The following is a 144,179-nucleotide window of genomic DNA, read 5'->3' as shown; positions in this document are numbered from 1 at the left end:
AGAGTAATAAGCTGGTATATCCTTAACATCTAACTTGATGGACTGAATGTCGGTATTATTATTAATTCGAATCATCGCAGCCAGAGTAGCCAATGCGTCAACAATTAAATTCTCTTCTCAAGGTAAGTGATTAAACTAGATATCTTCAAATTATTTTACCAACTCTAGAATATACTTATGATACGGAATGAGTTTTGAATCTCTCGTTTCCCATTCTCTTTTCAACTGATATATAACTAGAGTCGAGTCTCCAAACACTTTTAGTACCTTCACTCTTCTATCTATAGTAGCTTGCAAGCCCATGGCACATGCCTCATATTCAACGATGTTATTTGTGTAATTAAAATTTAACCTCACTGTTACAGGACAGTACCGTTCTTCTGAAAAAATCAGAATCACCCCAATTCCATACCCCAAGGCATTAACAGCTCCATCAAAGTATATTTTCCAACATTTTTTCACATGCTCCCTTTTTTTCAATTGAAAAATAGTCATTAAGTCTTCATCAGGGAATTCCAGCTTCATCGGCTTATACTCTTCAATAGCATGATCTGCAAGAAATTCTGTTATAGCGCCCTTTTTTATTACTTTTTGGCTCACATATATAATATCATATTCTGAGAGCATTACTTGCCATCTAGCAATTCTTTCAGACAAAGAAGGCTTCTCGAAGATATACTTAATGAGATCCAGTTTCGCTATGAGCCATGTAGTGTGATAGAGCATATACTGTCTGAATCTTTTGGCAGTCCACGTTAATGCACAACATATTTTCTTCAATGAAGAATACTTAGATTTATATTTCGTAAACTTTTTACTCAGATAGTAAATAACTCTCTCCTTTCGGCTAGCCTCATCTTACTGCCCCAGCACACATCCCATTGAATTTTCACATACGGTTAAGTATAAGATTAAAGGTTTTCTTGGAACAGGTGACACCAATACTGGAGGGTTCGATAAATATTGCTTAATTTTATCAAACGCCTCTTGACATTCTTCATTCCATTTTCCAAGATTATCTTTACGGAGAAGCTTAAACATGGGATCACATTTATAAGTAAGCTGAGAGATGAACCGAGAAATGTAATTCAATCTCTTCAGAAAACCTCAAACTTCTTTTAGTGTGCTGAGAGGTGACAAATTCTGGATGGCCCGTATCTTATCGAGATCGACTTCAATTCCTCTTTCACTAACCACAAAGCCTAGCAATTTTCCTGACTTTACCCCAAAGGTGCACTTGGCTGGGTTTAATTTGAGCTGAAATTTTCTTAATCTTTCAAATAATTTTCTGAGGCTAGTAACATGATCTTCATCCTCACAAGACTTTGCAATCATATCGTCTACATACACCTCAATCTCTTTGTGCATCATGTCATGGAAAAGTGTTACCATGGCCCTTTGATATGTTGCCCCAGCATTCTTTAACCCAAAAAGCATAAATTTATAACAGAAGGTTCTCCACATGGTCATAAAAGTAGTCTTTTCCATATCCTCTACAGCCATTTTTATCTGATTATACCTCGAGAAACCATCCATAAAGGAGAAAATCGAATGCTTAGCCGTGTTATCTACCAGTGTGTCGATATGAGGTAAAGGAAAGTTATCATTTGGGCTAGCCTTATTCAAGTCTCGATAGTCTACACACATTCATACTTTTTCATCTTTCTTAAAAACTGGGACTATATTGGCTACCCATTCTGGATACTTAGCCACTTGTAAAAAACTTACATCAAATTGTTTCTTCACCTCTTCTTTAATCTTTAACAGCATTTCGGGCTTCATCCGTCTCAATTTCTGTTAAACTGGCTTACATTCTGGCTTTAGGGGTAATCTATGCTCCACTATCTCTATGCTTAGCCCTAGTATATCCTAGTAAGACCAAGTAAATATATCTACAAATTCTTGAAGTAGGTCTACCAATCGTTGCCTATTTCTTGATGAAAGTGAAGTACCCATTCTGACCTCTTTCTTATTCTCTTCATTTCCCAGATTCACTAAGTCCACTACCTCCTGATGAGGCTCAATTGGCTTATTTTCTTGTTCAATCATCCTCATTAGGTCTGGAAGCATAACATATTCTTCAAAATTCTCTTCATTGTCAAGTTCATCAGTGTTAATTAAATTCTCAAAGCTAACCTCTTGATTGTTATCATGATTATCCTCATGTTCATTTAAAGACCTGAAATTGAATGAAATGGGATATGTTGACAAGATGTGCTTGGAGAGAAAAAAATATGAAGACACAAAAAAAAATGAATGAAATTGCATACTTCCTAATTTTTATTAAAAATAATAAATGATGAATGGCCCCGAACAAAAAAGATCACCCCAATGCCTTGGGCAATAGCTATTGGGATGTTACAATTACATTGCATCTAAATTAAAAGTCAAAGGCATCTCGATGGCACTCTAATTATTGAGCTCAAAATCTGGTAGACAAAGGTGAACCCACTCCTCTTGATTAAGCCCCACCTCATCTTCAACAGCATTAATGGCTAACTGGGTAAAAATTTCTTCAATATTTTTTCTTGTATCTGGGTACATGAATCCTTCAGGTCTGAAGGTTTCATACAAGTGTGGGATAAACATCAGTCTTGTCATCTTTCTTGATGGCTTTCTTTTGACTTACCACTCTGCCATCTCATAGCCTAGGCCTACTCTGTCATTGTTGTCTATTATTGTTGGAGGTTCTTTAATTCCCTGTAAGTTTTTACCTAGCCCAAGTCTTGGATACCAACATTTGTTGATGACTTGGCTCACCACTCTCTTTGAAAAAGGCTGATTTTGAAATCCTTCGCCTACAGAATTGACCAATTCAAAAGATCGATAAGAGCATTCCAATGCTTTCTCGGTAGCCTCTACATATGGAGTGTTCAATGGTTGGGTCACCAGCATATCTTTCTCCCTAACTACCACTACCAATTGACCTTCTACATTGAACTTGATCTTTTGGTGCAAAGTAGAAGGCACGGCTCCTGCCATATGAATCCATGGTCTTCCTAATAGACAACTGTAGGATGGAGAGATATCTATCACTTGAAATTTTATATTAAAGGTGCATGGCCCAATTTGTAAAGGCATTTCAATATCTCTCAAGACTTTTTTTTTGGTCTCATCAAAGGTTCTCACAATCATCTGATTGTCCCTCATATGAGAATAATCAATGGGTAGCCTTGCCAAAGTTGACATAGGCATGACGTTGATAGCAAAGCCATTATTGATAAGGACTTTGGCTATAATATGGCTCTTGCATTTGACTGTGATATGCAGAGCTTTGGTATTTCTTTTTTCTTCTAAAAGAATCTCATCATCGCTGAATGAAATGTGATTTAGCATGACTAGGTTTCCAGTTAGGTGGTTCACATATTTAACAGATACGTTATGTGTCACGTATGCCTGATTCAACACTTTCAGCAGAACGTTTCGGTGTGGCTCTGAGTTCAGCAGTAATGATAATAATGAGATTCGAGCTGGCATTTTATTCAACTGTTCCATAACAGAATACTCACTATGTTTTACCAGCTTCAAAAATTCACAAACCTCTCTTTCTGATACTGGCTTCGACTGATCTTTTTCAGGTTCTATCTCAGGATTATTTCATCTTTTTTTTTCTTTAGCCTTCTTTCTTCTAGCTTTCTCTAACATTTTTGGAGTGTAACATCTCCCACTTCGAGTAATGCCTCATACACCAGTAATATTGGAAGCATCGACTTTGGAGACCTCTTCTTTTTATCCCTGAATTACAGTATCACAGCCATATCTCCAGGGTACAGTTTTATCATCTTGTATGAAAAAAAAGTCAGGACTTTAAAAGTTATCGACCTGGGGAGGAGTTTGTCTATGACTGACTTTGGTTTGTTCCCACACTGAATTGTCACTGATTTTGGAAACAACTTTACAAGCCTATCAGTTATGTGCACCTCAACATTCTTTAAGTCTTCTTTTTCTTCATAAATCTCCATCTGATGTGAATCCAAGAGTTTTTGCACCTTCTGGTGAAACTGCTCACAAGTCTCAATGGAATGGCCCATTGCCCCATTATGATACTTACAACTAGTACCAGCTATATATACTCCATGATAGCTGTGTGGACTTACCAGTCGTATCATGTCTACTTTTCGTAAAACATCGAACAGTTGGCTGAGAGGTGTCTTAATATTTGCCACTTTTTTCTTCATATGACGCTCATGTTCTTCACCTATAGCATTCACATTATGATCCGGTAAAAGATTACCACTAACATTCGGAGTAGTCATCCCTCTAGTATCAAAGCAAATCATCCTATCCTTGATCAACCGTTGCACTTTGTGTTTCAGAGTAGTGTAATTTTTGGTAGAATGACCAGCAATCTCATAATGGTAATCACAGTGGATGGTAGGATTATACCACTTAGGGTAAGGTGGCTTGAGGGGTTTTAATTTACTTGGAGCAATGAAATGACTGTTGTAGAGCTCCTTATATAATTCCGTATAAGTCATTGAAATTGGGTCAAAAACGGGTTTCTCACGAGTGGTTCGTTGCTCCCGCGAGCCACCAATGGGGTTAGTTGGGCGATTTTAGGGTCTTGAGGTAGGTTGACTGTTAGGACTATACATGGTATTTTGGGGTTTATGAGGGGCTTGATATGTTTGGGGGTATGATGGTTGTGTAAATGGTTGGTATGGGTGAAAGGAAGTGTTATTTACAGTGAGGTGATATGACAGATATTCTGGTGGTGGGTAAGATGAATAACCTCTAAGTGGCTGTCTATCAAAGCTCACAGCCTGAGCTTCAGTTTTTTTTTCTTCGGGACTCTTTTGTTAGATGCTTCATTTCCTTCTAACTTGTCATTCTTGATGGCACTCTCAATGATTTCTCCCGAGATTACCATATCAGTAAAATTTTTTATTGCATTTCCTATCATCTTTTCATAATATGGAGGTTTTAAAGTGCTAACAAACAGCACTGTAGTTTTTCTCTCAGTCAAAGGAGGTTGTACCTGAGAAGTAACATCTCTCCACCTCTGGGCATACTCTTTAAAAAACTCATTTGCTTTTTTCTCCAGATTTTGTAAAAACAAATGATCAGGGGCCAAATCGATGATATGTCAATATTGACTGATAAAGTCATGTGCCATATCGCTCCAAGAACGAATGTGAGTCTTGTCCAACTGAACATACCATCTGGCCGCAGAGCCAGTAAGACTATCCTGAAAAATATGCATCAATAGTTTTTCATCATGCGCATGAGCTATCATCTTCCTACAATACATGGTGATGTGGGTTTTGGGGCACTTTGTACCATTATATTTTTCAAATTTTGGTGCTTTGAACTTATGGGGGATAACCACATCAGGAACTAAGCAGAGCCCAGCAGCATCAACTGACCCATAAAAGCTAAATCCTTCCACAGCCCTTAGCCTTTGCTCTAGCATGCTAATTTTGGAACTTTCTTGAACTTCTACTCTCATTTTTTCCTTCTTCTTCTCTTTTAAATCATCTAGATTAAGAATTGGTTCTGCTGTCTTTTCAGTGAAAACAGAATTTATATAGCTATTATACTGCTCTGGGTTGAAAGCTAATGGCATTCCAAGATATGTTGGATATGCGAAGTGTTGTGGCGGGACATCTTGGGCAGACTGGGCCTGAGGTGGGCCAAAACTTGGAGGGTACAAAGGGTCAGCCACTTCTTGTAATGGGGGAACTTGCTGGCTTGTATTTTTTGTAACTCATTTTCCTTTATTCATATTATTAAGAGCCTCCAGAATCTTGCTTAGCTCACTTTCAATCTTCTCTTGTGCTTTTTCTATCTTTTTAAATCTATGAGAATTTTCTTCCTTCATTTACCTTGCTCTAGATCTTGTGTTGTATCGATGGTCAGGATTTTCACTAGATGGAGCTATCTTGGGACCTTGAGTACCATATCTCAAAATTAGTAAATTTGCATGATCATCACATAGTTACTTTGTTAAGTGTAATGAATGAGAATGCAATGAATGAAAAATGCATGTATACAAAGAACATTTGTCTTAAAACGGTATTCAACTAAAAAATTTCATTTATTCCAAAAAAACTTTGATCTACATTGAGTTTATCATCCTAGAATTATAACCATAAAATTATTTGATCTGTTCATACTGGGCCTTGGCTTTTTCTATGAAGTTCAAGAGACGTTGTCCATGTTCTCCTACTAGGGCCACCACTTGTCTTAATGCCTTTGCCTCTTCCACCATCTCTCTTGCCTTACATACCCCTTTATGGATTTGAGTTGTTAAGTGCTCAATGTATTTTTGTCTTCCTAAATTCTCTCTTTTACCACACCAGACTTGGTATGATAACTCTCTATGTTCTCTAACCAATGCAACAATGTGGTCTCCTTGTTCATCCAACTTTTGACTTAGCCTGCTCAAATAACTATTTAGCATGTTAATTTTTGCCTGTGCTTCAGCACTTTCTTCTTCCAACTCGGTATACTCTTGTTTCAATCTTATATTTTCTTCAGTCAGCTCGACAATGGTTATCTCTTTGGCCCTTTCTCTCACACATAGCCTCTTATGCTCCTAGTGTAACTTTGCTAGATCTTCAGTAGCTGTATCTCGTTTTCTAGCAATCTTGTGAACTTTAACTTCATAACTTTTGGCTCTGCCTTTCCACTGGGCTTTTTCTTCTTGAAGTTCCTGAATCTCTTTCTTTAACTTGATTTTTTCAAACTCAAATTCTTTTATTGCCAGCTCTAACTCTGATGGTGTCTCTTTAAGTTTTTCTTCTATTGGTGGTTGAGAGATTTCATAAGTGAATACCATTTCTTGTCTTCTCTTTGTTCTCCAAACCAAGTAACCTAGGGTGACTTTTTCAGTGAATGGTCCATGACTCACTCTTTGGGGATTTTTCCATGCTTTGATCATCTCATTCATCCTCTGAAATGCTTTAGGTTCACTGTAAGAGAAATCTAACCGATGAAGCCCATAAGTCATAGGAATGAACTGTTCTCCCCCCAATTACCTTCTCACTAGGAGTGGTGCATAATTCGTCACTCCCCATAAACCCAGAAGCGGAACCACTGTACTATCCCCACATTGGTATAACATAGGCTCACGATTCATCCATGGGACCAACCATCTCACCCTGGCACTTTTTAATTTTTGTAAGAAAGTTATCCATTCTTGTTTAGACTTTCGCTTTGACCACCCACTTTCGTAGAATTCCTTGATTGGAAAACGATTACGGATGTAAAGCTTCGAGAAAGTCCATTTCCTTGTTCAAAATGACTTTTCATCCATAAGTACAATAACTGTATGCATCCTATAAAGTGCCCTCCATTCCGATGATAATAACTCAAAGATCTGATAGTCTCTGCTAATATCACCATTGAAGGATTACAGCCATTGATCACACTTTCGAAAAAATCAACCACCGCTATCTCAATATGTCCCAAAACCTTTGGAAAGATTACCAGTTCGTATATAGCCAAGGCAAATATGTCTAACCCCCGTTTTTCATTGGCATGTTGTATCAGAAACTTATGAAAGAACTTTCAAGGTAGGCAAACCTGTTCCTATTTTTTCTTTGTATGAGAATCCATAACTTTCTTGTCTATCCCTATGAGTTAAGCTAGACTTTTACGAAATCTTGACTTATATTTTTTGACATATATCTTGTCAGGAGTCTTGAGATGCAAACCTACCAAGATCGAATATTCTTCGATGGTGGGAGTCATATCAGCTTCATTAAAGATGAAACACTTGTATGCAAGATCCCAGAATTGTGTTACAGCTCTGATTAGTTGATCATCAACAGCCACTACTAGAAGGTGTGCTATATGCCCATGTTTCTGACAAAACTGCTCTTGTCTTGACGGACTCATCTTCTTTCAGATATCAACCAAATCTTCTAGATTGTTCTATTTGAGGAGGATAGATGTTTCTTGAGACAGAGTAGAATCATACCCAATTGGCAAGCAATCTTTCATCTTTAGTTGAGTCTTTTTTGACTGGACCCTCACTTCATTGGGTGTCCCACAGGGTGCTAATACTGATGAAGAACAAATTAAGCGTTCATTGGCGTCCATGAAAAAAAAATTTGTTGAAGACCGTTTTTTAAGCAAATGTTCTTTATGTAACTTTATGATATGCGTATGAACCAATGCAAAAGAAATAAGAAAAAGGTTAGTATACCCAGAAAAAGAACAAATAACTAAGTAAATTTAAACATCACACAAAGTAAAAGGGATAAATCATATGCTTTTGGTCAATTCTAAAAGGGAAGAGTGATGGCTCTATCTATAGATTAGGCACTCTTAAGGTTCACTATATGCGGTTTTAGGGTCAAAGTCTAAAGGTCCTCAAATTGTTCCTTACATCCTTGTCCATCACAGACTAGTAAGGCACCCTAATCCTCACCCATTACAGGCTACAAGCGAAAAAGGTTCAATTTGAGTGAGAGTATTTCGCTAGCCACTGCGGAGGCATTAGACCTCACGAAAGCAATAGGTACTTTACTCTCTCCTAGAGGGACGGAGCTCGGGTATAGAGCTCATGTTATGCACATGCACATGAATGACATAATTAATAAAGTAAATAAACATGAATGAATAATAATACATATATACAAAAGAGTTCAATTTTATTAGGCTTTTGGATAACACAAATTATTTGCTGGCCTGACTCTCAAAATCCCCAACAGAGTCGCCAAGCTGTCATAACATCTAGATCCAGGGATCTATCGCTAGACATTGACTTTTAGGAGTCACCACCAATCTTTTTTTATCTAAGTGCGATTGGCCACCTAAAGAATCTGTCCTTTGAGGGAATACCTAAGTTTAAGGGTCCCTAAAAGAATAGGTTCAGGTCTTTTAACCAGAACATGGTTCGAGAGTTCGATTACGTGTGAGGAAGGTTATAGCACCCTCACAACATCCATTAAAAGATGGTACCAACTTAAATTTGTGTTATCCAATAAGCCTTAAAATTTTACCGAGTAATTAATTATTAGAAATTATTCTCAATTGACTCTAATACTTTTAGCAAAAAAATGAAAAAATTTCCTCACCTCAAGAGTATGCAAGAAAAACTACTGTTTCACTTGCAGAGGCTCCGTCGTCAGATTATTTAAAAAAAAATCAAAATCAAAATCAAAATCAAAAAGAAGGAAAAGATGATTGTTCTTGTGCAGAAAAAATTGATACTTTCAACTTTTCCCTAAAAATTGATTTTTTTTTAAATTTATTTTTTTAAGGAAAATTGATACTTTCAACTTTTCCTCAAAAAAAGCCTTTTTTTGAAATTTTATTTTTAAGAAAAATTGATACTTTCAACTTTTCCTTAAAAATATTTTTGGAAACTTTGATTTTCAAGGAAAATTGATACTTTCAACTTTTCCTCAAAAAAACCTTTTTTTTTGAAATTTTATTTTTAAGGAAAATTGATACTTTCAACTTTTCCCCAAAAATATATTTTTTTATTTTTATTTAAAGAAAATTGAATAATAAAACAAAATAAAAATGAAAATAAAAAAATAAAATAAAGAAAAGTAAAACAAAAATAAAAATAAAATAAAGATAAAAAAATATTAACTAAACCTAATCTAATAAATAAATAAATAAAACAAATAATAAATAAAATAAAATAAAAACCTGGAGCAGCTTGATATACGGCTCGGCTCGACTCGGCTCAAGGAAGAGAAAACGGCTCGAAAAAGTGGCTTGAAAACCCAGCTCGGCTCGGCTATCAGTTCGGAGGGGGATACACGCGCGGGTCAGGACGCGGGTCGATGCTCGGGTCGGGTCGGATCTCGATAAAATGCGCGGATCATCTGGGTCACTTAAGGCCAAAACGACGTCATTTTGGAATGGTATATAAGGCTCTTCCCTTTGTTTTTCGGTAGAACGCTCCTCTCCTCTCTCTCTTTTCTTCCTTTTTCTTTCGCTTCTCTCTAAAAAGCTGAAGAAATCCGGTTGAAGATTCACCAGATTCTGGGATTTTTCATCGAAATTTGGGTTTTTCGTCGGAAGTTCACCGAAAGTTCGTCGGAAGTTCACCGGTTTCTGGGATTTTTCATCGAAAACTGGGCAGCTCGTCGAAAACTTCAAGGTTGGCCAGAATTTTCGTCGAAAAATATAACTTTCATCAGAAAATTCAACCGAAATCTGAAATTTTCTAGAAATTCCCAGAAAAAAAAATGCCAAAAATCTTTTAAAAAATTCTGCTAATTCTCAGAACCCTTCTAAACATTTTCTTAGCTTTCTATACGCTCATTTTCTCCCAAATCAGTAGCTTTGCTCACTGTTTTTTCTGTGTTGCTTCTGTTCCAGAGGATCCTTTTTATAGGAATTGATCAGGAGTTCCTGATCAATCCCAATTCCTCTTTGGACGGGGATTCAATCTTTGAATCTAATCTGAACTCTTCTGATTAAATTCCCATTCACAGTAGGATTCCTCAACCTTTAATCACAGCCACAAAAAAGAAAAAAAATAATAATCAGATAAACGAAAAAAAATAAAAAAAAATTAACAGATAATTAAAAATAAAATAAGATAAATCCAAAAAATATTACAAGATAAAAAAAATAATAAATAAATAAATTATAATATAATAATAAATATATAACTATATAAATAAAATACATATAAATATTAACAAAAAATAAATAAATAAATAAATATATATATACATATATTAATACATAATAATAATAAATAAATAATAAAATACATAAAATACACAAGAAAAAAAATAAAAATAAAAATAATACAAAATAAAAATCGAATTGGGCTTACCCATTTCGGCCAGGCCTAATTGATCCGGACCTGGATCAAATTGGGTGTCTACAATGTTTATCTCATATAATCAATTTTATTATCAGCAATTATGAAAAAAAAAAATACATACCTCTAATGAATATCTTTATGAAAATTAATATTTTGATCCACGAAAATATTAATCCTTTGACTTATAGATCTTCCTCTAATATTAGTCTCTAAATCATGTTAATTTCTTTTCCTTGTATCTTCCTCATGTAAAATATAAATTTATCATAAATGCCCTTAAATTATTAAAAAAATAAATAAGAGAAGAGAAATAATAGAAAAAAATTTTGATTTGAGGCGTGAAGAACACATTCTTAAACGCATTAATGCCTTTATAATATAACAAAACCTAAAAACTCTCCAAACAGAAGTAATAAAAATGATTATAATAAAAGATTTATTTATAATAAATAAATATATATAAACTTCAATCAGATGATTATAACTTTCTGTATAATCATGATCTTTATAAATAATAATATATTTATATTCAAATAATTATGACTATTTGTCATATGATAATTATTTTTATTCAAACATAATTATTTAAAATATAAATAAAATTAAATACAAAAATTAATTTTATTTATCAATAATTAAATATTTCTATCTAATGTAAGAAGCATCACATTCTAAATTACCAATAAAAATTGCAATATGTTGACATTTTAAAATATATATAATTAATAAATTAATATAATAAATAATGAGTCATGAGAAAATATTTTAATTTTATTTGTGAAATTTAAAACTTTCACCACTAACATATAAAATAATTATCTTATATATATTTCTTCTTTCTGATTTTTGATTTGAAAGAGATAAGAACAAGAATCTTTGCCTCAATCATGGCAGTGTGCAACATGAAGGGATTCACATGGGAGGATGTAAGCCTTGTGCCAATGGTCAGATATAGAGCCAAAATTTGGACAAATAATGATTTTCTTGAACCCCCAAAGTCTTAGCAAAAAGGAGATTGCCTTTGGCCGAAATTAGATTCCCATTTTTGTACAAAATCTACATGAAAAGCAATAATGTTCTTTCTCCTTGGGCCATACAAAAATCTGATTTTCTTAGCTGGAGAGAACCCTTACCTTGAATTATTCTAATTGCTATCAAAAATTATGTGAACATCAAACAAAAAAAAAAATCAAATCTCTTCTTAATTATTACTGAAATTTTATAATACTAACAATTATTCGTAAACAAGAAATATAAAAATTAATTTAAAATTCTAAATAAACCATGTGGTGGGGTTTAATTGTACTTTGATCCTTTAAATCTCAAAAAATTTGTCAAGCTATTTTTCCCATGATTTTTCTTACAATATCTTCATCGCAGTAGAGTTTAATATTAAATTCGGGATGAATTATTCCTTTATGTGTAGGATACTAGAATATAATGAACCATGAACAAAGAAATAAATTAAAACATATTCTTGAACAATGGCCTAATAATTTTCTTTGAGATTATACTTTGAAAATTGTTCTAGAGGAACAGTAATAATCCTATACATTTCGCTGGCTGCCTGCTGTGAATGACCATGAATATAGATCAAGATTTGGAAGTATCATCAAAAAATAATATTGGTATTTCGTACACAAAAATATCTTTATAAACTTAAGAAAATAAAAATATATATGTAGAAAGTAGAGGTATTCATGAGACTGAATCAGGTCAAATTTAAGCTAAATTCATATTTGATATTAATAGTTTATATGTTTGTTAAGTTCTCGTCAACTCTAAATTTTGGATCTCAAAATTTTTTCAAACTCAGTTTAAATTAAAAAAAAAATAATCTCAAATCCATCCATTAAATTTAATTTATATAATAATTTTTTTAAAAAAATGTGATTAAATTAAGTTTAATGAGATTATATTCAATTCACTTATATATAAAAATTAACAATAAAAATTATATACATAAATTAAAAATAAAAAATATATAAAAATAAAAACTAAATTTAATAAAATATATAATTTTTATTTTATATTTTTATATACATGTGAATTAATTTATATATAATTCACATATATATAAAAATAAAAAATTTATATATATTGAATTCGAACTAGGTCGAGTTGAATTTTAATTTTAATTATTTTATTCAATGCTCAGTTTAAAATTTAAATAGATTTAAAAATTGTGTCTAAACTCATTCAACGGGTTTTAATTTTTTGTCCAAATCCTCTCAAAACTTGAATGGACATTTAAATTTGAACAGATAATCCGACTCTTAAACAAGTCTAATAAAAAATTTGAATAATTGAGTATTTAGCTTATTATAAATGCAAATATCTTTACGCTCAAAGCGTCGGATTATCACTCAAACATTGTTTGTTCAATAAAAATGTATATACTTAAGACCGATGTTAGGAGTATACCTTTATAATCACATAAATAGGAAATTAATCCCAAATAAAATTTATGATATTCTTGATTGTATTATAAAAAGTTTTTTTAAAAAAATTTAACCAGTCTTCAGTCAAAAAGTTGAGTTTGAATTGAATATCTTTTCTTCCTAACATTTAGCCAGCTAGGAGTGATCAAAGGATTCAATCAAGAACATCTTTGTGTTTTTTTCTTCTTGTTTTATATAATCAAACATTTTGTTATGATTACAATAGTCCATATTTATTCCAATAATCTCACACTGTTGTTTTCGTCACCTAACAATATATGTGGACAGAAATATACTAAGAATTTATTATTATTAGTGTTGTTTTAATTATATTTTTATAAAAAAAAAATGCAATTTGAATAAAGAAAGAAATTATAAGTGCTGTGATTTGAATCACAAAAAAAGATTTAAATAAAGTTATTTAGGTGAAATTTGTAAAATTCCCTACTTAAAATAATTAAACAAGAACTAAAATAAAAAATTAAAACGATAAATTAAAAAAGACCTATTACATAATTAAGTATGTAAATTTTGAAAAAAATTATATATATTTTTAGATAAATATTGTTAGTAAAAATATTGATAAAATTTTTATCATTAAAAAGTATTGATTAAATTTGAATTATAAATAATATTTTTAATATTTTTATATATATTATTGATCTTCACATTGAACTCTATCAATCTATAAATTTTAATTTTTTATTAAAGTTTTTATTAAATTATTTTTAAGAAAAAACTTCACCAATTTTACTTAATGAATTTCACATAAGTTTTATCTTGAACTCCAAACTTTTTAATATTACATTTTAAAAATAATTACGTGAATCAATTAAATTAAATCTGAATCCATTATTATTGTTGATATTATTGTTTCTTTGCAAATAATGATAGGCCAACAGAAAAAGAGGATGAGAAGTGATGGAGTGGCTAACTTCCCTTTGCCCAATAAACCATTTTGAGAATGGAATGGTTATTATGTTTTATACATATATAATTGATGAAGAAACAAACAAAATATAAGAAGTTGCATGGAAACTGTGTTGCTTAAACTTTTATGTGAACAAGATCGTATCCACTTCCACTCCTATCTCAATGTCTCTTTCTTCACCCTCCTCATTGCCTCTCTTACTTTCATTTTTTTTTCTTTCCTTTTTCCCAAAGTACCCCTTCCATGTAAATCATTTCAATTTTTTGTTTGTTTTCTCTACAAACTTTCCCTTCTTTGATGAATTATTGTTTTTCAAGATTTTTTTTGGATAGGTTATGATTTATTAAGTAAGTTGTGCAATTGGAGATCATAATACTATATCATCTTATATTTCCGACATTATCATTTCAAAATTGGAAATTCAAAAATTTCAAATTACAACATCTAATGAAATTTGTAAGTATTTGTTTTTATTATATATTAAAATTTATATTTATATTTACAAAACCTTTCAAATTAAATACGGATAATATTTTATATATTAAAAATGGATTTTTAAAAATCAAACCCAACAATATTGTGTATGTTGGCCGTGAAATACATTTAATGATCATCTAAGATTTGAGAGGGAAAGACCAAAGAGCAAGGAAACTAGCCAAGGTATCAGAATATTATTTTTTTTTTCAATTTCCAAGAGAAAACAATTAATCATTATTTTCATTAAATTTTGAAAGCTATAGGTAACGTTATGAGGACAACAATCTTGGTGGGGCAAATGATTAGAAAACATTTTCTAGTTTCTGAATTCTGATCCTACCAATTATGGCCTGTCTTGAAATTCGAGAGCAATGATTGACAATATGAAGACAATAAATATTGGTTAAAAATAGATAATTTTTTACTGTATGCATTTTTTTATAAAAATATCACAATGTAGAAATAAAAAAATAAATTATGGATATTAAAATTAAAATTTTATAATTATTAAATGTCACTTTTTAAAAAATAACTGAATGAAATAATAAAATAAAGTTTGGAGTATATCTTCTTTTTCTTTTTACTAAATTTTTTTAATTTCTTTTGGTTGTCTTAAAATTGTGGGTTATTTTTTGTTATTTTTAATGCATGGTGCCTTTACTTTGGTAAGAAATCTTACTTTAAATGTTATAATACACCAAAGGAAACATGGGTGAAAAAAATGAAGGGAGTATTTCCTTGTCTGGATTTTATGTTGTGGACATTGCAAATAATTGAGAAATTTTCTAGACCATTGTTTGATTGAAAGCATTCTTATCAAGTTAGAACAAATAAGAAGAGAAAATTTTATATCACGAAAGAGACAGAAATTGAAGCACAATAATTTCCTAAATTCAATTTTGCATAAAACATTCATCTTTTCCTTGAGATATTTTTTAAATTCATTTTTATTAATCAAAAGGATAAACACACATCAAAAGTGAGATTCATATAATAAAATATATAATAAAAATTTCCAAATTTATCAAATAAAAAGATAATTAAATCGACGTTTGTCCTATTTAATTCATACAATCACTTTTAAAAAGTGAAATCAAGTAAGTTTGTAATTTAAATATCAATATTTGTAATTTCTTTCTCTATCATTGCATTACAATATTTTTTATAAAAAAAATCCTGAATTTTTAAACAATTTATATCTTTAAATTAAGCTTTTTTTTAATATATATATATATATATATATAAAGATGATCTGCAAATGTCTAGCATAATGGAATCACATTTTTTTAAAAGGGGTCCTTTTTTCTTTTTTGCCAATGTCTAATTTGTGCCCCTTTGTTGTACTTGAATTTACCTAAGAAATTTTGCAAGATTGAAAATGGAATATATTATTTATATAAAAACAAAAATATATACACGCAAAAACTAAGTTCTCAATATTCACTTTACACTTTCACTTCTTTATTTCAATTTCTTTTTGTTTTTACTTTGGGAGTTGCACTCTCTTGTCTTCTTGAGCTTTTCCATGCCCTCGTGTGAATGGGTTTAGCAAAATGCCTCCAAAAAGTTGCTAAAAGAATTTAGACAAAATTAAGAAGCTACACATGATAGTGCTCATATATGTACCAACAATCTATAGCATATTATGTGTGTAAAATGTTTTCGAAACATTCTTTATTGGGAAGAATTTTAGATTGTACTTAAGGTTGTTTAGAAGCATAGACAAAAGATTCTCACAACACTAAGCAGAGGTGTTTATGAGTCAAATTAAGTCCAATCAATTTTTTAAAGGCTTGGCATAGCTTATCTGGTAAGGGGCTCGAAATTTTTTTAAAAAGGATATTAAAACGTTAATTTATATTTGATGTACTGTCAGTATATATATTTTATATATTATTAATACATAAATTTTATATATTATCAATTAACAGGATGATGTTATCTTATTAATGAAATAAATAAAATGATGTTATCTCATTAATGAGTTAATTTTTTAAAAAATATTTATTTTTGTATATTTATTTCAAATGTTGATATTTATTTTTTAATGAGATAATATAATCTAATTTACTGACAGAATATAAAATATATACATTGACAATATATTAAATATAAACTCTTAAAATATTAAATTTTTAATTTTTAAAAAAACATGCCAAATTAAAATTAGATTAAAAATATTTTATATTAATAATTTAATATTTGAAAATTTTTTGTTCAAAATCAAGTCTAAACCAAACCAACCATGAATCGAATGAATAATCTGACAATTGGATAAATCTAATGCTAAAGTGTCATTTTAACATTGAATCTTGTTTGCTTCAGAGCTCAATTGTATGATGACATTTTTTATTATGTGATCATATTTCTTATATACCTAAAAAAATAGTGTAAAACTCAAACTCAAAACTAAGAAAAAAATTATGTAGTTTTGAGTTTGAATTTCACACTATCGTTTTGAGTTTTACAGAAAAGATTTTCATATGTAAAAGTGTATACTGAAACAAAGAAGTAAAAGTATAAGTGTAAACCCATCTTTGCCAAAGCATGAACAGATGCTCATGGAAAAGAATTCATTTACACATTGTGATAAGTGACACCTAGGCATTTGATGATGGCAGATCTTTCTTTTTTTTTGTTTTTTTACAGAATCTCAGCAAAAATAAATAAATAAAAAGTTTGACAAGACAGGAGTGCCTCCATCTGCTTTGCTAGCTGTTCTCAGACCTTCAAGCTGTTTAAACTTTACTCTTTTTGGAAATTATTGACAAAGCAAAAACCTAATTAATCATTTGAAGCACATTCCTTTGATTAAATCTCCAAATACCAAACTATTTAAATGAAATGCCTTTCATGGTTTTTTATAATATGATTAGAGAAATTTTAAGCTTTGTTTAAATTTAATTTTTCAAATGATATTAAAAATTTAATTTTATATACCGATTTAATATATTTAAAATTTTATTTTTATAATATTTTATAATAATGAACTCTGATTGACAAAAAACCTTCTTTTTTTTCTGATTGACAAAAAAACTTCTTTTTTTACAAACCAAACTAATTATATGTGAGAAATTATTTCATATTCCATTATATATATTAAGAAAAATCAACTTATATCATTGTAAAATTTTTTAGTTTTATATTTTTAATAATTAATTTTAATAAATTTAAGAAATGAGATTAAATTTTTTGGATTTATTTTTCTCATTTTTTAAATTTATTAAAATTAATTATTAAAAATATATAAAAAAAATAAAAAAATTTATGTAACTTGATTCCTCCCATATATATATATATTAATGGATATATGTTATATCCATCTAATAATTTTTAATAAGAAAAAAATTGTACTTGTAAGATGCAGATATTAGCAAATTTTTTATAAGAAAAAAAATCTTAAGACAAAGAAAATTAAAGACAAAATGCATCATATGTCAAGGGCATTAAAGTACATTCAGAAATTTGTCCGTACATATATTACTGTCTTTCCAATTATCATGTCATTTCTGGGACATGTTTCACTCTATGCCTCTTAACAATTTCCTGCTTATATTCTCTCCCTCAAATATCAATCTCTCAATAAATCAAAAAAAAAAAAAAAAAACTCTTTCTTTCATATTTCAATGGCAAGTGAACATGAATTTTCACTTTCACGTGCAACACACATGCAATATTTTACAGATGATGATGATGAAGAAGAAGAAGAAGAAGAAGGAGAAGATGAATTACTGGAAGATGAAGTTGATGAAGAAGAGAGTTCAGGTGATAGAAGAAGCTTGTATTTCATGTGCGGCGGTTCTCGTCGGAAAAGTTGGTCGTTGGGGCAAGTTTTTGACCCAAGAGCCAAATGGGTTCAAGAATGGAATAGGGTTTTCCTCCTTGTGTGTGCCACAGGCCTTTTTGTTGACCCATTATTCTTCTACGCTCTCTCTATAAGTGACACTTGTATGTGCCTCTTCGTCGACGGGTGGCTCGCCATCACAGTGACGGTGCTCCGGTGCATGACCGACGCCCTGCATGTTTGGAACATGTGGCTGCAACTGGAGATGGCCAAGAAATCATCGTACCAACGCAATGACCACGGTGGTGAAGACCAAGGCGAAGGTGAAGCTGGAGGAGCTAGGCCCCGTGGAGCCATTGCTCGCCGCGTGGCCTTTAAGTACTTGAAAGCCAAGAAGGGATTCCTCTTTGATGTCCTAGTAATCCTACCCCTACCCCAGGTAAATTAATTATTTTTATTAATATAAATCAATCCAATCATTTTCCCATTATTATTATAATTATATTCAAAAAATATATTAACCAAAATATAATGGTATTAAATAATGTTAATTGTGCAAGAAACGCAGATATAACAATTTATGGATTCATATTATATCTGTGGCATATTAAAAATGTATAAAATATAAAAATTATTATATTATAATTTATGTTAATATATCAAATATAAAATAATAAAATATATATTATTTTTATTAAAATTTTAAATTATATTATTTTAAATTTTTATTATTTTAATATCATATCATTATATTATATTTAAAATTATTAATTTTAATTAGTTGTAATTTTAAAAATAATAAATACTATATTAATTATCAGTTATTATTTCATTAATTAATGTGAGAGAGTGGTTAAGATTTTATATGGTTCTTCATTGGAGGTTTATTTTATTTATTTATTTTTGTTAACTAGTGTTAGATGAGGTGACAAGTGCATGCCTTTAATAATTTTTTTGCATGCAAAAGAATACCCCTTGGGCACTGTAACAAACATGTGATGCAACTATGTCGTTTTTCCATTTTTAAGAAAGGATAAAATAGGAAGAATAAAAGGTTCAAAAGATTTTATCTTCTTTCATTGTTATAATTTGTTATTTTTTTATGTTTAAATCATAATTTATTGGCCATGCATTTAAAAGTGGTTTGTTGACTAAGATGTGGCTTTAGGGGTTCATTCAATTATTTCTCTCTTTTATTAGAAATGCAAGGGATTTTCTTAAAGAGAAATTTTTAGATTTTAAATACAAAATTAGTAAATTAACAGAGTATAATAAAAAAATAATAAAACATAAAACATGTGACAGCTTTTTATTCGAATGAAATTAAAAAAAAAATTCATTGTTTGTTTATAAAACAAACTTTTTTTTAAATTTATTAATTCGATCGAAAACAAACACTAATTATTAGAATTTATGCTCATAAAAAATATTTATAATACTAATTACTAGAGGTAAGTTTTCTTTTTTCCTTTTTTTTTTTTAATTTTACCCATGCTTTCTTTACTTTTTTTCCAAAAAAAAAATTAGAATAATTGAACATCTTCCTTTACAAAATCTGAAAAAAATTAGGGAAGATTAATTGTTTTGTAAAAATACATTCAAGCAAAAAATAATAAGATACCATTCCTTTTTTTTTTTTTTTGTTTCTTTGGATACATATTATTAACAAATTTTTATGTATAAAAGGCGAGATAATAATCATTAAACCCTTGAATGTTGAGTTTCCCTATTATATTTATTTTTAATTTAATTTAGAAATAAAAAATTTCAAAATAAAAAATTTCTCAATATTTGAATTTAAAACTTTTCGTCTAAATATCATGTTACACAATTGTTTAGACTTTTTTTTTTCATTATTATTATCATTATTTTTTGTTTTATTATATATTTTTATATTACATCATTATTTTATTTTGTATCACTTCTTTTTCAATCTTTCGGGAAATTTTCAAGAAGAAGAATAGTTTGTCTCCCAAAGTGATAACAGCTACTATTTTCATAATTCAAGTGGAAGTGCTCTCGTGCTTCATGCACGGTTACCAACTGGTTAGAAATAATACTTTAATAAAAACAAAAAAAAAAACTATTTATATATTAATATCTTTACTTCAAAACTTGAACCAAAAGGATGACATCAATCAATTATTCTTTTTCTCTTGGATAAATTAAAAATGAGTTCAACTGTCCTTTGTTTTCAAATACTAGGATATTAAAAAAATAACAAAAAATTGTTTTTAATTTGACTCATATTCCATTGTTTCTTAGTAAATTAAGGTTTTCTCTTAATTTATTTCACTAAAAGGAGGATTTTTACATATACATGATAATTTGTATATTTATATCATATAAAATATTAAAATTTATATATTAGTATCATATTTTATATGAAAATTATATAACATAATTGGTATCAATATAAAAATATAAAATAAAATTTTTTTATTTTATTAAATTTATATATAATTATTATTATAATTTTAAACCGTATCACATTTATATCTTATTTACATATCATATTACTATATCATTTTTTATATTGTTAGATCCACTTTTATAGTATAGGAAGGTACATATTATGGCTGGATCATAATTTTATTAAAAGAGAATTTTTATTTTTAAAAATCTACAATGTATTACTTTTAAAATATATATAATTTTCCTTTGTTTAATTAAATGGTGTCCTTAGCTTTATATCATTAAAATTTACTATAAATTAATGCTAAAAATGACTTTCGATTTAGACAAAATCTGGTCCATTAGTAATTAAAGAGGAATGACAAAAAGAATAAAATGATTGTTTCAATATCGAATTCTCTCAAAAGTTTTGACTAGCAGTGCGTTACTGATAAAGGGATCCAGATCTCATATTTTTCCCTTTCTCACAGCCTCTATTTTCACTCTCACTAGTCCTTTTTAAAAAAATTCCCAATTGCTTTTTCTAAACCCACTTTTGATTTTAAGAGACATTTCAATACTAATTTTGATTATTAAAATCTATGTTACATGCATTTAGGATATCAGATACGGATACATAATATTTTTATAATATGCATATTGAAAACATTTAAAATTTGTCGAACACAAATATCTTAAATTAAAATATAATAAAGGTTAGGATTTGATTTTTCATCGCTTATCATTTTTGTTCTTAATCTTTTTTAAGTCATGATTTTTTTTTATAAAAAAAGTGTAAATAGACAAAAATTGGTTATTAAATCAAATAAATCTATTTAAGGGTCGAATTACTCGTTCTAATCCAACAGCTCATTTACGTTTTGAAAGAGATTGGATAAAAAATTAAAACTCATCTAATGGGTTTTGACACAATTTTTGGGCCAATTTAAATTTTAGGTTGAAACTTAAACAAAAATTTTAAAATGTTAGCTTGACTTGACCTTGTTTAGTATGAATTCACAATATATAGATATTATTTATTTATATATATATATGTGAATTATATAAAAAATTAAAAATAAAAATTATATATATTTTGTTAAATTTAAATTTAAATTTAAAATTTTAAATATATGTGAATTAAATATAATCTTATTAAACTTAATTTAATCATACTTTTTTAATTTTTTATTATATAAATTAAGTTTAATAGGTAGGTTTGAAATTTATTTTTTTTAATTGAGATCGGGTTTGGAAAATTTTAAATTTTTGAAACTTGGCCCAAATTTGACCAGACCTGACTGATGAACACTTCTAAAATCAAAATACATTTTAAATTATATGATATGATTGTATCAAATTCTCATGGTTAACATGAATTTGAAATGTAATGTAGATTGTATTATGGGTGGCAATTCCATCTCTGTTGGAAAAGGGATCGATAACCATAGCAATGACAGTGTTCTTGATTATCTTCCTCTTTCAATACCTTCCGAAGATCTACCACTCGGTTTGCCTCCTACGCTGTATGCAAAACCTTTCCGGTTACATCTTTGGAACCGTTTGGTGGGGGATTGCTCTCAATATGATTGCTTATTTTGTTGCTTCACATGTAAGTTAATTTAATTACCTTTATTTTCAATTTAATGCCAAGTTTCAATTCTTTTAATAGTAATCTCACTTTCTTTTTAAAGTCATGATCCTTTTTACGTTTTGTTTCTTTGTCGTTAGTAACAAAAAGTTTATAAAAAGAAAAAAACAACAATTTTTGAAATGATTTGTGAAAAGAACATCCTTATACTTTTTAGATAAAAAGTGTGAGAGTATTCAATTTTTATGATAAAGTTAAAGTTTGAAGTTTGAACAATTGTTGGTTGATATAAAGTCTTTTAAGTAATTAAAGATTTGTCAATAATTTCATGTGATTTATTGATAAAATATTAAATTTTTTATTTTACGGATCAGATTTTAATAATCTCTAAGTGTCAAAAAATAAAAGATAAAAAAGTAGACACAAAAGGGAATTAAAAAATGTTTCCCAAAGGCGAAAAGTGCTACATGACATTGAGTTTTTAATCCACCATAGTCCTATTTATTAATTCATGATTCATGTTCGCGGTAAAAGGTACAGTATAAATTCAAGTAGTTGTCCTTTTGTGAAATTATTTTTTAATTAGAATACTTTTGGGAATTAATGCCAAAGCAATTTATAATAGCAAAAACATGTACCTTAAACTAAGACTAGCTAGCAACTTGATGAAAGAAAATTTTTTTCTAATTTTGCTTCATGAATTCAGTCCAATATTGTTCAATTTTTTTTCACATTTTTATTGTTATTGATTTTTTTTGTTTTTAATTTCCCTCTATCTCAACCCGATAATCGGTGCATCAAAGGCTGCGGGGGCATGCTGGTACTTGCTAGGGATCCAGAGGACAGCAAAGTGCCTAAAAGAGCAATGCAGAGGAGTAGAGGGTTGTGACCTGAGACTATTGGCTTGCAAAGACCCAATTTACTATGGAACAAGTAGTATGGTCAGGGATAGAGCAAGGGTGGCTTGGCCAGAAAACAAGCAAGCAAGAAGCACATGCATTGATAGTCCTGATAACTATGATTATGGAGCTTATAAATGGACTGTTCAGCTTGTAACAAATGATAGTCGCCTTGAAAAGATACTTTTTCCTATCTTTTGGGGCCTCATGACTCTCAGGTTCAGTGTCTCATCTCTTCAGGCTTGTTTTGGATACGTAATGAAAGCCCTTCCATCGCGTCAGGATCCAGTCATAAAACGTAATTTCTGACAATGAGAGGGCTCCCACCACGTATCGAAATCAAGCAACAGCATAAGTTACTTCGAATTTTCATTTCAGAACCTTACTTTTCTCTTATATTAATTACCAATTTTTTTGTGTTAATTATCAGCACTTTTGGGAACTTGGAAAGCACAACAGAATGGCTAGAAGTTGTTTTCAACATCATTGTTCTTACCAGTGGACTTCTTCTGGTCACAATGTTAATTGGAAACATCAAGGTAAATACACAAGCAATTATTATTTTCCTCGATCTTATTTCACTTTGTAGTTGCATTCGATGAACTTCGGATGCAGACAGGAAAACTTATTAAATCTTTGTAGTCGAAAAATTGAAGAACTTTAAAGAGAAAATGTTACTGGAGATGACAGTGAAGTTGAAGTAGATGTAACACTAAGGCCTTGAGAAACTGTTGGTTTTGACCAAAGCATAAATGATACAACCAAAGGTTTCCAAGGTTAGGTGGAACCTATCAAGGATTCCATGTGTCCCTATGATATTGAATAAATCATTGATAATTTCATGTTCAGACATGCATAGGACAATTTTGTTTACATCAAAAACAAGACAGTTTCTGTCAGTAACCCACACCAATTCTATAGCTAGCTTTTCACTTTTTTTTAGTATAATAAATAAAAGGAAAAAGAAATTAGAAAGATTGTTTTAACATATGAGCTTGTTTGTTTGTTTTGGATGGCTTGTCTGTGCAGGTGTTTTTGCATGCAACTACGTCAAAGAAACAAGCAATGCAGCTGAAGATGAGGAATATAGAGTGGTGGATGAGGAAGAGGCGCCTGCCTTCAGGGTTCCGGCAGAGGGTTCGGAACTACGAGCGACAACGGTGGGCGGCAATGCGCGGCGTCGATGAATGTGAGATGATCAGGAACCTCCCTGAGGGGCTTAGGAGAGATATCAAGTACCATCTTTGCCTGGATTTAGTTAGACAGGTAACACACTAATCATAGATGATCATATAAAAAAAATTTACTAATACAATACAGGTTCAAAAAATTCCATCTTTGATGGGCCAAGAAGGAATCAGATTTTGGGTGAAGATTATCCCTTTTAACTGACAGAAAGGTACATGACAATAGTTGAATCATGAACAAAATAGTATGACGATTTATGCATCTTTTTCAGAGGCAGGACCCCATCTATCACAGTAATCTTTTTTTCTTTTTTCTTTTTTTCATACAAATTAAAGCTTTGTTTTTACATTATTTTTCTTATCATCCTTTATTCCTTCATTTTTTCAGCTCCAAATTCTAAGCATCATCCAGCCTAACTTGTTTTAGAGCTACTCTTTGTAACATTGAAACAACTCTCTTTTAATTCATAAGAGAGTTGGGAATTTTGATTTTAAAAGTTTGAAATACTTAAATATTATTTAGACAGATTCTTATGTATCTTAGATATTCTAATTATGTGAAAACTCATACTCAATTTACGAGATATTTATGAGATATTATTTATTTTAATCCGAAATCTTACGATTTTATCTCACAAAAGATATCTTATAAATATGAGTTTAAATATTTATTTATATATTATAACAGATTTTTAAAATATCTTGATGTAGGATTAAAATGTCACAATATATTTATGAACTTTGTCTACAAAAATTGGCTTATGATAATTTTAAGTTTGTTCCAGGTACCATTATTCCAACACATGGATGATTTGGTCCTAGAGAATATATGTGATCGTGTTAAGTCTCTAATTTTCACCAAAGGAGAAACTGTAAGTACCAAATTTTAATCTTTTTGACTTGAGAATTGGAATATTCACACAAATTCAAGAAAAAACGATCCTTGAAATAAATGAGGAATTTAGCATCAGTAAGACATTAATTATTAGGCTCCTTAGATTTGAAGTGAGTGTCGGATCTGGGTTTATATTCCACTTAGGTAGCGTTATGTTCATTTTTTAAAATTTTTTTCATATATTTGACAGGTCGAACTTTCGTATCCATGTCCGTCAATATGCATCAGACATGGAAAGTAGCAGTAACATATATACTAATTATGTCATTCATGCAGGATTAATTTTGAACAAGAAAAATTGTTCTTACTCATTGGTATTAATGTAGATAACCAGAGAAGGTGACCCGGTACAAAGAATGCTTTTTGTAGTAAGGGGACATCTTCAAAGTAGCCAAGTTCTCCGAGATGGTGTGAAAAGTTGCTGCATGTTAGGCCCTGGAAATTTCAGCGGTGATGAGCTCTTGTCATGGTGTCTTCGAAGACCATTTATCGAAAGGCTCCCACCATCATCTTCAACACTTGTAACTCTTGAAACTACTGAGGCATTTGGCCTGGAAGCTGAAGATGTCAAATATGTTACACAACATTTTAGGTACACGTTTGTCAATGAAAGAGTGAAGAGGAGTGCCAGGTATTATTCTCCCGGGTGGAGGACTTGGGCAGCTGTGGCAATTCAGTTGGCCTGGAGGAGATATAGGCACCGGTTAACGCTTACTTCGCTGTCGTTTATTAGGCCTCGGAGGCCACTGTCCAGGAGTAATTCATTGGGGGAGGACAGGCTGAGGCTTTATACAGCTATGTTGACTTCACCAAAGCCAAATCAAAATGATTTTGAATTTTGAGAAGGTGAAAAATGCTTATGAAATGTAGAATTTACTTGGTGAAAGTGCGGCTGTAGACTCTGAAGGTCCAGTATGTTCGGGTATTTTAGAATAGCGCATGTTCTTATACCATTTCTAACGACCTGATTCAGTATGAGAGTATTGTTTGTTTTGACTCTGCCTCCGGTTTTGTTTTAAAAAATGCTGAATCTACAACTATATCAATAATATTTTCAACCTTTAAATTCGAGTCTTAGTTTAATTGGTTTATGTAACCTTTCAATAGGTTTGAAGTTCAAATCTTAAAATCATTAATCTCTTCAATAAAACTATGATCTCCTTTGTTAAAAAAAAAAAAATCAATCTTTCATGTGAAATTGGAGGCCTTAAAATAGCTTCCATTGTTTTAAAATGAGCTTATTTTTGTTGCAATGGTGTGACCATATGAAAAAGAGCAATAGTCTATAGCAATCCTTAGCAATGAACATAGCCAAAAGACTGAGAGAGGTATATACTGAAAAGAACATAATGGGATTTTGATCTCTAAGACAGCTCACTTTCAAATTCATTTAGATATGAATGTATGTTTTCTTCTATAACAAGTGGTTTTTTCCATCCATTACTAGCACTAAGGGCCCAGTTCCAAAACTGAATAGTGATCCTTCTCTTTCCCTGGCACCTGCAAATCTAAATTTTAGTAGAAAGACTAGGTTAAATTTTCTAATCCTGCAGCTATGCCACTTGCATTTTTTAAAACTTGAACATTCTTCTTGTTTTAATGCCTACTATCCTGATATGTTTCAAGGAAAAAGCACATTCAACAACAAAATTGAAAAAAAAATCCCGATCTCTTATTGCAGCAATCAATTCACCTGGCTGACACTGCCAGGGTTGCTTCACTGACCACATTTTTTTTTTCAAAGAAAGTTACTACCAGGCATTTACTTCAGGGAATGATGAAATAGAGTCTATGGTTTGTAAATTTTTGACCTGGACACATTCTTATCCACATTTAAACACTGCTTTTTGTTTATTGGATAAACGGATATGATTCATTGCTGGAAAACCAAAATTTTCTTCATCTCCAAGGGAAAAAAATAAATTCTGATGCACAATCCTATGCCATTAAAGGCAATGAGATAAAAAATAGAGAATAAAATGGAAAAAAACATACATTGCTGAAGCTGAAATTTTTCCTTCTTTGCTTCTTTTCTTTAATTTTAATGATAATATTTCTGGACTACACTTCAAAAGTTGGTACAAGAAGTAAAGAAATGTAAGTAAATGCTATGCTTTCACTGTCTTTAAAGCAGGAAACTTGTGTGCTTCAGCTTCTAGAACAGCAGAACCCCTGAAAAGCAAAATTGCAAGGCTGCCAATGCAAAAATAAATGAAGCAGCCAGTGTACTGTGTCACAAATGAACCAAAATCAGTTAATACAATGCATTGCCACCCAGGTCCATATGTTCTGTCAAATTCCTGCATCAAATACAAAGCCTTCATGAACAAGCCATGACAAAAGATTGTGAACTACATCAGATGGAATGGAATTGGTTCAGTCTGCAATGAATTACCAGTCATTCTTGCTCAAAATTGTACAATTTCCATAAACTTTGAAATCATGTCTAATTGTTATTTTACCTTCTTTATGAATCGTGCTATCCCAGTAGCCTCCGTGACATCGAAGAAATCAAGGGCTTTTGCAGCTAGATCAAGAGCATCCTGCTGCATGGTTTGAAGCATATCAGTCTCTCCAATGACTGCCTTGCCTTCCAGCATGGCTAATGTGAAAGAGAAGTTCACAAATTTTCTTCTAAAGACACAGTTTAAGCTGATACGGTGAAGCAAAATGAGCCTATTTAAACTGAGTTGTGGATTAACAACAAGTGGTGGTGGATTTTCAGTTTCGAATAAAAGGGCTAGTGCCGATGGGTCAACCACGTAAAAGGATTCTATGCTTGTGGTCACCAACAGATTCTGTGGAATTATGCTGGAGAGCCATTTAATATTTTGCAGAACCTAGTGGACTCTTTTGATTGAATAATTCTTGTAGCTTGCAACTACCATGGAGAACAGCACATGGAATTCAAGGGAAAGGGAGGCTTGATTGAGGCTATTCATGAGCAAAATTAATCATAGTCCTATTTATAGAATACACTCGGATTTCTCCTTGTGGCTAACCCGTAGGATTCAGCCATGAGTGAGGCAGCCAGATATGATATTCATAGTCTTATTTGTCAAGTTCGTAAAATGATGCATTATTTTCATTATTACATATTCATATTTTAATTTCAAAAAACTTGATATTTAATAAAATATAAACTCTAATATGAATAATTTGATTATGATCATAAATTCATTTTCACTTGTGTTCGGTATGATTATAAATAACTTGGTCCAACTTTTCATTTTCTTTGAAATCTTTATTTAATACATATTTTATAGGTACAATATGAAACTCTGACTTTAAAATTTATAAAAAATTTTTAAAAAAATTAGACGAATTCTTATCCAATATTGATTTTGAGCCCAAGTAACATAAATTTTAACTATAAATAAATAATGTATACTATAGATTTCATGACACAATGTTTATTAAAAAAAAAAAAACCCAAAGATGGTAATTCACTCTTTTTATTCGAGTGGGTTTCAGATATGCACCTTTGCATATCAATAGATAAGATGAGCAACTGCTGCACCTTGCAACTGTTCTAAAAGGCTGGGCCAAATTGATTCATTGGCTGCTTCAAATTTTTAGTTTTGCCAAAGCTTAACCATAAAAAGCCCATTATGTGAGTAAGGTGACTTGACAGGAATGGCAGCTAGATTTAGTAATTTAAACATAGTAGGAAAATAATTAAAAAAATTAAAAAATCATATCATTTAAAATTTTAATAAAATTGTATGAGTTTAATGAAAATAAAAATATAATTTATATTTAATATATTAACACAAATTATAATATAATAATTTTTTATATTCTATATATATTAAATATAAAATATATAAATACAAATATATAAATTATTAAGTCAATAGCAAGCTACTAAAATCCCGAGCCTGTTGATTAGAAGTCCTCTTTTATTCTTTGTGTAAGTATCACGATCGAGACTTAAGTTTCGAATTCGTGCGACTCCGGGACCCAGACATTCATTCTTTCGGTATCCTAGATCAGTCTTCCTGTCACGGTTCACACCCTTGTGAGATATTGTCCGCTTTAGCTCCCCTGTCTCACGGTTTTGTCCTACAAAAAGCGCCTCACAAGGCGGAGGTGGTGTGAACCCTTTTATACTCCAGTGACCCTCCTATTATGTTCAATGTGAGATTCAGGACTTTTCCTCAGGTTCTTGACATTCTCCCGCACCCAACCTCATGACACCCTCGTCACGGTGGCTGGCCACCCTGCCTGCCTCCTTTGAGGTGCTTGGCGTGGATCGAACGGTTTAAGGCTGGCTCTGATATCACTTGTCACGGGTCGAGACTTAAGCTCCGAACCCGCACGGCTCTGGGACCCTGACATTCACCCTTCCGGTGTCTCAAATCAGCCTAACTACCACGGTTCACACCTTTGTGAGCTATTGTCCACTCTGACCTCTGACCTCACGGTTTTATCCTACAAAAAGTGCTTCACAAGACGGAAATGATGTGAACCTTTTTATACTCTAATAACCTTTTTATTATGTTCGATGTGAGATTCAAGATTTTTCCTTCGGTCCATGACATAAGTACCTACCATTATACAACAGCTGTTGTGTTAGAACGGTAGAATCAAACACAATGACAGGAAACTCAACCTAAAAGTTAAGGCTTTTGCACTGTCTCCCACCAAAAATGTGTTATAAGGTTGTTCTCCTGAAAATGTTTTCCTCATTTCTTTTTGGTTAAGATTCCTTGTCAACCACTCTCTCTAAGGCCAAAAATGTGCTGTTAGAGCCCTGTTGGTGGTGTTACTCAATCCCCCACTGACATCCAACTAAACCCTGACAGAAGACAACGTGTCACCGACACATTCGTGTCGGTAACGCAACGGTGTCCGATAAGATTCCTCCACCTGTCTTCACCGACGTAAGAGAAAAAAAAAACATCAAAAATAGGAAACAATATTAAGAAAAGTATTAAATTATTCAAAACCCTCCAATCCTTCTTTAGCATCTTCCTCACCACATTTCCCTCCCTACCACTCTTTCAAGTTACCGTAATAAAAACAGATTTGTTCCCCACAGAACTTTTCTTTCATTTCTGTTTATTTACTAAATATTACTGTAACATTCATCTATCACATATGTACAAATATATACACATTCTGATCGATCTCTCTCCCTTCCTGTGAGCTGATAGACCACCATTAGGCCACCCCTGAGGGCTGAGAGAGAGACGATCACCAGGTTAACATGGCGCGTCGTCTCTTCGCCTGTTGTGGCCGGGGTTCATCTTCATCAAGAAATGAAGTTCATGCAAGTGGAAAAACCAATGGAACAGTAGAAGCATCAGCATCATCAGTTGAAGGGCCAATCCTGGTGGAGTTGTTTTCTTCACAGGGATGTTTCACATCACCGGCGGCTGAGCTGCTGTTGTCCAGGCTAGGGAGAGGGGACTTTCAGCTCGATGCACCGGTGATTGTGTTGGCTTATCATGTTGATTACTGGGATTACATGGGGTGGAAAGACCCTTATGGCTCAAGCCAATGGACTGTGAGACAAAAGGCTTATGTAGAGGCCTTGAAGCTTGACACTATTTTTACACCACAGGTTGTGGTTCAAGGCAGGGCTCAGTGTGTGGCTAATGATGAAGATGCTTTGCTATCCACCATTGCTAGTGCCCCCAGGTTCCCTCCTCCAACATTCCAGGTTTGTATTAGTTTGTACTTTTTATCTTGTCTTTGTCTTCATCTTCCTTTGTATGGAGAATTGTATTATTATTCTATGCTTTTATTGATAAATTTCAGATCTAGCTCTTTGCTACAATCTGTGAAGTTTTTGCTAATTCTGGTCTGGAGATCCCAGAAAGTAATTGTGGAAAGAAATTAAGAAATGTAGAATTTTAGGAAATGGGTAATCTATTCAACGAAACAATTAACTCATGGACTTGAATCTTGAAACTTTGGTAAGAAACCAAGAAACCAAAGAGTAAAACTATTTGGTTTAGTCTTTTGGGTTACAACTCGAGAACCTCAGCCTTGGAGCGGACTCCACTATCATTGAACTAACAATTCATTGGTAACCATTCATCTTCTTTGCTGAGTGCATAAATCACCTTCAAGATATGGCAATTGTGGTAGAAGATTTCCATTTTCCTTCTGCCAATGTTGTTGAAGTGCAAGATCAAGGCAGCTATTAGTCAAAAACCATAGGTCTAACCTAACATAAATTCACATGTAATGAATTCACCAACTCTTTCTTTTCTTAGAGTGAGCAAAAATGCTAGTCAGGAAAGTGATAATCGTGCAAATTTTGTCTGAACAGGCAAATTTCCAAAGGCCTACATCAGAGTCCTTGCAAGTGACCCTAACTGGAGCTTTGAGGTCCAAGGTAGACAACAATGGTGTCGATGTTATGGTGGCGTTATATGAGAACGGATTGGTGAATGACTGCCCTACAGGAGAGAACAAAGACAAAGTCCTATCCAATGATTTTGTGGTCAGGAAGCTTGAAAAGCTCTGCACTGTCAAAGACATATCTGCCAAGAAGACAGTCTCAGGAACTGTTACTTTCACTCTATGGGATAGTTTCAACAGCAACAAATGTGCTGTTGCCGTCTTTGTTCAAAACTCCTCCCACCAAATTTTCGGTTCACAGAACTTTCAACTGCCAGATGATATATGAAAATGTTGAATCAATGAAGTATAGTGTTCTGGCTACAATTTTTAGGCAATTATGTACAGTATGTGTTCTGCTTAGGTATTGATTTCTTTTCTTTTTGTTTTCCTTTGTTATTTCCAGGATTTTTGTTTTAGGATATGGAGAGACATTTTCATTCTTTATATGATTTTCTTATATCCTTTGCCAATACTTGATCCTTTTATAATTTACCTATGTTCACTGTCATAAATGAACTAGTGAAGGCTGGAGCAATGATTTGCAATCTATAATTCGCCAGAAAATATTTCACTGGATTGAACTTGTTGAGTCCATACTTTCCATATTCACAGGATTAAATTAATTGAACCTGAGGTTTAACTCGGTTCAACAGTCACACTAAAGAAGTGGTATCAGAACGTCCGGGTTCAAATTCCAGCATTTACAACCCCTTCTCCTGTCTCCACGCTTTGTGCGGCTGATATCCAGCTCTGATGAACTTCTTTAATCCATAAAATATACCTGAAATGTGGTTCACTTGTTTCATAGAGGAGCCAATTGCTGCCAACTTTGACTCGAGAGGAGATGGTTCAGATTCAATCTTATGATCTTTGAGTATAATTGCAGCTCCCATTATAACAATAATACATTACTAGAAAGGTGCCGGCGCATTACCATGAGTAAATTTGATAATTTGTATATTTATGTAGTGTAAAGTACTATAAATTAATGTATTTTATTTTATTTTATATAAAAATTATGTATCATAATTTATATAAACATAAAAAATATGAAATATATTTTTTGGTTTATGTTAAATCCTTATATATTTTTTGCAAAAATGTTAATGTGCCACTTTTATATTTTTTTTGTATTATTTTCGTATTGTGTTTAGAATTGTTTGATCTAGCCATAAGTCAAAAAATTTTTTTATTTTGCCATATATATTCATTGCATTTTTATGAAAATTTTATCAAATTAAAAAGAGATAAAAGGAAAGAAAAAACAAGTTTTCATGAAATGTAGATAAATTAACCCTTTTTTCTCATAAAACTAATCTAAAAAATAAACATAAAAAAAGGAAAAAAAAGTGAGAAAATGTCAAAATGGTGAAAAAAATAAAAAATGAATAAAAAAAAGTTAATGGAAGGTGCTACATTTATATCTCATATTGAGATTAAAATAAAATTTTTTTAAATTAAGTAAAAAAATACTTTATTAATATAATACTTATATACGTCTAAAACTAAATATATTTTTAAAAATTTAGCTCCATAAAGAAAAAAGTGTAAAAAATGTAAAAATAAAATATAAAAAAGTCAAAAAAATAGGAAAATTAAAAAAAAAAGTAAAAAAAGATTTGATATGTGGCAAATTAAAGGGGCCCAAAAATTTAAAATATTAAAAAATATTTATTAAATATAAAAAAGACATAACTAAAAAAAAAAAAAAAGGCCTTCGCATTGATATGTTTAAAGGTAAATTTGTAACATTTATACACAGGATACCTCCTTTATAGCTATCATTTCAGACTTCAAAGAATAGAATCAGAAGGAAACTCTGAGTAGAATTAAAACATTGTGTTTAGCCAAGCATGACTTTGCGGTTAATAATCAATTGGATGATTTGTGTATTCATGTTATATAAAATATTAAAATTTATATATTTATATTATATTTTATGTAAAAATTATATTTCATAATTCATATCAAAAATATAAAATGTATTTTTATGATTTTATTGAATCCATATATAATTATTATTAAAATTTTAAATCGTATCATTTTTATAATTTTTATTTGTATTATTTTATATTATATTATTTTATCATATTTTAAATTATTAAATCTAAATAAGATTGTAAGTTGACATATAAAATATATAAAAACCATTGTAAAAGAATAAGCAACTCTTTCGTTGGGAAAGAAAGGCTATTAGTGTTTGGATATAACTTTTCCATCAAGATAACATTTTCAAAATTAAATCTAAAATTTAATTCAATTAATATTTAATAAATTTAATTTTAAATTTTAATATTTATAACTTTTTTTATCTTATGAACTCCTTTAAAAAAAAAAAAAAAACCTTCAAAATTTACTTCAATACGTCCAATGAGATGAATTTCCTAGGGGTAAGAGGTCTATATTCCCCTGGACATTTGGATAAGTACCTATCAATCACCAATAACTCTATAATTCAAATAGTTATTTTTATGTGTAATCGATTAAGTTTAAATTGATAAAATATTAATTTTAAATTTAAATTTAATTTTAAATTTTAAATTTTAAATTTAGTTCAAATTCAATCGAATTTTATATTTTTAACTTGACCTCGATCGATATAAAAATCAAACTATTCGAGTTTACTCGATTAAATTCGATTAACATATAAAAATAAATTTAATTCTCATATTTAATAAAAATTTAATTATTTATATTTAAGTTTAAATACAAACTCGATTTTAAAATATTTTATTAATTAAAATATTAAAATATATTAAAATATAAATATTCAATTAAATTTATGAGTTACTCGAATCAAATATTAAAAATATTTAAATTTAATTTAATTGATAAATTAAATTATTTAAATTTAAACTCAATTCAATAATAATTAAATCCAATTCAAATTTTATTTAAATTAAATTTAAATAATTTATAAATATTAATATATCATTCACAACTTCAAATATTTCCCACGAACAATAGTTTTTTTTATAGAGGTAAAACCGCAATGATTAACACAGTTAACCAAAATCTTATCATGATATTTTGCACACTTCTTTTCATTGCAATCTTAGTCACGAGACAATATCTTCTATTTTTTAATTCTTACTTTACTTTTAACCTAAACGTATCTACTTAATTTATTTAATAATAAATTTATAATTTTTAAGAATTACATCTCATATCATATTATTTAAATTAATATTTAATCAAGAAATCAAATGCGTTTAATTAAATTTTTTTAAAAAATAAAATATTGAGTGCATCAAACCGAAAATGACACCTTTAAAAATATCTTTCCAAATTGAATTAAATCAATACAAAATTTGAAACAACTTTAAAAATATAAAAATATATTAAAAAATTCCAAACTTTGTTAGGTAATCAATCTTAAGGAAGAAATTTTTTTTTCAAATTTTAGAGATTAGAGGTAGAGATTAATATTTAATTTGTAAAATATTATTTATTTTGATTAAAAAATTTTATAACTTTATCTCATAAAAAATATTTCATAAATTTTAAATTTTAAATTTTATTTATATATTATAATATATTCTTAAAATATGTCTAGGATTAAAATGGTTTTACCTTGACGATGACATCATTAATCCATTTTACCTTCAAACTGACGTCAACAAGGCTACTTGAGTAAGGAATTGTAGCGATGAAGTGAACATGGATCAGAACAACAACCTTGTTTTTGTCTCTTTTTCGAGCTTTTACTTTAGCAGTGTTCCAGAAACATGTCCCTATGATTAACTCCCTTTGGAATTAATCATTATTTACTATTGCCCAAATCTTGCATAGAATATTTACCTTAGAGGCATCCAATATGAGTTTCTTCACCAAACGGATAAGACTTAACCATGGTTCATTTAATAAAATAAGATTGTCAAACTTTCAACAATTTGGGTTTTAGATTATGTAAGAAATTGTAAATCGTTTTTAAACCCTTTTTTTTTTTAATTTTATTTGGATTTAATCTTTTTTGGATGATTTTAAAGATGTAATTTTCATCATCATGATGCTTTTAAGATTTTTATTTTTTTTACTTTAAAATCTTAAGTAAATAAATTATTTAAACTTTAAGTTAAAATAAAAAATATCGTATCTAATAAATTAAAATTAAATGATAAAAAAATTATGCATTTAAAATAATTTTAATAAATAATTATTGATTGAATTTCAATTTAAAATTTTTACATCGAAAAAAATAATTTTTACCAATCAAACTAACCATTTATTAGTAATGCTTTCAATATTTTAATTTTGAAAAACTTTATGCAAAAATCAAACCCTAAATTTTATAAACTTCTACATGTATTGTACAATAGTAACTCTTTTGATATTAGAGTATGACAGGTTTTGGATTGAAACATTCATAAAATTGTTCTTTATGTTTTCATAACTTTTGAGGGAATGAAAGTTTATTCTTTTCAATTAAGTAAAAGAAAGTTAATAATAGCCCAAATAATTTCAATTGATCTCTAATTATTGAAATAAAAAGCAAAATAAACCTTAATCATTGAAACCAACAAACCACATAATTATTGACAATCATACCATACCATCATTTTTATCTTTTCACTTTGAAATTCCAACCATTTAACAGGTCTCATTTAAAATTTTCTTAATCAATACTTAAGTTATGGGCTGTTACTAATTATTAATAAAGTCCAAATATTATGTTTAAAGACTCAAGAAGAATGTTAATGAATTTTTTTAATAGTTAATTAAATTTTTGGTACTTAGATTTTGAAAAAAAAAAAAATTGATATTTAAAGAAATAAAATTTTAATTTACACCTTAAACTTTTAAATAATACATCATTTTAGTCCAAATGTTAATACTGTTAATTTAACTTATTTACATAGTATTTAACTAGTATAATTTTGTTATATTATGTTATTTGTTAAATAAAAATGTTAAATATTTTGTAAAAATATCATGCTGATACCTTGTAACAAATAATAATTGATCAATCCCCTAAATAATTTTAAGATTCAGGTAAAAAAATATTTTCTAGATCCTTTTTATTAAAAAAAGTATTTATAGTATATATAGTTAATAAATAATTTGATAATATTTATCAAAACACTACATATATGTATATTGACATGATCAATGAGATTAAAATTTGAGTTAACAAGATACATAATTTGAAAGTTTAATATGCTAATTATACATTTTATGAAAATTCACGGTGTAAATTATATATTTTATTTCTTTAGGCACCAATTTGTACATTTTTTTCACAGTTAAGTACCAAAAGGGTAATTAACTCTTTTTGAAATAAAGAAAATTACAGCTTGAAGGTAAGAAAAGGGATTTCAAATACTGAAATTTGAACTCTTAAAGAGGAACTACAAGCAGGAATCATCATTGAAGTTCAAAAGTCAGCCAGGATTCTAAGAGAACGGGCTTGCCTGTTCCCGACAACCGGCAAAAGATAATAACATGAATGAGCAAGAGAGGAATTGCCTGATCATTACATGAGGCCGCCGGAAAATACTAGTGGTAACCATCGTCATAATGTCATACAAGTATTTAAGACAATTTCTCTTTTATGGTAAAGAACAGGTGATCATTAAAAAAAACCAGAATAAAATACATAAATCACTTGAAAACAGAGCAAAATTCATGCTTGTCCAAATACAGTCACAGGGAATGGTACAATCTTAGAGAACACAATGGATATAACTTTAATCAAATATTGCATCAGAAAAAAAAGGCAATATTGCATCAGAAAAACGAGGCTAAACACCTGTGACATATACAAGCAATCCGGCCTCGAAAAAGTTAACCAAATATGATAATGCATTGTGCCTTGCATTTAGTTTCATGAGAAAACAAAACCCTTTATCTACAAGTGGGATGGCTTTAGCACAAGAGTCAGGTACCTTGACATTGTCCTACAGGAACGGGGCTGTCAGTCATCCCTTCGCGTTCCCTCACTTACATAGGGGGTCAAAGGATGCATCCTTTTCCACCAAAGAAGACAAAATCACATACAGTCAAAGCAAACAAGACTTCATGTTGAATCTACCGCTTCAACTTGCTGACGTGCCAGGTATTTCTCCCTTCGCTCTTTCTGAAAGTAGACAGAAATTATCCAACGTAAGTATAATATGAGCGAAGAAATCGAAATATGATCACTATTGTGAGATGATATCAACAGTTGATTACCCATTCATCAATCACAAGACCTTCTCCAACAACCCTGGGACCCGTGTCTGGGGGAGGTTTCTTGCGTGCTTCGAAAGCAGCCTCAGCCTCAGCCAACTGACGTTTAAGTTTCTCCAATGCCTTAAGATACAAGAAGAATAGCATTATTAAGCATTCAAGAAGTAAACCAAAAGAGCTCTGTAGTGCAGAAAGCAAAACGCTACTAAAACAATTCACTTCTACTTACAGGGCTAGGCCGCTCCACATCTAGAAACACAACCCGCAAAATTCTTTCTACAGTCACTTGATCCCTTTGTTCATCAAACTGTACACAAGAAGGCATAATAAAAATTCTTGTGTTAGCACCAGCATCTTAAGTTTAGCAGGGAATAACACATAACCAACAAGCACATTAGGTATTAAATAAAAAGAAATATTGGGAAACTTTAAGTAGTCTGAGGAAAATCTTATGCTTTAAAGGATCTGTCGTACATGCCCACACCCGCTGGCCTGGCATCCTATCGATGATAGTGAAACATTGATTGCAGACAAAACCAGAAGAATTAAATTTGTTTAGCACTTCACATGAATGAACTCTATCCTATAACCACCTATTGAATTAAACACTACCAAAACCCACAGTATCCTATTGCAGTTTGTGAATAAATACATATCATGCAGGCCTTACAAAAAGAAGGTGTAACATGACTATGGCACTCATAATGAATGCGAACTCATTAAAGATGTGTTTCCTAACTACACTTCATCGCGCATGTTGGATCGTCACACAAAACTAGAGCAATTTTCCAAACAACTAAAAAGCCTTTAAACCAAATCCCACTTTAACCAACTTTGAACAACCAACTACAGTACCAACACAACAAGTACTTCCACTTCAAGATTTCAAATATGAGGAAAATTTCCGGTAGAATTCATTCATTCATGCTAACGAAATGCAAAGATGGATCTCCATTGTTCGAAAACAGCAAATATATAACAAGCCAGAACATTACTGACTTACAAGCTCAGGCAAGTAATCCACCCCATCTGTCACCTTCAAACTCATTATCTTAAATTTAACTTTACTCTTTAAATCCACCTGCACCTCATCATTCTCCGGACGCTCCACAAATTTAAACACTGTACACAACAAATCAAAACAAAAACATTACACAAACAAAATCATTGCAACAAAATATAACCAAATCATGGTGAAAGATTTTATTACCAGTCGCGATAATGCTTTCCCCTGGCGCCAAAATGCCACCAGGTGGACGCATAAAACAACTCTTGGGTGCAGTAGTTTGGAACTATAAATAATACACAAAAATCAATCAATCAATTAATTAAAGAAAGTAAAACAACTAGATAATTCAATAAAATTATCGAATATTATGCTATTTTAATTGTAAAAATTACTATTATATTCCAGAAAATAACTGTTATAACTGCCGCGAATATTAGTATTAATAATACACAAAAATCAATCAATTAATTAATTAAAGAAAGTAAAACAACGAGATAATTCAACAAAATTATCAATATTATGCTATTAAAATTGTAAAATTTAATATTATATTTTTAAAAATAACCGTTATAACTGTCGCGAATATTAGTATTAATAATAACAAAAATCAATCAATTAATTAATTAAAGACAGTAAGACAGCTAGATAATTCAATAAAATTATCAAATATTATGCTATTTTAATTATAAAAATTAATATTATATTTAAGAAAATAACCGTTATAACTGTCGCGAATATTAATATTAATTCATTGAAAAATCATAATTTCAAATGAAAAATGCGGAAATTACAGTAAATTTTGACGTAAGAAACCAGAGAAGTAAATAAAAAAATTAGTAATTTAATTTTACCTTGAAAGCTACGTGAGATTTACTAGTGTTCTTCAACCTGATCGCACTTCTCGTCTGAGTTCCAGGCTCATCTATAATTAAAAAAAAAGTGAAAAATTAAAAGATCATAGAAATTTAGCTTAAACAAAGCGACGAAGTGAACAGCTAAGCAAAGTGGGCTCCTACAAGGGAAGTAGAGGTTATTAGTAGGATCAAGGCGAAGCCGGCGGCGAGGAGGGAGAAGCGATCTGGCTATAAAAGAGACGGTTTTGAAGCGCTTGGCGGTAACCGTATCCGTATAGCGGTTGCCATTGTGGTTGAGGTTTTGAGTGGAAGAAGAAGAGGAAGAGTTGTTCGTCGTGGCGGAAGTTTGCCAAAAGTGAAAAAGGCTAAACACCTTCCTCTCGGAGCTCCGCTGTTGCCGGTCGAAGATCGCCATGCGTCGCCTTACAGTTAGGCCGTCGACTGTGGCAGTGAAGTAATCTATCTTTTGCCGTCGCCAAAAAAAAGGAAACAAAAAAAATCTCGAGGAATTAAATCTTTCGCCTTGGTTTTCCCATTTTATAAAAATATTTTTCTTTTTCTTTTTTCTTTTTTTTTTTTTTAAATTTTGGACATGCAAAATGGCTACATTCTCGTCGAACTTAAACACGAGTCGGATTTGAAATCTTTGTCTAAATTGTAATTAATTTCTATTTGGCATCCGTTGCTGACGTGACGGTAGCATTCATGCCATTCAGTTACAGTTTCGAAGATATTTTTATCTAAACTTGATATTGCATTTATTTTATTGTATTTATTTTTTGTTGAATATATATGAAATATAAAAATTTATGCAACAGTTTATGTTGATATATTAAATTTAAAATATAATTTTATAAAATATAAAAATTATTATGTTATCATTTACGTAAATATATTATATACAAAATATAATTTTTTTATTTGTATAAAATTTTAAATAATATTATTTTTATATTTTTTATTATTTTTATCATATTATCTTGTTATGCGTAAAATTATCGAGTTTTCTTTTGCCTCTAAGGTAAAAGCTTTCTAATTAGGAGCAATATTAAAGGTACTTTCGTCATATTATTATTATTATTATTTTTTTGAAGTTCATTAATTGGGATAAATAAATTTACGTAGTCGGTAAAATACAAATGGAAAAGAAGTGCATTTACAAATGTCGGGTATGTTTGTTGGAGGGTCAGATTGGGAGTTAGGAATTAATTAGGTGAATAAATTATTAAATGAATTTATTTCTTTTAATGTCAACATTTTAAAATTAAAAACTTAGCAAATAAATATAAAATAAGATATTAATAATCATGTTGGGTTTTCAAATTTTAAAGAAATAAACAACAAAAAACAAAAGAATATAGTATTGACTCTAATTAATGGATATTTATAGATATTGATTGATAAAAAATATTATTTAAGAAAAAAATTTTGCATTTAATGCACTACTTCATTAAATTTTAGAAAATACAATGTATTAATTAGATATTACCTTTCTTAAATATCATCATATATTTATGATCTTTTCATTCAATAAACAAATCTTGAAATAAAATTTATAATTATTTATTAAATTTAATAAATAAATATAACGAATAAAAGTTAAATTTATTCACGAACTATTTATCGAATATTCTTTAGGTGCAAACAAATCGAATATAAATAAATTTTATTATATTCATAATTTATTTATTTATTTTAACAATTTTTTAAACATTATTCATGACAAATATAATACTTAAATGGACCTTTCCTCTTATCTTTATATATTTTTTTAACTAAAACTTGTTTTATACTTGTTTACACAAAGTCAGTGAAACATGGAAAGTTTTTAATTTTTTTAGGGATTAGTTAATAAGCTGACTTTTTTGCTTTGAATTGAGTAATATATTTATAATTTATAGATGGGGTATCACATTTTAATAATCATGTAATTATAATTTTTTTATCTGATCTTGCTCATATATGTGATTAGGTATGTTTCATTTTGTGACATTTAAGGTTTTCATTTTTAAAAAGATTAAAAATAATTTTAATAATCAAATAATATCAAATAATTTTAATAATCAAATAACTTCAAGCTTCATTTTCATTATTATACTATTTCTCTTTTCAGACGCGGTATAATTTACTTTCTTTTTTCTTTCACTTTTAGTATTTGAGCATTGTCTTTTAGAATCCTATTTTGACTATTCATTACTTATTGACTTTAGCTTTTACTTCATTCGACTATTTTTTCGGCTTTTGTAATTTGTGATTTTCTTTTTGGTGAAATTTTTTTTTTCCAAAACCCACCTTATTTCACCTTATATCAACCTCAACTACAAATACTCTTGGGTACTGTCTACGTTAACAATAAAGTTTTAATAATCATAATTTTTGATAGCTGATAAATTACTTCATAATAAGGAGTTCTCGTTTTATGTAAGTATTGGTCTTGTTATTATCTTTTGTTTAAAACATAGTAAACTTAAGTATTGTACATGTTCGTTTTCATATTAATTATTTATATACATTTGGTCTGATAATATAGCATCTAATAAATGGATAAGAGTTGGATGCAAAAGTCAAGATTAAGTCAAAAGTACATAGATGGAGTGAAAAATTTTCTTAATTTTGCATTTGAGAATACATGTGAAGATAATATGAAAATATGCCAATGTGTGAAATGTGCTAATATCGAGTGGTAAATGCGTCAATTTGTTTATGAGCATTTAATTTGTATTGGATTTCTATCGGGATATGTTAATTGATATTTTCATGGAGAGTCTGTACCGTCAAGGTCTTCCACTATAGTTCCTTTAACATCAAAGGCTCTCCATCACCAACATAATCCTTTTATAGCAGATAACATTAAAGGTATGTTGCAAGATGCTTTTAACATTCATAACCAAAATTTTCATAATATTTCTCCCCAAAATGAAGGATTTAATCAAACCAATGTTGAAATGCATGAATTTGGTGAACCTGAGATAGGTGTACGTGACCAATAACCTAGAAGAAAAGCATTAAAGTTTTATAGGTTGCTTGAAGAGATGAATGAAGAACTTTTCGAGGGATCGAAGCATTCAAGGTTATCTTTTTGTGTTCGTCTTTTTCAATTGAAATGCTTATGTGGATGGACGGAAAACTCTCTGACTTTATTATTACAGTTTATGAAAGAAATATTTTTTTTACAAAAATCTCTGAATCTTGTAAGAAATCAAAAAAGATGATCAAGGATTTAGGTCTCGGATATAAGAAAATTCATTATTGTCCCAATAATTGCATGTTGTATTGAGGGGATGAAAAAAATCAAGAATCTTATCATTTGTATGGTATTTCTTGTTGGGTCGACAAAAACCTTGATGAAAGGTTGAATGATGATGATGATGAGGTATGTATCAAAAAGAATCTTGTTAAGGTTTTACGCTATTTTTCATTAATACCAAAACTTCAACGACTCTACATGTCTTCCAAAATTACATATTTAATGAGGTGGCATCATGAGAAATGGACGAATGATGGATCATTAAGGCATCCTGCAGATTCTTTGACATGAAAGTCATTTCATTCTAAGTTTCTAGACTTTGCATCTGATCATCAAAATGTTATGCTTGGACTGGCATCTAATGGATTTAACTCGTTCAAAATGATGAGTACTTCATATAGTACTTGGCCAGTTGTATTGATTCTTTACAATTTGCAACCATGGATTGCTATGAAGCAATAGTCATTTATATTGTTTATGATAATTCTCGGGAAAAAAGATCCGGGTAATGACAGAGACATTTACTTACAACCTTTTATTAAAAAGTTAAAGCAATTATGGGAAGAAGTTGAGACCCATGACGCATCAAAAGTAGAGAACTTCAATATGTGTGCTGCTTTATTATGGACTATCAACGATTTTTTAGCTTATGCAAATTTATCTGGTTATAGTACAAAAGGTCATTATGCTTGTCCATGTTATGCTGCACAAATATGTTCGACGTGGTTAGCAGAGAACTTCAATATGTATGCTGCTTTATTATGGACTATCAACGAATTTTTAGCTTATGCAAATTTATCTGGTTAGAGTACAAAAGGTCATTATGCTTGTCCATGTTATGCTGCACAACTATGTTCGACGTGGTTATGTAATGGTAGGAAGTTCTGTTATATAGGATGTCGTAACGTCTAGATCCGGGGATCTATCGCTAGACATTGACTTTTAGAGAGTCGCCACCAATCTTTTTTGTCTAGGTGCGATTGGCCACCTAAAGAATCTGTCCTTTCAGGGAACACCTAAGTTTAAGGGTCCCTAAAAGAATAGGTTCAAGTCTACTAACCAGAACAGGGTTCGGGAGTTCGGTTACGTGTGAAGAAGGTTATAGCACCCTCACAACACCCATCAAAAGATGGTACCAGCTTAAATTTGTGTTATCCAAAAGCCTTAAAATTTTACCAAGTAATTAATTATTGGAAATTATTCTCAATTGACTCTAATACTTTTAGCAGAAAATTGAGAAAATTTCCTCACCTCAAGAGTATGCAAGAAAAACTACTGTTTCACTTGCAGAGGCTCCGTCGTCGGATTATTTAGAGAAAAATCAAAATCAGAATAGAAGAAAAGAAGGATTTTTCTTATTCAGGGAAAATTGATACTTTCAACTTTTCCCCAAAAATCCTTTTTTGAAGTTTTATTTTTAAGGAAAATTGATACTTTCAACTTTTCCTCAAAAATATTTTTTTTGAAACTTTATTTTTAAGGAAAATTGATACTTTCAACTTTTCCTCAAAAATCTCTTTTTTTGAAATTTTATTTTTAAGGAAAATTGATACTTTCAACTTTTCCTCAAAAATCTCTTTTTTTTGAAATTTTATTTTTAAGAAAAATTGATACTTTCAACTTTTTCTCAAAAATCTTTTTTTTGAAATTTTATTTTTAAGGAAAATTGATACTTTCAACTTTTCCCTAAAAATATTTTTTTTTTGAAATTTTGATTTTTATTTAAAGAAAATAGAATAAATAAAGAAATAAATAAAAATAAAATATAAAGAAAGGTAAAACAAAAATAAAAATAAGATAAAGATAAAAAATATTAAATAAATCTAATCTAAAAAAAATAAATGGAATAATAAAACAAATAAACAAATAAATAAATAAAAAAATTCAAAAAAAAAAAAAAAACCTGGAGCGGCTCGGCTATCGGCGCGGCTCGGCTCGGCTCAAGGCAGGGAAACGGCTCGGGCGAGCGGCTTGGAAGCTCGACTCGGCTCGGCTCGGAGGGGTGGCACGCGCGGGTCAGAATCGGGTCGACGCTCGGTTCGGGTCGGGTTCGGCAAAACGCGCAGATCCTGTGGGTTACTTAAGGCCAAAACGACGTCATTTTGGGAGGGTATAAAAGGCACCTTCCTCTGTTTTTCGACAGAATACTCCTCCCATCTCTCTCTCTTCTTCCCTTTTTCTCTGCCTTCTCTCTAAAAGGTCGAAGAACACCGGTGGAATTTATGCCGGATTCTAGAAAAAATCGTCGGAATCTGGAAATTTCGTCGGAAAGTCACCGAAAGTTGGCCGGAAGATCACCGGTTTCTGGGATTCTTCACCGGAAACTGGGTTGGTCGCCGGAAACTTCAATGTTGGTCGGAATGTTAGCCGGAAAATTCAAACTTCGCCGGAATTTTCGTCGGAATCTGGAAATTTCCCAGAAATTTCCAAAAAAATTTTTCGGCAAAAATTTCTAAAAAATTATTTCTGATCCCTACAGCTATCCTAACACTTCTCAAACTTCTTTAGCCTTCGAAAACTCTTCTAAACACCTCTTTTCTCTCCAATTCAATAGCTTTGCTCACTGTTTTTCTGTGTGTTCTTCATCTGTTCCAAAGGGTCCCTTTTATAGGGATTGATCAGGAGTTCCTGATCAATCCCAATTCCTCCTTGGACGGGAATTCAATCTTTGAATCCAACTGGACTCTTCTGATTGAATTCCCATTCCCAGTGGGATTCTTCAACTTTAATCTCAGCCCTCCAAAAATCAAAATAAAAAAAAACTAGATAATTAGAAAAGATAAATAAAAAAATTATTATAGGATAAATAATAAAAAAAATAATATCAGATATATAATTAGATAAATAAAAATACAAAAATAAATAAAATAAAAGATAAAAAATAATAAAAATATATATATATTACTAATAATACATAAATAATAAAATACATAGGATATACATAAAATATAAAATAAAATAAAAATAAAAATAAAAATTGACAAAGATAAAATTGAACCTACCCATTTGGACCAAGCCCAATTGATCTGGGTCTGGACCAAATTGGGTGTCTACAGCTGCCCCTCTTTGCACATTTTCTGTGAAACAAAAATTGCGCAAAGACGTAGACACCCAATCAAGACTCAACTCAACATTGTCTTTCTTTTTTGTTTTTTGTGTTTTTTTGTGTTTTTTTTTGTTTTTTTGTTTTTTTTGTTTTTTTTCTTGTGTTGTTTTTTTTTTTCCAAAGCTCCTCTAAACAGAGGCTCAACGACTTTGAGAAACATAAATTGCTCCTCTAAACAGAGGTACCACGACTTTGAAAAGTAAATTACTCCTTTAAACAGAGGCACCACGACTTTTGGAAAGTAAATTGCTCCTCTAAACAGAGGCACCACGACTTTGGAAAGTAAATTGCTCCTCTAAACGAGGCACCACGACAAAGTAAATTGCTCCTCTAAACAGAGGCACCACGACTTTGAAAAGTAAATTGCTCCTCTAAACAGAGGCACCACGACTTTGGAAAAGTAAATTGCTCCTCTAAACAGAGGCAACGAACTTTGAAAAGTAAATTGCTCCTCTAAACAGAGGTACCACGACTTTGAAAAAGTAAATTGCTCCTCTAAACAGAGGCAACGAACTTGGAAAAGTAAATTGCTCCTCTAAACAGAGGTACCACGACTTTGGAAAGTAAATTGCTCCTCTAAATTGCTCCTCTAAACAGAGGCAACGAACTTTGAAAAGTAAATTGCTCCCCTAAACAGAGGTACCACAACTTTGAAAAAGTAAATTGCTCCTCTAAACAGAGGTACCACGACTTTGAAAAAGTAAATTACTCCTCTAAACAGAGGCAACGGAACTTTGAAAAGTAAATACTCCTAGACAATAATGTCCGAAGGAGTTGAAAGTTGTGTTTGGAGGAATTTCAGGAGATTATACCCAAATGTCTTATAAATCAACCCTGATACCAAAAGACATCCTATTTCAAGGATTAGAAACTTACCTGACAAGTTTCTTCTCAAACTTGCAAAGTCTTTTCATATTTGTCTTTTCCATGTGGGATGTTGGAACACCCCTGCTTCTTGAATTTGTACACTATACTTTCCTGAAAGTAGTGTATGCTATGCAAATGCATATGAATTTCAATGCATGCTATGCAAATGTTGGTCAATCAATTCCTGTTCAATGTATGGTACTCAAGTTTCTCAAGCTCTTTTCTTTCTTGGGTGTCAAGCCTTTTGATTCCTCAAGGATCCAATTGCACTGCTCTTCTAAGATCGAACCAGTGTAGCTCTCAATTGTCCTTTCCACTCACGTTCTTTCCTTGTTCATTTTCTCAATACTTTGGAATAAGCTTCATCAATCGATCATCCCTTGACCATCATTCAATGAATTTCTCAGCACTAGCAAATTTCAAAACAAATTTCATCCACCATCACTGGGTCCTTGTCTCAGCATCAACCATTTCAAAGCAGACTTTGTCTACTGATTGTCTTCATCATTCAATCATATCTTGCAAGTCATATCGATCAACTCATCACTTTTCAAGATTTGCCCCATCATCTCTTTTAGGTTTCTACCATTTCTTCATCATCTTAGATTTCTTTTCAAATGAATGTAAGATTCTTTTAAGCACATATTCATTCATTCATTATCATTTCAAATTTTGACAAATACAATGCAATCAAGCATTTTCTCAATTCATTCTAAGGGTGTAACAATAAGAGGACAGAAAGTGAATTATGGTAAAGATAATCAATGGAGATCTATTTTGGTAGAAAATAAATGGGAAAGGAAATAAATTGGATGTCATTGGGGTGAATGGTATGTCCAAATGATGAATATTCAGACAATTTTCAATATTAATCTAGGATTCTTTTTCAAAAACTCATTCCATTTACTGTTGAAGTCAACTTGAGCTTGACAAACTTTGCCCCAGTCTTTGAGGGTTCTTCAGATGTCTTTGATCTTTCATTCATGTGAGCCATTTGACCTAGATCTTTTTTTTTTGTACCAAAATCACCCTTTCAGGTTTTCAATTTGAATCTCTTTTTTTATTTTTTCATTTTCTCATTTTTCCCCTTTTTTTTTTTTTCTCTTCTCTCATTTTTCATCCATATCTTTCATGTAGCATGATTCCATTGCTTCATCATGAGCATGTCTTTGCTCAACCTATGATCATTCAAGTTGAGTATTCACATTTGATCCAAATGGACTTTTCATGGTTGTAATGTAGGCCAAGGTGAAGGGTCATAAAAAAAAAGGATATAATAGGCTCAAAACATGTATTAAAAAGGTTCAAAACCAAAGGATCATTTGATACAACTTGGCATTTTGCCCCCACATCGTTTCACTACTTTTTTTTTTCTCACACAAAGGATTCTCATTACTTTGCCCCAAGTCATGTGTGGCTTTTATTTTTCTTTTGCTTTTCTTTCTCTTTCCATTTTTGAGACCTTTTGTGGTGTTTTTTTTCTTTTTTTTTTTCAAAATTTACCCTCCAGTGTAGAGGGTGATCCTTGGTTGGGGTTCTTTCAAAAAAAAAAATGATAAGCTCAAAGGGGTAGCAATAAATGGTTTTTCAAATGGTAAAAAAAAAATGGCCATTTTTCATCTCAATTGTGAATACCTTTCTTGAACATCATCTATTGAACAAAGCTCATGAACTTGTATAAAAGATTGCACACCTTCAAGATATATCTCTTTCATCTCTGGTAATGGCTTACCCTCTTTATTTTCGCTCAAATCATCTCCTTTGTGAATGAGTTCTCAAAATTAAATTCTAGAATTATTGTTACCATTGTCTAAATATTCATCATTTGAAATTTGAAAATGGGAATGTAAAGTCATGAAAGGTAACAGGGCATGGAATAATGGTCGAGTGAAAGAGAAAATGTAATGAAATGCATTAACTTGCCCTTATTAAGATGATAACAAGTGAAATCATATTGCAGAAAAAATCTAACATTGTTTGAAAAGAAATCCCAAAATGACAGAAGAAACCTTCAACCAGCCTTATCTCCATTGACATCTTGCCCCTCAATTCATTGTGAATCTCCGGATCCTTTCTGTTCTTGACTTTCGTTCAGTACACTAACATTAGGTGCTGTTGCTTTTCCTTGATCAAAACTTACCATTCCATCATTGATTAACCGTTGCACCTTATACTTTAAAGTAGTGCAATTTTCAGTAGAATGGCCAGTAATTCCATAATGATAGTCACAACGGGCTGTAGGATCATACCACTTTGGATAGGGTGGTTTAAGTGGTTCCACATGGCTGGGGGCAATCAAGTGGCTATTATAAAGTTCTCGATATAACTCTGTATAAGTCATAGGGATTGGATCAAATACAGGTTTTTCTCGAGTAGTCCGTTGTTCTCGTGAGCCACTTGCTGGATGAGTAGGACGAATTTGGGTTCTTACAGGAGCTTGAATGTTAAGGCGATAAGTGGATGAATAAGATGGTTGTGGGGCTAGCTGGTAGGGGTAGGATGAGGTATTATTCACAGCAGGATAGTATGGAGAGTAACCTTGGGATGGATAGGGTTGATAACCCCCGAATTGTTGTCTATCAAAGCTCACAGCTTGAGCTTGAGCTTCTTTCTTTTCTGATGTCTTCTTGGTTTCTCCTCCTCTCAACTTGCCATCTTTTATGGCACTTTCAATAATTTCTCCAGAGATTACCATGTCAGCAAAATTCTTTGTTGCATTCCCTATCATCTTTTCATAATAGGGAGGCTTTAAAGTGCTAACAAACAGCACTGTGGTCTCTTTCTCTGTCAGTGGAGGTTGTACCTGTGAAGCTATATCCCTCCATCTCTGGGCGTATTCTTTAAAAGACTCATTTGACTTTTTCTCCAGATCTTACAAAGATAAACGATCAGGGGCCAAATCGATGATGTGTCGATATTGGCTGATGAAGTCATGAACCATATCACTCCAAGAGCGAATGTGGGTCCTATCCAACTGAACATACCACCTGGCAGCAGAACCAGTAAGACTATCCTGAAAGACATGCATCAAGAGTTTTTCATCATGGGCATGAGCTGCCATCTTCTTGCAATACATGGTGATGTGGGTTTTGGGGCACTTTGTACCATCATATTTTTCAAATTTTGGTACTTTAAACTTATGGGGGATAACCACATCAGGAACTAGGCAGAGCCCAGCAGCATCAACTGACCCATAACAGCTAAATCCTTCCACAGCCCTTAGCCTCTGCTCTAGCATGCTAATCTTGGAACTTTCCTCAGCCTCTACTCTCATCTTTTCCTTTTCCTTCTCTTTTAAATCATCTAGATCAGGAATTAGTTCTGTTATTTTTTCAGTGAAGACAGAATTTATATAGCTGTTATACTGCCCTGGGTTGAAAGCTGATGGCATTCCAGGATAGGCGAAATGTTATGGCGGGACCTCTTGGGCAGACTGGGCTTGAGGTGGGCCAAAACCTGAAGGGTACAATGGGTCAACCACTTCTTGCTGGCTTGTACTTCCTTCAACTCTTTTTCCTTTATTCATATTATTGAGAGCCTTCAGAATTTTGCTAAGTTCATTTTCAATCTTCTCCTGAGCTTTTTTTAGCTTTTTAAATCTATGAGAACTTTCCTCCTCCATTTGTCTTGCTCTGGATCTTGTATTGTATGGATGAGCAAGGTTTTCGCTAGATGGAGCTATCCTCGGACCTTGAGTACCATACTTATGATTAGAAATGTTATGCTGTACCATATGTATGATGCTTTGATACACAAATGAAATGTACATTTTTTGAATGAAATCTAGTATGAAATGAATGCAAATGATTGTGTTGAAACATGATCATGAAAAGAATACAGATGCATACAATCAGACAAACAACATAGTTAGTTCCGTGGATGAAACGTAAGTGATGTTGATGCATAATATTACATATGATAAAAATAATACACAAAGTTAAGCAATCAAAATGATTAGATAAACACCATTTTTTGTGTCCTAATTTCAGGGTATATCTATCATTGGGTAGAAAGGGCTCTATCTTAGGTGTAGGCACTCTTAAGGTTCACTACATACGGTTTTAAGGTCAGAGTCTAAAGGTCCTCAAATTGTTCCTTACATCTTTGTCCATCACAGACTAGTAAGGACCCTAATCCTCACCCATTACAGGCTACAAGCGGAAAAGGTTCAATTTGAGTGGGAGTATTTCGCTAGCCACTGCGGAGGTATTAGACCTCACGAAAGCAATAGGTACTTTACTCCCTCCTAGAGGGACGGAGCTCGGGTGTAGAGCTCATGTTATGCACATGCATATGAATGACATAATCAACAAAGTGAATAAACATGAATGAATAATAACACATATATACAAAAAGGGTTCAATTTTATTAGGCTTTTGGATAACACAAATTATTTGCTGGCCTGACTCTCAAAGTCCCCAGTGGAGTCGCCAAGCTGTCGTAACGTCTAGATCCGGGGATCTATCGCTAGACATTGACTTTTAGGGAGTCGCCACCAATCTTGTTTGTCTAGGTGCGATTGGCCACCTAAAGAATCTGTCCTTTCAGGGAACACCTAAGTTTAAGGGTCCCTAAAAGAATAGGTTCAAGTCTACTAACCAGAACAGGGTTCGGGAGTTCGGTTACGTGTGAAGAAGGTTATAGCACCCTCACAACGCCCATCAAAAGATGGTACCAACTTAAATTTGTGTTATCCAAAAGCCTTAAAATTTTACCAAGTAATTAATTATTGGAAATTATTCTCAATTGACTCTAATACTTTTAGCAGAAAATTGAGAAAATTTTCTCACCTCAAGAGTATGCAAGAAAAACTACTGTTTCACTTGCAGAGGCTCCGTCGTCGGATTATTTAGAGAAAAATCAAAATCAAAATCAGAATAGAAGAAAAGAAGGATTTTTCTTATTCAGGGAAAATTGATACTTTCAACTTTTCCCTAAAAATATTTTTTGGAATTTTAATTTCGAGGAAAATTGATACTTTCAACTTTTCCTCAAAATTTTATTTTTTTGAAAATTTATTAGGGAAAATTGATACTTTCAACTTTTTCCCAAAAATCCTTTTTTGAAGTTTTATTTTTAAGGAAAATTGATACTTTCAACTTTTCCTCAAAAATATTTTTTTTGAAACTTTATTTTTAAGGAAAATTGATACTTTCAACTTTTCCTCAAAAATCTCTTTTTTTTGAAATTTTATTTTTAAGAAAAATTGATACTTTCAACTTTTTCCCAAAAATCCTTTTTTTGAAATTTTATTTTTAAGGAAAATTGATACTTTCAACTTTTCCCTAAAAATATTTTTTTTTTGAAATTTTGATTTTTATTTAAAGAAAATAGAATAAATAAAGAAATAAATAAAAATAAAATATAAAGAAAGGTAAAACAAAAATAAAAATAAGATAAAGATAAAAAATATTAAATAAATCTAATCTAAAAATAAATAAATGGAATAATAAAACAAATAAACAAATAAAAAAATAAAAAAATTCAAAAAAAAAAAAAAACCTGGAGTAGCTCGGCTATCGGCGCGGCTCGGCTCGGCTCAAGGCAGGGAAACGGCTCGGGCGAGCGGCTTGGAAGCTCGGCTCGGCTCGGCTCGGAGGGGTGGCACGCGCGGGTCAGAATCGGGTCGACGCACGGTTCGGGTCGGGTTCGGCAAAACGCGCGGATCCTGTGGGTTACTTAAGGCCAAAACGACGTCGTTTTGGGAGGGTATAAAAGGCACCTTCCTCCGTTTTTCGACAGAATACTCCTCCCCTCTCTCTCTCTTCTTCCCTTTTTCTCTGCCTTCTCTCTAAAAGGCCGAAGAACACCGGTGGAATTTATGCTGGATTCTGGAAAAAACCGTCGGAATCTGGAAATTTCGCCGGAAGGTCGTCGGAAGTTGGCCGGAAGATCACCGGTTTCTGGGATCTTCACCGGAAACTGGGCTGGTCGCCGAAAACTTCAATGTTGGCCGGAATGTTCGCCGGAAAATTCAAACTTCGCCCGGAATTTTCGCCGGAATCTGGAAATTTCCCAGAAATTTCCAAAAAAATTTTTCGGCAAAAATTTCTAAAAAATTATTTCTGATCCCTACAGCTATCCTAACACTTCTCAAACTTCTTTAGCCTTCGAAAACTCTTCTAAACACCTCTTTTCTCTCCAATTCAATAGCTTTGCTCACTGTTTTTCTGTGTGTTCTTCATCTGTTCCAAAGGGTCCCTTTTATAGGGATTGATCAGGAGTTCCTGATCAATCCCAATTCCTCCTTGGACGGGAATTCAATCTTTGAATCCAACTGGACTCTTCTGATTGAATTCCCATTCCCAGTGGGATTCTTCAACTTCAATCTCAGCCCTCCAAAAATCAAAATAAAAAAAAAACTAGATAATTAGAAAAGATAAATAAAAAAATTATTATAGGATAAATAATAAAAAAAATAATATCAGATATATAATTAGATAAATAAAAATACAAAAATAAATAAAATAAAAGATAAAAAATAATAAAAAATATATATTACTAATAATACATAAATAATAAAATACATAGGATATACATAAAATATAAAATAAAATAAAAATAAAAATAAAAATTGACAAAGATAAAATTGAACCTACCCATTTGGACCAAGCCCAATTGATCTGGGCCTGGACCAAATTGGGTGTCTACATAGGACATCGTCAATGGTTAGATGGTAATCATTGATTTAGATTCTAAAAATATCTCTTTGATGAAACTGATAAGTTGAGGAAATCACCTTTACCCATTGTGGGTCTAATATCTTGTCAAAGTTAAAAGATATTAATTTCACATATGAAAAAATGACTCCATCAAGGAAAAAAATGAGAGATATCTTTGAAAGTGTCTGGCCTCGTATTACACAAGTTGGTGATAGTCATACAGAAGTTAGTGATCTTGATGTTCAAAGTGATGAAGAAGACGATGAAGTAGATGGCCTCAATGAGTATGAGTTATGGAAAAAAAGAAGTATATTTTTTGAGTTATCTTATTGAAAATATAATTTATTACGCCATAACCTTAATTTGATGTACATAGAGAAGAATGTTTGAGAAAATTTTATCGGGTAATTTTCAATGTGAATAGAAGATCCAATGATGACTTAAAGAGTCGGTTTGACCTAGTTGATATAGGGATTCTCCTAGACCTTCATCCAATGTTGCTTCTTAATGGCAAATATCGATTGCCTGCTGCTTGTTTTGAGATTTCTAAAGCTGAAAAAGATATGTTTTGTAAGGTTTTGAAAAATATCAAAGTTTTGGATGGCTATGCGTCAAATATATCAAGATGTATGAATATAAAAGAGCGAAAACTTTTTTCATTAAAGTCATATGATTATCATATTTTAATGCAAGACTTACTTCTAATTGCTTTACGTTCATCAATGCCAAAGCAAGTGACTTCTATGGTAACTGAATTAAGTAACATATTTAAATCTCTATGTTAGAAATGTATGAATGTGGAAGAGCTTGACAAAATTCAAGATAGAGCCGTGAATACTTTATGCCATTTAGAAGAGATCTTCCCTCCAAACTTTTTCACTATTATGATACATTTGGTTATCCACCTTCCATATAAAGCAAAAGTCGGTGGGTCAGTTTATTTTCAATAGATGTATCCTATTGAAAGGTGTTATTTGTTAATAGATTGATTACGTTTTTATTGATTATCAAGCCAATCTACTTAAAATAACATATGATTAATGTTTTATGCTATAGGTTTTTGGGGAGGTTAAAGTCTTATTGTCGCAACAAATGCTATCCAGAATGTTTTATTACTGAAAGATATTTAACAAAAAAGTGTATGGCATTTTGTTCTCGTTATTTGAAAGATGTTAAAATGAGATTTAATATACCTTTGAGAAATGTTAGTATGCAACATACAGACTCGGCCTTGGATTATCTTTTTCAAAGTTTTGGATAACCTATAGGCAAAGCTGAATTGGTGGAGTTAGATAATAAATCTTGGGCATAAAAACATCGATATGTTCTTTTTCATCATGACTCAACTGAATCGTTTCACAGGTAAGTTGTTTAGCAAAAAAATTATTCATTACATTAGGCATAATTTATTATGTTTTTTTAATTGTTAATACTTTATCATGATGTTTTATAGTGAGTATAGAAATTATTTGAGAGATCCTGCACATTATCGACGATCAAACTTTCGAGAGCTTGATAAGTTATTCGTTGAAAACTTTCATGAATGGTTAGGAACAATTGTAAGTAATGCCACACTTTTCATTATTTTTTATCTACATAGAATGCTTATGGTAAAAATAACAGTAATAACATATATATATTTATTTCACTTTTATAGGTTTGGAGTGGAAGGCTTGTTAATGAAGAGGTGAAATGTCTTTCACACGGTCTGAATCGGATTGTGAAATGATACAAAGGTTTCATCATCAATGGATTTAGATTTCACATAAAATCCCTTGAGAGATTTAGAAATACATAAAATTCAAGAGTTGTTGTGACTTCATCAACTACTAACTATACTAGTGCTAGGGACACAAACCCTTTAGAGGGAAATATTGACTATTACGGCATGATTAATGATATCATTGAGTTAGTTATTATGGCAAGTGAAAAGTTATCTTATTTCAGTGTGATTGGGCTGATGTGAAAAGTACGAAAGGTCTTAAGAAAGATCAGTACGGATTTACACTTATGAATTTTTCTCGATTAATTCACAATGGACAACAACTCATCGATGAACCTTATGTATTTTCATCTCAAGTCAAACAAGTATTTTACTATGAAGATCTTAAAGAATTTGGTTAGTTTGTTGTTCTTTGAAACACACCTAAAGACTTATTTGATATGGGGTTAGATACCAAAGATGATATTGAACATGAAACTGAATGTTATCCTTTTACTGAACAAAACTTGGATGAGAATATATCCAGTACCTATGCTCAGTGGGTTCACGAAGATGTTACTGAAGACATTTACGAACCATGATTTCGTGCATCTATAATTTGTAATTCGAGTGTTTAAGACATAATATAGTAAATAATAGTATGTAAATAATGTCACATTCGCTATTGTATAATTATTGTCTTCTAAATCATACATTATATTTTGATTTAATTAAATTAATATGTTCTTTATTTGATTTCTTAAATTGTCAATGTCTTTATATATCTTCTGAACTAATATTTTTTCTATATTCGCTTTTATGATGTAGGTAAGCTACAATGTGGAGAAGTAGGTTGAAAGAAAAATATATCAGAGATATTAGTTCAGAACCATCTGCGGCACCTATAGATATTGGCTATGGACTAAATCCTTTGGAGGTAAATGAACGTACTGTCAGATCTAACTCTATCACTTCTAACCCTTCAATTGATATTGGATCTGGTAATACGGGAGGTCTAGGTTTAGATAGTACCCCATCAATTGATTATGCTTTAAATTTGAATGTAGGTATGATATATCTAATTTTAGAATTCGACTATAATGATAAAAATATTACAATTTTACAAATATATTTTATATTTGTTGCAGTTGATAACAATGGTCAACGAAGGACCAGAGGTCGGACAACTTTGAATGAATTGTTTGCACTACCTTTTAATGAGCATATTGTAGTGTCTACAAACGCTGATAGGCAACCAATTGGTGAAGAGGCTCAACTATTGACTGGATTTCTAGGCATGCTAGCCCGTAATGGAATGAAATTGCCTATTCATTATGAAACATGGCATAATGTTTCAGAAGAAGTTAAGGCTGATACGTTAAATTTTATTGAGGTATTAGTATAATTAATTAGATATATTCAAATTTTTTATTTTACATTTTGTTTACTTATTCAAACTTTTTTTATTGTATTATTACAGTCAAGATTTGTACTTAAAATACCAACTTCATTTGTGCTTAAGTCATTGGAAAAGAAATGAAAAGATTATAAGCATAGTTTGAAAACTAAGTATTTCGATCGAAATACTACTATAAAGGCGATGATGCAAAATCTACCCCGTAATGTGCTTAGGTGGCAATGTGAACAACTGTTTAGATTTTAGTTCTAAAAAAAAAGAGAGGTATTAGTTTATAACTTTGTATAATAAAATGAAATGATGAAAGTGTTTGATGGTTTCAGTTGGTAATATTTGTATTTCTATCATATATGCAATTATTTTTTTATGATAGGAAAGAGAACAGATTGGGATTGGTAACAGAAAGCAACAAAAATATAGCCACACAAGTGGATCAAAAAATTTTGCAAGAAAACAAAAAGAAATCTTAAGTTTATGATAATTCACTTATTCCAATGAATGAACTTTTTCTTCCGTTAAAAGGTAAATATGCAAATTAACATTTGTTGTTCTATTTTAATAGATTTGATTGTTTCAATACATGATATTAAACTTATCGAAAGTTTTGATCTTAGTTATACAAATGATATATATGAAAAGTTACTGTTTACGTATATTTATGCCTTTAATATCTAGTTGTTGTTATTGTTGTATTTTAACAGTGTGAATAGCTTCAATACTTGATATTAAGCTTGTCCGATTGACTGAACTTGGTTTCTGTGGTTGAAATGGGAGAAAAAGTTGTTAGTTATGTTTGTTTGGAAATATTTTTGCATATAAAAGACAAATATACAAATAGATTTGGAATGCCTTTCAACATATTGAATGGTTTCAATCCTTCATATTAAACCGAAAGAAAATAATTGAATTTGATGTCCATGATCGATATATGTGAAAGCCCAAAATGCTTTTGTTCTTTGCGCATGTTTAAGACTATTGTGTTGTTACATGGCCAAAATATAAATAAATGAGATTAAAATTATTCAAAAATTTAATACTTGATTGCCAGGATTGATATGCATAAATAATTTATGGTTGATATGTATTCTATCAAATAACATATTTTTTATATAGGAGAATGAGATGGGCGGTACAATTGGACGTGTGAAATTTTTTTGTGTAACATACATAAAAAAGGCAGATCTTACATGAATATCAAAACACAATAAATTATGATAATTTGTATCATCTATTTTAACATAAAGTAAATATTTACTCTTTTTAACATATAATCAATTAATCATTAAACTTGATAGTTGTATATGACAAATTCATAAGAGAAAGCGAAAAAAAAATAGGTGTTGGGATTGAAGTAGCATCTGAAGGTTCTCTCAACATGCAAGAAATGAAAAATCGAATATTCATAGAAGTTGTTAGAAAAGAAATACATGGACGGGTCCGAGGCTTTGGATTGGGTCCAACACCATCTGCCTACTATGGACATAACTCTTCACAATTTACACTCTCAGCAAGTCAGTTTTCGCGAGACATTTCAATATTGAGTGGGGAGTTACAAACTATGTAACAACGTTTTTAGTAAATTAAAGCAGAAAGAGAATATAAGTGTGCCAAAATTAAAAAAGAACGTGCTAGAATGAACTAGAGAATGCAAAATTTCAGCAGTTGCATGATCGATTTGATCATTTTATGAATTTTGTGCAACAACAATTTTCAAAAAATGATCTTGGTGCTTCACCAATTCAAGTATTATATTTAGTAAATATTAAAATTTTTAAATAAAAAAAAGCATACAATAAAGTGTTAAAAATTACATGGTATTATTTAGTAGGTTCTTGAGCACGCTAGTGACCAAGGTGGAAAATTTTCTTCATCAATTGGCAGCCAACAAAATGTATGCAGTCATCAATTTCATACATTTTAATTTTTTATTTTGTTATGTATTAATTAGAAGTATATTCAAACTAAATAAAGTTAATATTAATTTTAGTTTTTGAATTTAAGCTATTTACTGAAAATACAATTTATTATAAGAAATTAAAAAAAATACATTTTTACATAATGACGGCATTTGTATTGGGCAATGTCGCTAAATGAATAATTTAATGGCATTTGTAGTATAAAACACCGCTATAAGTAGCGGCACGTTTTCCAACTAAGTCCGCTAGTTAGGTGGCATTTTTTTATAGAAACGCCACTAAAGCAACGACATTTTCTCATAACAATGCCACTGAATTAGCGGCACCTACAAGATACAAATGTCGCTAATATTGAGGCATTTTCAAATTCAAACGCCTCTAAAGTAACGGTATTTTCTGTTACAAACGTCATCAATGCAACGGCATTTTTCTCATAAAAATGCCATTGAATTAGCAATGACTAAAAGATACAAATGTCACTAATATTAAGCCATTTTCAGATTCAAACGCTTCTAAAGTAACGGCATCTCAAAGATATAAACGCCATTAATATTGAGGTATTTTTTTGAAAATGTCACTATTTATCACTACTCGTGTATAGGCGACACTCTATATGGTGTTTTCGCAAACGCCGCAAACCTTATAGTAACGTTAATAAACGTCGTTAAACAGTAAAAAAATTACCACTAAAAACCAAAACCCCTGTAGTGAAACCACCTTTAGGATCCCATTGTTTGGTTTGTACTGTTCTGTGGTTCTGTTTATGCTTTGTGTTAAGCTTGACACGGATATCAAGCTTTAACGGGAGGAGTTTGTGACATTCCAATCCTACATCGAGAGATTTTAAGGATCTATTATGATATATAAATAGAGGCTTAAACCTATACTTGTAAGATATTTTTTGTAGGATAAAATCATTAGACCTTTAGGTCAAAATAAATAATACCTCGCAGGTTAAGTGTGAGTCTCCACAAATGGTATCAGAATAATTATTAGTCGGACGAGAATTAAGTACTACACGGTGGGAGTCACTTCTAAAATTTTGTGGGGGCTAAGTGCTACATGGTGTGAGTCACCTTTAGAGTCCCAACGTCTAGTGTGATCTTGATTTTATGATTTTGTGTGTATAGTTTTGTGCTTCTATCTATACTTTGTGTTAGGCTTAACGAGGATGTCAAGTTTTAATGAGGGAGCTTATAATACCCCAATTTCACATTGGGATATTTGAGGATCTGCTATAATATATAAGTAAAGATTTAAACCCAAACTTGTGAGGTATCTTTTATGAGATAAAATCGTGAGACTTTCAAATTAAAATAAACAAAACTTAACAGGTTAGGTGTGGATCTTCACAAGTAGTATTCGAGTGATTACCAGTAGTACGAAAGCTAAGTGCTACACTGTGGGAGCCACTTGTAGAATTTCAAAGAAACTAAGTGCTACATGGTGATAACTACCTTTAGAATCCTAATGTCTAGTGTGATTCTGGTTTTGTCTGTGCTTTATGTTTGGTTTACCAGGGATGTCAAGTTTTAATAAGGGAAGTTTGTGACACTTCAATCTCGCATCGGGAGATTTTAAGGATCTGCTATAATAAATAAGTAGAGGTTTAAACCTAAACTTGTAAAGTGCTTTTTGTGAGACACAACCGTGAGACTTTTAGGTTCAAAGTGATAATACCTCACAAGTTGGGTTCGAGTTTTCACAAATGACATCAGAGTGGTTATTAGTAGGATATAAACTAAGTGTTACATGGTGAAAGCGACCTCTAGAATCTCAACGTCTGGTATATATGGTTTTGTGGTTCTATTTGTGTTTTGTGTTGGGCTTGAATGGGACATCAAGCTTTAATAGGACGTAAAACTTTAATGGGGAGAATTTATGACACTTTAATTTAACATCGAGAGTTTCTGAAGATTTGCTATGATTTATAAGTAGAGGTTTAAACCTATACTTATGAGATATCTTTTGTAGGATAAAACTGTAAGACATTTAAGTTAAAGTAAATAATACCTCATAGGTTGAGTGCGTGTCTCCACATATACAATTTATTGACTAAATCCTAATGAAATTTTGGAGAATTAGGGTTATTAAAAGTCAATCTTTTGTTTTGTTTCATCAAATACATACTTGGATTTGATTGAACAAACGATATTATTTATACGAATTAATCAAAATACATGAAATATATATATATCTATATCAAAAGTTTACATGTGAAATTTTTGTACCTTGTCCAACTAAAATTTATGAGATAAAATTAAAGTCAGTCTCTCATTATTCAAAGAAATGTATCAAAAATTAGATCAATTAATTCATACAATCACTTTAAAAAAATGATATTTAATAAGTTTGAAATTAAAATTTTAAAACTTGTAACTCATTTTTTTTATTTTTAAATTGTAACCTTTTACAAAAAAAAAATCCAAATCAAGTCAATTGACCAATTAATAAGTACTAACGGGTATTATTGATGAAATTTTTTTATGGAATTAGCATGGTTTTTTGTAATGAGCATATATATTTGAGCTTAGAAGGGATTTGAAATTTTAATGTAACAAATTAAAGGCTCTAAACTTTTCTCTTAAAGAGTGTTTGGTATGGGATGATTCGTTTAAAAATTACGATGATGTACACTCAATAATTACATCACCTTATTTGATAACAATTTATAAATCCTATATGAGAGTAATTCTAAATTACTAGGGTGATAAAATTACTATCTTGGGAGTGATTTGATTCTTAACTTACAGGATGGCAAAGTGTTATCACTATAGAAAAGTAATTTTCAATATTATTTTTTAATTAATTTATATTTATGAAAAATATAGTTAACATTATCCCAAAAAGTTAGCCACTACAAATTTTAAAAAATCGATTTTTTTAATTATTTATTTTAAAAAGGTTTAATGTTATAAATTTATATTGATTAGAAAAAAATAATGAATTTATTTAATAAATTTTTTAGAAATTATTTTTATCAAAATTGATTTATATTTTGTAATTTTTTATAAAATAACTTTTAATTATTTTATAAATATTTTACTTTTTTGTAAGATTATTTTGAATATTTTATACGATATACTATATGATTTTATTTTTTTCTTATAATGTTGAATATAGTGATTTAAAAACTTTACTGATTTATAATATTGCATTAAACATGGTAATCTAAGACTATTAGTGATCAAATTACTTTGGTGATAATTATCATGGTAATTAAATAATCACAATGATCTTAAAAGTAATACCTAACACTGCCTTAACTTTTTTTTATCCGTTGAAATTTTGAATCGAGAGCAACTGATCATTGATTTGTTTTTGACTTAGTGACATTTTGTTTTTTTGAAAACAATATGACACTATTGCTTATTCTATAATCAAATTCAATGATTTCCTCTTCTAATTTTTGTCCATTTCCAAATAGCATAAAAAGTACAAGACATAACCCCGTAAAACACTCAAAATTTGTAGGCCCATAATCTCTAAAAAAAAACATAATAAATTTTTTTTTCAAACAAACAAAAAGAAAATACCCTAAAAATTTTATCCCCATAATAACTGCCTGCACTGTTTTTTCCCCCATTTTTGGTTGGATTCAATAATTTAATATGGAAAGATGTCTTTTCCATGATTGTGATTTAAACGGGTGATTTGATTTTTTTTTTCTTTCTTTTTTCTAATAATTAGGATTAAGGGATTTATTTGTTTTATTTTATGAGAACTTTTTGAAATCCCTTCCACAAATTTTGAGGGTAATTTTGATTTGTTATTATTGTTCCATGTAACTTTATCCAGAATCCATGTATTTCATTTCAAATTTTATGCCAATCAAGGAAAGAAAAAAAAGAGTTTTCATTTTTTTTCATGGTTACTATTTTTCACCCTTTATTTTGTTATAAAAGAAATTAAAAAAATTAAGGAACAAAATGTGTACATGTTAAAAATTGAACCACAACTTTAATTTTTTTTATTTTTTGAATTATAATTTTGATTTCGAATTTAAAATCTTTAATTTTGAAATGATCTTCAATACTACTAATAGGGATGTCAATCTTATATAAATTGGATAAGAAATTTAATTTTTTATCTGAATAGAGATGAAAATAAACATTAAATTTTAAAAAAGAGATAAGTATGATTTTAAAAATTTTTTTTTACTAAATATAGATATAAAAATAGGTAATATAACATCCGTCTCGTATATATATGTGTACTTTATATATATTTATATATATTTAATAAATAAATTTTTATTCAATAATATAAATTTATATTTTAAATTAATTACAACCTATATTTCTATTTAAAAATATATATTTATAAAAAATTTACATAAATATACACGATAAAAATTAAAAATTAAAAAACTTATTTTTATTTTTATTTTTTTAAAAAAAGTATAAGTACAAAGTTATCTTGACCCATTAAATACCAGTGAAAATAATAAATAATGATAAATTAAAATATTCATCCCATATATAAATTCAACATAAATATAATATATACATAAAAATAAAAATAAAAATAAAAAATATCTTACCCATTCTATACCCTACCCATTACCATTACTAACTCTTTCAATCATACAGACTGTAGACCCAAAAGCAAAAATCAGAAACACTGTGCGTCAGCTTATGGGCTGCTTGCCCAGCCCAAACTTAATATTAAGATGGTTAACCCAACCAACCATCACAAGATAATCACAATAATTATATCTTAATTGCTTGCTTGTCTGAGATAGGCATTATTAGGGAATCTTATAGCAAATCCTAGTTTACAGCTTTGATTTCTCTATACAAAATTTCACCTGAATTGAAATTATTGGCACTTTCAATTCTGAGCCAAGTTTTTAATGAAATTTGGCATTATATTCACAAATAATGTAGGGGTTTTAGTTAAATTAGGACCCCAGCAGCTTAAATGCATAACTTTTCTTAGCGCTTCTTGTACGATAATTTCAAATATAATATATTGATATGATATAAAAATAATATAAAAAATATAAAAATAATAAAATTTAAAATTTTAATAAAAAATATATTTTATATAGATACAACGATAAATTTTTTTATTTTACACGTATTGAATACCAAATAAATATATATAAATAGATGAATTACCAAGTCTGCTGTTTCAATTGGTTCAACTTCTCATCACTCAATTTCTTTGACAAAGCATAAGAGGGGGTAGACAATTTTTTAGCCTGAGAATATTGTCTGATGTTAGCATTGGCATGCTGTTGAACTGATCTCAATGCACAATTCCACCTGCAAAGCCCTTGATCTTTCAATGCCTCCACCACTCCAATCCTTGTTGCCATCATCCAAGCTAATTTGCTGATTTGGCAATGAGATTTCCATAAATTTGTGTAAATTTCTTTCCAATTAGAAAATTTCCTGAAAAAAAATTGTTTCAACTATATTCTCTTGCCTGCAAAAATCAGATACAAGTCTATGAGAAAATAATTTTGAGCCTATCCATGAACATTTTCTTCTTCATTCTTTCATATATAAATCAAATGAAAATAAGAGCCAAAAACAAACCCAAAAACGTTAAGACTGAAAAGAACATGTTCACCATTCAAAACTATATTCAATTCAGGTTCATCTCCAGCCAAATCTTGAACCAACTACTGCTAGTAACAAATTCATAACAGAATTGGGGAGGGAAGAAAAATATTCTATTATCATAACATCAAAATCTAATAGTATTAGGACCCCAAACAGCTCAAATCCATGACTTTTCTCATTTTCTCTTCAGATTTCTTCATCAATTGATTTGAAACAGCGGCTGAAGTGGGAGAAAAAAATATTGGCCTGAGCAAATGATCTGATATTGTTCTTGGTATGTCGATGAAGTGACCTTATTGTGTAATTCCATCTGCATATTTCTTGGTCTTTAAGAGCCTCAACTGCACCTATTGTAGCTGCAACAATCAAGCCTTCCTTGTTGAATTTCTTGATTTGCAGCCTATGGTTGATATTATTGAGAGATTATGGAAGAATTTTTTTTCTCTCTCTTTTCTTTTTCGTTTGTGTTGGATTGTTGATTCTTGGAGAAATTAAACTGTTAGAATTTAAATTTTGATTATTAAAATTAACATTTTAATATTCTACCAGGCCGTAAGTCTGTAAACTAAGATTGAGGCTTAGTTTCAATCTCAGTGCAGTTTGCAAAATTAGAGACTGAAATTACAGAGCTTTTTTTTTTTTATTTATTGAAAAATTGCTATAAAATAATTAATAAAAACAAAAATAAGATAATTAATTAAAAATAAATAAATAATTAAAATACAGTTTTTATCACCACATAATTTAGATACTAGCAAACAAATGAAAAACTACAGGCAGTGTTAGCAACAGCTTGGAATTGGTAAAAAGTAGGAACCCCAGGCATTTTAAATACAAGAAAAAGTTTTCCAGCTGATTTTGATGGATTTGTCAATACCCTTGTTTGAAGAATATTCTTTCTATAGTAAGGAATATGTCAAAATGACACACCTAGAAATTTTACTTTAAACAAATTTGTTTTTAGCTCTAATATCAAAATTTTAATATAAAATTAATATAAAATGTAAAACATTAAAGTTTTTCAAAACTATGTCAAATAGAATTAGAAGTTTCACAACTCTAATTCTTATTTGTTCAAGTCTATGCTTCTAAATTGAATATTTTATTTTTAAGATTTAAATTTAATTTATAAGATTTAAATTTAATTTCTGTTATCACTAATCCTACTTGGTGGACAATTAAATCCAATGTAAATCATTGATAAGGCTTGCAATATGTCCTATATCTCCCATCACCTAAACTTAAAAAAAAAAAAAAAAAATACAGATCTTGAAATTTTAAATTCATTTCTCAATTAGTTAAAATTGATTTTATGTTGAATTTATTGTGTTGAAATTATCTACTCCATTGTCCTAACTACCTTCAAGAGCTATATAAATTCACATTTTAGAAACCATTAAGTTATTAACAATCATATAATTTTAATAAAATCAAGCTATATCTTCAAAAAAGGTAGAAAGCAGAGACATTGGAATTGAGTGTTGGAATGAGAGAGTTGCTCTCAATTTGTATATAAAAAATCCAACCAACGGATTAGAAAAGTCAGAAAAAAGAAAATGTTTTCAATCCAAATTTAGATTGAAAATTCCATGCGTGGAGCCCAATCTTTGAAACCAAATATGAAAACCACAAAAAAAAAAAAATATATATATATATATATATATATATATATATTCAAAAGGTTTCATTTACATCAATTCAGATGGTCTACTTTTTCTCTGCCAAAAAATTCTATGAATCATAAGATTAAAATCTAACAGAATTAGGACCCCAACAGTTCAAATCCATGACTTTCCTCATTTTCTCCTCGGCTTTCCTCCTCTTTTCCTCTCTCAACTTATTTGAAACAGCAGCTGAAAAAGAAGAAGGAGAAGAAATCATGTTGGCCTCAGTAAAAGATCTGACGTTGTTCATGGCATGTTGATGCAGTGATCTTATAGTATAATTCCATCTACATATTCCTTGGTCGCTCAATGCCTCCACTGCTCCAATTAATGTAGCTGCCACAATCCAGGCTTTCCCTGCTGCTCCACTCATTCTTGAAAAGGTTAAAGATGGAGATTTTCTTGAGATTTTTTGGTCAGTTTTGATTGAGTTGGGTGGAGAAATGAGATGTTGGGTTCTTTTATATAATGGGAAGTGGTCGAAAACTAGAGGCGGTTTGAGCAAAAAATTGGGAGACAAACCCATGGTTTTTGCAGACAAAACCAAGTGGTTTGGTTGGAATAGTTAGGTTTTTTTCGATGCTTTTGAGATTCACTGGTTGTGGAAATATAAACTAATGTCTTAAACATGTGACCAATAATCAAATAAATGAAATCAACTTTACTTTTAGATCAAACAAAGAAAAGTAGGGACCTTTGTTTTAGTTTATTGGATTTAATTTGCTAAGCAAATTATGCCATATTTGCCCTGCTTTTGTTTCCATTTAAAATGACCTATATATATGTATATTTGTTTAGGTTGGTCATGAAATTTAAGGATTACGCATAATTTTTTAAAAATAATTTTATTCGGGGAACATAATAGGGTATTTTTTATTTTTTTTGGATTTAATTTTCTAACGATGTGCACGTTAACTTATTTCATTTAAAACTTTTTTAAAAAATATTTTCCATAAACATTTAATCTCAATTTTATAAAAAAAAAAAAGAAATCTTTTTTTTTTTCTTTTTACAAATTGGATTAATTCTTTGTGGATAAAACAAAATATTTTTACCAAAGTTGAATCGATCAATTTAAAAGTATAATTTTGATTTAATCAACTCAAATTGTCTTACATTATCTATTCTTAGATTATTTTGTTATGAGCTTAAAAGAGCATTTGATTCGTGAAATTTTAAATTTTAAGAAAAAAAAGTAATCCTCAGAAAAGTGTAGATTCTTAAGAAGGGGTGATTCTTTTTATAATGGGAATGTTAAATTGCTATATTTGGTTCATAAAATCTCAAATTATGTAATAAAGGCCTTTTTTACTAATATCTTTCATTACATGTAAATAATATGTAACAAACATTCAACTATCAATTATGTTATTAAAATTAAACATGTAACAACCACTAAACAAAAAAAATAAAGAAGGTTTTTATTTTTATTATGTTAAAAATAAGGTGACATATTATAAAAATATATATAATAATAAAGTTTAAAGACGACTTTTTTTTATTATAAATGCATTTTTTGACAAATAAAAAAAATTCATTATCAACAACCATGGTGTTTTTGTTACATAAACATAGTGTTTGATAAAAAAACCAAGCACTACATTTTGGTTTATAAACAAGCACCTTGTTTTAGTACATAAGTGTAGTATTTGATAACAAACATGACATTTCTATTATAATAAATGCAGTATTTGATAAAGAATCAAGCACTATAGTTTGGTTTATAAACGCAATCTATGTATAAAGATGACGTTTCTATCATTAGAAACATAGTATTTGAGAAATCATAAAAGAAAATTGATTTAACAAGCATGATGTTTATCAAATGATAAACTCAATGTTTGATATTGTTTATAATTTTTTTCCCAAAATCATATTACAAGTCTCTCGACATCTCTCAATTTTCTTTATACCTTAAACCCTACATCGTTGAATCACAATCATTGTCGTTATGCTTGTAGTCATTGCTGTCACTATCGTTTCAGGTAATAAATCATTTTTCTCATTGTTCTTATTTTATGAAACAATTTAAATAATAAGGTATTCAAAAATTGTTCTTATACCTAAAGTCAATATCATCATCAGCATTAAATGATTTCACAGCATCAGTTACTATTTCAGCTATTGTTCCAATGGCTCTGTCTTTACTATAAATCTTAACAAAGTCATTAAAGTGAGAAAAATATTTGTTCTTTAATCGTATAGCATTGGTTGAGTCAACATAAAAGTTAAATTAAATAGATTTGAACATATATATAAAATATTTTGAAAAAAAAAATCAGCAATCAAAGTAACTTCTACATTCATATTAACTATTTACTCAAACCCACTGATGAAAAACATCATTGTCAGTAGTTACACATTGTCTATATCATTTCGGTCAAATCTACTTGCATGGGCTATCATATTACAGATCGTATGATACTATCTCTTCAATAATGTCACCCTTGACTCAATGGTGAGCTTGCTTTCAGTTGTGCTTAGGGAATTTTGGCCTCCAACATCTTTTTCAAAAGTCTTAGGTAACCAACCTAAATGTTCTATTGTCAGCTTTTCATCTAGGATCATCAACCAAAATAGTTGGCATTGGACAAGTATGGCATCTTTCACATTTATCCATGTGTGATTACCAATTAATGATGTTTGTTTTCTTCTTTTGAATGTACTTGTTATGTTGGTAACAGATAAAGACATTTTGATATCCTAATAATATAATTAGATATTGTGTAACAAATGCATATCACATCAAAAACAAATGAAAATAAAGCAATAATTATCAGAGAAGAAAATCAATAGACATGGTAACAAAATAAATATTGTTGTAAGCAATAGTTATCTACATTGTACACTCAACAAAAAAAAAAAAACAAATAGGAAAATAAATATAAAACAAATGTTGAAAATAAATAGTACATTCAACATATCGTGCACATAACAATATCAGCAATCAAATAGAAAAACGAACAAATTGTCTTTAACCTTTGGATTGTAATCAATTCATGAACATATTTTCTGCTAACTTTCTCTAACCTCAGTTCAAATATCACTTAGCTCAATGTGCCTAACAAAATCTTAATGACCATCTCTTTCTACTTGACTATTACTTATTTCAACAACATCACATCAATAAGATCAATTAGCATGGTAGACCTAATAAAATTATGGAGAAAAGCAGCAAACAGAAATTGTCCATCTAGCTTTCAATGTACTAAAACATCTCTCGATACAATTTTTTGCTTAAGAATGTTTTGTATTGAAGTATTTTTAGGGTGTCATAGATTGGTGTTTTAGCCTCTAATCATTCAAGAGGTATCTTTGATTTCTGTTAAGTGCCAAAAAAACTTTTTTCATTTGTGTATCTAGCATCACACAAATAATAAAAACTTAATCTAGTGTCGCAATATTAATAAACATTTAAAATGTGTTCCATGGCATAACCAAAACAAAAAAATTAAAGCTAATACCTTGTGGGATTCTTAAATCATTTCTACGTGTAATGGTATCTCTAAACACTTTATTTTCTGTTACAGAACCTTCTTATCCTAGTAGAAATGAATGAATTGCATATCTGGTATGCAATCACCAAGAGCATTAAAAATAATTTTAGTTTTCCTAGCTCTAATATCTAGACCTATTAACTGAGTTTATATTCACCTTTATGTATGTTTCATTTAAGGCTCCCAAACAACCCTAAACCTAACAACTCTTATTAATATATAATACAAAATTGAGATTTATTAATACTTATTCAAGCAAGCAATGATTAATGCATTACCTTAAATCATTTTTATCTATTATCTATTGAATTCTCTACTATTGATTTTTGGGTTTTTAAATAGGAAATGCAATTTCAAAACATAATTCAACGTAGCATGAAATTGCTTACTAGCTATCTTTCTAAGTTTGGTAACTTAATACTTCATAACCTTATTTTTTGTATGATGGGTAATGATGTGAAGAAAGCTAGTAACCATTTTTTTTATTGACATATGTCTAGATATCTTTAATCTTCCTTCTGTTTGAAGAAATTGATATAATTTTGTAAAAACTCTCATATCCATTCAATAATTATCCACACTCTATTTATTACTCTCAAATATGAGTGATAATGGTTAAGATCAAATCAGATTAAGTTTGATTTTTTTTGGATAATGTGTAGCATTATGAATTTTTAAACTGATCCAAATCCGAATTAACTTTCTTTTGAAACCAATTTGATTCGAACTAAATTCTATCAGTTCAATTCAATTTGGTTAGGTCCATCGATTTTAAAATTTTAAAATTTAAATTTTTATATATTATTTTAATAGTTTTTTAATATATTTAAATAGATTTATATAAAAATAATTATTTTTGTTTTATAAAAATTTAAAAAATATAAAAACTAATAAAAATATATAATTTGGTTCAATTCAATTTTTTTTTTGTTTTTCACACTCGGTCCAAATTAGATCCAAACTTAATATATATATATATATATATTTAATATCCAAACTTGATCTAAACCAAATAAGAAAAAATCTTATTCAAACCAAACTTTATGATTTTGAATCAATTATCAATTTTCTCAATTTTTTTTCACCCTTACTCTTAAAGACTATCTTTTTAAGTTCAATGACCTAATTTGAAGCCTATCAAGAGTTTCATTGGCATAATAGATTCTATGTCTTTTTCTAAGTTTCATAGCAACCAATGTCATAATAATAATAAGCAACAGTTGAAACATACTACTTTCCATTTAATTCATTTGCAAAATAAGCATTGTTATCGATTGCATATTCTTTCTTATTGATAAATTAACCATAGCTATTTACAAGAAAGATTTTTATTATTGTTGAAAATATGTATCAAAAACAATAATGTGCATTTAGTAGATCAAGATCTAAGCCACATCTAGCAAAAAATAAATAGCAAGAAAACATTTGATTAGATCTTGAAATAGTAAGAAAACTTTTGTAGATCAAGAATAAAAAACCAATAGAAAGAACACATATGATAAATCAACAATTTTTCAATCAAGATTTAACCCAGATCTATTAATATAAAAAAAAGACATCTAATGCAAAAAATAATACAGAACATACGTACAAAATAAATAGTAGACTGAGCATATAGTGTTAAAGATAAGCTAAAATGAATTGCATGAAAATGAAATTATAAAGCTAGAAGGCGATGTTGAGTGAAATAGAAAAGATGTGATCCAAGTTTGACTAGTGCTCTGTGATGTTGCCTTAAAAGGAAATGTGCTTTATATCATGTTCAAATGTTAATTTATTTTGTTATTTTTTACCTATTATCAACGATGTTTTTAAACTAAAAAACATGAGATTGTTAGTTATTATGTTTCCAGGTGATCAATTACTACATTTATCAATTATTACATTTCTATAACAAGAAATGTAATTAGTGATATTGAAAAAATTTATATTTATCAAACATTACGTTTTTGACATAAAAATGTAGTTAAAAATATCTTAAATATTCTATTATGAATAATATATCTATTACTATGTTTCTATATTAAGAAACGTCATTGATATTGAAAAATATTAAATTTATTTTGTTATTTTTTAAATGATCGACTATGTTTCATATGTAAAAAAAAAAATGTAGTGTTTTATAAAAAATAAAAAACTACAATTTATCAGTAATTATGTTTCCATAACAAGAAACTATATTTCATATGTAAAAAATGTAGTGTTTCTAAAATTAAAAAAAAAAATTGAAATTCTGAATTTGCAGTAATCTACAACATTGTTATTTTTAAAAACGTTATATATGTCCAATTGTTGTTAGGTGTCCAATCGTATTAGTAGGAATGTAGTTTTATCCATCATGTGGTTATGAATATAGCTTATCATGTCAGACTGAGTTTTGATTTATTATGCAATTATGTTGATTTTCAAGAGTAAAATAGATTGAAAAAATTGTTATTAAGGTAAAAAATGAGACAAAATTTACTTTCCTCCAAAAATCTTAAAAAATCTTAGGGAAAAAGGGGTTTCTAATTCTAGATTATTTGGACACTATTAAAAATTTTAGAATACTATAGAGACACTATAACTCAAACTAAAAAATCATATTACAAAAAACAAAATTCCAAAGAATAATCTAATTTTTGTCTGAAACAAAATAAAAAATTAGAAGTTTCATAACTCTAATACCTCTTTGTTTAATTCTATGATATGGTAAAGAGAGATTTAAGTTAATAAAGATCCAATACTTTATAAGGTTTATATTCAAATTTTATTACTAGTAAGCCTTCTTGATGGACGATTAAATCGAATGCAAATAATTGATAAGGCTTGCAACATACCCTTACCTTAAAATGGGATAGTCTCCCATCATTTAAACTTAAAAAAACAAAACAAAACAAAATTTGAAATTTTAATATTAAATCTCAGTTAATTAAAATTGATTTTACATTGAATTTATCTAATTATGTTTGTTGATATTATTTGTTCCTTTGTCCTAAACATCCATTTTTATATCTTCAAGAGCTATATAAGTGTTAGGCTAAATAGCCCTAGTTCAATTTACGTTAGCAGAAGCATAATCAAATAATGAATCAAACACATAAGAGATAATAATTTAATGTGGTTCAGTCCAACTGACCTATGTTTATGGATGAGAAACAAGATTTATTAGTTGTAGAAAATTACAAACATAAATCAAAACATATCAACCACTCAACAATCAATATCCATAGGCCCTCTTAATATCCTCTAGTCCTATGGAGTATTCTCAATCCAAATAAACACATACCCATATGCACCCTTTCAACATAACAAAAAACATACCCATATGTACTCATTCATCATACCTATATGGACCCTTATAGTCTTCTCTAGTCTACTCATAAACCAACATATACACCTATAAGATGTAAATCATCAGTAGTCTCATGAGGTGTCTACCCATAAAACCTTATAACTTTTTTACATCTTTTTTTCATACCTAACCTTGTAGAGATTTCACCTATTTATAAGCATACAAACTTACCTATTAAGAATCTCTTTCCTCATAGAATTTCTTTTTTACAAGTCAAACTTACCTTTTAAGAATCCATTTTCTCTTATAAATCTTTTTCTACAAGTCTTCTTGTCCATCAAGCAATATCTAACAAATCCCAAACAAATCTCTTATAGGATTTGGGTCATTATTCCTAACAATCTTCACCTTGACTCAAATTTCATCAATCATCAATCTTCAAGCTAGACATATTTGGCTCTATATGCAATGGAAGTCTTACAATCATCTTTTCTTGTGTGCCTTTACGCTTCATACAAATCGATCCTCAAAATATGAACTCAAACTTTTTCCTTGAATCAAGTTCCTCTAAACTTGCCTCTTCCTATATCTCAAACCATGTTCTAATACCAGTTGTTAGGATCACCACACTCTGAAATCACTCTTTAGGGATAATCACAACTCTGATAAAACTTATTAGGCTAAAAAGCCTCAATCCAATCATACCAGTGAAAGCATAATCAAATAATCAATCAAACACACAAGAGAAAATAATTTAACATGATTTGATCCAATTGACCTACGTCAATGGATGAGAAATAAGATCCACTAGTTATAGAGAATTACAAATATACATCAAAACATATCAATCACTCACTAATCAATACCCATAGGCCCTCTCAATCTCCTCTAGTCCTATAGAGTATTCTTAATCCAAATAAACATATACCCATGTACACCTTTTTAACACAACCAAACATATACCTATATGTACGTATTTATCATACCTATGTGAACTCTCTTAGTCTCTTCTAGTCTACTCATAAACAAGCATACACACCCATAAAATGAAATTTTTAGTAGTCTTATAAAGGTGTTTACCCATAAAACCCTATAACTCTCTTACATCTTTCTCTTATACCTAACTTTGTAGAGATTTATTTATTTATAAGTATATAAACTTGCCTATTAAGAATTTATTTCCTCTTAATTTTTCTTCTAGAAGTCAAACCTACCTTTTAAGAATATCTTTTCTCTTAGAATTTTTTTTCTACAAATTTTCTTGTCCATCAAGCAATATCTAATAAATCTCAAATAAATTTCTTATAGCATTTGAGTCACTATTCCTAACAATAAGTTCACATTTTAGAAACCACGAATTTGTTAACAATCATAAAAGTAGACACACTGGAGAGAGTTGCTTTCAATTTGTATACAAAAATTCCAACCAATGGATTAGAAAAATTAGGAAAAAAGAAAATGTTTGCAATCCAAATTCAGATTGAGAATTCCACGTTTCATCAATTGATCACCAATTGAACACGTAGAGCCAAATCTTTGAACCCAAATATGAAACAAAAAAAATAAAATAAAATCAGGAGGTTTCATTTACATCAATTCAGATTGTCTATTTTTTCCCTACCAAAAATTCTATGAATCATAAGATTAAAATCTAACAGAATTAGGACCCCCAACAGTTCAAATCCATGACTTTCCTCATTTTCTCCTCAGCTTTCCTCCTCTTTTCCTCTCTCAACTTATTTGAAACAGCAGCTGAATAAGAAGAAGAAAAAGGAGAAGAAATCAAGTTGGCCTGAGTAAAAGATCTGATGTTGTTCTTGGCAAGTTGATGCGGTGATCTTGTAGTATAATTCCATCTACATATTCCTTGGTCTTTCAATGCCTCCACTGCTCCAATTAATGTAGCTGCCACAATCCAGGCTTTCCCTGCTGCTCCACTCATTCTTGAAAAGGTTAAAGATGGAGCTGTTCTTCAGGTTTTTGTGTCAGTTTTGATTCAGTTGGGTGGAGAATGAGGTGTCGTGTTCTTTTATATGATGGCAAATGGTGGAAAACTAAAGGCAGTAAAAATTACCCATGGTTTTTGGAGACAAAACCAAGAATTGTGGAACTATAAGCTAATGGCTTAAACATGTGACAAATAGTCAAATCAATGAAATCAACTTTCGTTTCAGACCAAACAAAGAAAAGTGGGGACCTTCGTTTTATTTTACTAGATTTGAGATTGCGCGCTACGCGACGGTGCTATTTTGATATAATAATATATTAATATGTGTTAACATCAATGTTGGGACATGTTTTGATAAACAAAACACATATGTAGGAAGACTTGTACAATAAAAATTATCTTAAATTATTAACAAGAATCATAAAATAATTAATTATATACACAAAACAAAGTTTAAAACTTTCTCTTCTTTATTATTAGAAATTAAAAAGTAATTTGAAATACAATTTAAAGAGGCAATGCACATGCATATAATAAAAAAATTAGAGTAAGATACCACTTATGGCATTGTAGATGATATCGAATTTTTCTGTTAAATCTTCGAAGTTCTTCTATGTGTAATCAACAGTCTAAAGCATGACTGCAACTTCCCTCGACAACAAAAATTAAGCGAAGGCATGGCAATGAAATTCTAAATTCTTGCTAATTATTTATGTGCATGTCTAAACGTAAGTTACTCCCAATAAACCCAAGAAAGATGAAATTAAAGCAAGGAAAAATTACTCAAAAAAAATTAGAAAATTAAAAATGAATTAAATTTTGTTAATACCATATAGCATTGAGATTTCATTACCTATAAAGCCAAGAGCCAAATTCTAGCCTTGATTAGTTAATCGACAGTAGAGATTGAGAGATCTCTAAGTTGAGAAGCCTTCATGGATTATCTTGCTTGATTGTAACCAAACAGATTATTAAGGATGTCTTTGCTACTTAGTTTTCATGATGCTTGTTGTGGACTATAATGTTTTGAATAACTTTAAGTGGAAGAATTATAATGGCAATGTTGTTAAGTAGGAACCAATGGCTATACACTAAAGGTTCAGATTCAGCTTTTCATCTTTCACAAGTTGAATAACACAATGCCAGCTGCTACCCTTTTGTTGCTTTCATTAAAAGTAGATTTTGATGACAGAATTGAAGGAGTGAGAATTATATTTACATCTTGTGTATATTAAGTGTATGAAATAATCTATTTGATTTCTTTCTAAAAATAGGACTGCTACAGCGCACTATTTAGAAAGTGTAAGATGCATTTAGTTTACTGGTCCAGAGGTAAAAGATCAAGAAATTATAGCAACCTTATAAAAAAAATAATGCTACAGACGGTAAATTAATAGCATATATAGAATAGGAAAAATCACTAATTCGTTTTGGATTACATGGACATTTGAAAATGTTTATCATAATGACAACAGTACGAACATATGATGTGGAGTCTAATGGTGAATATAAATAGTAGGCAATAGTTGCCATTAAATGTAAACTGTTGCTATGTTATGGGGAATTGTAAAAAATATATATTTTTTAATGTTAAATTCAAAAGGCAATAAAATATAATTAAATGCAAATGATATTATAAAGCTTACTTTAAGAAAACACTATAACTTGCTTTTTCTGTAAAAAAAAAAGTTTTAAATTTTGATTTTTTTTAGTTCAAGTGAATATCAGCTAAAAATAGAATGACTATCCAATAATGACAAAATTACAAAAAATAATAGGTAGACTATAAATTCATAGGAAATGAAGATATAGTTCAAGATTTGATACAACTCAACTTCATATCTATCCATTTAAAAATCACATAAGCTGCAAAATCAAGCTAAAGCAAAGAGATGCTCACTATTAATCTATTGCTTAATTCTATATTCCTCACCTATAAGATTTTGTTTTAGTAGCAAAGAAATTTCGAAGTCTGTTAAATTGATAAGAGTCTAATATTTTATTTATAAAATTTAAATTCGATTATTTCATTTATATGATTAAAATTTGATTCTCGTTAATAGTAGTCTTTTGTAGTCTTTCTTGATAGATGATTAAATGTAATGTAAATCATTGGTAAGGCTTGCAATAAATCCTCACCTTAAAATATTGGGATAGTCTCGCATCATCTAAACTTCTATAAAAAAAAAAACAAATCTTGAAATTTTAAATTTAAATCTCAGTTAATTAAATTTGATTTTACGTTGAATTTATCTAATAATGTGATGATATTGTCTGTTCCTCTGTCCTAACTATCCATTTATATATCCTCATGAGCTATATAAATTAACATTTTAGAAACCTTGACTTTGTTAACAATCATACAATTTTAATAAAATCAAGCTGCATCTTAGAAAAAAAAAATGTAGCAGTAGAGACATTGGAATTGAGTTTTGGAATAAGAGAGTTGCTCTCAATTTGTATATAAAAAATCCAACCAATGGTTAGAAAAATCAGAAAAAAGAAAACGTTTACAATCCAAATTTGGATTGAAAATTCCATAGTTCATCAATTGATCCCCAATCAAACACATAGAGCCGAATCTTTGAAACCAAATATGAAAAAAAAAATCAGAAGGTTTCATTTACATCAATTCAGATTATCCTTTTTTTCGCTACCAAAAATTTCTATTAATCATAAGATTAAAATCTAACAGAATTAGGACCCCAACAGTTCAAATCCATGACTTTCCTCATTTTCTCCTCAACTTTCCTTCTCTTTTCCTCTCTCAACATATTTGAAACAGCCGCTGAAGAAGGAGGAGGAGAAGAAATCATGTTGGCCTGAGTAAAAGATCTGACATTGTTCTTGGCATGTTGATGCAGCGATCTTATAGTATGATTCCATCTACATATTCCTTGGTCTTTCAATGCCTCCACTGCTCCAATTGATGCAGCTGCCACAATCCAGGCTTTCCCTGCTGCTCCACTCATTCTTGAAAAGGTTAAAGATGGAGATTTTCTTCAGGTTTTTTGGTCAGTTTTGATTGAGTTGGGTGAAGAAATGAGGTGATGGGTTCTTTTAAATGATGGGAAACGGTGGAAAACTACAGGCAGTAAAAAGTTACCCATGGTTTTTGGAGACAAAACCGAGTGATTTGGTTAGAAAAGTTGGTGGTTTTCGATGCCTTAGTGATTTACACCTTGTGGAAGTATAAACTAATGGCTTAAACATGTGACCAAGAATCAAATTGATGAAATCAAACTTTTCTTTCAGACCAAAGAAATGTGGGGACCTTTGTTTTACTTTATTGGATTTAATTTTCCAAGCATATTATGTCATATTTGTCATGCTTTTTTATTTCCATTTAAAACGACCATTTTTTGTTTAGGTTGATTTGGTCACGAAATTTAAGGATTATGCATAATTTTTAGAAATAGATTTTTTTTTTTTGGTAATATGGTTCGGGTATTTTAGAGTTTTGTTTGGCCTTAGTTTTCCTATAAAGCGATTTTAAAGGTGCGCTCTTTCATATTGGTTTATTGTATTTAAGATTTTATTTTGATTTAAATAATAAATTTTTTAAAAAAATTTACAATTTTATTTAAATAAGTTTTATATTTTTATTGAATTCAAATAAATTCTTAAATTTTAAATTACACCAAAATAAATTTTTATTTTTTATTTAAATAAATTTTCAAAATTTTAATTTATACCTAATTAAGCTTTTAACATAAATTATTCTTTTATTTCAAATAAGATTTATTTGTATACAAATCAAAATATAAAGGTCTATTTGAATACAAGAAAAGTATAATAATATCTTCAAGAATAGAAAAATAATTTAAGAACATTTTTAATATTTTAGTTTCTAAGCGTTTTTTGAAAAAGTAAAAATCTAATTTTGATTTAAAAAATAAATAAATAAATAAATAAATAAATAAAGGAAATCTCTTCTTTTACCAACTGGATTAATTCTTTGTAGATGAAATAAATAAATTTTTTTCTATATGTTTTAATAGGTTTTCTTAGTCAAAGTTGAATCGATCAATTTATGTCATGTTTGACATATATAATGATAGATAAGATAAAATGATCATTATCTTATATCATGTTTGATTTGTATTAAAAAAAAAGAATAAGATTATAATAAAAATTAATCATCATTTTGGTATGAGATAATTGAATTTTTTCAAAATAGAAATGATTATTTTTAATCAATGAAATTAAACTTATATATCTTATTATATTTTTAAAAATTATATCAATAATTTAAATAGTATAAACTTTAAAGAAATATAATTTTGATCAATAAATAAAATTATCATATTCTAATTTTTACACATATCAAATACAAAATAAAATAACATTATTTAATCTAATACTATTCATAATACCTTATTATCTTATTTTATAATAATTAATCTTGTACATTAAACAAACCTTAAAAGTGTAATTTTTATTCAATCAACTGAAATTGTCTTAGACTACCTATTCTTAGATTATTATGTTATGAGCCTTAGAGTTTAAAGAAAAATGGTAAGAAAAAGCTTTTTTTTTTTTTATGACCTTCTACCAAGTACAATACTATGACATTTAATTTGGAATTTATTACTTAATTAAAGGGAAAAAAGTTTACTTTATTTTTATTTTATTTTTTTGGGCTACAAACCAAATAAGAATTAACAATGAAGGAGAATGTTTACAACTCCATACTAAACTCATTTATTTCAATTTTTGGCACTTGACCTCACCAATTTTTGACAGGTACATGCCAAGGGCCTTAATCCCTTAAGTCCCTAACTCTGAGAAATAAAAATAAAACTCTTAACAAAAAACCATTTGATCATTGGCCTTTTGTCTCTAACAAAAAACCATGAAAATTGCATTAAAATCTAACTGTACTAGGACCCCAGGAACTCAATTCCATCACTTTTTTGATGGATTTCTCAGATTTCTTAACCTCTTCCTTCATCTTACCGGAAGCCGCTGCCACTGCTGCCACCACAGCTAGTGTCGGTAAAGATGGAGAAGAAAGAACCTTGGTCTCAGTAAATGATCTAAGATTGTTCTTTGCATGCCTCAGGCTATAATTCCATCTACAAATTCCTTGGTCCTTCAATGCCTCCGCTCCATAAATTGTAGCTGCCACAATCCATGCTTTCCTTGTTGCACTCATTGTTTTCTTGTAAAATCTTAATAAAGAAAATATATATGGTGCTAATGAAATGGGATTGGTCCCATTTATATGGGTTGGTGACTAAATATATATTACTTAATAGAAAATGAAAGAGTATAAAACTATTGGCTGTTAGTGTTTGCCAATAGTTTAGGAAAAGTTTTATTACCCACCCTTTTATTTTGGACTCAAAAACCATTTATTTTGTGAAGTCAATAAACATGTGATTTGCCTTTCATTTGTTCATTGCATTTAATTTTGGAGGCAGAGTTTAAAGACTAAACAAAGCTTCTTTACCTATCCCTTTTGTAAACCATTTGATTTTCTTCTCAATTTATTTATTTATTTTTTTTAGAAAATCATAATTTAAAATAAGAGAAATGATTGCAAATACTAATATTTCGATTTCAGATTTGCTAGATATCATCTTTTAATGATAACTGTATAATTAACTGAATTAAATTTTAAAATTTTTAATTAATTTAATTTAATTTATAATATTTCTGACAAATAGTTGTAAAAACAGTTAAATTCAACAAGGAGAATAAATGGGACAAGAATAGCTATTTTAGTTATAGTAATTGCCTGTTGAAAGAGTGGTTGCTGAATATTTTACATGAAAAAATGTAATTCATGATCATCAGAAAGAAAATGGGGTTTTATTAGTTTGGACACAAAGGTATGGAGGTTTTAAGTTTTGACCTATCTTCAGATGAATTCACTAATTAGGCTTTAATTCATGATCACAGGGAGAAAATTTTCTATATATAAATTCACCCTAAAAAAGAAAAAAGAAAAAACTGATAGAGGAAAAAAAATGCAATTCATCCAAGCATCCCTAAGAATTTGTACTGGAAAGTCCTTAATTTTCTAATCTCAACCTCAACTTTTGAATTTTTGAATTTTTTTCTACAAATGAAACCATAATATAAGAATAACAAAAAAAATTATAAGTACTCGAATTTGAGTCTTAAACTTATGGGTGTCATCATTTAAGGATGACTGGATGAATTAATTGAGTAAGCTTTGGATTCTTTTAAACATTTTTTGATCGATCAAGCAATGTAATTAGAAAAATGGCATCACGCATGTATAAAAATACAAAAGGGGTAGCTTAATTAGGACCCCAGCAGCTCAAATCCATGACTGTCGTAAGTGATTCCTCTGACTTCTTCAACTTCTCATCGTCTCTTATTATCAGCTTCTTTGACAAAAGCAGTAGAAGATGGTGCAGGATGATCTGATATTGTTCTTGACATGCTGTTGAATTGACATTAGAGCATTTATAATTCCATCTACAAAATCATTCACCTTTCGATGCCTCAACAGCTCCAATGCTAGCTGCTGTTATCCAAGCTCTTGTTGAAGAACTCATGTTCTTTTCTTTTCTATGCTTTTGGGATCAGGTGATTGAAATGAAATTGGAAAATTCAAAGATTGGTTTCTCTAGCTGAGAATAAAAACGAGTACTGAAATCGAAACTCCAAACATATTAGATGGTATATATTTTTATGTCATATCAATTTATTAATCATTTAAAAAAATGTTAGTAGAATATGTGGCATGTAATTTCGTTAATGGAGTTTATTAATGACGTGTGAGATAATTTTTTTAATTATGAAATATTGTACTTTATAAACTTACCACAAGCAGACAAATTAATTATAAAAAATTAAAGCAAAGCAAAATTCTGAGCAAGAATGAGATCATAATTTTGTTACAGTGGATTTTACAAATTATAAATGCTTCACTTTAGAACTATTAGCAATCGCCGTTATCTGAACGTAAATTATGATGAATAAGAAATACATATTTTTTAGTGTAACTAAAAAAAATAGGGATAGTAATTTTTGTTATATATCAAAGAATAGGTTGTGTAAAACATCATTGAAAGGATAAATTTTCTAACTTTTTTTTTTTTTTTTTACAATGGAATCAGTTCAAAGTTTCTCCACTCTGAACAAAAAACTATCGAGCTTTTACTATACTTACACCGTACGGCCAATTAGCTATGAGAAATTGGTTAGGTTATGGAAATTTACCTTAATAATGCCGATCACAATCAAGCCGATGAAATCTACTTCGGACTTTTGGAGTCTCAGTTCCAAAACACCTAATCATATGGTGAGAATCCCTTTTTATTAAATATGTAATTGAGTCGAGTCAAATTGATATAATAAAAAATTCAAATTTGAACTGGATTTGAAATTTATTGAAAACTTAATTCGAATTCGATTGAATTTTAATTTTTAAATTTGAGCTTGCCTTAAAATAAAAATGGAATTATTCAATCAGGTATATTTATCAAATAAAAACCGATTCTCATATTCGACTTCAAATTCAATTAGATGTATTTGAATTTGAGTTTGAACTCAAATATATATATATATGAATAAAATAATAATTTTTTAATTAAAATAATAAAATATATATTAAAATATAAAAATTCAATTAAACTCATGAGCTATTGAAACCCTTATATTAGGAAGCTCAAATTTGACTTATTCAATAAGTCAAGCTATTCGAGCTCGAGTTCAATTCAATAATACATAAATCGAATTAAAATTTTATCTGAGTCGACCTTGAATAACTTGATAACATTAAAATATGATGATGTATTATTTACACCCTACTTCTCACCTGCCATCCAAAAGAACCATTTGATGCTTAAAAATAGAATAAATTATTTTTCTAAGGGAGGAGAAATCTATTTGCTAAACTGTACACTCTAAGTGGCATATGATCCATTTCATGGCCACAGCAGATAGTGATACAACCACAGCCTCAACAATAAGGCAGGCAAAAGAAGGGCAGAAATAGGTAGATAAAGGGGCATAAATAAGATTGCAGGAGCTTAACTGAGGTGAGTTATATCAAACTCATCGGGAAATTTGAACGATTCAGCTGCGCCGAACTTCCTTTTTTCTTCCAAACCATCGAGAGATTCTTCGTCAGTAGTACTATCGTTATCCTAATCATCGCAGCCAGAAATAGGTGAAGAGGGATCGTACACTCTTTTGGATCTGCAAAATGGGGTAGCAAGCATGCTTACTTGACCAAAGTGAGATATTTCCACAACAACCGTGTCATCCTCCAATGGAAGCAGTTGTTTCCACGGTTCTCCGTCGATCCTCATAAATGTGTGATCGGCTGCACTCTTTTTAAACTCAAAACGGACCGCATTTGCCTGAATGAGAGACAGCAAAAATGTTTAACAGCAGTAGCGGACTCGAGATTCTTTTTAAGATGTTCACTTACAAATATTATAAAAAAAGTGTCAATGGATTTGTTAGAGATATTTTTAGATCTAAAGGGTAAATTAATCTTTTTATTCGTTAAAGACTATCAACAGCTGATCGGAAGTAATTTTTACTTTTAAGCCAGCTTGACATGTATAGTACTATGTTAGTTTGATTATGTCACTATTATATCCTACGGAGCCCTCACATTCTGTTTATAAATAGAGTTATTCCGGTATTATCAATTTAATCTAACTTCTCCTTACATACTTGTTTTTTTTCTTCATCCGTCTTCTCTTATTTCGACCTCTGACTTAAGTATTAGAGAATAAACGCAAAGGACACTCATGTCTTTACCCTAATCGCTCTTTTTTCTTTCCTATTATTTCAAGATTCTGTCCCTCGAACTCAGCACCAATAGGATTTATTAAATTTTATATAAGAAACGGGTGATTAATTAAGAGAAAATTTTCCTTTTAAATTTTTTGTTTGCATCTTTAAGACCTTGAAGCATGGATTGGCCACTGGTTAACAGTTTTTATGAGCATACTTTTGTAGTAAGTCTATCTACTGTTGAAATTTGAGGCACTTTAACCCAAAAAATGCCTCAAAAGGCCAACTGCACCATATACATTGTGGGGAGGGGGGGAACCTTCTCTAAAAAATTGACTGTTCAAGCAGCCTGTGCCCGTTATGTCACAGAAAAATGATATTTTGGATGGATCTATATCAGGTAAAGGCTTAAGTTGAAGGCTCTAACAGAAGGGTAATCGATGACTACTACTGTCAACTAGCCAAGTCCTGAGAAGCACCAGAGTTTCCACAATGTGAGATGCTTGTACGAGTAAGTAATACAGAGGTCCATATCTATATATCTAAATGATTTTAGCAAATAGGAAAATCGTTCTTTTAAAAAAAAATGTTGGAAAACTATGAAATTCACATAAAGATTATATTTCTTACCTATGCAGAAGTAGTTCCAAAATCCTCCACGATATGTGTGATAGCCCTCCTGAGAAGTGAGAACATCCAACAAAAAAATGTCAATAAGCATAGAAAACAACACAAATTCATATAAAGCAAGCAAACTTTAAATGTTAAACCAACATGTAGGAATGATGATCTGAACCCCAATATTAGTATATTGCACCTTTTACTTGTAGTTATTACCAGGCACATAGATGTCATTGTCAATCTTATATAGTGATATTTATAATGGCTTATAAACATTATGCAAAATGAGAATTAGAGATTAATATTGAAGCAACTGTTTTGAAATAGTAAAACCATACAAACTGACCACTAGAGGATCAAGGCATAAATATGATGCGATATAAAACCTATTTAACTTGTCGATGCAGCTCTTAACCAACAAGAAGATGCCCTCGAGGTTGGCTCACTTTACAATTTCATCATCCCCAAAGATTTAGGAAGTCTAAGAATAGTTTGAAGAAAAAGAAAACAAACAGACACCAAAGCAGTATTACACTATATAACTGCTCCTATGTAAATCAAACACACACACACACACACACACACACCAATTACTGTAGTCAAAAAGTACAAAAAAGAAAGAAACAGAAAAAGAAGAGCTTAAATAATAAGCCAAAGAATGGAACACAGAAACATACCTCACTCAGTTTCTGTTTGAGAGATGCGATGAAATGCATGCAAAGAATGAGGCAGTTCCAGAGGTCCAATGGGATCACAAGGCCCTTCCTTAGGGGACCTCATTCGCATGATAATATGCCAACTGAAATTTCATTGAATGACTGTAGCATTAATAATCGGAAGGAAAATTGAAGCTTTCAAAACATAAACAATTGGATTTCTTTTCCCATTATAACATGGTAAATCATATCCGTATCATAATGCAAGTGAAGGATGAGTGGCTAGTATAATTATAGCATCACTATTTAATCTAGGTTCAACAAGAAATAAATACTTTTCATATTCATTAAAATTTTGAAAAGTTCTGGCAGATACCAACTTTGTTCATGTTAGGCTCATAGTATTGCACGGTCCATATTTGCTCAGCCACATCATATAACATTTAAGGCTTCAGAGGACTATGAGAGAAGTCAAAAGGTGTAAGAGCTTAGGGTCCGATGAAAGCCATTAGGAAGATGTTTAGGCGGTCAACTAAGCATAGTTTAGGAAGATTGCACAAAAACAAGCATAAAGCTCATAACAAGTGTAGCAACACAATTATCTCCATACTGAACAACTTAACCAAAGTTTCTAGAAACTAGATGCATACCCATACCAAGGTCATCAAAAACTATCCCAGGCATTTATTAGGGAAGTTACGGACAGCTTCCATATTTCACCCCTTACTGAACCTTGAGATAAAGCACTATGGTTTGCTTGCAGGAAGTAAATGACATGTAAACAGAAGTGTGTATTTACAGCCATTAGCTTAAGAAAAACCAGGAAGACACCTGCTCAGAAGTTTATTACCTGTCAATTTTCATTTTCTTTGCATTCTTTACTTGTTCCAAGAATGACAATACAGATTGGCGGTCTGCACCAGGATTTTTCTTTCCCTGTGAATTAACCAAACACAAGGTATGAAATTCTGACTGCATTGAAGCAATTCTTCCAGCACATGTACACTATATATCACCTGTCGGAACAACCATTTCAAAAACAATACGTAATAGTAAATGATCACTAAAACCTAGAGCAGCTACTTATTGCCATTCATTCACTCAAGGAGACTGGAGAGACAGTTTGGCATCACTAACAACAATAATAAAATTAGCAGCATAGCAGTACCAAATTTCTAGATTGTCATTTCTTTTTCTTTTTTTGCCAATACCAATTGATGAGAGATTGACAACAAAATGGGGACAATAACAGAAAAGGAAACCATCATTCCTTTTACTAACACAAAAGAGATATTCCAACAACTAGACACAATTCATGATTTATTGTGGAAAAACTAAACAATGAAACTATGTAGAAAGCTAGAGTAAAACTGAATGTATATTGAAAAACAGGCTTCGACTCAGAAGAATTAATGGGTGAAAGTATTAAAGAGTAAGACAAATCAAGCAAAGAGAAGTCTTTATCCTTATCTTCCATGATCTCTGAAGATAAGATTGAGTAAAAAATGGTTTACTTTCTTCAAAAGTAACATCTGTAGACACATAATTTTTTTATAGGAGCATGATAGCACTTATACCCTTTATGAGTTAATGAATATCCAACAAAAATACATTTAATTGCTCTAGGATCCAACTTCCCCCTATTGTGATTGTGAACATTAACAAATGATGTACAACCAAATATCCTAGGTGTAAGGTTGTTTGTGGTATTAAAGTTAGGATAAATTTGTGATAGTAGTTCTATAGGAGTTTTAAATCTCCAAACCCTTGAAGATAACTTATTTATAATATGTGTGATAGTAAAAACAACTTCCCTCAATAAGATTTGGGTACGTTTGCTTGAAAAAATAAAAGTTTGGATTATACCTAGTAAATGACTATTTTTCCCCTCTGCCACTAGGGAAGGCAATTTGACTCATATCCGACGAGTTCTGACCTGACTTGATCTCTTATAGTTAATTTTTTTTTTTTTTGAAAATCGGATATCAAGTCGAGTCGAGTAATAGAAGGAAAAAATCGATGTCGGGTCAAAGTCAGGTTTTAGGCAAACCCAACCCGATATATATAAAAGTTTTTTTTAATTAATTAATTAATTTTATATTTATATATTTATATTTATTTAATTTTATATTTATATTAAAAAATAATATTTTATATTTAAAAATAATATTTTATTAATTTCGAGTCAGTTACAATTTTATATAATGTCAGGTCAGGTTCAAGTATGAAAAGAATTTTAAAAATTGAGTTAGGTCGGATTTAAGTATTATGTATATAGTTAGATCAGGTTCAGGACGAGCAAAAACTTGTTTTGACTCGACCCGTTGCCATCCATATCTACCACTCCATTATGCTACGGAGTATTAACATAAGGTAACTCATGAATAATCCTCTCATTTTGAAAATAGATAGATAAACTCTGATTGAAATAATCTCTTACATTATCAGACCTAACTCTCTTGATTTTTACTCCAAATTAATTTTGGATTATGTTTTGGAAGTTTAAAAACATACTATTCACATCTAATTTAGATTTACGTAAAAATATTTAAGAGATCCTGGTACAATCATCTATGAAAAAAATAAATCACCTTGTACCAAAAATATTAAAAATTATAGAGAAGCCCCATATGTCACTATGAATCAAGTAAGAAAGAGTAAAACTTTTTTTATTGCTAACTGGAAAAGCCACATGTCTATGCTTTGTAAGTTCACAAATATCACAATGAAAATTTTGGCATTTAATCCTTTGAGCAAATAAGGAAATATGTTTTTAAAAGTTCCAAAAAAAATATGTCCAAGACGAAAATGATAAAGCCAGATTTTATTTTTATTGAAAGATTTTTCAAAAAGAATGACAAAGGTAAACTATTCTTTATATTACTTGTGTTGTTTATTGTATCAAAATAGTATAGCTATCCTTTTCCTGAACAAGTCTAATTCTCTTCCTTGAACTCTGGTCCTAAAATTCATAATAAAAGGGATAAAAAATCACTTTACAATTCATGTCTCTGGTAAGTTTTTATATAGATATCAGATTATTAGACAATCCAAGAACATGAAGAATATTTTTAAGAACAAACAAGAGATTAATTTGAATGTCTCATAATCCTGCCATTGTAGTAAATGAACCATCTGCAACAATGATTTTCGTATTATTTGGACACAAGGTATATGTATTAAACTTCTGTGAAGAATGTGTCATATGATCTATAGCTCCTAAATCAATGACCCAAGAACTTATAATAAGTTTAACTAAGACATATAATTTATGAGAATTATAAGCTTTACCTGAACTAAAAACCTTACCCAAGAACATACCCCAGTAGGGTTTTTGAAAGTTTTTAATAGGCTTCTTAATTTCTCAATCTCTTCTTTGTCTAACTTTCTTTGTTTCTGAGACTTTTGTAGCACTCCAGTAGTTTTATCAATTGTCACTTCCTCAAATCGGGTAAAAGTGATAGATTTTGCTATCTCTGGTATAATTATCTTTTTCAGAACTGAAAAGAGTCTTGATAATAAATGTTTAACCAGAGATGATTCTAGACAATGAAAGCCAAAAAAAGAAAAAAAATATGATTGAAAGATATAACAAGATTTGGCTATGAAGGCTTGAAATAGAATTTAGTAATAAAGGCTGAAAAGATTTTCTTCCCAAGAAGAGCCTAAAGCTCTGATACTATATAGAAAAATTAAAAAATAAAACTATATGAAAAATTAAGAGTAAAATTAAATGTATATTAAAAAATTGCTCATCAAGAATTATACAAATATCTTAAGTTTATATACAACTAACTAGTGAGTAAACTAGGAAATTAAATCTTTCTAAAATCGATCCTATAATTGAAGAGATTGTATATCCTAATTTTTTGTTCTTAATTCTAAGGATACAAATACTTAATCTAGAAATACAAATATAAATATATAGATTACAAAATTACAACCAGCTATAAATAAGTGTTTTCTCACATTTACGTGTTTGATGACACCATTAAAATGAAAGAGAATGACAAAAAAAAAAATCAACTTGCAAAACCTGTATGAATTGATAATTAATAAATAAACTAGATGAACCAAGATAGCATCATCTACCCAGCTAAAAGTAAAAAAGAGGTTGTTTCTAGTTCCCAAAGGCATTGTTACAACTGAAGGTGGATGACGTAGTTTAAGATCAGATATTACACCAAAAAGCTAGCCAGTTGTGCCATCGCTACCTACAACTTAACAAATAGTCTAAGCATCTATTAGAGATAAAATTAGATATCAACTTCATGCATGCATAAATATGTTATATACATGTATGTTAGTAAAGAAGATAAACAACATGATAATAAATATAATTAGCCTTAACATGTCAACTCACAATTATTCTCAAATTATTTAGAATAGATGAAGCCAAATCATTCCTACTATCTTTAAGTGGTCCCAAATTGTCATAAATTTGGTATAGCACCTCATCAAGTTTCATCTCTCTTAAATTAAAAATCTAAAAATCAATCAGCTAGTTTCTAATTGATTGAAGAGACAAATATCCATAGTTACAACTACAGTATCCTTTAAGTAGGCAAAGGTAAAAAGAAAAAAACACAATACTTGATTTTTGTTAAGAACAAAATGATATGTAAGAAGAAGATCCCCAACAAGCTATCTATCACTTTTAGAGTTAATAAACACCAACACTGGACAAAAAGGTGCCTATAGTGGTCTCTTTGCTTCTAATCTAGGAATAAGTATGTAATTTGGGATGTGTTAGTCACTCAAAATATGGTCTGACTTAACATCTCCCATATTGGCCTCCAAACTCCATGTAGGTTAAATGATCAACAATGCAGAATATGTTAGGCTTGAAGTAATAAACACAATAATGCAAAAGTAACATATCGTAATAAAATCATAGTAATAGATAATAATCAATAATCAATAATATAAAAAAAATAAAGCACACAAAAATTTACATAAAAAATCCCCAATGTAGAGAGAAAAAATCATGGACCATAAAAAAAATTTTAATTATCAAATAATAGATATACAAAGTTTTTTTTTAGCTAAAACTAGAGCTAATCAATAACTACGAAAATAATTGAAGAAATCTTACCAAATAGATGACTCAACAAATATATCATGGATATAAAGAGCTTTAAATTTGATTTTCACTGTACAAAATGTAAAACTTTGAATCATAAACTTGTTGATAAAATTTTAGCTTAATTAGATCGCAAATCGATTTTTGTTCAATCAACTCACCCTTTTCCCTTTTCTCTCTATTTTCTTAGTTTTTTTTCCCTTTTTTCTTTTGGTTTTCGATGTCACCCTTCTTTTTTCTTTAAAACAGCCCTTATCTCTTTTTATTAAGTAGCTAAGATTTTATGTAAAAGAAAATATCAAAGCTCATGGCCTTTGATTGGTCTAAACATAATTATATGGGGTTGGACCTCACTTAATAATTTTTCCTTCTAGCCCCATTAGGAGAAGATTCATCATCATAGCAATTTCATTTAGAATTTACCTTGACCATGGAATCCATTCTAGCCAAGTTACTACAGAGCTTAAGTTTCTCCTTGTGAAGTGTCTTAGTCAACATATCTGCTATATTTTCATCAATATGAACTTTTTTCAATAACATCTGTTATTTCTCAATCATTGAACGTAACTAATGATATTTAACATCAATGTGCTTCTTACTCAAATCTAAAGCATTCTAGTTATCACATAATACTACATACTCTTTTTTATTCAACCTCAATTCAAGAAGAAAATGTTTCATCTAAGGCATTTTTTTTATCTACTTCGTTGCTGCAATATATTCAACCTCTATAGTTAACAAAGCAACACACTTCTATAACTTAGACTGTCAAAATACAACTCTTTCTACAAAAATGAATAAATATCTTGAAGTAGATTTCTTACCATTAAGGTCACTTGTCATGTCAGGATCAATAAACCCTTTTAGAATTGGTTGTGAAACTCCATAACTTAAGCACATTTTTTAAGTACCTTTCAAATATTTAAAAATCCATTTCACTGCTTCCCAGTGAACCTTTCTCGGATTAGAAAGAAATCTATTCACTACACTAATTGCATGACAAATGTCAGGTCGTGTACAAACCATAAGATATATTAAAGAATTGATTACAAAAGAATAAAGAATAATAAACATAGCTAGTTGCTCCTCTTTAATCATCGGATAAGATTTTTTTACTTAGATAATAATGGTTGGCAAGTGGACTGCTAACTAATTTAGCATGTTGTATGATGAATCTACTAAGCACATGTTAAATATACTTTTCCTATGATAACTATGGCTTTCTAGCTCTCCTATTCTGGATAATATCTATACCGAGAATTTACTTTACTGGACTTAAATCTTTTATGTTAAAAGACTTAAATAATTATTTTTTCAACCTATGAACCATACTAACATCTTATTCCACAATTAATATATCATTAACATATAATAAGAGAATAATAAATTTACCCTTAGAAATTTTTTTAACATGCATACAAGGATCTGCTATCGTTCTTTTATAACTGTGACTCACCATAAAAGAATCAAACTTTTTACACCACTATCATGAAGCTTGTTTCAAGCCATACAAATTTTTTTTCAATTTACAAACTAAGTGCTATTTTCTTTTCACTTCAAAACTTTTAGGCTGACTCATATAAATGTCCTATTGTAAGTCACCATGCAAGAATGCAATCTTTACATCAAGTTGCTCAAGCTCAAGATTCAAACTAACTGCTAATCCCAATACCATTCGAATAGAACTCATCTTCATAATTGAAAAAAAGATTTCATCAAAATCAAAGCCTAGTTTATGAGAAAATTCTTTTACCACCAATCGAGCTTTGTACCTCACTAACTTGTTATTATCGTTTTTCAACTTGAACACCCATTTATTCTTCAATGGCCTCTTCCTTTTCAAAAATTTAATAGGATCATATGTACTATTTTTTTACAATCACTCCATCTTTTTTTTCATTGTTTTTAACTAGTGCTCTCTATCTATAATAACCTCTACATTTTGAAAGCTTTTTTGCTCTCTCTCATTGGTAATTATAATAAAATTTTAACTTGGATACCTGATAGATGGTCTGTACTTTTTAGTAGATCTTTTAGACTAAGACTCTACACCATCTGATGTTAAAAGTAGCTCTTTCTACTCAACACTCTATTGTAAAGAGGATTGCTCTCTCTGTTCAAAATTGATTACATCTGGCTTATCACTAACTATGGCTGGCTCATTCATATCTCTAAGTTCTATTTCTTGCTCATTTTCACTATCTATAGCTTTTTCTTATGAAATCATTGTCGATGTAGAAACATCACACTTAACAGTAACCCTTATAGTTTTTTCATTTTTTTAAGGTCTGTTATAGTTTTTTTTTCATGGAAGATCACATCTCTGCTTCTGATTATCTTTCTTTTTATTAGATTCATACCTTGTAGCCAAATTCTTCATCACCATTTATTACAAACACACACTATGTGGCTTTATTGTCAAGTTTTGACTTTTACTTTTTTGGCACATGTATTAATGCTTTGCACTCGAAAACTTTCAAGTGAGAGTATGAAGTATTTTTACCTATCCACACTCTTTTTGGAATGTTAAAGCCCAAAGCAACTGATGGTGATTTGTTAAGTAAATAACAAGTAATGTTGATTGTTTCAGCCTAGAATAGCTTTGGTAATTTTACCATTCTCAACATACATCTAACTTTTTTCACAATTGTATGGTTTATCCTTTCAGCTACACCATTATGCTACAATATTTCAGGTTTTGTCATTTCATGCCTGATCCCATGCTTTGAACAATACTCTTCAAAATCTTTGGATGTGTATTTTTCATCATTATTAGTTTGAATACACTTTAAAGGTAGCCCTATCATCCTTTTCACCATGGTATAAAATTTTTTAAAATACTATAATACTGACTTTTATTTTTTAATATATATACCTAAATTTTACGTGAAGCATTATTAATAAAAGTAATAAAATAATTACTACCACCTAATGACTCAATCTCAATAGGATCACATACGTCAAAATAAATCAATTTCAATTTATTTTTTCTTTCTAAAACTCTTACGAAAAGAAACCTACGATGCTTACCAAACAAATAATGATCACATAAATCGAGAGATATACCTTTAATCAAAAAAATGAGAGATTGTCTTACCAAAATCTGTAATCCTTTCTCATTCATGTCTACTAGTATCTTGTGCTTGTGCTATAAGTTTGCTAAAGCAGCATCCTCAACGGTATTTATTTGGTTACCATTCAATTGCATCCATGTTTTGTACATTGTACAACATTGTTTTCCTCTTACAACTACCATAGATCCTTTGAGAAACTTTCATTATCCATTCTTTTGTCAATTCTCATATCCTTCCTTATTAAAGACATTAATAGTAAGCAAGTTAATTCTCATATCTAGAATGTGTTTGACATCCCTCAAAGTCAACATGTAACCTATACTAGTTTGTACAATAATATCATAAATCCTAATAATCTGTGACACACTTTTGTTTTTTATCTTTAATACAACAAAAGTCTCTTACTTTGTAAGTTGTAAACAACTTCTTTTTAGGAACACAATGATATACGACTCCTATGTCAACAATTCACTCAATACTAGAATCATCAACATAATTACAATTATCATGTGTACAAATCAAAGTAATTGAATCGCTATCTGAATTCACTGTTGTAACATTATCATCATTTGAACTCTTACCTTTCTCATTTTTTCACTTTTACTTTAAAATTTTACAGTATCATTTTATATGAACTACTTTTATCACAATAAAAATACTTCACTTTATTTCTAGAATTGGATCTATGTTTAGACTTACTACAATCTTTTAAGTTCTAACCTCTGTCGATGTTTCTACCCATTTTTTCTATGATCAGAGCTTGATTCATAAGGTTTGAATCTTTTCACCTTGCTTCTTCATTAAGTATATTATCCTTTATCATCGCCAATGTTATATTGTAATCAGGAGCTAAATTAAGAATAATCACAACTAGAGTATTCTAACTATCTAGCAATGAACCAAAAAAAAATGACGCCTTTATTTCATCATCCATCTTAAGCTCTATAGTAGTTAGTCGATTAAATATATCTTAAAAATCACTCAAATACTCTATAATCGATCGTCCATCTCTATATTGTAAAGTTGTAAGCTTTTTAATAAGCATAACTTTATTTATACATGTTTTTTTCTCATACAATGCTATTAATTTTTTTCAAATAATGTAGACATCTATCTCCTTTGCTACATGATGAAACACACTGATATCAACCCAATTTCTAATTATAGATAAAGTTTTTCTACCTAACTTCTTTTAGCTTTCATCTTTCATATTTATTGGTTTAATTAAATCATCTAATACCAACTTATTTAAATCTTTGCAATATAAATTATCTTCCATCTTAGGCTTTTAAATTAAATAATTTGATGCTGTCAATTTTATCATCAAAACTATATCACCCTCCATGATCTCAAATAGAATTTACGTCTATCTTGAGTTGCTTCTATATTGATATCTCAAAATAACCCTTACTCAGATATTACTTGTTGGGCTTAAAGCAACAGACACAATAATATAAAAGTAATATATTGCAATAAACCCACAGTAATAAACAACAATCAACAATGCAAAAAAAATAAAACACACCAAAATTTAAGTGGAAGACCCTTCAGTGTAGAGGGAAAAAACCATGAACCACCAAAAAAAAATCTCCACTATTAAATAATGGATACATAAAGTTCTTCTCTAATTAAAGTTAGAGCTAATAATAACTAAAAAAAAATTAAAAAAATCTCACCAAATAGATGACTCAACAAATATACTCTATATTTATTCTTAGAGAGCTTCAAACCTTATCTTTACCTTTCAAAATGTAAAATTCTAAATCATAAACTTGCTGACAAAATTTTAACTCAATCGAATCATAAATCGACTTCCGTTTAACTAACTCTCCATTCTCCCTTTTTTTTTTTTTTTTTTCTGACTTCTTTTTTTTTCTTTTCTTTTTTTGATTTATGATGCCACCTTTCTTTTTATCTTAAAATAATCCCCACATCTTTTTATTAAGTAACTAAAGCTTTATGTAAACAAAAGGATCAAGACTCAACCTTTAATTGGTCCAAACCCAATTACATAAGATTGGACCCACTTTCCTGACAAGTACTACTATTAGTTCACAGCAATCATGCGCATGCATCAACATTATGCAGGTGTAACAGAATCTAAGCAACATAAACCTTTGAAAGAATAAACAGAAACTTGGGGACAAAACCATTTAACAAAAAAAATACTTATGCCATTCAAACCCTCCATGAAATCCTTTCTTCTTTCGGTATAGGTAGAAATTTGTAGTCAACAATTTGGAATAGTTGCATGAAAAATTGAAAACAGGGATAGCTAAGCATTTTTATTCTTATTGCATTGCATCAAATAAAGACAGTTTCATTTCACAAGAGAAACAACCAATTTTAGGAATTTAATCAAACAGGGAGAAGATCCCACTATGTATTGATCCAAACTACATATGGAACATATTCTCAAAATCAGTAATCTCTTCAAATCAAATTATATGCATTAGTAGTTAGCAACAAACAACACTAAGAACTTCTAGAAAGAAAACTAAGAATATCTCTAGCCATGAGTTGTGATTCCAAGGACAATTCAAGCAATCCCTTCCAAGGGGAAAACGACAATTTGTTAATCAATGCCATTCTTCTATGTTACAAAACACAACACAGAGTCAAGCATAAATTATCAAATGCATAATTCCTTTTCTTTGTCCCTCAGTTTTCTCTCTAACATATACTGAATGAGCTCAAATAAGCTAAAGAGAACACGCAAATGAGCTGAAAATCGTCAAAATGCACGCTTTTTCTTTGTTTTCCTTCACTTTCTTTCCTTTATCATGCGAAAACAACTAAAAAAATGAACAAGAATAAGATAAAAATCTTAAAATTTGCGATTTTTCTTCCTTTTTCCCTGGCTTTTTCTCTACTCTATCAAAATATAGATAAAAAAAGCAAAAATAAGCTCAAAAATCTCAAATTATGAGCTCTTTCTCTGTTTTTCCCTCACATTTTCTCTCTTCAATCATAAAAACGCAAAAATTACAACAATAATGACAACAAAGAGCAGGAAATTTCTAATCCACGCTTCCTCTTCTTTCTTTTCCCTAACTTAAATCAACCAAACAGAACCAAAGCAGGAAATTGTCGTTTTATATACAAATAAATATTAACGAATTTTTAAAAAAAATCCGATGATGCTTTACCTGAAGAAGAAAAAAAACTGTAGCGTACTGTAGAGAAAGATAACCGTAGGAATCAAAGCTCAGATTCAAAGCAAAATCAACAATTCTTCTTTGAATTTTTTTTTTTTGTATTATAATAATTCGAAACGCAGATCAGTTCGAACGTGAACAATGCGTAAATTAAATGCAAATAAATAATGAAACAATAAAAATAAAATAAAAATGAAAGAGAAAGAGAAAGCGAAGGAAGCTTCGGCTTTTGCTTTTGTTATAATTATTATGGCCGCCGTCGTCGTTTTACCATTTGAAATAGGAAAGAGGCGGGCCGGCCATATCTGACGGTCATTGATTGGGTGCGGCAGGGTTTAGCATTTGTTTAAGGAAAAGAGAATGGAGGCGTGACACGGGAGCTGAAGGGTTATAAGTGAGAGTGTTGATTGGTAGGCTTGGGTTGGGAGAGTAAGGAGCAGTTGTAGTGAATTTTAGTCCGTTGTAACTGAAATGACATCAACGAACAAAAAAGACAGAGTGGGGGCCCGCATAACTAAAGTTTTTGATTGAGTGCCGCACGGTTTAGATTTGTTTAAGGGAAAAGAGAATGGGGCGTGACACGTCAGTTAAATAATGAAATGTGAGAGAGTTGATTGGTTGGTTTGGTGAGGGACAGTAAGGAGTAGTTGTTAATTTGAGTCGTTACTACTGAATTGTCAGAGGAGGAAATGACGTAAATTCGAAATTTAATATTTAATAAATTTATAAATTTGTAAATTTTAATTTACGTAATTAATTTCCCCATTCCCTTACAGTTGTAATATAAAAAAAATATTGTGGCGTTGTTTTTATTTTTGGAAGACGATGTGTATATGTACATAATAAAATATTAAAATTGATATATTTATATTATATTTTATAAAAAAATTATATATTACAATTTATATTAATATAAAAATATAAAATATATTTTTTAATTTTATCAAATTTATTTATAATTATTATTAAAAATTTAAAATATATCACTTTTATATATATTTTTATATCATATCATATTATATTATATTTTAAATTATTAATTTTTCATTTTAATGTTGTTACTTTTAAGTTGATTTCGGTTTGAGCCAAGAAAAAATTTGTAGTTTCAAAAAATAAGCCCATTTCTTTATTTAGAATATGACTTGACCTTAGAGTGGTAATAATTTGAATTAGATTGGATTAGATTTTTTTTTTTTGAATAATACATAATATAAATTTTTAAAATTTGATTTAAATTTGAATTAATATATATATATTTTTAAATCAATCCAATCTAAATCAAATTTTATTAGTTAAATTTAGTTTAATTTTTTTAAAAAAATTTTATTTCTTATATATTATTTTAATAGAATTTTTAATATATTTTAATAGATTTATATATAAAATAATTATTTTTATTTTATAAAAATTTTAAAAATATATCAAATTAATAAAAATATATAATTTGATTCGATTAATTTTTTTAATTTTTTTATATTTTAATTTAAAATTTGATCTAAATTTAATATATATTTAATATTCAATCTTATTTTAAACATTGTAATTTTAAATTAATTTTTTATATTTTCGGTTTTTTTTCCCTCATCCCCGGCTCGCCTTGTAAGCTTTTGTTAGAATTTATGGAAGTGTCATAGATTAAACCGGACTATATTAATTAATTTTGATAATTTATATATTTATATTATATTTATTTTATGTTAAATAATGTAAAATACATTTAAAATACATATTTTATGCCCCTCCAAGCACCGTGTGTTTGTTTTGTTTTCTATTTTTGTCATTTATTTTTTATTTTAAATATTTTTATTTTATTAAAAAATAAAAAATAAAAATAAAAATAAAAACTCAATTTAAATTAAACCTATAAAATTTATATATTCGAATTGTTTATTATGTAAATTATTAAAATTTATATATTTATATCATATTTTATATAAAAATTATATTTTATAATTTATATTAATATTAATATAAAAATATAAAAAATATTTTTTTATTATATTAAATTTATATATAATTATTATTAAAATTTTAAGTCATATTATTTTTATATTTTATTTTTATATTATAATTATATTGACAGGTTTAATTTAAATTACTTTTAATTTATTTTAATCAAAAGAGTTTTTAGTCTAACCATATTTGAAGTTGATTCAGGGAAGACTTATTTCAAAAGCACACTCGTTTTCGTTCATCTCTCGCTCTCAACACAAAAAATTGGAGATAAACCCTATGTAACTGCTCCAATCCAATCTCTCTCGGGTTCGGATCCCCGAAACCACCAATCGTATCTACAAACAAGAATGCTGACTCTCATTCGTTTCTCCGGTACTTTTAAAAATTTTTTTTATTGAGAATTATATGTTTGTTTCTCGAGAAATTGCTGCATTGCTGCTGGTGACTAGCATTAACGTTGATAGGCTATGTGTTTTGACCTTTTATGTTTCAACTTTCTTATCCATTGTTTGGCTTTCGAGAAAGTTTACTAGAAAATTTAACTAGTTTTTTTAATCACATTTCCGTTAGTAAAGCTCAAATTTTCACTAAACTTTTTCCCTTTCTTTTATTAATCAATTTTTTTAGGTTTTGTTTGTTTAAATTTAATAAGAACTCTCAAATGTGGTTGAACTTTTGCAGAGGTCAGAAGGAGGATTGTATATTGATATGAATGCGTTTCTCGCATTTGGGAAAGATTATGTGGTTTGGAACTATGAGAAGACTGGAAATCCTGTGTATCTGCATATTAAGCAATTGAAAAAGTCGGTTCCGGAAGATAGGCCTTCGAAGAAACCCACACTTTTGGCTATTGTTAGTTTTACAATGTTGTTATCCTTATGGTTAATTTGATTCTGCATTGTTATTATTTGCTGCTTTTGATGCATTATGGTATCCTGTTCTTGTTCTTGCTGGCATTTTTTTCATGTGAAGAAGTGAATTTTAAGGAGTTGAGAGTAACGCCTGCTTTATTTTGCACTTAATTTTTTCTTATGTAGTCATGTCAGATTCTTATCTGAGACCTCAAATTATAGACATTTGGTATGGTGTCCTGGGGCTCTAAATATAAGGGAAAACATTGAAAATACCTATCTCAATACATATTCATGTCTGACACTTTTTAGTTGAGCAGCGTAGGTTGAGACCATTTGGCAATGCACTTCGCAGGCCAGTATTTTTATTTCTGTGATAATGAGTTAAAGCATAAATGGTGATTGCAACTGTTAATGGAAAAAAGTCGAACAAATTTATCAGTTTACTAACATGTTTAGAACTATTGCATGTCTTATTCCTGTAGGACTCTGCATGTGGACCATTTGAGAACTCCAAATTGATAAAAATCAAATTTTGGAAAAGTTCAAAAGTTTTCTGAATGATTATATTTCCTTAGTACCATCTGTTGTGGTGAAACAGATTAACCTGTGTAGTTGATTTATAGGTATTGATGGTGGATTTGACAACAATGAACCAGTATATGAAGAAACTCTCAACATAGTCATTTTGCCTAATTATATTTCTCTTCCTTTTCCATCTGTAGAGTTTCCAGAGAAGGTATTGATTGTCTCATTTTTTATTTTTTAAAGAATTTTTATTTAAAAGAACAAATTCTCCATCTTGGACAAGAAACTGGCTTGGTTACCCCATACAAATACTGTAGGTAAGGTTGGCAGTTGATGCTATTTTAATTGCTAAGGGAGTTGAAAGGAAAGAGCAAGTTGCAGCCTGGACAGCTGATAAGAAGCAAATAAGTGCACATGCAATGGATTTTGCGGCAAATTGGCAGTGTTGTTGTTCCTCCATCTGGTTGGAAATGTGCTAAATGTGATAAAACAGAAAATCTCTGGTAAATCTTACTGATGGAATGATCCTCTGTGGGAGGAGAAATTGGGATGGAACTGGTGGTAACAACCATGCCATTGATCACTACAAGGAGACTGGCTATCCTCTAGCTGTAAAGCTTGGGACCATTACTGCTGATCTGGAAGCAGCAGGTAATGCTTCCTTGTATTTCATTGTCAATGTGTGTTTGTTTCTGTTGTCATTTTAGTAAGTTCTTATTGATTCACAATTGGTATGAACACTTTCTGCTCTCTGTTTCCCATGAGATTTTAGCCCTAAATATCTTTGTATTAAAACTCTGCTTTTTGGCACTCAAATGCACTTTGATGATCATGGCTAACTTATTGTGGCAGCTCAGATGTGTTTTTTCTTACCCAGAGGATGATAGTGTTACAGATCCACCTCTAGCACAACATTTGGCATATTTTGGTATAGATTTCTCATCATTGCAAAAGGTTAGCTTTTCTGTTGATTATTATTTGCTGCCTATTGCTTGTTTAAGTCTTTGAGATGCATGTACATCATGATAGTGTAGTTGCGTTTGCAATTTTATTATGCAATTAATTTCTATTGCAACTTTGTATTTATTATCCCACCAATTTCATTTTGATCTTACATTCTGGCAGTGGTTCGGAATCCTTAAGTTTGATGCACATTTCCCTTTCATAGAATCCCTTTTAACGATATGTTGATAAATCTAAATATTTTCATGTAATTATTGTATTTTGAATGATAACTTTTGCTAAAAATGAACTGTGTTAGCCTTAAAGTCCTTAACTTTTGTCGTGGTTGGAGTTGCCCATAAACGAATATTACAGTTTGACTATGACCATATTCTGTATAAATCTTGATCGACATTAGCTCGAGTGGTGAAGGACTGATATGGTTACTGTGGAATGCAAGTTTCAAAGCTTACCAGAAGAAAAGATAAGAAGAGGATTGTAGTGTTTATAAATGATTTAGTGTCTGATCAGAAATTAAAATCATTCCTTGTTTCCAGACTGAAATGACAACTGCTGAAAGGGAGCTTGACCAGAATACCAACTTTGATTGGAACAGAATTCAAGAAAGCGGACAGGATGTGGAACCAATTTTTGGACCAGGTTATACAGGTCTTGTGAATCTTGGAAACACGTAATGTTAATTGTGATGTAGGACTACCAGTAACAATATAGGTGTTTTGATGTTTCTGATTACCTAAAATTGTTCTCATGCAGCTGCTACATGGCAGCAACCATGTAAGTGGTGTTTTCAACACATTTGTTTTGTAGATGGTAAGTTATAATGTTCATACATTTAACTAATCTTAAATTAGGAATTTACTATGCTTATTTTCCTTTCTTGCCTTTTCTGCTTTGATTATGCAATCAGATATTTTATGAACCAAAGCTTAAAAATGGCTTTTGAGACAGCCCCTGCTGATCCAACTGTAGACCTGAATAGGCAGTTGTAAGTTACTACTCTTATGGTTATTAATTCCTCATTTTCGATATGTTATTTGTTAAAATAGTGTCCTTAATGTTGGTGGTTATGATGGGGCTTATTGCTGTATTTTTTGGCAAAGATTACTTGATGGTTCTTTATGTATCTTTTTATATAACATACAAATCTTTTTCTTCTTATTGATGTGTGTGGTTCCCAGAGTTATGGGATACAAGGCTTAGTTTATTGTTATTTGTTGTTGTTTTATGTGTGTGGTTGTTGAGTTTATTGATTTGATATTTCATTGCCTGTTTTATTCTGCTGTGTATTTAATAAGTAGTTTCATATTCTTTGCCTCTTACTTCTTCTAATCCAATGAATCTGTTTCTGGTTGTGTGACAGAACAAAACTGGCACATGGTTTGTTCTCTGGTAAATATTCTGTTCCTGCATCAGAGGTACAGTGACTATATCAATCTGTTTGCCTTAGTACAGTTGGGTTTTTACTGATTAATGAATTAGTTGATTAATTTTCGATTCCTCCAGAAAGGTGGAACTGCTGCACCCCCAGTAAAAGATGCTGTAAACTTCCCACTGTATATCTCTGCTGAGTTTGTTCTGATCTTGGAGATTCTTAGATGATATCCTTGAACTGCCAAGTCTATTGTGATATGATTATATTTGCAACCTGGAAGTTTCTGATTAGGCATAGGCTTAACAATAGAATTTGTGCCATGCAACACAGATATGCTTAACACAATTGTTTGTCATAAATTATAAGTAATTTTAATATCATTTATACATGCTATGTATGAATGATCCTACTAGTTGCCTTTTAACTTCTCTTTTCTCTTTTCATTTGTCAACATTCTGAAAATATTAGAAACAGGAAGGGATCCTTCCTCACATGTTCAAAGCAATTATTGCAGCCAGCCATCCTGAGTTTTCTACCATGAGACAACGGGTATGCCGATTTTAGTAATTATGCTAAGAAATTATCATTTGGTTTCTGGCTTTAACTTGAATGTTGCACTTTTCCAGTACATATGAAAATGGTTCTTTAAGATTCCATAAAGAATGTGACTTAGTTTTAGATTCCATATGAAAATGGTTCTTTTAGTTCTTATTGTAGATAGAGCAATGTGACTAACCAACCATATACATCATTGCAATCTGGGCTTCTGTGTGTTAATTCTCTCATTGCACAGCATGAGTGTGTCTTGGGGGGCATGATGTTCTCTACATGTAGCCATCACTGTCTCATATGGATACTTGAATTATTCTGTAGGATGCCTTGGAGTTCTTCCTTCATTTTCTTGACCAAGTTGAACATTCTAATGCTGTGAAACCTGAATTGGATCCCTCAAGCAGTTTTAAGTTTGGTGTTGAAGAGCGCATCTTATATTCATCTGTGAAGGTTGCTTATAATAAAAGGCTTGACTACATTCTTTCTTTGAATATTCCACTGCATGAAGCTACTGATAGAGGTAAGTTTTGATTTTATATATGTATACTTATGTTAGTGTGTTTATTTCATTTATACTTATTTTCATGTATTCAAAAAGTTAACATTCTAATGATTTATTCTTTGAGAATTCAGAAGAGTTGGAAACATTTCAAAAAATCAAAGCTGAAAAGATTTCAGAAGGGAAGGATGTGTAAGTTCCAGTAGTTTTATGTGATACTTTTAGCCTTCCATAGACTTTTTTCTCAGAATGCCTTGTTTTACAGATCCAGTGATGAAATTGTATGTCCAAGGGTGTCTCTAGAAGCATGCTTAGCAAACTTTTCAGCTCCAGAGGAGATACCTGTATTTTATAGCTCTGCATAGAAGGCTAAGACAACAGCTATCAAGTAAGATTTGTGTTGTTTCATGGTGTCGGTTGGCCCTTAGTTAATGTATATTATTTTAGAAGGTCCAGATAAGCATATAGTTTCCAATAAAAAAAGATAACCATATAGTGTTCAGAATTTTACACTACAGGACTAGAGTTTTCTTTTATTAATATCTTATAGTGTTCAGAAGCTTATTGTTTCTCCTTTGTATTTCACAGTACAGGACTGCTGGATTAACTTCATTCCCTGATTATTTGGTATTGCACATGAGGAAGTTTGTCATCGAGGCAGGCTGGGTGTCAAAAAAGCTTGGTACTTTCTCATGGCTTCGTTACTTATGTTGCACTTTGCCTGTTACTTTCAAGGTGATATTCATCATGCATATTGTCCATTTAGATGTCTACATAGATGTTCCTGACATCATAGATACATATGCACAGCAAAGGCCTTCAACCTGGAGAGGAACTGTTGCCAGAGGTTGGTATGTGAACTAATGAATCCCATTAATCATAATGATAGTGATAATGTTAATTGGGAAGTTGATATAATAGAGGAGAATTATTGATTTTGTAAAATTTTTTCTTGGCACCTGTTTTTGTACTGCATAGCTCCTGAGGGTGAGGCAGAATCAAGTCAACCTGTGGCCAAAGAAGAAATTGTTGCCCAGCTTGTCTCGATGGGGTTTAACCAGCTTCATTGTCAGAAAACTGCCATAAATACTTTAAATGCCTGTGTAGAAGAGGCAATGAACTGGTTGCTTTCACACATGGATGATCCAGGTATTCAGAATTTAGCATTATAAGTATAATCTTGAATCTTTCTGCAAGGATTGACATAGACGTATAGTATCATATCCAAATGATAATCATTGATATATCTTTACAGATATAGATGCTCCGATCTCCCATGGGGCACAAGGTGCTGAGGCATCTATTGACCAATCAGCAGTTGATACTTTGATTTCATTTGGTTTTCAAGAAGAAATAGCTTGAAAGGCATTGAAGGCATCGGTAAATTCTTTACAGCTTTTTATTTTTTTTGAGGATTTGAATCATGTGGTTTCATAATCTGTTTCCTTAAATGTTGGAAATTCACAAATGCGGGGCATGTACATTTTTACAGGGTGGTGACGTTGAAAAAGCAAGGATATTTAACAATCCCAATGCCTCGGTTTCGTCGGATATGGATATTACTACTACTACATCAAGCAGCAGTGTGCCTACTCCATCCAACGCCGGACTGCCTGATGGAGGAGGGAGTGAGTCTCTTGCGTCTTGGTTATCTGGTTGTGCATAATGGTCATCTGATTTTCGGAAACTCTTATTTCATTAAAACCTGTTGTAATGTTTTCATAATGCTGTTTTCATAATGCAGGATATCGGCCCTTTGGAATAGTGAGTCACATCGGAACCTCTACTCAGTGTGGCCATTATGTTGCTCACATCCTCAAAGATGGTAGATGGGTCATTTTCAATGATAATAAGGTTGGTGCTTCTATCAATCCACCCAAGGACCTGGGTTACTTATACTTTTTTGACAGGATTAATAGTTGAAATCAAAGGGAAGTGATAGCGAACATAGAGCTTAGCTTAAATGATTCATATTTTCCTTCGGAAGTGGATTCCTACTATACTGGACGTCAATTCCTAGCGCTTGCAATTCTCTTTTCTTTTTCCGATCCTTTTAGGTTTCGACTTCCCTTGTACCAAAAAAACGGACAATAATAGAATTTCTCTTGTATCAAATTTTGCACAATTCATTAATGGAATCCTTTAATCCTGATGAAAATTTTAAATTCCATTAACGTTGGATGAGATAATTTTTTATCTTTAATATTGTACAAATCTTAATCAATCATGCCAATCATTTTCAAGCATGGAATTCCAAAACAAGTAGTACATAATATTAGGAACAAAATCTATTGCCTATATCATAATTTAATAACTTAATTAGGGTAAATTTTTAATGATACACATGCACAAAATTAATGAATAAAAAAGTAATGGATAGTCGATTCAAAGATAATTTGGGCATGATATGAGTTATATTAAGATTATAATGTATGTTAAGATTTTTATTCACAAGGATTGAATTTTTTACACCTATAGCCATAAAATCCGAGTTTAGTCCGATGGTTCATGAATCATTTTAAAAATATGTCACTCTCAATAATTTAAGGGCAAAATTTCCACATAAAATATTTATTCTTATGACTAGTTTTTGGCCCTAAAACACCTCCATTTCAGTTATAGAAATATTACTACATTTTCTTTGCATTAAAATTTATTTTTTGTAAAGGGTAAAAGTTTTCACATTTGAAGTCAAAGTTCATGGATTCTTGTTTAGTCCAAGTCAAAGTCAGTTAATTACTTAATTATGTCAAATAATAAATGAGAGCCTTTGCTTTAAATTATTAGATATTACAAAAAAAAATAAAAAATAAAAAACCTTTTTTTCTTGTCCCCTCTTTGGACAAACACAAATAAAATAAAATAAAGATAATAAATTAAAATTATTATTTTTTATCATATCAAAATTTTATTTTTAAAAAACAATTAGTAACTCTATAGATATGAATTATAACAATTAATTATGAATTAATTAATTTATTAGACTTATAATAACACACTTTAAAAACCAATTTTTTTTCTCTTCTTAACGTTTCCTATAAAGAAGCAAAATCGTCACTTCTTCTCCCATTAAAACCACCCCCCAAAAAACCAACTTTTCTCTCGTTTTCTCAAGTTCTCCGAAACTTTCTCTGCAAACAAACACTTCACCCCTAAATCTTCGCTATATCCACAAACCTTTAGAAACCAACTTTTGTTTTTGTTTTCTAAAAACATTGCATGAACTTAAAACAACGTTTCCAAAAAAAGAAAATGAAAAAACCAATAAGTAAGAAGAGGAGCAGTAGTTTTTGCATGTGTTTTGATTCAGTTGTTGTTTTGGAAAACGGTTCGGTGGTTGGTGAAGGATCAGAGCGGTCGGAAGGTGTCGAACCGGTTGTTTCGCCGGCGTTGAACATGAGTCCGGTTGCTAAAGACGAAGATGTTGTCGGCTTTTTTGGTCGGAAAAACAAACTTGGTCGTTGGGGTTTCTCTCGTTATTTCAAAGCCGTCCTCTTCGAAACTTCCCTGGTTAGTTATTTTCCCTACTTTTTTTTCATGTCATTGTTTTTTTATTTTAGTTATTTTGATCATTAATAAAACCAGAAAATAAAAAATAACTAAATAAAATTTTATTTGATGCCTATATCACTTAAAACCATGCATTTAATTATAGTAATAATTCAGATTTAATCGAATTAACCAACCGAATGAACTTAATTCTATTAATTTCGTTTTAAAATAATTTTTGTTTTATATTTTCTTCTATTTTAGTTTTTTCTTTTTTTTTTTTTACAACAATGATAATTGATGATATATACTATGTTCCTTTTAGGTTTAAACAAATTATTAGTACTATGAGCTTTGGTTCTTTTAATTATTAATTATTTAATTTTTGTTTTTTTATTTGATCAAACTATCCAATTATGTTCTTTCTTGAAAATTCAATCTATGTGTGCATCATTGATTTCAACATTATAGTTGAAATTTAACTATTTTGTTTTGTAAGTCAATATTGCTCTATGACGTCTTAAATTGTTTTATTAATTAATTTTACAATTAAGTTCATGAAAATCACTATCAAATTTAGTTTAACACGATGAAATTTTATTGGTAGAATTATTGATAGATCATCAATGAAATTTACTAATAAAATTTTAATGAAACCGATTGTTGATTTCTATTATATTTTCCATTGACACAGATGAAGAAAGTTCGAAACAAAAAATTGGGACAAAAGCTCCACCGGGCTTACAACAATATAAAACATTCCAAACCTAAATCGAAATCGAAATCAACAAAAAACATTCCATCAATGAATAATAATCCACCCTGTGAAGATAATCACTCCACAAGAAGTACTTCTACATTTTCATCTACGTCAACGAATTCATCATTATCATCAACAACAGCAGCAACAATAACAGCAACAACATCAAGGTGTTCATCGTCATCATTGTCTTGTAATTCAAGGCCTTGTGTATCCCAAAGTGTCGAAACCAATGTTCCAAGAAAGTATTGCTCTGGCTTCAACGTTGGTATATGTCTTGTCAGCCTATTGGTTTTGGTGATTTGGGGTAAGATTTGTGCAATATTTTGTACTTCAACATGGCTCTTTTTCACCTGTCGATCTATCAAACATGTTCGATCAGAAAATATTGCAGTTGATCATCATCGTGATTCTCCTGAGACTGATACAGAGATTTACAACAAGAAGAAGATTATCATGGAAGGATTGCTGGAAAGGGATCATAGTCGAAATCGTTTCCCTTACTGAAACTCTGAAACAACGATAAATAAGAAAGATCAGCAAAAAGTATCAGAAACCCATTTTTTTTCAATACATTTTGCAGCTTTTTTGTATACTGAAGATCAGGTTTTTGATTTGTAATCTATAGTTATCTGACCAATCAAGTATTAGAGCTATTATTTCAGGATATGTAAATGGGAAATTGTACAAATATATACACAATGTTATAAATTTGAGAACAGCTTGATAGCATTATCTACAGATCATGTATCGTTTTGAATGGGAGAGAATTGAGGCTATGTAAAGTATTATTTTGGAGGTACAATTTAAAGATATTTTGAGGTTTTTAAATTCAATTTAGTATGATTTTTTTTTTTGTGACAATGATTTTTATTAAGAAATTTGTCTTATTTATCTCATAAATATATGTAGTTATTATGTCCTAAATCTTTTAGATTTGAGATGTAACAGCTTGATAGCCTTATTTGAAGATTTTGGCATGTATTGCTGTCTTAATTAGTTTATTATAGTTGTGAACATTTGGTTGCTTTTCCTATAAGAGCTATCAAACAAGTCTACTTCACTAAAAAAAAATCAAAGCCAAAAAGAAAGGCAAAGGCCTTAAATCCTATGACAACGGCTTGGTTGAGTTTTTAATTTTGGAATAATTTACTTGTAAGATCTAAATTTTTATCTAGACGAAGGATTTTTTTCACTATTTAAAAATTAGTAAAAGTGTTTTTTTGCTTTATCTAAAGGTAATAAATATAGATTAAAATTTAATAATTTTAAATTAAGTATAAAAAAATAAAAATCATTTGGACAAATATTTATTAAAGATTTACTTGAAAGTGCATTTATCATTTTTAGATGAACTTTCATTCATTTTTAAATAATGAAGAGGATTTTTTTAATTTGTAGTCTTTAATGATTTATAAATGGATAAAATATATAATTAATCACTCACTTATTATTATATTTTAAAAATAATTACTTAGTTATTAATTATTTCAATTTAATCACTTAAATTTAAGGTTTTTTTTAATTATTTAAATATAATATTTGAAAGCATTTTAACATAATACTGTTATATCAATTATAAAATATAATGTAATATTATCACATCATTTTTCATATTAGCTATCAATATATCACATGAGTGGGATGACATAAAAGTATTACATAAGACACGATGATGTTATGTGTACTACAATATTTTAAAAATTATTCAAGATTAACGGTTGAGTGATATAAAATTTTTTTTTCAACTTAAATAATTAAATTAAAAATTATTAATTAAATGATATTTTAAAAACACACATGATTGATTAATTATATATTTTATCTGTAATAAATTCAATATCAATCCTCTAAAATCTGCTATATTGAATAACTTTTCCTCACTCCAAACTTTTATTAAAAGAAAAAAGAGAAAACCTTAAGCCCTCCTTTAACCCCTTGTCCAATATATCAACCAAAATTGGCAAAAACACCAATCTTTACTTCACTAAAAATGGTGGCCACAAAGCTTCTCCATCTCAAACCAAGCTCTTTTCTTCCTTTCTCAATCTTCTCCCCCAAACTCTCCTCTTTCTCTCTTCCCAAACCCTCATTTCTTTCTCTCTTCTCTTCCAACCAAACCCAAACTTTCTCTTACGGCCCTTCTCTTCATAAAGGCAAAGTCCCACCCAAAACCCCGTTTCAGACCCAAACTCAAATTACCCATCAATCAGAAGAAGAAGAGGAAAACTCCTTTGATGAACAGCGATTCACTAGAATTTTTCATCTGGCAGCCCTCCGTGTCCCTGCAAATGACTGTTTTGCCCTTGAGAACCGTCTCAGGGGTCACCTCTTGAACTGGCCAAGAGTTAAGAACATTGCCAGGGTTCCAGGAGACGAAATCGAAGAAGAAATGATGACCCTTTTTGATAAAAGAAAAGATGGCGAAGAGAACGATGAGGAGGAGGAGGGGGATGGAGAGATTGAATCTTTGGTTTTGTATAGGGAGAAGTTGGTGAAGGAGTTTAACTATAGGGGGTTTGTAAAGTTTAAGAATTTGGCTAAGATTTCGAGGCCGGGGAAGAAGAAAAGGAAGGAAAAGAAATGGGATGAGGGAAGGAAAGGAAATGAGAGGAAAGAGTTTTCCATTGTGGAAGTTTTGGAGGAGGAAGGAGAAGGAGGTGAGGAGGAAATGAAAGGGTTGTTAGGAGAGGAGTTTAAAGGGGGGAGGAAATGGAAGGGTTCAACAAGATTGTTGCTTTTGGATGAGAGGTATGGGGATAAAGGATTGGAGGAGCTGCCTCAAGCAATTAAGGTAGTAGTTTGGATATTCTTTTTTTCCAAAACTTGTTTTGTTATTTTCATTGAAGCTTGTTTCATTTTGATGTAGTGATTTATGTAGAGTTTTGCTTATATTATGATGTTATGATGTGCTGATGATGTGTATGGAATTGATTTTAATGTATTATAAAAGAATAGAAACATGGAGTTGTTGCACCATTGAGATTTGTTGGAAGAGTTGGTGCTCTCTTCTCTCTCTTGTTAATTTTTATGCTAATGCATTGCTCTTCCTTTCCATTTTATCCCTCAGGATATGTAATTTTGATGCTGTATCTATGGTAGGATTTCTATTATGATAGATTTTTCGGTTTGTACATATCTAAAATCCCATCCTTTTTTTCAGGCTGTATTGGTTGAAGAAACCAGGGAGAATAGAGCATCAACTATAGAGCTTGTGAGGTGCAAGCTGACTCTGTTTTATGATTATTGGCAGATGAATGAGGTATATAACGCAAAAGTATTATAATTGGGTTTATATTTGGTGCAAATGGATGAAGTTCATTCTTCTATCTTTTACTCAGATTCTTTTTTTATTTGTTATTTTGAGCCTGTACTTGCTATTGTTTATGACAACAATGAGGTCTTTTTCCTAGTTGTCTAGAATTCATTTAAGTAATTGTTGAAGTTTGTGTCGTTATGTCTTTTTTCCACCATTCCTACCTCTGTTCTTTTTTCCATTCTATCTCTGTATGCTTCAATCTATGAGAGATATCATAACATCAAATTCTACTACTGTCTCTCGACACAAATTTATAGGAATCTGGAGTTACTCTACTTGTAATGTCATTGTAATAAAAAAGTTTAGAAGCTGGGATGGCAGCTTGATAGGTAATGATATGGAAGAACATTTAATTTGCAAATGAATGAGGAAACAAGATTTTGGAATTATGTAGCATTGTGTAATTATCATCACTTATCGACTATTTCATGAAAATTCTGTATATGCTATTATGTTACATGAGGACCACAAAAGTGAAGATTTCTTCTTACTTGCCCAATCAATGAGAACTAACTGGCTAAGAGGAAAGAGACTTAAGGGGAAACATAGAGAGTAGGTTAGTTTTTTCTTTTTATCAACGTCAATGGGGACTTTAAAACTTATGCAGTGATTGCAGATCTTGGAGGCCCTGTTACCAGAGGGCACAATTATCCCTTCAGCCTTTGAGACAGTCGGTCATATTGCGCACTTGAACCTGAGAGATGAACATATACCATACAAGAATGTTATAGCAAAGGTGCTCATTATAGAAATTAGTAATAATTTTACCATAGTGAAGATGTAGGTCTACAACTTTGAGAGTGAACTCATCAATTTTCTTCTGACAGGAGATGGTTGTTTTCCACTTTATCAGGTGGTTCTGGACAAAAACAAGCCAAAAATACATACAGTTGTAAATAAGATTGATGCCATTCATAATGACTACAGAACAATGCCGCTTGAGGTTTTAGCCGGGAATTGCTCCTTGGTGACTACAGTAGTTGAGAATGGACTGCGATTTCATGTTGATTTAGCAACAGTGTATGTGCTGCTATCATTCAAGCAATAAGATAATTAACTTAGACTTCATAATGTTTGTTTTCCAAGTGAAGAGTAATGTCAAATCATGTCTAAAGAAGATGCAGGGACCATATAGCAGAGAACACTTGCATTACGAGGGTATTCATTTTCCAGTTTGCCTCTTTTATGCAGGTATTGGAATTCACGGCTGGCAACTGAGAGACAGAGGCTTCTGAGTTCCTTCAATCGCAATGACGTCATCTGTATGTTTTCATCTTGATACAGATAATTGTTGTTATAATCACCATAAGGCTCTTTGATTTCCATAAATTTTGTACTAGTTAGGAATTTTTATAAATATTCATATCAAGATGCTTACATATCTCCACTCTTACCTTTTCTAATTGACAGGTGATGTATTCTCTGGGGTTGGTCCAATTGCTGTATCTGCTGCTAAGTTAGTAAAACGCGTTTATGCTAATGATTTGAACCCTTTTGCGGTTGAGTATCTTGAAAGAAACAGTGTCCTTAACAAACTGGAGAGGAAGATTAAGGTATGATTCAGTCATTCATACGAGTAAAGTTGTGATAGATGATTTAGTGAACTGAAAGAATATCAATGTGCTGCATGTAGTTCTTTAACTTTGTCTTGATGGACAACACTTCCCTGACTCTAAACTTCTAGCAGACATGGTTTAGAGACTATGTCTGAATAAAATATATATATAAAAAAGTAATTTAAAAGAATGGTTATCGTTGATGCTGCCCTAAGTGGGGTAATGTTTTGCATATCGCTTTGCAGTTTTTAATGTTTGATTTTCTTGTGAATGGAATTATATTCCACATACTGAGGATATTTTATGTCACCATCTAGGTCTTTAACATGGATGGAAGAAGGTTCATCAACGCTATGTTTTCTAGTGAGAAAGCTCATTCCATAACACACGTAGTTATGAATTTGCCAAATGATGCTGCAGAATTTCTAGGTAAGTAGTCATCTTCCAATGGCTGGAGGTTTTATTTATTTATTTTTTTCACTCACTTTTTCTTTTCCTGAGTAATTATGGATGTCTTTAAAGGGTATTTCATAGTCAGTGAACTACTTATGCTATTTAATTATATCTTCTTGTTTGTCATATGCTTTTGTTAACATTCCTCCGGTTGGATGTTAAAGACCAACACCTTGGTGATAGTTCTTATTCTAGGAAATTGCAAATAGGATTGCTTACATTGGTTATATGAAGGCAATCGGCATAGACTTTGGAAATCATGACTGAACTACGATTCAAGTTTTAACATGTTCAACTCTAGTCTGAAACAGTATTAGGTGATGTTTCTTAGCTGACAAATAATGTTCATGTTCACTAAAAGTAATTGTTAAAGTCTTCGATGAACATTCTTAAATCATGGTGGCCGATAGCAGCTATTGGTCTCACAATTTGCTGAAATGATCAAGGTGATATCATGCAAAAATTTAATCTATTTTTATATTTCGGCCTTGATGAACAGATGCATTCAGGGGAGTATACAGAGGACAACCTAGAGATAAAGAATTCAACTTCCCAATGATTCATGTTTATGGATTTTCTAAGGCTCGAGATCCTGAGTTCGACTTTCATGAGGTCTGGTGCCAAAACCTCATAATATGTGTTCATTTAGATGGAATATAGGGATGCTGTTTCTCTTTTTGTGTTCCTTTTATTTCATATTTATTTTCATGTTCCTCTCTTAATGCAGCGGATCCGAATCGCCTTGCAAGAGGTTGCGGTTAATGTCGATATGCGTAGGGTACGGCTTGTTGCACCTGGAAAATATATGTTATGTGCATCATTTAAACTTCCTGAGAGTGTAGCCTTTGCAAAATGTATGATCAATTTGTAAAACAGAGAATGTCAATAAGATCCAAGTTTTGTATAATAATATCTTATTCATTCACTTCTAATGGTAATTCTTTTTGCACATATTCACCTCTTTTATTAAAAACAAAATTACTCCCTAATTTTGCTTACTAAATGTCTCAAAACTTTCAATTTAAGAGAGCTTGAATATTCTAAGGTAAGTCCGCCAACCCCAAACGCAAACCCAAATTCCAGTATAAAATTTTTTTAACTCAAACCCAAATTCAACATAAAAAAACATTCCGAAGTCGTATCAACTTTAAACTTGATCTTCGAAACTTGAGTTGATCATTTATTTATTTTTTTTTAATTTGAGCTCGATTAAGAATAAAAATTGAATTATTTAAATTCGTTTAATAAGTAAAACATAAGCTTTATTTTCATATTTTGACTTCAAGTTCGATTATTTGTAAATAACCTTTAAATATATTAAGATACTAAATTGTAAATTCAAATAATAAAAATATATATTAAAATTAAAAAAAAAAAACTTGATGAGATTATTTATTTCAACCAAATATTAAAATATTCGAATTTGATTCATTCAATAAATCCAAATATTTGAGTATCAAATAACTGAATTCAATTTTTTTTTTTCAATTGAGCAAAAGTAACTTAAAAATTTCAAAATTGTTTCCAGTTAAGCAAGTGTAATTTAAAGTAATAAGGTAACATTTGGTATCATTTTTAAGATTATTGTAGTAATCTAATCATCATATGATAAGATCAAGGTAATTTGATCATTAGTGATTTTAGATTATCATATTTAATGTAATATTATAAATTACTACTAATCTTAAATCATTGTGTTTTGTACTACATGAAAAAAATCATAAAGTACAAAATATCCAAAATAAACTTAGAAAAAAATTAAATATTTATTGAATCAATAATTCATAAAATAGTTAAACGTTATTTTATAAAAAAAATTACAAAATAAAAATTAATTTTGATTAAAATAATTTCTAAAAATTATTAAATAAATTCATTATGTTTTTTTAATCAATAAATATTTATTCAATTGTAAAAAAAAAAACTTTTTTTAAATAAGTGATTAGAAAAATCAATTCTTGAAAATTTTTATTGGTTATTTTCTTAGGGCAATGTTACTAAAATTTTTTTCAAAGTAAATTAATTAAAAATAATATTGAAAAGTACTTTCACACGATAATAATTTTTTTTTTTTTTATGTTGTAAATCAAATCACTTTTTAAAGTAGTAATTTTATTACCCCAATGATACCCAATCCCAAATATAAAAGATGACATACATTCGAACAATATCCAACTTTCGAAACCTTTCTCATTTTAGTCGATGTCATCAAAACTTTCCTAGTTTACAAGTGATAACTCTTAGAGTGTTAGCTTAGGGTTTGATAGTGTTATGGGTTTAGGGATTTGGGATTTCAATATGTTAGGAAATGGGGTTAGGGATTTGGGTTTGTTTTTTGTTAAATTGTGATTTACAATTGTGAAGTTTTTTGTTAAGAGAAAAGTTTTATTTTTCGTTAGACATATTATGTAAAAAAAATTTTTTTTAGCTACATGGCATTACTTTTTACACTGTGCATCATGAATCCTTTTACCCAGCCACATAAGCTTGGTCCAACATACACGTTAACGGATCAAAATCCACATCATCGATTTTAATAGTGATCAATTGACATCATTTATAAAAAAAATTAAATTTTTATGAATTAAAGTAAAGGGGTTAAATTTGAAATTTTTGTATAATACAAGGATTACTAGCATGATTTGACCAAAAAAAAAAAACAAAAACAAAATCTTGTAAAGCAAAACAGGAAAAAAATTTGCTAAATAACCACGGATGATAGAATAAATATAGACCCACTCCAGCTTGTAGTAGGACCCATAAATCCTTCAAAGTTTGTTTGGCTACCCATTCTTGGAAGAAGGGGTGTGCCCTTCTTGCCTGATGCTAGGGTCAAGGGTGACATTTTCCAATGTGATTAAGCCATTCATGACCCTTGATCTCAAGTAATGCTTACTTGGAAGGAAATGTTAACATGTAATGTTGGGATTAAGTCAATGTGAGATTTATACTTTCACGTATATTAACCTCGTTTCTTTTTCTCTTTAGTGGTTAACCTTGTTTCGATTATAGGATTGATTTTGGATGGGAAGGGCAATTGCAATTTGAATTGGGGCATGGAACAAGCATGATAGGATGATTAGAGCGTAAGGTGAGGCACAAGAAGAGAGCATTATTAATTCTAATTAATGCTCACAAATTGCAATTGAAAGCAATTGTAATAGTAATAATGTAATTGCAAGTTTTATATGCTTTTCTTATTAAGAGCAAATTCACCATAATCGAAATTTTGAATCAAAATTTTATATATTATTTGATATTGCATTTGTCATTAATTTAAGCAATTGCCATCAAATGCAGCTCAATCACATTGATAATATCATAAGGTTTGTTTATTATTGAATTTCTTTTTAAGTAAGGGACTTGTTGCTTAAAAATCTTTAATGATGGTAATAAGGATCGATTTAATAAGTCATATTTGGTCAACTATATATAAAAATTGAATCGTTTGATTCGTTGTTGTATCATATGTATTGAATGATATACAAGGATCGATTCATTACCTCATGTCAATTTTCTTATGTTAGGAGTGCTAGTGTCTTTGCACATAACCTAGAGAAGGTTGAGTTGATTGTGAAGTGGGAGACCAAAAATTGTGGTGGAGGTCTCTTCCTGAATTCTTTTGTACTATCGATACTATTTCAGATATTGATTGGGATAATTTTGTAAACGCACGGATCGTTAAATAATAATAAATATTGTAAAAGTTTAGATGTTGATCAATGAAAATTAGCTTAAAAAGTTCCTAAAGTAAATATCTTTTATTTTTATACTCTTTTAAAGTTGGTTCAATAAAAAATAACCATGATAAATTAACAAGTAAAAAGAAAAACTAATATGCAAAAATTAAAATTTTACTAAAAAAATAAAGTAATCTACTAAAATCAAATAGAAAATAGACATAAAAAATGTACAAAATACCAAAGAAAAATTATAACTAATCCTAAAATGTAAGAACAAATGGTAACTCAAAGAAAATGCATAAATGAAAGTTAAATATTGAATATATGGATAAAAGGGATGTAAAAGTGAAGAAACAAAAATTTATACATTAAGCTGAAATTGACACCATGTAGAGACTGAAATTGATGCATGGTATGACCAAGAAATGAAAGCTAAAGTTTGTACTTGTACCTAAAGCTAAGCATGAAATAAAGAAAATTAATCAAATAGCAACGAAAAGCATGAAATAAATTGCACAAAATTAAATTAAATAAGGTACTAAGTAGAAATAAAGATTTAAAAGAGAAAAGAATATAAACAAATCACAACAGTGGAAAGAAGTCCATATCAAATTTGCTGGATCAAAACTGAAACTGCACTGTCTCTTCGCCCGACTGAATCTTTCAAGTTTGATTTGAAATGTTGTAGTATGAGTTTGAGGTTGAAAATTTATTATATTGTAACTAACTGAATTAGGAAATTATGAAAAAAATTTTCAGTAAAAAAAAGTAATATTTGAATGAGCTATGCTCTAAAAATTGCAGGTAGATCAAAATTGACAGGTTCAAAAATAAATTTGAGTATCAACAAGAAATAAATAAATTTGAGCTGAAAAACAAATTCAAATGCAAATTTTATTGAAAGATTTGGAAAGAAGACTTAAAAACACTTAAGAAACAATAAAATTACAAAGAAATTCAAAGAAAAAAAATGATAGAAATAGTGTTTGGCTACTACAAAAATTTAAAGTGTAAAAAAAAAATGTGCAAAAAAATAAAGAACAAAAAATCTAAATCCTAATCATCTTACTTAATTAACAGCCCTCTCCCCCCTTTTTATAGGCAAAGGGGAGGAGCTTAAAGTCTTAAAAAAATCCAGAAAAGTCTCCCAGCAGAGAGCTTATAGAGCCTTCCTCTTTCCTTGGTGCTCACGCCTGGTGCACTGTTGCTTGATCTGGTTGTTTGGCTGTTTGGCGGCTATTCTCTTCACAAAATTGCAAACTGATTTCACTAGTATTTGATGAGTCACAAAGTAAAAAATAAAAACCAATCATAGCCCTCTTAAGTGCTACATCAGCCACTCTTCTTAGTGCCCTCAAACCAGCTTGAAACGCCCAACAACTTTGGTGCTCCTCCCTTGCACCATGCACCAAAGTCCGTCCTTCTTGCATGCTTCATATATATAAATATATGTATATGTTCTTTTCTTCTTGTTGCAAAAAATTCCAAACATTTCATTAACATTTTTACCATACAATTCACTAAAACAAATTATGACAATAATATTAAAAAATAATGCAAGAGAAGTAAAAAAAAAAATTCATTTAATCCTAATGTGACCTATTGACACTAGTTTAATTTATATTTTATAGAAAACTACAAAATATAAATTAATTTTAATTAAAATAATTTCTAAAAATTATTAAATAAATTCATTATATTTTTTAAATCAATAAATACTTATTCAATTGTAAAAAAAAAAAAAAAAAACCTTTTTTAAATAAGTGATTGGAAAAATAAATTCTTGAAAATTTTTATTGGTTAGTTTCTTAGGGCAATGTTACTAAATTTTTTCTCAAAGTAAATTAGTTAAAAATAATATTGAAAAGTACTTTTATACGATAATAAAACTTTCTTTTCTTTTAAGTTGTGAATCAAATCATTTTTCAAAGCAATGATTTTATTATCCCAATGATACCCAATCCCAAATATAAAAGATGACATCCATTCGAACATCTCCAACTTTTGAAACCTTTCTTGTTTCAGTTGATGTCATCAAAACCTTCCTCATTTATAATTGATAACTCTTAGGGTTTTAGCTTAGGGTTTGATGGTGTGATGGGTTTAGGGATTTGGCATTTCAATATGTTAGGAAATGGGGTTAGAGATTTGGGTTTGTTTTTTGTCAAATTGTGATTAACGATTGTGAAGTTTTTTTGTTAAGAGAAAAGTTTAATTTTTTGTTAAGACATATTATAAAAAAAAAATTTTTGGCCACATGGCATTATTTTTTACACTGCACATCATGAGCCCTTTTACCCAACCACATAAGCCTGGTCAATATACTCGTTAGCACATCAAAATCCATGTTATCGATTTTAATAGTGATAAATTGAAACCGTTTATAAAAAGATTAAATTTTTTATAAATTAAAGTAAAGGGGTTAAATTCCAAATTTTTGTATAATACAAGGAGTACTGGCATGATTTGACAAAAAAAAAATCTTGTTAAGCAAAACAGGAAAAAGTTTGCTAAATAACCACAGACGATAGAATAAATATAGACCCACTCCAGCCTGTAGTAGGACCCGTAAATTCTTCAAATTTTGTTTGGCTACCCATTCCTGGAAGAAGGGGTATGCCCTTCTTGCCTAATGCTGGGGTCAAGGGTGACATTTTCCAATGTGATTAAGCCATTCATGACCCTTGATCACAAGTAATGCTTACTTGGAAGGAAATGTTAACATGTAATGTGGGGATTAGTCAATGTGAGATTTATACTTTGACGTATATTAACCTCGTTTCTTTTTCTCTTTAGTATTTTTTTTTAATTTTTCCATAGAAAAATTTATGTAAAACAAAGAGATATAACCGATCCTTTGCTTCGAACAGCTTGAAAATGTCAAAATTCTCAAATTTTGGATAAAGAATTTAAAGCAACTATTGTAATTCTTCTTCTTTAGTGGTTAACCTTGTTTCAATTATTATAGTTTTGATTTTGGATGGGAAGGGCAATTGCAATTTGAATTGGGGCATGGAACAAGCATGATAGGATGATTAGAGCGTAAGGTGAGGCACAAGAAGAGAGCATTATTAATTCTAATTAATGCTCACAAATTAGTTGCTTCTTTTTTTCCAAGAAATTAAGGCATTTTTTTTATATTACAATTCCCATCACAATTGCGTTTGAAAGCAATTGTATTAGTAATTGTGCAATTGCAGGTTTTATATGCTTTTCTTATTGAGAGCAAATTCACCATAATCGAAATTTTGAATCAAAATTTTATATATTATTTGACATTGCATTTGCCATCAAATGCAGCTCAATCACATTGATAATATCATAAGGTTTGTTTATTATTGAATTTCCTTTTAAGTAAGGGACTTGTTGGTTAAAAAGCGCCTTAATGATGGTGATAAGGATCAATTTAATAAATCATATTTGATCAACTATATATAAAAATTGAATCTTTTGATTTTGTTGTTACATCTTAAGTATTGAATGATATGTATGGTTCGATTCATTACCTTATGTCAATTTTCTTATGTTAGGAGTGCTAATGTCTTTGCACTTAACCTTGAGAAGGTTGACTTGATTGTGAAGTAGGAGACCAAAAATTGTGGTGGATGTCTCTTCCTGAATTCTTTTGTACCATCGACACTATTTCAAATATTGATTGGGATAATTTGCAAGCGGACAGGCTATTAAATAATAATAAAAACTATAAAAATTTAGATTTTGATCCCACATGAATTAATTAAAGATGTTTTTAAATTAAGTATATTTTATCTTTATATCTTTCTAAAGTTAGTTCAATAAAAAAATAAGCATGAAAAATTAACTAAACAAAATTAACAAGTAAAAAAAAATAATATGTTAAAATTAAAATTCTACTAAAAAAATTCATGAAATCTACTAAAACCAAATAAAAAATATCAATAAAAAAAATTAATCAAAGCAAGTACAGAATCTGTTGAAATAAAATGTCAATAAAGAAAATTAATCAAACAGCAATTAAAAGCATAAAATAAATTGTATAAAATTAAACAAAATAAAGTAACAAGTAGAAACAAAGATTTAAAGGAGAAAAGAATACAAATAAATCATCAAAATGAAGAGAAGTCCACGCCAAACTTGCTGAATCAAAATTGAAATTGCACTGTCACTTCATCTGACCAAATCTTTCAAGCTTGAACTAGAATGTTGTAGTATGAATTTGAGGTTGAATTTTTAATATGTTGTAACTAATTGAATTAAAAAACTATAAAAAATTTTTTTGGTAAAAACAATTAAGATTTGAATAAGTTATGCTCTAAAAATTTTAAATAGGTCAGAATTGGTTGATTCAAAAACATATTTGAATATCAATGAGAAATCAATAGATTTGAGTTAAAAAAATGAATTCAAATGGAAATTTTATTAAAAGATTTGGAAAGAACACTTAAAAACACTTAAGAAACAGTAAGATTGCAAAAATATTCAAGGAAAAAAATGACAGAAATAGTGTTTGGCTACTATAAAAATTTAAAACGTAAAAAAAAAAAGTGCAAGAAAGTAGATAACTAAAAATCTAAATCCTAATAAACTCACTTAATTGCCAGAACTCTTCCCTCTATTTATAGGCAAAAGGGAGGAGCTCAAGGTCATACAAAAATCCAGAAAAGTCTCCCAGCAGAGGGGCTTCTAGGGCCTTCCTCTTTCCCTGGTGCACTGTTGCTTGGTCTGGTTGTTTGGCTGTTTGGCGCCTATTCTCTTCACAAAATTGCAATCTGATTTCACTTGTATTTGATGACTCACAGAGTGAAAATAAAGACCAATCACAGCCCTCTTAAGTGCTACATTAGCCACTCTTCTTGGTGCCCTTAAACCAGCTTGAAATGCCCAACAACTTTGATGCTCCTTCGTTGCACCATGCACCAACGTCCTTTTTGCATGCTTCATATATATATATAATATTTTTTTCCTTTTCTTTTTGTTGCAAAAATTTCCAAACACTTTATTAACATTTTTGTCATACAATTCGCTAAAACAAATTATGACAATAATATTAAAAAATAATGCAAGAAAAGTCAAGAAAAATTTCATTAATCCTATCGTGACCTATAAATACTAGTTTAAACCATTTGCATAATTTGCATATAAAATCTTTTAAATTTCTATAAAAAATATCTAAAATTCCTTAAATTCAATATTTGTACCTACACATGCCAAATAAATATGAAAAATCTAAACTTTTAGTGCAATATATCTAATGAAATTTTACTATTTCTCATAAAAAAAGGTCACATAAAGCTATTAAACCAAGCTCTCAATCACACCAAAACACCGTTACATTATGCAACCAATCATACATATAACTAAGGCCTAAGCAACACGAGTGAAAACAAATGAAACTGGGTTTTAAATTTAACAAATTACAATACAATCTTATAGCAAAGATAAGAAGTTCATGCTCCATACGACATCAAACATATTTTACCCTCCCACCTACTTTTATGTAGAGTAATGCTGCTTGCCTCCAACAGCTTGTCTCAATTATTTATTCTACTCGATGTCATCCAATTCAACCTGGAAACAAAGCACGTAGATATAATGAAAATTTCTCCACTAAAAAAAATATATAATGCAAATTAGAGTTATCAGAGATTAGATGATAGTGTATATCCTTTTATTGTCCAGAATAAAATGTAAATAAATAAATAAATAAGAAATTCATTATAGTCCAAGCTTCAATCCTGCAAAAAAAATGAAATAACAAAATAAAAGTAAACAGTGTAGAAGGTCTAACAAAAAAAATATTATAAAGACGAGTGTTTAGTAGTTTACCAGAATTAATGTTTCTTCCCATTATGAAATTTTAAATATTTTCAATCGCTTTAAATGGGCAACACTACCATTCCCTGTCATCAAAATTTGTAGAAGCTGGACTGCTGTGCTGCTCTTGCATTTGTTCCGTCTCTTCCAAATCTTTCTTATACACTATTCGAAGCCCATACTTTTTCACTTTGAAAAACTCCGGGTTTGGTATTACGGATTCAAACATTTGATCGCACCTGGTTTCACGCCATTCGTCCTCATAGCAAGATAGATATAACCGGGAACGAGACAAATAAGTTAGCCAAAGGTGGTCCTTCTTGGCCCACTGCCGCCTATTATTTTCTGCGAAAAAAATGGACCGATCACAACTACAATAGTTACTCTTTATCGAATGGCTGAGAACCTCCCGCCGCATCCAAGCATTATCATCAACATTGAAGGCATACTCCCAAGCATCATCATCATTGAAGGCAGAGACAAAAACGCAGCAGAGAGCAACTCCCACCCACTGACTATCATTCTGAATATTAGGAGGCAGTGTTATCTTTATTGAAGATTCATCCGTTTGATGGTTGAACCATTCTGGGATTTCATTTCCAGGTACAAGAATGTCAATTTCTCGACTTACATTCGCAAGTACCTGCCAAAAAAAAAAAAAATCCCGTTGTTTGGAAACGAATACAATGTATTCTAGAAAGTGAGATTCAGTGAGAGAGATACCAACCTTAATTTGTTTTATTAGCATTGTCAATGCATTGCTTTTCTCAACCAATTTATAGCAGTTAATACCTCTAAATTGTTCAAATCCGCCAAAACGTGGATTGCATGCTGTTATTGGATCATCGACTTCTTCCAGTGAAGCACAACCATCTACGTACACCTTTTCTATCATACGGAGAAGGTTAGGTAATGATTTAAGCTTCTTGCAATCTACCAAGTCAAGCCAATAAAGGTTGGAAAGTCTACTAAGAGTTTCTGGTAGGCAGATGAAATTGTTACCACCAAGATAAAGTACTTTCAAAGAGTATAAACAGCCAATATCACTAGGAATATCCCCAAGATTGCAGTCACTTAGATTCAACTTTGTTAAAGAATTCAAACCTGACAAAGGAGGTAACATAAGAGCCAAGGAAAGAGAAAGCAAATTCCTAAGACTTTTGCAGCCTCTTAAATTCAGAAGTTTAAGCCTGCTGAGATGTCCAATTGAAGAGGGAAGTTCTTCAATGCCTGTTCCATCTAAATGAAGCTCCTGCAAACATTCCATTTGTCCATCAATCACTGGAAACCTTTGAAGATTTGAGCAGCCTGAAAGAATTACTTTATCAAGAGATTCCATTCCAATTTTGGTTGGAAGAGATCTAAGACTTTTGCAGCCTCTTAAATTCAAAAGTTTAAGCCTGCTGAGATGTCCAATTGAAGAAGGAAGTTCTTCAATACCTGTTCCATCTAAATGAAGCTCCTGCAAACATTCCATTTCTCCATCAATCTCTGGAAACCTTTCAAATTTTGAGCAATCTGAAAGAATTAAATGCTCAAGAGATTTCATTCCAATTATTTTGGTTGAAAAACTCCTAAGACTTTTGCAGCCTCTTAAATTCAAATGTTTAAGCTTGCTTGGAACTCCGACAGGTAGATGAACATCTACTATTCTGGTACAACCTTCCAAAATCAAACTTTCGAGAAGTGTAGCCTTTGTGAAGTCTGGTGTCTTGATCAGATTTTCGGAGCCTTGGAGGTTGACTAATTTTAATTTAGGTAAAGGCTGTTGAAAATAATAATAAATTAGGGAGAAGAAAATAATCGAAAACTCTTCGTTTTATTGTTATTTTCATATCTTATTCAAACTTTTTATAATTCATCTCAAAATAAGCTAAAAGACAAACATCAAATTAATGAAGTGTTTCTTACACTGTTTTCCTCCCATAATCGTTCAATGTGGCTATAAGGTAGGAGAAGTGCAACAAGATTGTCTGGTTGGAAGCTTGGAGACAAGGATCTGAAAGGATATCCACTCCAATCTAAAAGCCGTAACTCATCAGAAAGATACTCGAGATCTTGAGAATTGGGTCGAAGAAAGACTTTAAGCAATCTTAATGGGAGGTTTTCTTGTTGGAAGCTTAAAGGCGAGCATCTGGAGGGATATTGACTCTTATCTGAAAGCCTTAACTGATCAATAGAGAGATAATTGAGATCATGAGAATTTGGTAGATAAAAGACTTTAAGCAATCTTAATTTTGTCATCTTCGAGAAGGCATCAACACTCAAAGTGAACCTTTCGTTCTGTTCCCTGAAAAATAAGGGCAAAACAAAATTGGGTTTCAACCATACGATGCCTTCAACACCTATAGAAAGCAAGAATCAATATTCAGGTGGATCTATCTTTTTTTTTTTTTTTTGAAACACTGAACTTTTTTAGTTAATACAATCAAATTTTTTGCAACACTATTTCTATTGGCACACTTGCCACATGATTTTAATTTCATATTGGTTATGCTTTAGTTTTGAGTAGTAACTAGGTGATTACCTATGACTTTTCACTTTAATTTTGAATGGCTATTAGGTTTACTATTGATTTTTTTTTCACTTTATTACATACTATATTATACATTATATATAAATATAATTACATAATATGTATATAAACATAAAAAATTATATATATTATATGATTTGAATCAAACTCAACGTTGAAATTAAGTCTAACCATTTTTCCAATGAGTTTATTTTTTGCAAATGAGCCTTTTAAGTTTGGATGAATAACTTGCAAAGTAGACGACTTACAAAGTAATGAGTATACACTTTTAATCAAAGTAATAAATTTTATCTTATGTTTATATATTTAAGTATATAATTTTAGGTAAAATTTTTGTTATATGTACATTAATATAAAACGTTTGAAAGAAAATTAAATCACTTATTGTTTCAATTAAGGTAAACAATTCTTATGATAATTTGGCAATATTATATTTTGAGTTGTTGGTAACTCCAATACCTTATGAATTATTTAATTATATAAGTGAAAAATCCAATTAAAGTATTAAAAGAATCACATAGTACTAATTGTTGATAGAGGATGTGCAATTGGTTTGCATTTGATTTAATATTAGTTTTTGTTTATGAAAATAACAATTATAAAATTTTAGAAAAAAATACAAAAGAAAAATTAATTATAAAAGTCAAACTAAACTGTAAGAATAATACATATTAAAAAAATTATTTCAAAGGATTAAAAGGATTTAATTATGTTATCAATGATCAAATGATAAACTTGTAAAATATACAAACGATAAAATCATTTAATATACAAATATATTTAATAAATCAATTAAAACAAAATTAAAAAATAAAAAATGCTTCTATTATTTAATTATGATTATTTTTAATAAATTTATTTATCAACATAAACTACATGCCTAATTGCTTTTACAACAACTAAAAAAATAAATTTCATATTTATTCGTACGCACACTAATAATCTTTGATCTAATTCTATTTGTATTTATATCTTATATGAAAAATCATATTTCTGTCTTAATATAAGTTTAGCTTAAAAAAATATAATAATAATAATAAAAAAAGAGAATTCATTTAAATTAAATTTTATAAAAAAGATTTACTAATGATATTTCAATCAATTATGTTTAACATTTTTGTAACTAAACTTTATGAAGGGTATTTCAATTAATCACATTTAGCATTTTTTGAGTTGAATTACAAAAAAGAGTCTAATAATAAAAAAATTCATAAAAAAAAATTATTATGGATATTTTAGTCAATTACTTTTAATATTTTGAAAATTAAAATTAAGTAGTTTGATTTCATAGAAATTTTATTTTTAATTTTGGTTGACTTAAATTAAACTTAAATAAATTAATAAAAGTTATATATTTAAGAATAAATTTGTTAATTTAAAAATTCATAAGAGTATTTTAATCGATCACTTTTAATATTTTTAGAGTTCACATTTTTATATATAAATAAATGATAAATAATATAATTTTGACTTTACTAAAAAACTACAATAAAAAAGGTGTAACCTAAGATAAAATATTAAAAATATATATGATCTAGCAACCATGACTGAATTAAATAAGTCAAGAATACATAGATAAATGTGTATAATTTTTTTTTTTTTACCCTTTATCTTCGATGATCATGACTTCAATTGCTTCCGTAGCCTGAAAATAAAAAATGAAGGATAAAACTCAAAATGCATGGTGTAATAAAATTAATAGCTAAATTATGAGAGGAATGAACTAAAAGGAAACATAATGCTAAAGATTTTTTTGCGTTAGATTTAAACGGTTGGGCTAATTCTCAATAAAATTTTACACTAAAAGAAATTAGTTTGATTTTATTTAATTTAACACGATAAATTTAAATAGATAAAATTCATAATTTAACTATAAAACTATAATTTTATTTTTTTTCTTTGTTACTTTCCTGTACCTGCTGTTGGAACCTTGCTCATAAGTTTAAATGGTTTCATCTAGAATTAATTATAAAATTATAATAAAATATACACTTAAGTAGTCTGGAATCAACCACTCAAACAATTATTATGCTTTGTATGATAAAAAAACTGTTATGTAATCATATTCTTTCATGTATTCAAGAATATTCTTACATAATCCCAAAATTTTGGTTTTATACTAATAAGAATTTTAATGTCATACTAGTAACCTACCTAGCTAATAATTTTCACAGTAAAATCGAGTTTCTAAATAAATAAATATGCAACATTGATGGAATGATTTACCGTGTTTTTTGTTAGCACGTGATGGACATCATTTTCATCCCACAACCTACAACGTTTTCCAGGTTCATCAGGTGATTTTTGTCGAACAATTGTTCTTCCCATCTCTTGTAGCAAATCATGCATCCACAAAAATTTGCCCGAAATAAGTTTTATGAGAGACTTCTCAATGAGACGATTTATTCCAATTCCTGCAGAAAACTCACAACCATCTAGTATGTTAGTTACAAAATCTTTCTCACCCCCTTTGAAGAAGCATGCAATATCTAGAAAAATGTTCTTCTCCGTTTCTTGTAATCCATCGAAGCTTATTAGAAGTCTGTTATGAATTTCTTTGTCAAAATCTCTTTTAAGTCTTTCAATTGTACTTCTCCATTGAGCTGCATCTCTACCGCACAAAAAACAACCGATAACTTCAAGAGCTAAGGGAAGACCACCAGTGTATGTTACAACTTGTCTAGAAAGCTCATTGAAATCATTTTCTGGCCCTGGCCCTGGCCCTGTAACACTCTTGAAAGCTTTCAAATTGAAAAGATGAAGTGCTTCATCGACATCCAGTGTTGTAGGCTTATACACTTCATCCACTCCGTAGGATATGAGCAAATGTTCATCTCTTGTTGTTACGATGATTCTGCTTCCTAAACCGAACCAATCACGCCTTCCAACCAAGCAATTCAAGTGTTGTTCGTTATCAACATCATCAATAACAACAAAAACCTTCTTGTGAGATAGCCTGCGACTAATCATGTCATTCCCATCATGAATATTGGATAGATTGAAACCTTCTTCCAACAATATATCAGAAAGAAGTTGTTTCTGTAAAGAAACAAGTCCAGATTTCTCTGAAACTTCTCGAACACCAGCAAGAAAGCTTTTACCTTCAAAATGAGAGGACATCTGGGTATAAACTACTCTTGCAAAAGTAGTTTTACCAATGCCGCCCATACCACAAATTCCTATAATGCGGACATCATCTTCACCAAAGTCTATTTTCGAATGCAGCTCTTCCGAACGTGAGTTAATTCCAATCAACTTACTAGGAACAGCCGAATATGTTTGACATAATTTTGTTGATATCTTTTTAACAATGTCTCCAATAATTTCTGATTCATGCCTACAAACAGTAAAATGAGAATCAAACTTTAGTTGGTAATTATGAAATTAAGAGTCAAAAAATAAGGGTACAACAATCTTTTATGGAACAAATTTGGGATGCTCTTAAAGCCTCATGTTTCTAATTAGTAACTTTAGTAATTGAAATTAATTAGACTTTATATTTAATGCATTATCAGTATATAAAATCTATATATTATCAGTGAATGGATGATAATGTTTCATTAAAGAATAAATATAAATTCTTAAATAAATATATAAAAAATTAATATTTTTTAAAAAACTATTCAATGAGATGATATCAACTGATTTACTGACAGTATACAAAATTTATATATTAATATTACATTAAATATAAAACGAATTAAGTATTACCAAATATCTATAAGATCAGAAGAAATTATTTATGATTTTATTTTTCATAAATGGCTAATATATAATTAAATCATAACTAGCAACCAAGTCAAAAAAAATCTTAATACATATTTAATATATCTTTTTTATTTTAAACAAAACATGAAACATGGTCATCACTTTTATTTTAAGAAACAATTTTATTCCTAGTAGAGTTTGGGACCAAAAACAGAGCAAGTATAAGAGGGAAGACTATGTTACGACATCATGAAACAGAAATGACCCTTTAGTTAAATGAATTTCTATAATAATACACAAGATTATCAAAGCTTTTTAAGATTATATATCATGTAATAAAAAAAAAACAATTTTACAGTCATTAAAATTGGAAACTAGAAAAGGAAAGAGTGTGTTGCCTGTTTTTTAAATGCCATCCCGAGATACCAGCCACTTCACTCAGAGCTTCTCTCCACTTTTGGATCTTGTCTTTATTTTCCTTGTATCTCTCTTCATGTTTGGCAAAGGCTTCAGCTACTCTTCCTGTTTGTTTTCTCAAATCAGATGGATCCACTTCATAAAAAATTGGGAAAATTTTATGCCCCCTCTTTTCTTTCTGTTCAACAATCTCTGCAAGCTCGTCCAAGCACCAACCTGAAAAAGCATATGTTTCTGAGAAAACGATTACTGAACACCATGATTCTTGAATTGCTTTAAACAGTTCCGGTGCGATTTCTTCTCCAGCCTCAAGCTTTCGATCATCCCTGAAAGTCTCGATTCCACTACTTTTTAAAGCTGCATATAGATGATCAGTGAATTTTGTGCGGGTATCTTCACCTCTGAAACTCAAGAAAACATCATATTTCTGTCGAGAAGAAGAGGAAGAAGAAGAAGAAGAAGAAGATGATGATGATGATGATGATGGCAACGATGACATGAGGTTGTAGAAGAGGAATATATCTCAAGCTGGTGTTTGAGCAGTTCCTTTTGCATCTATTTATCAGAAACTAAAAACACGGTCAAGTTTGAGCATGAAGCAAGAGAACAACAGATCAATTTCCAAGGAAAGAGGAAAACTGTCATGCGCCTGAGATGAGATATAACACGATCATATTATTTTAAAATAAAATTTCAAAACAATACGAAGTTTAATTTATAACTATTGAAAAAATTTTAAATAAAATAAAATTCTTAATAAATAAAATAACTAAATAACAAGTCTTTCAAAGTTAAATGTCGAGTATTACAACTAAAAAAAAATATTTCATAAAATCCTATTCTCTAAGTAGTTCTCCAATGCTCAATTCTTCTAGCTTCTCATAAGACTAATCATACGTATCATTTATATCATTTGTAAAAGAAAAAAAAATAGGGAATGAACAAACCATAGTTCAGTAAGTATAGGCTTACACACCTTATCAGATCAAACATCGTTTTCATACGTACTATATAGATCATTTCAAAAATATTCATCAATTCATAATATCAAAAATAATTCAAAAATCAACTTTCTATCAAGCATTCGTGGATAATAAATCAATATCAAACATGTCACCAAATCATGAATCAATTTGTAAAAAATATATATATATCATAAATCATCATTATCATTTATTTATCGTTAGCTACGGTCACTACTATAACCTATGGCATTGGCCGTATCGACAATTTCATCCTTATGATCATTGCTAACTATTATAACATATTAGCTAGGGCCTTACACTAACTACTATAACCCGTTAGTAGGACTGTATGATCATGTCTATGCTAACCACTATTACCCGTTAACCAAGGTGTAGAACTAGTTCTAGTGTCGATGATCCCACTTCCCAAGATGCAAAAACATAGCTATCATAAAATCTTTCTTTAAACATAAATCATTTTCCTATTTCATTCATAAGTATGATCCATCGTTTATACAGAGAAATGTAAAATAATCATATCATTGATCCTATTTTCATACATCGAAAATAATGAAATAAAATCTTCATTCATTTAGAAACATATATATACATAGATTCAAAAACAAGTAAAGTGTGTGAAATTCTATTTACCTCATTCCGATTCCACCACCTAATTTTTCTCCCCAAATAATTAATGGCCTATTCAAGATTATTTCAACATAACAGTAATTAATCAACCTATTTGAGACCACTTATACTAAAACAATTAAGTTAAACAAGAAATTAACTCAAGCAATTAATTCTGGCAGCCTACACTACTTTCACTAAAATGACCATATCTCAAGATATCCAACTTGAAATTAAAATCTTTTTTATGTATTAGAAACTATACTCAATAAGCTTTCTAACCATTTATAGTCTATCTTGTGATTCCTTGTGGATTAATTATAACAATTTTTGCAATCTATGTCAAATGCTGTTGCCAGACAGCCTGTATACCTTCTAATAAAAATTATGTATTTATTCATAGGAAACTCTAAATTCAATTCCGCTTCTTTTATTGGAAAGTAGACTCAATAAGCTTTCCAAACATATATGGGTTAATCTATAAATCCTTGTATAAAAATTAAGCATAATTTCGTAATTCCTCTCTGCTACTACTACTAGGTAGCTTACACATCCTTAAGTAAACATTAAACTACTCTTCATAGAACATCTAGAATTGACTTCCATTTATTTCATTGAAGAGTAAATTTAGCAAGCTTTCCAATGATATATAATAATCATAGTAGTATTTAATCCTTTAATACATAATATAACCTCAATCAATTACTGTAAACATCAGGGTTCATATCAAGGTTCATACGAAACAAAAATTTTCCTTTCTATTCCCATCAAATTTCTATTTTGTATTTTTACAGCAATAAAATCACATTACCAACTTTCTCAACACTTAATTAAACCCTAATTAAAGTCTAACTTATTTGCCTAAACTAATCTTGGAGAGGGATAATGGAAACCCTAAAATTTTGGGGGTTTTCTATTACAGATTATATTTCAAAACTTAAAAATCAACACTCCAAAATTGAGGAAAATTATTTACTCGCCTCTAATAGACAATTCTCCTTGCAGATTTTGTTGTTATCCGTCACTTAGAATCCTTCAATATCTTTTCTGTATAAAAAGAAAGAAAGGAGAACTAAGCTTTTATTTTTCCTTCGATTAATCATAGACGAAAAACATAATAAATTAACCCTATTAAAAAATTAGATTATTTATCAATAGATCCTCTGTATTTCTCATTCTTTTTTAAAGAGTTCTTCCACTTAAAAAAAAATACTTAAAATAGTCTTCTGTTTTGTTTTTTCAGGTACTACATTTTCCCTAACTTATAAAAAGTTTCATCCTCGAAACTTAATTTACCTTTATTTTCGAATAACTGAGGATGTTGTTTCTTCATTTCATTTTTCATTTCCCAAATTGCTTCTCTTGGTGTATGATTACTCCATTGAACTTTTATAAAAGGGAATAGTTTTATGCTCAAAACCTACTTTTTTTTTATCAACTATTCAGATAGGATATTCTAAGTATGTTAAATCTTTTTTAACTTTTAAAGGTTTATACTTTACCACATGGCTTAGGTTAGAGACATATTTTTTTAACATAGATACATGAAAAATATTGTGCACACCAAATAGCTGAGGTAGCAAGGCTATCCTATATGCAATTTCTTCAACCTTATCGAGAATTTCAAACGATCCTATATAACATAAGCTTAACTTTTTTCGCTTCCCAAACCGCATAACACCCTTTGTGGGTGACACCTTTAGAAAGACATAGTCCCCTTGTCAAAATTCCAACTCCCTTTTCTTCTTGTCTACCCAACTCTTTTGACTATCTTGTGCTGCTTTAAGCCTCCCTGATCACCTTGATCTTTTCCATAGTCAGTTGCACCATTTTCGACCTAGAAGTTTTCTCTTCCCAATATCATCCTAACATAAAAGGGATTTACATTTTCTACCGTACAAGGCTTCAAAAGGAGCCATCCTAATGCTATATTGGTAACTGTTATTATAAGCAAACTCTACTAAAGGTAAGTAATCATCCCAACTACCTTTTAGATCAATCACACTTGCTCGAAGCATATCTTTCAAAATCTAATTCATTCTCTTTATTTGCCTATCTGTTTGAGGGTGAAAGGCTGTACTCAATTTCAAATTTGTCCCCATAGCTCGCTACAAGCTTATCCAAAAGTTAGAGACAAATCTAGAATCTCTATCTGACATAATACTCATTAGAACTCCATGCAATCGAATAATTTCATCCAGGTACAATTGTGCTAGTTTATCAAGTGGAGTAATCCACTTTATAAGTAAAAAATGATCTGATTTTGTGAGTCTATCAACAACTACCTGTACTATATTATTCCCTTTTGATGACCTAGGTAATCTCATCATAAAATCCATAGAGATGTGCTCTCACTTCCATTTCAGTAACTCCAAAGGTTGCAACAACCCTGATGATCTTTGGTGTTCAGCCTTAACTTGCTGACACACTAGACATTGGGACAGAAACTAAGCTATTTCATGTTTCATGTTATTCCATAAAAAACTTGTTTTCAAATCTCTATACATTTTAATACCTCTAGGATGTATAGTGAATTGAGACCCATGTGCTTTTTCCAAGATCTTTTGTTTCAACTCAATTATTTGGTACACACAATCTCTTCCCAAAGCATAATGTGTCATCCTCGTGAAGCTTAAACTATAGCCACAAACCATTCTGCACATCTTATTTGATTTTGTATAACTCACTACCTTTTTTTTGTGCCAGTTTTATCTTTTCGATCAAAGTTGGTTGAACCAACAAACTAGCCATAACAACACCCTTTCCCTGTATAGTCACCTCGATTTATTGTGCATCAAGTTCCTCCAATAATTTTTGTTGCTAAGTAATCAAAACAGCCATACTCCTAATAGACTTTCTACTAAGAGCATCAACGACTACACTGGCTTTGCCTGGATGATAATTAATGGTCAAATCATAATCATTGATTAGTTTCAACAATCTTTTCTGTCTCATGTTCAACTCTTTTTACGTGAACAGATACTTTAAACTCTTATAATTTGTATAAATTGCACAAGGCTCCCTATACAAATAATGTCTCCATATTTTCAAAGCAAACACAATGGTGGCAAACTCCAAGTCGTGAGTCGGATAATTCTATTCGTAAGGTTAATTGCCTAAAAGCATAAGCAATTATCTTATCATTCTGCATTAACACACAATCCAACCCTTTTTTTAAAGAATCGCTATAAATAGTAAAACTAACAACATTAAAAGGTAGGGTAAAGATAGGTGTTGACACTAATCATTGTTTTAACTCTTAAAAACTTGGTTCACATTTTTTAATCCATTCAAATTTTGCTCACTTTTAAGTTAAACTAGTCGATGTCATAGCAATTTGAGAAAATCCCTTAACAAATCTTTTATAATAACTTGCCAAGCCTATAAAACTTTTTACTTCTATCACATTTGTCAAGTGAGGCCAATTCACCATTACCTTAATCTTTTTCGGATCAATTGTAATCCTATCTTTAAAAACAACATGATTGAGAAAAGCAACACTTGTTAACCAAAATTCACATTTGCTAAACTTTGCAAAGAATTATTTATCCAACAAGATCTGTAATACAATCATCAAATGTTTCTCATGTTTCCCATCACTCTTAGAATAAACCAAAATGTCATCAATAAAAACAACAACAAATTGATCCAGATATTGCTTAAAGATTCTATTCATCAAATCCATAAATGCAACAGGTGCATTTGTTAATCCAAAAGGTATAATAAAAAATTCATAACAGCTATACCTATTTCGAAAAGTAATCTTGGGCACATCACCTACCTTAATCTTCAACTGATGATATCCAAACCACAAATCAATCTTCGAAAAGACTGTTGCTCCTTGTAATTGATCAAATAAGTCATCAATTTGAGGCAAAGGATATTTGTTCTTCACAGTCACTTTATTTAACTCCCTATAATCAATGCATAAATACAGACTCTCATTCTTCATTTCTTACCTACGTTTCCTCTTACAGTCATTTGATGATTACTCTAATCTTCTTCAAACCTCGAGCATTTCCTATCACTTTTCTCTTACTCATATCTTTTCATGTCTGACTCAATTTTTAATGCTCATTGTAACACATCTTCTTAACTATCAATTATGTGAGAAGACAAATGAGATTGAATACTTAGCTTCAACCCATGCTTGAATTGTATCATCTTATTCTTATCTGAGTTAATGATATGAGTGTAAAAATGTCCCAATTCATTAAACTTATTAACATACTCCAGCACAGACATATCATGCTTTTGTTGTAACTACAAAAACCCATTCTCCTTCTTTACTTTCATTAACTCTGAAAAATATTGATAAAAAAAAATCTCTTTAAACTTTTTCCAAGTCAAAAGCTCACCTAAATCTTCAAATGTGAGATTTATAGTATCCTACCAGTACTTAGCATTTTCCCTTTAATTGAATGATAGCTAAGCTCAACTTCAAATCCTTATAAATTCATATCACCTTAAAAAGTTTTTCCAACTCTTTAACCTAAGCTTCTGCAACCAAAATATCAGGGCCACCTTTAAACTGAGGTGGGTTAACCCTTTGAAACTGCTCATAAGTTATCTCATGTTGTTGTAGATTTTTTTTGTGTTTGTTATTATTGTTGTATCAAATTAGACACCACCTAACACACCCTAGCTAAATCATTTTGCATCACAGGAGTATTAAGAGCTTTTTCAATATGAATTTGCACATCTCAAACATTGGTGGTTTCAGATTCCTCTTTTTTCCTATCAGTTATTTTCTTTCGACCTACAAGGTCTACCAATGTTTCATTTTTACCACTCATTCTCACCTAAATTAGTACCAACGAAAATAATTCGTAAACGATCACAATGAAATAATCAAATTTTATTAGCGTAAATGCTAAGAATACTTAAGTTCTACATTAACTATAACTCAATTATTTTTTTCCTTGATCTTAAACCTTGGCTCTGATACCATTTTATGTCACAGGCTGAGACTCAACCTCCAGGCCTGCGCAGCTTCAGGACCCAAGCATGCACTCATTCGATATCCCAGATCAGCCTACCTGTCACGATTCACACATTTGTGAGGTATTATCTACTTTGGCTTCTCTGACCTTATGGTCTTATCTTACAAAAGGTGCCTCACAAGAAAGAAAATAAGTGAACCCTTATATCCCAAGACTAACTCTAATACTCAACCGATGTTGGATTTCTGGCTTTACTTAAGGACCGTGATATCCTCTCCCACTCCAATGAGGGCCCACCGTACTCAATGGCACATCGTTAGTACCTTCAAAGTTGGCTCTGATATTACTTTATGTCACACCCTGAGATCGAGACATAACACGACCATATTACTTTGAAGTAAAATCCCAAAGCAATATGAAGCCTAATCCATAACCATTGAAAATTTCTCAAATAAAATAAGGTTGTCAACAAGTAAATAACTAAATAACAAGTCTCCAAAGGTTAAATGTCGAGTATTACAACTAAAAGAAAAAATACTTCATAAAATCTTATTCTCTAAATAGTTCTCCAATGCTCGATTCTTCTAGCTTCTCAGAAAATTAATCATACTTATCATTTATATCATCTGTAAAAAAAAAAAAAAATGAAAGATGAGTAAACCACAACTCCGTAAGTATAGGCTCACACACCTTACTGGATCAAACATCATTTTCATACATACTATATCAATCATTCCAAAAACATTCATCAACTCATGATATCAAAAATAATTCAAAAATCAACATTCTATCAAGCATTCGTGGATAATCAATCAACATCAAACATGTCACCAAATTATGGATCAATTTGTAAAAAATATTTATATCATAAATCATCATTATCATTATTGTTAACTACGATCACTACTATAACCTTTGACATTGACTGTATCAATAATTTTATTCTTATGATCATTGCTAACTATTATAACCCGTTAGCTAGGGCCTTACACTAATTACTATAACTTGCACATCCTTATGTAAACATTAAACTACTCTTCAGAATTGACTTCCATTTATTTCATTGAAGAGTAAATTCAGCAAGTTTTTCAACGATAAATGATAACCATAGTAATATTTAATCCTTTAATATAGAATATAACATTAATCTATCACTGCATACACCAGGGTTCATATTAGGGTTCATACGAAATAAAAATTTTCTTTTTTATTCCTATCAAATTTTTATTTTTTATTTTTACAACAATAAAATCACATTACTAACTTTTTTAATACTTAATTAGATCTTAATTAAAGTCTAAATTATTTGTCCAAACTAATCTTAGAGAGGGATAATAGAAATCCTAAAATTTTAAGGTTTCTTGATTATAAATTACATCTCAAAACTTAATAATCAACGCTTCAAAATTGAAAAAAATTATTTATTCACATCTGACAGATAATTTTTCTTGCAAATTTTGTTGTTATCCTTCACTTAAAATCTTTTGAAGTCTTTTTTTTTATAAAAAAAAAATTAAACTTTTATTTTTCTTTAGATTAATCATTGACTAAAAATAAAATAAGTTAATCTTATTAAAAAAATAAATTATTTGCCAATAAATCTTCTATATTTCTCTTTTTTTTTAAAAAAAAAAATCTATTTACTTAAAAAAATACTTAAAATTGTTTTTTTTTTTTCGAGTATTACATAGCTATTACGTAAAGCAGACGGCTCCAAAGAAAATGAAAAAGAAAAAAGAACTGAAACGTGCAACTCGATTTTGTCGCAATACATAATAGTTTCAAGGACATTAGGACTTGCGGCCAAAACATGAATGTACTGCAGCAGTTATGAGTGACTCCCAATATTGTGATTGCTGACAGTTGAGGAGCGGATATGATGAAAGCAGGTTAAGGACAACCTCCCTTAATGGCAGCAATGCTATGTATTAAGAGGTTAGCTAGTAACTTTGAAAGCAATGGAGCTTGCTGATGGTTACTGCTTAAGAACTGTGTCTAGAAACTGTCAACAATTTCTCTAGTTTAAACAGATCAGTTTCCAAGGAAAAGAGACAAAAAAAGCAAAGATTTGTCCGACGATTTCCCTTGACGGTAATTCCCAATTTTTTTCAAACAAATCTCTATGATATTTGTGAAGAACCTATTGATAGTATTTTTGGCTACGATGTTCTTTCCACGAAAAATCCATGAAAAAAAAATGATAAATTGCTATGGGTAAAATTGATAAAGTGATGATTAAGTACGATAAGTTCTTTTTTGTTTTCAAAAATTGTTATTTTGCTTTAAAAGTACTTTTAGACTTTATTTGATAGAAAACTTTAAAAAATGAAAATTTTATTAATTTAATAATTAAAATTTATAATAATTTTTTATTTTATAATTTAATCATTAAATTAATAAGTTTTTTACAATCTTTTTTTCTTCTTTCAATCAAACAAAATCTTAATTTCTCGAATTATATGCGTCTAATTTAAAAGAAAAAAATATTTTTAATTTGGCTCAAATGGTGGAATAATTAGATATATTTTTTACAAATAAAAAATAATTAAACCTTTTTTCGATAACAGAGCCTCTTAAAAAAATCAAATGGGATTTTGAAATACTCTTAAAGTAAGAAAATATTTTTAAGAATTCTACCAGATTAATGGAAGGATCTTATAAATTATTTCTAATATTTAACATAAAATTTTGAAATTGTTAGACTCAAGACTATAGGATAAATTTAAAATAAAATGGTATCATCTTTTGGATGGGTATATGGGGGTGCTATAACCTTCCCCACATGTAATCGAACTCTCGAACCCTGTTCTGATTTGTAGATTTGAACATATTCTTTTAAGGACCCTTAGTCAAGCTTTAGAGTTCCTTAAGAGGATAGATTCTTTAGGTGGTCAATCACACCTAGTAAAAAAGATTGATGGTGATTCCATTTGTTAAGACTAGCTATAGATTTATGGATATATATGTTATGACAGTTTGTCGACTCCAATGGGGAAAGCCATAGAGAGTCAAGCTATAATTTTTGAATTTATCCTATCATTTAGTCTAATGGTTTTAATGATTTGTGTTTACTAACATTTTTCTTTTTTTGCCTTTTATTTGATTTTTAAGGCATGATAATTATATGTTCCTTCACACACATTGTCACATGCATTTACATTACATAAGCTCTATACCCGGGTTTCGTCCCTCTTAGGAAGGAGTAAAGTACTTACACTCTCGTGAGATGATAATCTCCGCAATGGCTAGCGAAATACTTCCACTTAAATTGAATCATTTTTGTTAGTAGCCTGTGATGGGTAAGGATCGGACTGCCTTACTAGTTTGTAATGGACGATGATGTAAGGAACAATTTGAGAACCTTTAGTGGTTGAAATCTCCTAACACTGCATATAATCAACACCTAAGAGGACCAGCTTTAGGATAGAGCCTTTCCTATCTAGTGATAGATGTAACCAAAAGTTAAGACACAAGAAAGAACAGTTTGTGATCTAACCATTTTATTTGTTTAACTTTATGCATTTGCATTACCATATCATGCATCATTTTTATTGTCATATATAACATTCTACATCTACATCATTTTTATTTCATCCATGAAAAGGTATATTTCATGCATCAACATATCATGCATAAAATCATAACATTTTTTATCATAATTATGGTGCTCAAGGTTCAAGGATAGCTTCACCACGCAACCTCACTCACCAATACAATACAAGGGCTTGAGCCAGATAGATGGAACAAGAAATTTTCAATTGTCTTGAGAGGATAGAGAAAGCTCAAGAGAAGCTAGAAGGAGAATTGAACAGGATTCTAGAAACTTTGAATAAGTTGAACAACAAAAAAAGTATAGAAAAAAGTACTAGTTAATAAGATTATCCATCACAAGAAGTGATCGACCCTTTAGATCTTTCTGGTTTTGGGCCGTAACAAGCCCAGTCCACACAAGAACCACCACCATAGCAGTTCACATATCCTATAAGGTATACATACTTGAAATGCCATTAACTTTAAATCTATGGTAGTATTAGAGTTATGTAAATCTTGTCTTTACTGAGAAGGCAATAAAACCAATACCAGTCCCTAATTTAGATGATCTAAAAGAGAAAGAGAAGTTAAGGCCTAAGGAGAATGAGACTTTAGAAGCCTCAAAAGCTGAACAGAAGATAAACTTATTAAAGGAAAAGCTACGAGCAGTGGAAGGAGTTAGTTTTTATGGTTCAATAGATGCTATTGTGCTCTGTTTAATCCCAGATGTTGTTATTCCTTCAAAGTTCAGTGTATCAGAGTTTGAGAAATATGATGGTATAAAATATTCGAAGACCCACATTATCATGTACTGTCAAAAGATGGCAGCTCATGCTAATAATGAAAAGCTATTGATGCATGTGTTTTAAGACAGCCTCACAGGTTCTGCTACTAGGTGGTATATCTAGTTAGACAATACCCACATTCATTTTTGGAGAGATATGGCCTATGCCTTCATTAATCAATACCAACATATTATAGACTTGATTCTTGATCGCCTTTTTTTGTAGAATATAAAAAAGAAAGTGACTGAATCATTCAAGAAATATGCCCAAAAGTAGAAGGATATTGCTTCTTAAATGCAGTCTCCTTTGACTGAGAAGAAAAGCACAGTATTGTTTGTCAGTATTTTAAAATCTCTCTATTATGAAAAGATGATAGAAAATACAACATAAAATTTTGTCGACATGGTGATCTCAGGCGAAATCATTGAGAATGCCATTAAAAATGGTAAGTTGAGAGAAAGGAAAACCAAGAAGGCATCAAAGAAGAAAAAGACCAAAGCTCAAGCTGTGAGATTTGACAAACAGTTCAAGGGATATCAACCTTATCCACAAGATTACTCTATATACTATCCTGCTGTAAATAATATCTCAACCTACCCGTACCAGCTCATACCACAACCATTTTACATTGGTAGTTTAGAATTTGGTGTATCTCAAATTGAGTAGAAAGATCAATTATAAATGGTTTAAAAAAAATTACTTATATTATTTAAGTAATCGAGCTAAGTGTTGGAGTGGGCTAAGTCATTTGGGCTTGCTAAGAGTTTTCTTAATAGGTTGGACAATTTTAAAAGTCAAAGATGGGCATTTGGGCCACTTAGGCTTGTTTGGCAAATAGATTTAATTTTTAAATCTTTATAATTATTTTTATTTATGTTAGAATATTATTGATTTCGAATAAATATGCTTGAACAGTAAAAGACATGATTGTTTAAATAAAGTTTATTTAAACAATAAAATATGACTATACAAAATGTCATGACTTTTTAAATTGGTTTGATTAATGACTGTTCATTTATTATAAATAGATCTTTCTGCCTGACCAATTTCACAACTTCTGATTTAGAGAGTTTTAAGGCTTTGTTGTATCATATAGGTATAATTACTTTTAAAACAGTGTTATTCATGCCTCAAAGCCATATTTTCTTCTTTTTTACTATTTTTATTTTTCTTAAATCTACTAACAATTTAAAGGCAATTATGGATACTAAATCTACTATTGTCCCTACTACTGCTATGGATTTGGAATCAAGCATGAAGGTTCATTTTCAAAATCAAGATGTAATCAGACTTGATCATTTTAATGGATCAAACTACACTAGGTGAAAGGACAAAAATGGTTTTTCTATTGATAGCATTGAAGATGCTTTATATACTTGATCCAAATTTGAAACCAATTCCAAAACCAACTCCTGAAGATTCTGATACTATTAAGGCAATAAGAAGCAAACGTGAAGAAGATGAACTAGTCTGTCGAGGTTATATTCTGAATTCATTATCTGACCGTCTATATGACCTATACAGAGAAATATGAAAACACCAAAAGAGATATGAACTACTCTTGAGCACAAATACATGAACAAAAAAAAAAGGTACAGATAAGTTTTTGGCTTTGAAATACTTTGAATTTTCAATAACTAATGATAAACCAATCATGGACCAAGTGCACGAGTTGCAAATTCTGGTCTCTAAGTTAAGTGAGCTGAAAATTAAGGTTCTTGATTCACTTCAAATTAGAGCTATTTTGTCAAAACTTCCTCCTTCATGGAATGGATATAAGAAGAAAGTTATGCATTCAACAGATACTTTCACTATTGAAGAATTTCAAACTCACATACAGATTAAAGCAAAAAATCATGCAAGAGATGCACTCTTCCTTGGAGGTTCCAATGTGAATTATGTGAATGGACAAAATTTTGAAAAAACTCACAGGTCTTTTGATAAATTTCAAAACAATTTTAAAATCAAGAAGAATGGATTTAAGAAGTCCAAATTTAATAAGAACAAAATGTGTTTCCATTATGGAAAGAAAGGACATTTGATTAAAGATTACATATTTAAAAACACTAAAATTAATATTGGTTCTAGTTCTGAAAGCAAGGCAAATATGGTTGAGCAAGAAATTAATGAACTTGGTGCAATGGTGATTGACATGCAAATTGGAATGATCACCGAAGTTCATATGGCTACTACAAATAAGTCATCTGATTGATGGCTAGATTTTGGTGCAACAATTCATGTTTGCAACAAAAAAAAGTAGTTCAAGACTTATGAAAAATACAAGAAACCATAAAACATCCTTATGGGAAATCATGTTCCTGCCAAAGTGATTGAAAAAGGAACGGTTGAATTGAAATTCACCTTAAGACAGAAACTAACTCTAATTAATGTTTTTCATGTTCCTAATATTAGAAAGAACCTTGTATCTGCAAATCTATTATGTAAAAAAGGCTTTAAGATTGTACTAGAGTCTGATAAAGTTATAGTCTCCAAAAATGGTGTATTCATTGGAAAAGGATATTTCAATGATGGTATGTTTAAACTAAGCATTGATGAAATAAATAATGTTTCTGCTTATATTGTTGAGCATTCTTCTTCTTTATGGCATGCTAGATTAGGACATTTAAATTATCATTATATGAATCATATGACTCAGCATGGTTATATAACATATCAAAAAAATCATGACATTGAATGTGAAATATGTGTCAAAGTAAAAATGACTAAGAAACCTTTTCCTAAAGTTGAAAGAAATACAAAATTATTAGAACTTATACATTCTGATATTTGTGAGCTAAATGGTTTATTAACAAGGGGAGGAAAAAGGTATTTTATAACATTTATAGATGATAGTTCTCGTTATACTTTTGCGTATCTAATGAAAACAAAAGATGAAGCCTTTGATAAATTCAAAGAATATAAATTAGTTGTTGAAAATCAAAAGGAGAAGAAAATTAAAATTTTTTGAACAGATAGGGGTGGTGAATATTTTTTAGATTCATTTTTTCTTTTTTTTTTTTGTGAAGATAATGGAATTATTCATCAAAGGACAGCACTTTATGCACCCTAACAAAATAGTTTAACCGAAAAAAAAATAAAACCTTGGTTGATATGGTAAATAGTATGTTATTAAATGCTAAATTATCTATGAATCTTTAAGGAAAGGCACTTTTAACAGTATGCCACATACATAATAAAATTCTTTCAAAGAAATTCTTAAAGACACCATATGAACTTTGGAATCATGATAGAAAACCAAATTTGGATTATTTTAAAGTGTGGGGGTGCATTGCCTTTTATAAAATACCTCATCCTCATAAATCAAAATTAGGACCTAGAGGTATTAAAAGTATTTTTGTTGGTTATGCATAGAATTCAAAGGCTGAAAGTAAAGATTTGAGTTTTTAAAAATTGAAGGAGAAATTCTATTTTTAGATGAGATGTTGTGATCTGTAATAATGAATTAAAATAGAATTTTGCATAAATGGATAGATTATTGCTGTGATTATTATACATCATTAGAAAGCATGTTGAATCTAGTTTCTAATGAAATAAACAGAAGTTGAATTCGAGTTCTCTATGAAGAGTTGTTTAATTTCTACTTAAGGATATGCAGGCTGTGAGACAGCAGCATCAGGGTTGAATTACGAAATTCTTCTTAATTTGTATACAAGGATTTACAGATTAAGCCATATATGTTTGGAAAGCTTATTGAGTCTACTTTCCAATGAAATAAGTGGAATTGAATTTGGAGTTTCCTGTGAATAAATATATAATTGTTATTAGAAGGTATACAGGCTGTTTGGCAGCAGTATATGACGTGGATTTCAAAATTTTTTGTAATTAATCTACAAGGAATTACGAGATTTTCCATATATGGTTAGAAAGCTTATCAAATCTAGTTTCTAACGCATTAAAGAGATCATAATTCCGATTTGGATATATTGAGATATGACTGTTTTAATGAAAAGAGGTCAAGCTGCCAGTATTAATTAGTTAAGTTAACCCTTTGTGTAACTTAGTTTATTTTTGTATAAATGGTCTCAAAAAAGGGTTGATTAAATTCTGATCTGTTGAAATGATCTTGGATAGGCCATTAATTATTTTGGGGAAAAAACTAAGTGGTGGAATCGAATGGAGGTAAGTAGAATCTTACACACTTTGCTTGTTTTCGAAACTATGTATATATGTGTTTCTAAATGAAAGAATGTTTTATTTCTTTATTTTCGATGTATGAAAATAGGATCAAGCATATGATTATTTTGTGTTTCTCTATATAAATGATGGATCATGCTTATGAATGAAATGAGAAAATGATTTATAATTAAAGAATGATTCTGTGATGGTTACGTTTTTTACATCACTGGAAAGTGGGATCATCGACATCAGAACTAGTTCTATGACCCTGGCTAACGGGTAATAGTAGTTAGCGTAAGCCCTTGCTAAGGGGTTATAATAGTTAGCAATGATCATGAGAATGAAATTATCGATACGGCCAATGTCACGGGTTGTAGCAGTGACCGTAGCTAACGATTTGAATGATAATGATGATTTATGATAATGATGATTTACGATAATTTTTAATGATTGATCCATGATTTGGTTTTATTATGATATTTAAATGATAGCATATTTTGTAATGATTTATGAAGTGACATATTTTGACATTGATTTATGAATTTATGAAATATTTGACAAAACGATGATCTTGAGATGTTTTGATATTATGATTTGATGAATGTTTTGAATGATCTATATGATGTATAAGAAAACAATGCTTGATCTGGTAAGGTGTGTGAGCCTTTACTTACTGAGTTGTGGTTTGCTCATTCCCTTTTTACTTTTTTTTTACAGATAACTAAGTGATAAGTTTGGTTAGTCTTGTGTGAAGCTAGAAGATGAAATGCGTAAGATTACTTAATTGTCGGAGAATATGTTGGCCAATGAGATTTTAAAAGGCAGTTTTG

The 144,179-nt window shown here is 30.1% G+C and overlaps 9 protein-coding genes and 4 pseudogenes across 11 annotated transcripts; 5 read left to right on the top strand and 8 right to left on the bottom strand.

The window, feature by feature from the left end:
* Nucleotides 1–18,098: 18,098 nt before the first annotated feature.
* On the top strand, nt 18,099–26,509 carry LOC111287520 (cyclic nucleotide-gated ion channel 4-like). 2 transcript variants are annotated; one of them, XM_022878137.2, is made up of 7 exons: nt 18,099–18,816; nt 22,168–22,383; nt 23,166–23,479; nt 23,692–23,800; nt 24,291–24,527; nt 25,234–25,320; nt 25,670–26,509. In XM_022878137.2, exons 1-7 carry the CDS (start codon nt 18,220–18,222, stop codon nt 26,183–26,185), a joined length of 2,076 nt encoding a protein of 691 aa, XP_022733872.2. In that variant the 5' UTR covers nt 18,099–18,219; the 3' UTR covers nt 26,186–26,509. The 2 variants fall into 2 exon arrangements, with proteins under 2 accessions (XP_022733872.2, XP_022733873.2); XM_022878138.2 differs by lacking the exon at nt 25,234–25,320 and having other exon boundaries at nt 25,670–26,318.
* Nucleotides 26,510–27,318: 809 nt separating this feature from the next.
* Nucleotides 27,319–28,188, bottom strand: LOC111288500 (uncharacterized). Its single transcript, XM_022879405.2, has 2 exons — nt 27,806–28,188; nt 27,319–27,643 (listed from the first exon to the last, which is right to left on the bottom strand). The coding sequence occupies exons 1-2, from the start codon at nt 27,941–27,943 to the stop codon at nt 27,452–27,454; spliced, it is 330 nt and encodes a 109-aa protein (XP_022735140.2). The 5' UTR covers nt 27,944–28,188; the 3' UTR covers nt 27,319–27,451.
* Nucleotides 28,189–30,298: 2,110 nt separating this feature from the next.
* On the top strand, nt 30,299–32,196 carry LOC111287902 (uncharacterized). Its single transcript, XM_022878589.2, has 2 exons — nt 30,299–31,011; nt 31,627–32,196. The coding sequence occupies exons 1-2, from the start codon at nt 30,556–30,558 to the stop codon at nt 31,984–31,986; spliced, it is 816 nt and encodes a 271-aa protein (XP_022734324.1). The 5' UTR covers nt 30,299–30,555; the 3' UTR covers nt 31,987–32,196.
* Nucleotides 32,197–37,495: 5,299 nt separating this feature from the next.
* LOC111287758 (vesicle-associated protein 4-1-like) lies at nt 37,496–40,323 on the bottom strand. Its single transcript, XM_022878439.2, has 7 exons — nt 39,894–40,323; nt 39,729–39,799; nt 39,079–39,160; nt 38,872–38,990; nt 38,098–38,175; nt 37,872–37,991; nt 37,496–37,776 (listed from the first exon to the last, which is right to left on the bottom strand). Exons 1-7 carry the CDS (start codon nt 40,144–40,146, stop codon nt 37,717–37,719), a joined length of 783 nt encoding a protein of 260 aa, XP_022734174.1. The 5' UTR covers nt 40,147–40,323; the 3' UTR covers nt 37,496–37,716.
* Nucleotides 40,324–65,579: 25,256 nt separating this feature from the next.
* On the bottom strand, nt 65,580–66,512 carry LOC111288258 (uncharacterized). The gene has a single exon (XM_022879074.2). The coding sequence runs from the start codon at nt 66,409–66,411 to the stop codon at nt 65,968–65,970; it is 444 nt and encodes a 147-aa protein (XP_022734809.2). The 5' UTR covers nt 66,412–66,512; the 3' UTR covers nt 65,580–65,967.
* Nucleotides 66,513–74,217: 7,705 nt separating this feature from the next.
* On the bottom strand, nt 74,218–74,754 carry LOC149519184 (uncharacterized; annotated as a pseudogene).
* A 2,358-nt stretch (nt 74,755–77,112) lies between these two features.
* LOC111288008 (uncharacterized) lies at nt 77,113–77,648 on the bottom strand. Its single transcript, XM_022878745.2, has one exon. It carries the CDS (start codon nt 77,574–77,576, stop codon nt 77,286–77,288), a length of 291 nt encoding a protein of 96 aa, XP_022734480.2. The 5' UTR covers nt 77,577–77,648; the 3' UTR covers nt 77,113–77,285.
* Nucleotides 77,649–80,876: 3,228 nt separating this feature from the next.
* On the bottom strand, nt 80,877–81,137 carry LOC111287277 (uncharacterized; annotated as a pseudogene).
* Nucleotides 81,138–82,352: 1,215 nt separating this feature from the next.
* On the bottom strand, nt 82,353–89,399 carry LOC111289154 (diacylglycerol kinase 1-like; annotated as a pseudogene).
* An 8,750-nt stretch (nt 89,400–98,149) lies between these two features.
* On the top strand, nt 98,150–104,702 carry LOC111289153 (ubiquitin carboxyl-terminal hydrolase 14-like; annotated as a pseudogene). Its single transcript, XR_016341583.1, has 20 exons — nt 98,150–98,254; nt 98,564–98,738; nt 99,360–99,472; nt 99,579–99,925; nt 100,119–100,215; nt 100,761–100,894; nt 100,978–101,034; nt 101,132–101,209; nt 101,585–101,639; nt 101,728–101,763; nt 102,065–102,145; nt 102,470–102,668; nt 102,782–102,839; nt 102,913–103,035; nt 103,241–103,329; nt 103,414–103,498; nt 103,626–103,796; nt 103,903–104,027; nt 104,140–104,275; nt 104,392–104,702. The product of XR_016341583.1 is annotated as a ubiquitin carboxyl-terminal hydrolase 14-like (transcript).
* A 1,072-nt stretch (nt 104,703–105,774) lies between these two features.
* On the top strand, nt 105,775–107,613 carry LOC111288252 (uncharacterized). The gene is made up of 2 exons (XM_022879064.2): nt 105,775–106,157; nt 106,831–107,613. Exons 1-2 carry the CDS (start codon nt 105,867–105,869, stop codon nt 107,401–107,403), a joined length of 864 nt encoding a protein of 287 aa, XP_022734799.2. The 5' UTR covers nt 105,775–105,866; the 3' UTR covers nt 107,404–107,613.
* A 1,185-nt stretch (nt 107,614–108,798) lies between these two features.
* Nucleotides 108,799–113,175, top strand: LOC111288614 (Met-10+ like family protein). Its single transcript, XM_022879574.2, has 9 exons — nt 108,799–109,690; nt 110,060–110,158; nt 110,832–110,951; nt 111,069–111,235; nt 111,407–111,477; nt 111,626–111,768; nt 112,089–112,200; nt 112,724–112,836; nt 112,952–113,175. Exons 1-9 carry the CDS (start codon nt 108,890–108,892, stop codon nt 113,093–113,095), a joined length of 1,770 nt encoding a protein of 589 aa, XP_022735309.2. The 5' UTR covers nt 108,799–108,889; the 3' UTR covers nt 113,096–113,175.
* A 7,946-nt stretch (nt 113,176–121,121) lies between these two features.
* On the bottom strand, nt 121,122–129,017 carry LOC111288884 (TMV resistance protein N-like). The gene is made up of 7 exons (XM_089759683.1): nt 128,343–129,017; nt 126,463–127,573; nt 125,841–125,881; nt 123,612–123,990; nt 122,428–123,465; nt 121,713–122,343; nt 121,122–121,454 (listed from the first exon to the last, which is right to left on the bottom strand). The coding sequence occupies exons 1-6, from the start codon at nt 128,858–128,860 to the stop codon at nt 121,777–121,779; spliced, it is 3,654 nt and encodes a 1,217-aa protein (XP_089615809.1). The 5' UTR covers nt 128,861–129,017; the 3' UTR covers nt 121,122–121,454; nt 121,713–121,776.
* Between the last annotated feature and the right edge of the window lie 15,162 nt (nt 129,018–144,179).

Source organism: Durio zibethinus, chromosome 4, assembly GCF_047325235.1.
Source record: "Durio zibethinus cultivar Kanyao isolate XHJ-2024 chromosome 4, ASM4732523v1, whole genome shotgun sequence".
NCBI classification, from domain to species: domain Eukaryota; kingdom Viridiplantae; phylum Streptophyta; class Magnoliopsida; order Malvales; family Malvaceae; genus Durio; species Durio zibethinus.
Note: the sequence above shows the minus strand (reverse complement) of the source record. Positions and strands in the feature narration are given on the sequence as shown.

Bases quoted from the DNA above. Each gene is read 5' to 3' on its own strand.
- LOC111287520 (XM_022878137.2), top strand. From the start codon at position 18,220: ATGGCAAGTGAACATGAATTTTCACTTTCACGTGCAACACACATGCAA. The intron at 18,817-22,167 runs GTAAATTAATTA...AATGTAATGTAG, and splicing joins TAATCCTACCCCTACCCCAG to ATTGTATTATGGGTGGCAAT. The intron at 23,801-24,290 runs GTAAATACACAA...TTGTCTGTGCAG, and splicing joins TGTTAATTGGAAACATCAAG to GTGTTTTTGCATGCAACTAC.
- LOC111288500 (XM_022879405.2), bottom strand. From the start codon at position 27,943: ATGCTGGAAGGCAAGGCAGTCATTGGAGAGACTGATATGCTTCAAACC. The intron at 27,644-27,805 runs GTAAAATAACAA...TATTTGATGCAG, and splicing joins TAGCACGATTCATAAAGAAG to GAATTTGACAGAACATATGG.
- LOC111287902 (XM_022878589.2), top strand. From the start codon at position 30,556: ATGGCGCGTCGTCTCTTCGCCTGTTGTGGCCGGGGTTCATCTTCATCA. The intron at 31,012-31,626 runs GTTTGTATTAGT...TTGTCTGAACAG, and splicing joins TCCCTCCTCCAACATTCCAG to GCAAATTTCCAAAGGCCTAC.
- LOC111287758 (XM_022878439.2), bottom strand. From the start codon at position 40,146: ATGGCGATCTTCGACCGGCAACAGCGGAGCTCCGAGAGGAAGGTGTTT. The intron at 38,176-38,871 runs GTAAGTCAGTAA...TCTTGTGTACAG, and splicing joins TGGATTACTTGCCTGAGCTT to TTTGATGAACAAAGGGATCA. The intron at 37,992-38,097 runs GTAAGTAGAAGT...TTGTATCTTAAG, and splicing joins ATGTGGAGCGGCCTAGCCCT to GCATTGGAGAAACTTAAACG.
- LOC111288258 (XM_022879074.2), bottom strand. From the start codon at position 66,411: ATGGGTTTGTCTCCCAATTTTTTGCTCAAACCGCCTCTAGTTTTCGAC.
- LOC111288008 (XM_022878745.2), bottom strand. From the start codon at position 77,576: ATGAGTGGAGCAGCAGGGAAAGCCTGGATTGTGGCAGCTGCATCAATT.
- LOC111288252 (XM_022879064.2), top strand. From the start codon at position 105,867: ATGAACTTAAAACAACGTTTCCAAAAAAAGAAAATGAAAAAACCAATA. The intron at 106,158-106,830 runs GTTAGTTATTTT...CCATTGACACAG, and splicing joins TCCTCTTCGAAACTTCCCTG to ATGAAGAAAGTTCGAAACAA.
- LOC111288614 (XM_022879574.2), top strand. From the start codon at position 108,890: ATGGTGGCCACAAAGCTTCTCCATCTCAAACCAAGCTCTTTTCTTCCT. The intron at 110,159-110,831 runs GTATATAACGCA...CAGTGATTGCAG, and splicing joins ATTATTGGCAGATGAATGAG to ATCTTGGAGGCCCTGTTACC. The intron at 112,837-112,951 runs GTCTGGTGCCAA...CTCTTAATGCAG, and splicing joins CTGAGTTCGACTTTCATGAG to CGGATCCGAATCGCCTTGCA.
- LOC111288884 (XM_089759683.1), bottom strand. From the start codon at position 128,860: ATGTCATCGTTGCCATCATCATCATCATCATCATCTTCTTCTTCTTCT. The intron at 127,574-128,342 runs GCAACACACTCT...TACTGTTTGTAG, and splicing joins GGATGGCATTTAAAAAACAG to GCATGAATCAGAAATTATTG. The intron at 122,344-122,427 runs GTTGGTATCTCT...TTTTTTTGGCAG, and splicing joins TGCTAATAAAACAAATTAAG to GTACTTGCGAATGTAAGTCG.